This window comes from Ranitomeya variabilis, chromosome 6, assembly GCF_051348905.1.
Source record: "Ranitomeya variabilis isolate aRanVar5 chromosome 6, aRanVar5.hap1, whole genome shotgun sequence".
Lineage (NCBI taxonomy): Eukaryota > Metazoa > Chordata > Amphibia > Anura > Dendrobatidae > Ranitomeya > Ranitomeya variabilis.
Window position 1 is genome coordinate 3,999,826 of NC_135237.1, and position 121,896 is coordinate 4,121,721.

At 48.5% G+C, this 121,896-nt stretch overlaps 1 protein-coding gene across 2 annotated transcripts; it reads left to right on the forward strand.

The window, feature by feature from the left end:
• The first annotated feature begins 27,831 nt into the window (after positions 1 to 27,831).
• Positions 27,832 to 119,407, forward strand: LOC143781259 (uncharacterized). Of its 2 annotated transcripts, none has more exons than XM_077267756.1 (15): positions 27,832 to 27,952; positions 62,866 to 62,992; positions 71,037 to 71,150; positions 71,941 to 72,024; positions 72,099 to 72,377; positions 72,595 to 72,651; positions 87,136 to 87,360; positions 98,988 to 99,035; positions 105,606 to 105,653; positions 106,447 to 106,494; positions 106,959 to 107,114; positions 107,426 to 107,467; positions 107,546 to 107,824; positions 116,892 to 116,951; positions 117,940 to 119,407. In XM_077267756.1, the coding sequence occupies exons 1-15, from the start codon at positions 27,935 to 27,937 to the stop codon at positions 118,194 to 118,196; spliced, it is 1,842 nt and encodes a 613-aa protein (XP_077123871.1). In that variant the 5' UTR covers positions 27,832 to 27,934; the 3' UTR covers positions 118,197 to 119,407. The 2 variants fall into 2 exon arrangements, with proteins under 2 accessions (XP_077123871.1, XP_077123870.1); XM_077267755.1 differs by having other exon boundaries at positions 27,834 to 27,952; positions 107,384 to 107,467.
• The last annotated feature ends 2,489 nt before the right edge of the window (positions 119,408 to 121,896 follow it).

Consider the following 121,896-nt stretch of genomic DNA (forward strand, 5'->3'; position numbering starts at 1 on the left):
ACCGAAGGTGCGTTAGGGTTTACGCACCAAGCCAAGCTTTGCATTTGTGAATTTAGGGCAAGAGAATGGAGAAGGAAAAACTTCCCCCTCCTCTCCTACCTGTGCACCCCAAGTGGATAAAGGAAGCCGAGAGGAACACCCGCTTCCCCCATCCCCCCTACGAACCCAGCAAGGCCCACGGATAAAAACTTATAAGCATGTAAAGTAAGGTTAAACATAGTAATAACTCTTATGCAGGCTAGATGCCCCGCACGCCACCGGATGACAGCACGAGTAGAACTAATAATAATAATACATTAACACACACACACACATATATATATATATATATATATATATATATATATATATATATATATATATATATATATATATATATATACCACACCGATGTCATGCGGAACACCGCACGCCCAAATGATCAAAGATTAAGGTCAAACCTCCAAGGTGAGCCCACAGTGGGACAAACCGCCCCACTAGTAAGGTCGATCAATCAACAACAGGAATCCTTGAGGCCACTCAACCACAGCAGAGTGTCCAAATATGTTGCAGCAACAAGCAGAAACTATATAAAATAAAGAAGAACACATGGGAACAAAGGAAAAGAACTTCATGGAGGATCAGAAGAGCCTTCATTGGTGCGCCGGATCTTGGCACTGGGGATTTTGAGCCATCTAGGAGGAGCATCCGGGAGAGTCGGGACCAGAGGCCAATCCGGGAGTCCTATCATTGGGAGTTCAAATGTGCCCAGGAAGTTGGCCAGATCTCCGATCCGGCGGAAATATGCACATTTACCTCCTTTAAAAGCTATTAGTTGAAAAGGGAACCCCCATCTGTAGGAGATATCCCTTTCCTTGAGAACCGCCAGCAGAGGCTTTAGGGCTTTGCGTAAGAATAGAGTACGTCTTGATAAGTCTGATAGGAGTAGGATTGGTTGACCTTCAAATTGGAGTGATCCTTTTTTCCTAGAGGCTGTCATGATGGCCTCCTTGATTCTAAGGTAATGCACCCTGCAGATGACGTCTCTGGGGCGTGATTCAGACGTGGGTTTAGGACCAAGAGATCTATGGATTCTGTCAAACTCAATGATGTTGTCCTCGCAGTCGCCGAGAATGTCCAAGAATATTTTCTGAGCTGTGCGGTCTAAATCCTGAGGACCAATTGATTCTGGGAGACCACGTATGCGAATATTATTACGCCTGTTGCGGTTTTCCAGGTCCTCAAGACCGGACGACATTTCCTCTAGTTTCATGGTGTGATCCATTAAAATTTCTCTGTGTGCCTGAAGTTCTTGTGAAATATCTTCTTGTGTCCCTTCCACATCCTCTATACGTGATGTAAATTCCATCTGCAGGTTATGTATCTCCTTTTTGTACGAGTTCTCAAGCCTGCATGCACAACTCTCCAGGTCTGATTTAGTAGGAAGAGCTTTAATATATTTGCTCAGTTCAGCAATATTCAGGTCCTCAGGCATTTCTCCGTCTCCACCACCATTATCTGTTATTTTCTTAGGAGAGTTATGAGAGGTCTGTGGGTTTTTTGAAGAGGAACTATTTTTATGCGGAGTTTGCGACATAGCTGATCTGGTGTTTCTTGTTTGGAGTGGCTGATTTAAGAACCGTTCCATGTCCTCAATAGAAGGCTCCTTGTGTAAGCTTGAGGGTTGCCCAGAAATCTTCTTACTTTTACCCATATATGTCCGTTGCTATTGATCGCCTGCTATAGTGTTCAGGGGGGCATGGGGGTGCAGCGATCACCACATTAGGCGCAGTCCCCCATCAGCAAGCCCCCTCCAGGGTGCATTTGATTATGACCTTAAAGTTGGTGAAGCATATATTGTATCCTGGACCAGGAGAGAGGAGTCTCTAGATGTCAAACAGTCTCCGCACTAGGTGTCACCAGAGGACTAGAAATGTGAGGTGTAGACTTATTAAGTGGTAAGCTGATGTTCGCTTCACTGTGTTGCCGTATATAAAGCACAATGACAGCCTAGGAAATGATGATGGTAAGGTGGCTGCGTCTTTTCAATAATAAGGGCTATGTGCAGGTCAATGTGTAGAAGAGCCAAGTATCTTCAATAAGCCCGCCCCAAAATGGTGCTTCTCTGAGAGGGGTCTAATCCCAAGATGGCGTCCACCCCTTCACTGGCGGGAAAACGGCCAACGCTGGGGGTACTATGGTGGGAATCCCAGGGAATCTCCTGCTTAGCCGGGGCCAGCGCTATCCCGCTCACCTTCTGTTCCTATGCAGTGAGACCGTCGTACTCGTCAGGGTCTTTCCAGCAGGGGCTCCGGTAAGTGTACCTTCGGCGTGCTCACCGCCGGTGCCGCGTGAGACCGAAGTGTGAGAGGGTCTCTTCCCCACCTCCCCCAGTAAGACGAGGAGCCGGCAGACTTCCGACCGCCGCCGCGCACCTTGTTATTTGCCGCCCGCCGGACCTCCTTGGGCCGGCTGCTGCGTCTGTGGAGACCCGGCTCCGCCGGTCTGGCTCCGGCGAGACCGCGCTGTGGAACCGCTCCACTTCTGGGGCTCTGGTGCGCCGACTCTCAGGCAAGAGGGAGCCGCTGACCGAGAGTTCTCTTCGTCTCTGGTATGTTAGCAGAGATTATCTGGTGGTCTGTATTTGATTGGGGTCCGGGGGAAGACCTTTATCTCCTCTTTATTGGAGGAGCTCTCCACCATGCGTCCTTCTTCACCAACAGCTGCGATAATCTTTTTTTTTTTTAAATACAACATAATTTAATGTTAAAATATTTATTTCAATAACTTGGTTCAGTAATACAATTCTAAAAAGTAGTTATTTTAAAACTTTACTTTAAATTTGACCATGTGAAATACTGTAGTCTGACAAATGACACGAATACAAAATTAAACTAATATTTGCATGTTTTACCGTATATACCCGAGACCCCTAATTTTGCCACAAAAAACTGGGAAACGTATTGACTCGAGTATAAGCCTAGGGTGGGAAATGCAGCAGCTACTGGTAAATGTCAAAAGTAAAAATAGATACCAATAACAGTAAAATTAATTGAGACATCAGTAGGATAAGTGTTTTTGAATATCCATATTGAATCAGGAGCCCCATATAATGCTCCATACAGTTCATGATGGGCCCCATAAGATGCTCCATACAAAATACGCCCCATATAATGCTGCACAAATGCTGATTATGGCCCCATAAGATGCTCCATAGAGATACTTGCCCCATATAATGCTTCATACAGTTTATGATGGCCCCATAAGATGCTCTAGATTAAAATATGCCCCATATAGTGCTGCATAAAGGTTAATAATGGCCCCATAAGATGCTCCATAAAGTTATTTTCCCCATATAGTGCTGCACAAACGTTATGGCCCCATAAGATGCTCCATAGAGACACTTGCCCCATATAGTGCGGTTGCTGCGATAACGGGGAGCAGGTGAATATCACGTAGCACAGCGCTCCCCTCCCGTTATACTCACCTGCTCCTGGCGCGGTGCAGTCCCTGCTTCCCCGACGCCCCAGCTTCTTCCTGTACTGAGTAGTCACCGTTACCGCTCATTACAGTAATGAATATGCGGCTCCACCCCTATGGGAGCTGGAGCCGCATATTCATTACTGTAATGAGCGGTACCATGTGACTGCTCAGTACAGGAAGAAGCTGGGGCGCCGGGGAAGCCAGGGCAGTGCAGGGACCGCGCCAGGAGCAGGTGAGTATGATTAGACTGCTGTCGCTCCCCCTTCCCTGCCAACCCCTGGGAATGACTCAAGTATAAGCCGAGAGGTGGACTTTCAACCCCAAAAAATAGGCTGAAAATCTCGGCTTATATGCGAGTATATACGGTACATAAAAAAAAAACAATTTGGCAGCAACTCGTTTCTCCTTTGCTGATATTCCTGCCCATGAAAAGTGAAGCCACATTGTGCAATTGTCACACTGCATCATCCCCTGTGAAGTAAACATGTGACAGATGCAATACAATGCCAGACACTTTTTGGCTTGATTTCCAGAGTCTGCTGGTCTAGCGCTCCACCAAGTGTTCTCTCATCTGGTTGAGACACATTTTACTAGGGTCCATTTTATTGGCCAAAGCCAAACAATTTGCAATTGCAGAAACCGCCCAATCACTTGCAGCCTCCTGTATTTGTGCACAGACATAATGAACGGTCAGTACTTTATTCCTGTGAGAAGAGGAGCAAACATTTTTACTATTGGTTTGCGAAGAGTCTCTGCGATTCTGGAAGTGAGTGATAGATTGTAAGTTTGGTCCCACATGAAGTGATGAACCTGCAGCTTGTGCTGCACTGTGGGACATCCATGCTGCCGTGTTGTTGGATGTGGTTTCCATATTAAGTACTGGCAGCCAGCCGCCATCACAGCTCACGTCTACCATGGTTGGACAGTTTTATGCCACGTACCCGGATTGAGAGACGGCTTCTTCATCCCTCCATGTTGTAGTTGTCCACGTCACACTTTTGTGGCTCAGCTTGCCGTCCACGTCTTTTTGCTCCTGGCACCTTGGGCTTTAGCTCTATTCTTCTATTTGTTTTGGAGACTGATCGGTGACCCATGATCTTTTGGCACATAAAATGTTACTTTTATTAAAGTCTTCACCATTATCAGTTGGGTAAGTTGGTCTGGCTCCTCCAATACACATGGTCTATGTTCTTTCGGGAGGTTTGGACACATTTTATTTTTAGCTGTGTGTTTTTTTTCCTTCTGCCAGGGGATAACGGATGTATTCCTTGTACTGGGTCACACAGGGATTCTGGCTCGGTGTCATGGCGTTCTGTGTTCTCCTTGTCTCACACAAATCATGCGATTTCCGTGTAGAGTGGGGTGATATTTTCCCAATGCCACAGTGATAACCTCACACCCGTGTTTCCATGGCCAGAGATATCTTCTCCACTCCATGCCTGTACATGAGGGGGATTCGCCCCCTAACACTGGATGATTTGTTTCCTCACCCTTGCCACAAAATGTGCCCGTGTTCCCATGTAATGAACTGACATTGTCTTCTCCAAGGTCGCTTGTCCACCTCCTCAGAATAGAACAATCTCTGGGCCTGTAGTTTATGAATGGTGGCGGGTCCTCCGGAAATGTCCTACAATGTTCCGAACCTTGGACATTTAGTGGTATGTGCCTGACAAGAAATAACATATTAGAATAATATAATATCCTAGTACATGGCGGCATAAAGCTGCTGTTTTAAGAATGAAATCGACCAATTCCACATTTCCATGAAAGTTACTTTACAGTTCTGGGAATCCCAACATTTCTTCCCGTAGGCTATGTTCCCACGATGCAGAAATGCTGTGGATTTTTCCCCTGGTGGGAAAACCGCATGCGGAATTCACGAAAAAACAAGTGTTTTGTGAGCGTTGGTACATGCGACTTCCACTTTAAGAAGTGCGTGACAGGTTGGTGACACGAGCAGTACGCTTCACAAGTGTCACCAACTATGCAGCATCAATAGTAAAAAAGAATAATAATAAAGTCCATTTCTCATTATTGTCTGCGGCACCAGTCACATGACTAAATGCCGTCACGACAGCTCCTTACACAGATCAGCGCTGAACGACGCAGAGAATGTGGGTTCTTTTATTTTAATTCTCTGTTTTCTGCAGGGACAATGGTCCCCGGCCTGGAGGAGTCTCCTCTTCTCTGGACTGGTACCATCCGCACATTATCCAAGTGTGTACACCGAGTCGTGCGGTTCAATGCAAGTGAATGGCGGTGGAAACGCAGCGATGACGCGACATTCATGGACATGCTGATTGTCGTCCCCACCGCTGATCGGCAGCGCACATTTGTACATCTGCAAAGCTCATGCGGATTTGCATTGGAGAACATGGAGGACGTCTTTACAAGTGTTTTGTAAGCATTTCCGTGGCGGAATTGCTGCTGCGGAAACTCTTTAGAAAGCGCTTTGTGGGCACACGGCCGCATAGTGGAAATACTTTTTACTTCTTATAACAGTCTGGAAAGAATGGTGAAGTCAGCACTTCCATGACTTCCCCCGGGGGGCAGCGCCGGTCACCACGCAGGTTTCCTGCCGCCCTTCTATTCCATTATTAGTTGTACTTGGAATCGCACATTTGTAGATGTGGCCACCTCTGGGTGGAAGAGATGACACAGAGAACGAGTGGTAATAAATACATTAATTAGTGCGCCCACCCTGTGATATAGTATTTTAAACATTTCATTATGAAGCATGTAACTTTGCAATATTTGTGTCCTCTTCAATACTGACATTTGTACCCCAATATACAGGCTGGGCCACTTATATGGATTCACCAACATGGACGGGGAAGGGTCGGTGACGTCAGCTTCCTTCTCGTATACACTCGTATATGGGAGGGGAAGCTTTTCCAGATGGCTGGTGATGGTGACCATGGCGGCCATTTTGGATCCAACTTTATTTTTCTCAATGGGAAGAGGGTCAAGTGACACGTCAAACTTATTGAGAATGTCCAAGGAAAAAAAAAGGTATCGTGCCCGCACTGCTGCCTTATGCGATCATCTTACTGTGTGCTGCTCCAGTATAACTACCCACTCCTCCATGCCAGGGCACTCCGGGTGCACAGCCAAAAAAGTGCAGAACAATCCAGGGGAAAAGGCAAGAAATCGGCTGGCACTCACCAGGGCCGAAGAACAGTAAGTGTCTTTATTAGAGGCTATGCAGTGAAACCAGGGAGAACGTGTCCATGGAGGATGACGGCTGTTTACTGATCCGATGGCCTAGAGGAAATGAGCTGGTGACCATTTATGCAAGAGTGACCCCCATCCATGACCTCACACATAACAATCCCCTCCTGTACAGAGTGAAGACAAACATCACCCAAAGGAAAAGCCATTGGTAAAGCTTAGAGTAAAACAATGCAGCTTACACCCAAAAGAAAGGGGAAATCAGTATGTCCTGTGACATTCCTGACGAATTGGTCTATAAAATGTCCGACCTGTCGGTTCTCTCATGCAGGCCCATGGGTCCTACGGAATTCCGGCATATTCTCCATATTGTCGCACAAGCAGCCTATTCCGATTACGGCCCCTGTGGTAGAGACCGTTCTAAGCCTACAAAGGAAAGCGACGTAATGTCGCCATGATGCGCCTGCCTGACAGGATTAATGAGACGGGGAGCCCCATCCCTGTGCGGACCGAATTACAGGGGGCGGTAAGTCTTACCTGTACAATACAAGGGCACAGTATAGCGCACACCACGGGGGCAGTAAGTCTTACCTGTACAATACAAGGGCACAGTATAGCGCACACCACGGGGCAGTAAGTCTTACCTGTACAATACAAGGGCACTGTATAGCGCACACCACGGGGCAGTAAGTCTTACCTGTATAACACAAGGGCACAGTATAGCGCACACCACGGGGGCGGGAAGTCTTACCTGTATAATACAAGGGCACAGTATAGCGCACACCACGGGGGCGGTAAGTCTTACCTATACAATACAAGGGCACAGTATTGCGCACACCACGGGGCGGTAAGTCTTACCTGTATAATACAAGGGCACAGTATAGCGCACACCACGGGGCGGTAAGTCTTACCTTTATAATACAAGGGCACAGTATAGCGCACACCACGGGGCGGTAAGTCTTACCTTTATAATACAAGGGCACAGTATAGCGCACACCACGGGGGCGGGAAGTCTTACCTGTATAATACAAGGGCACAGTATAGCGCACACCACGGGGGCGGTAAGTCTTACCTGTATAATACAAGGGCACAGTATAGCGCACACCACGGGGGCGGGAAGTCTTACCTGTATAATACAAGGGCACAGTATAGCGCACACCACGGGGCAGTAAGTCTTACCTGTATAATACAAGGGCACAGTATAGCGCACACCACGGGGGCGGTAAGTCTTACCTGTATAATACAAGGGCACAGTATAGCGCACACCACGGGGCGGTAAGTCTTACCTGTATAATACAAGGGCACAGTATAGCGCACACCACGGGGGCAGTAAGTCTTACCTATACAATACAAGGGCACAGTATAGCGCACACCACGGGGGCAGTAAGTCTTACCTATACAATACAAGGGCACAGTATAGCGCACACCACGGGGGCAGTAAGTCTTACCTGTATAATACAAGGGCACAGTATAGCGCACACCACAGGGACGGTAAGTGTCACGATATGGTATGAAATATCATAAGTTAGTTTTCTTGCTAGCATGCGGGGGCTAAAACCCCCCCCCCCTCTCTCTGGTTCTCTTTCCTTCCCTGTGTTTCTATCGGTCTGTGTAGAAGAGCTTGCCTTGTGGGGGAGTTTTATTGACGAAAGGTATTTACGACTAGCATAGCTGCAAGAGAAATTTGTGTTAGCAGGAACTGTTAGAGAAACTTCTAGAATCATGAAAATCCTTTGTTCTGTTTTTGAAAGATATTATGCAAACCGTTTAAGTTACGAACACCAAAATATATCGTCATAATCACACTCGGAGGATCTACGCATCACTATAATCACAGGCATGTAGCTCCATCTGGTGAAGAAGTAGGGATTTCTCAGTCAGTGTGCGTGACAAATAGGACTTGTTTGGTCTCGTCGGAGTGCCCACGGTACTGCGAGATGAGTGATGGGTATGGTGCGATTATTTTATGTTCTGTGGCGAAGTTACGGGCATCAGATATATTTAATGCCCAGTGAGTGATACTGAAGAGGTAGGAGGGGTTGGAAGAGCCAGCCCTTTCTGTGAGGTCACAGCCTGCAGGTTTTAAGTTGCTGGGAGACTTTCAGGAGGCAGATTTGGAGTTTTTCCTGGACAGACCTGAGCACGCCCAATGAGCTGGGACGTGTGGTTGCCTGCAATGCAATGATCTGAGAACATGTGAGTTATCTTTTTCTTCCTTTAATCCTTTTATTTTCATAATTACCTTGTACATATTTGCAATTGTCTCATTTGTAACATCTTTGTAAAATATTTTTATAAACACTGCCTAAAAATCATTTATGGGGTATATTATTTAATACTAGTTCGTTCTTCCTGCCCTAAACCGTACCCTGTCTCTGAAGGGAATTACGCTACTGTTTTTGGGGGTTTGCTCCAGACCCCTTCAATTGGAGCTGGTGGCAGCGACCGTGTGCCGGCTTTTGGGGGTCCCTGTAGCGACTGCGGCTTGATAATTATTGTTCCTGCCTGAGTGGGAGTAGTTATCGCATCGCTGCAGTGTTCCCAATAGCCAGTACATAGCAGGCAGCGTTTCTGGCGACTAATTACCCCAGGTGCAGTACCTAATCTGACCTGAGTGTAAGGGGGGCGCCAGAGAGCTGCAAGTGTTAAGTGGAACTGTAAGCGGGATAGACACAAATCCCTGCAGTTCATGGTATATTGAAGAGCAGTGGGATACCTAGAATAAGCCCCTGCTGTAAACTAAGAGGTCAATAGCCTCGTGTGTGTTTTTTCATCACATTGTGGCAGTGGAGGGATACCTGGGATAAGCCCCCTGCACATGTGATAGCCGTCTGTTGGTTTAAAGTCACCCCAATCCGTGACATATTGTGGGCAGCGGCTGAGGGATCTTGACAGTCACGGTGTGAATCGTGACATATTGGTGGCAAGGCGGTGGGATATTAGAGCATTAGTGATTTGGTTTGAGCAATCATTCCTCTCACTAAAAACTTGCAGAAACTTCTTGCGAGAACTCTGCGCAAATAAGTTTGGAGAACGAACTCAGTGTTTATTAGTTGTGAGACAATTGTGTACTGGTAATTATCCCCTCCCTTTTTCTTCGTTTTTCTATCCTATCTTTTATTTGGCAACCATGGTTGTGCTGGGAGAAACCTTTTATAAGAAGCAGTCCAAGGACACTCTTATGGCGTTGTGCATGTCACAGCAGATTGACTGTACAAACAAAACCAAGGCTCAAATGGTCGCTGAACTGGTGCAATGTGAAGCAGACCAAGCCAGGCCACAGAGCCCAGAGGCCGCAGAAGCCGGCACAAGCGAACATGGTGCTGCAGCAGAGGTCCAACCACTGAATACGGGCCCTACTGGCAACCAGGGGGGTGCAGACCTCCTCCTGCAGCTGGCTCTGCAACAATGCCCCGCAGATGACTTGGACCGACGTCTGCAGCTGATCCAGCAATACCAAGAGAGAGCCGAGCGAGAGGCTGAGAGAGCCGAGCGAGAGGCCCAGGCCCAGCGAGCCGAGCGAGAGGCCCAAGCGCAGCGGGAGTACCAGCTGCAGATGGCCCAACTGCAAATGCAGGGGTCGTCCCAGAGCCGTGAATCCAGCAGCGCTCAGACACCAAAGCCCCGGCCCGACCACTTTCCTGTTATGGAAAAGGATGGGGACCTGGACACGTTTCTGCGGGCCTTTGAGAAGGCCTGCAGACAGTACCAGCTGCCTACACAAGAATGGGCACGGTACCTGACACCAGGGCTGAGAGGAAAAGCTCTGGAGGCGTTTGCTGTCCTCCCTCAAGAACAAGATGGTGACTATGAGGCCATCAAGCAGGCTCTGATAGCCAAGTACCAGCTTACACCCGAGGTGTACCGTAAAAAGTTTCGGACCCTCCTACGTGGCCCACACGACAGTTACAGTGATGTGGTGCATAGACTGGGGACCCACTTTGACCAGTGGACCCAAGGACTGTCAGTGACCACCTTTGCACAGCTGCGAGACCTGATGATCAAAGACCAGTTCTTCCGTCTTTGCACAACTGAAGTGCGACAGTTCGTGATGGACAGAGAACCCAACGATGTGACGAAAGCAGCGCAGATTGCCGATGCCTATGAGGCCAACCGTAGATCGGAAGTGCGGAAGCCAGTCACCACCAGCTGGAGAGGGGGTAAGCCTGCAGCCAACGCCGGTACCCCTGCCAGCCAACACACCAGAGGTCCTGTCCCCGTGGCCAACAGCACCAGGCCTACCACCGAACTTCGCCAGTGTTACCACTGCAGGCAGACTGGACACCTCAGTCACCAATGTCAAGCCAAGCAGAAGAACCCCTCATCCCAGGCCCCAGGGCCTAATGCAGCCGTTCTTTTGGTGGGTGGTGTGGTTGGGAGGGTGTGTGACAACGTACAGCCCGTCACTGTGGGAGGTCGTGTTGCTACCGGCCTCAAGGACACCGGGGCTGAACGAACCCTCATCCGACCCGAACTGGCGGCCCCTGAAGAAATCATTCCGGGGAAAACCCTAACTGTCACTGGGATTGGGGGCATCAGCTGTCCCTTACCGATGGCCCGGGTTTTTATTGATTGGGGTGCCGGGAGCGGGGTGAAAGAAGTGGGGCTGTCTGATAATTTGCCCACTGATGTTTTGTTGGGGACTGATTTGGGGAGGTTGTTTGCATACTACGTCCCTGACACCCCTCCCCAATCTGCTAATAAGGGTAACGTTAACCCTGATGATGATGATGATGATGATGGGAAATCGCATGTGTTACCTGACCATGCTTTATCTTGTAGTGATGCATCTGCTAACCAATTTTTCCCTAGGATTGATGGTGAAAATGTTGTACCTGTGCCAACTGTATCTGATAATGATGTTTCTGTAAAAGTTGATGTGTCCATAGGTACAGGAGTGCTCAGCCACGTTGCTCTGCGGAGTGAGACGGCTGAGGAACCCCTAGCAGGGGCAAGTGTCGGTGCTACAAGAAATGGGGAGATACATGGGAACTGTGAGACAGGTGACGCCATGAAATTGACCAGTGCCACCGAGGAAGGTAACTGGCCCCTAAGTAGCAATGCTCCTGAGGTAATGGGGGAGGATGGGGAGGTAGAGCCCATAGCAGCGTCAGCTGATGGGTCTGTAGAAACCCCCGGGGAGACAGCCTACGTAGCTGCTGTCACCCGCAGTCAGAGTGCCCGGAACGCAGATACCTGTCTGCCTTCCGGACCCTCCTCAGTCATCAGTGTGACTGAACCAGAGGTGGACCCAGTGCAGGTCCCAGAGGGCTCCCGTGGGCAAGGGACCCTGACGTCGCTTCTGGCTTCCCCTAGCCAGGAGTTTCAGGCCGCTCTGCACACAGATGCGAGCCTAGAGAGTTTGAGACAACTCGCCGGGACGTCATTCTCCGAGACTGATAAGGAGAAGGTGTTCTGGGAAGGAGGAAGGTTGTACCGGGAGACAGTACCCGGAGAATCACAAAAGGAGTGGTTGAGGGAAAGACAGCTGGTCGTCCCGCAGCAATTCCGGGGTGAGTTGTTGCGGATTGCCCATGAGATCCCACTAGCTGGACACTTGGGGATCAGCAAAACTAAGGCCCGGCTGTCTCAACACTTCTATTGGCCTAAGATGGGGACAGATGTGTCAAACTACTGCCGCTCCTGTGTCACCTGTCAACGAGTGGGGAAGGCGGGGCCTGCTCTTAAGGCTCCCCTGATCCCTTTGCCAGTGATAGAGGAGCCTTTCCAGAGGATTGCGGTGGACATTGTGGGCCCGCTGGCCGTCACCAGCAGCTCTGGAAAGCAATATATTCTTACTGTGGTAGACTACGCTACCCGGTACCCAGAGGCAGTAGCTCTGTCGTCAATTAGGGGAGATAAGGTGGCGGATGCCCTGTTGGCCATCTTTTCACGTGTAGGATTTCCCAGGGAAATGCTTACTGATCGAGGGACCCAATTTATGTCTCACCTAATGGAGGCTCTCTGTAAGAAAATGCAGGTGAAGCACCTGGTATCGAGTGCATATCACCCACAGACCAATGGCTTGTGTGAACGCTTCAATGGTACCCTCAAACAGATGCTACGCATGCTGGTTGAGACACAAGGGCGCGACTGGGAGCGGTACCTCCCACACCTGCTATTTGCTTACCGAGAGGTTCCGCAGGCCTCGACGGGGTTCTCCCCCTTCGAGCTCCTGTACGGCAGGCGAGTCCGGGGACCCCTTGGGTTGATAAGAGAATCCTGGGAAGAGGAGCCGAACCCTTCTGAAGTGTCCATAGTGGAGTATGTCATGCGCTTCCGTGACAAGATGCAGACCTTGACGCAGTTGGTGCATGACAACATGACGCAGGCTCAGGCTGATCAGAAGCACTGGTACGACCAGAACGCCCGGGAGCGGACCTACCACGTGGGTCAAAAGGTGTGGGTGCTGGTTCCTGTACCAACGGATAAGCTTCAGGCAGCCTGGGAGGGCCCGTACGTCGTCCACCAACAGCTCAACCCGGTCACCTATGTGGTCACGCTTGACCACACTCGGGGTAGGCGAAAGGCCTTTCACGTCAACATGATGAAGGCTCATCACGAACGTGAACCTTTCGTCCTACCGGTCTGCAGCTTACCCGAAGACGGGGAGGAAGACACCCTCCTGGACATGCTGGCCCAAGCCAAGGCCCGTGGGTCCATTGAGGACGTGGAGGTAAGCGCCTCGCTAGATGAACCACAGCGGTTGCAGTTGCAAACCATGCTGGAACCCTTCCGGGTCGTGTTCTCCAACCGGCCTGGACGGACTGAGTTAGCCGTCCACGAGGTGGACACCGGGAATCACGCCCCACTACGGCGAACACCCTATCGAATCTCTGACCAGGTGCAGCAGATTATGCGCCAGGAGATCGATGAGATGTTACAGCTGGGGGTGATTCGACGGTCAAAGAGCGCGTGGGCCTCACCTGTAGTTCTCGTGCCAAAGAAGGACCGGACCACCCGGTTCTGCGTGGACTACAGGGGGCTCAACGCCATTACAGCCTCTGACGCGCACCCAATGCCGCGCATCGAGGAGCTGCTTGAGAAGTTAGCTGGCGCAGAATACCTGACAATAATGGATCTGAGTCGCGGATACTGGCAGATTCCCCTGAGCCCCGAGGCGCAGGAGAAGTCCGCCTTTATCACACCCTTTGGACTGTACGAGTCCACGGTCATGCCCTTCGGCATGAAGAATGCCCCTGCCACTTTCCAGCGGATGGTCAATCTCCTGCTTCAGGGACTGGAGAAGTACGCAGTGGCGTACTTAGATGACATTGCCATCTTCAGTCCCTCCTGGGATGAACACCTGCAGCATCTCGAGGAGGTGCTCGGGCGAATTCACCAAGCAGGCCTGACTATCAAGCCGGGAAAGTGCCAGATGGGCATGAGGGAGGTTCACTACCTGGGGCACCGGGTAGGCGGAAACACCCTAAAGCCAGAGCCTGACAAAGTGGGCGTGATCGTGAACTGGCCCACTCCCAGGAACAAGAAACAGGTGATGTCCTTCCTGGGCACTGCAGGGTACTATAGGCGCTTCGTGCAGCACTATAGTAGCCTGGCAAAACCTTTGACGGACCTCACCAGGAAGAAGCTACCCCACATCGTCAACTGGACAGATGGCTGTGAGGGGGCCTTCCAGGCGTTGAAAACAGCACTGTGCAACGCCCGTGTTGAAAGCCGTCGACAGCAGTCGACCGTTCTTGGTACAGACTGACGCCAGTGAGTTTGGCCTTGGTGCTGTGCTCAGCCAGGTTGACTCGGAGGACCAAGAGCACCCCGTGTTGTACCTGAGCCGGAAACTTTTGCCGAGGGAAGTGGCCTACTCCACCATCGAGAAGGAGTGCCTGGCCATAGTCTGGGCCCTGCAGCGTTTGCAGCCCTACTTGTACGGTCGCACCTTCACCGTGGTGACCGACCACAACCCTCTGCGCTGGCTAAGCACCATGTGTGGAACCAATGGCAGGTTGCTACGCTGGAGCCTTGCCCTTCAGCAATTTGACTTCACCGTTAAACACAAAGCGGGCAAAGAGCATGGTAATGCAGATGGACTCTCCCGCCAGGGTGAACCCACGGAGGTGCGCATGGAGGCATACCGAGAGGTCCTGCCGCCGTAGCGCACGCCAAAAGGGGGAGGTGTCACGATATGGTATGAAATATCATAAGTTAGTTTTCTTGCTAGCATGCGGGGGCTAAAACCCCCCCCCCTCTCTCTGGTTCTCTTTCCTTCCCTGTGTTTCTGTCTGTGTAGAAGAGCTTGCCTTGTGGGGGAGTTTTATTGACGAAAGGTATTTACGACTAGCATAGCTGCAAGAGAAATTTGTGTTAGCAGGAACTGTTAGAGAAACTTCTAGAATCATGAAAATCCTTTGTTCTGTTTTTGAAAGATATTATGCAAACCGTTTAAGTTACGAACACCAAAATATATCGTCATAATCACACTCGGAGGATCTACGCATCACTATAATCACAGGCATGTAGCTCCATCTGGTGAAGAAGTAGGGATTTCTCAGTCAGTGTGCGTGACAAATAGGACTTGTTTGGTCTCGTCGGAGTGCCCACGGTACTGCGAGATGAGTGATGGGTATGGTGCGATTATTTTATGTTCTGTGGCGAAGTTACGGGCATCAGATATATTTAATGCCCAGTGAGTGATACTGAAGAGGTAGGAGGGGTTGGAAGAGCCAGCCCTTTCTGTGAGGTCACAGCCTGCAGGTTTTAAGTTGCTGGGAGACTTTCAGGAGGCAGATTTGGAGTTTTTCCTGGACAGACCTGAGCACGCCCAATGAGCTGGGACGTGTGGTTGCCTGCAATGCAATGATCTGAGAACATGTGAGTTATCTTTTTCTTCCTTTAATCCTTTTATTTTCATAATTACCTTGTACATATTTGCAATTGTCTCATTTGTAACATCTTTGTAAAATATTTTTATAAACACTGCCTAAAAATCATTTATGGGGTATATTATTTAATACTAGTTCGTTCTTCCTGCCCTAAACCGTACCCTGTCTCTGAAGGGAATTACGCTACTGTTTTTGGGGGTTTGCTCCAGACCCCTTCAATTGGAGCTGGTGGCAGCGACCGTGTGCCGGCTTTTGGGGGTCCCTGTAGCGACTGCGGCTTGATAATTATTGTTCCTGCCTGAGTGGGAGTAGTTATCGCATCGCTGCAGTGTTCCCAATAGCCAGTACATAGCAGGCAGCGTTTCTGGCGACTAATTACCCCAGGTGCAGTACCTAATCTGACCTGAGTAAGGGGGGCGCCAGAGAGCTGCAAGTGTTAAGTGGAACTGTAAGCGGGATAGACACAAATCCCTGCAGTTCATGGTATATTGAAGAGCAGTGGGATACCTAGAATAAGCCCCTGCTGTAAACTAAGAGGTCAATAGCCTCGTGTGTGTTTTTTCATCACATTGTGGCAGTGGAGGGATACCTGGGATAAGCCCCCTGCACATGTGATAGCCGTCTGTTGGTTTAAAGTCACCCCAATCCGTGACATATTGTGGGCAGCGGCTGAGGGATCTTGACAGTCACGGTGTGAATCGTGACAGTAAGTCTTACCTGTATAACACAAGGGCACAGTATAGCGCACACCACGGGGGCGGTAAGTCTTATCTACATAATACAAGGGCACAGTATAGCGCACACCACGGGGCGGTAAGTCTTACCTGTATAATACAAGGGCACAGTATAGCGCACACCACGGGGGCAGTAAGTCTTACCTATACAATACAAGGGCACAGTATAGCGCACACCACGGAGGCAGTAAGTCTTACATGTATAATACAAGGGCACAGTATAGCGCACACCACGGGGCAGTAAGTCTTACATGTATAATACAAGGGCACAGTATAGCGCACACCACGGGGGCGGTAAGTCTTACCTGTATAATACAAGGGCACAGTATAGCGCACACCACGGGGGCAGTAAGTCTTACCTGTATAATACAAGGGCACAGTATAGCGCACACCACGGGGCGGTAAGTCTTACCTGTATAATACAAGGGCACAGTATAGCGCACACCACGGGGGCGGGAAGTCTTACCTGTATAATACAAGGGCACAGTATAGCGCACACCACGGGGGCGGGAAGTCTTACCTGTATAATACAAGGGCACAGTATAGCGCACACCACGGGGGCGGTAAGTCTTACCTATATAATACAAGGGCACAGTATAGCGCACACCACGGGGGCGGTAAGTCTTACCTGTATAATACAAGGGCACAGTATAGCGCACACCACGGGGGCAGTAAGTCTTACCTATATAATACAAGGGCACAGTATAGCGCACACCACGGGGCGGTAAGTCTTACCTATACAATACAAGGGCACAGTATAGCGCACACCACGGGGCAGTAAGTCTTACCTGTATAATACAAGGGCACAGTATAGCGCACACCACGGGGGCGGGAAGTCTTACCTATATAATACAAGGGCACAGTATAGCGCACACCACGGGGCGGTAAGTCTTACCTGTATAATACAAGGGCACAGTATAGCGCACACCACGGGGCGGTAAGTCTTATCTACATAATACAAGGGCACAGTATAGCGCACACCACGGGGGCGGTAAATCTTACCTGTATAAAACAAGGGCACAGTATAGCGCACACCACGGGGGTGGTAAGTCTTACCTATATAATACAAGGGCACAGTATAGCGCACACCACGGGGGCGGTACGTCTTACCTGTATAACACAAGGGCACAGTATAGCGCACACCACGGGGCGGTAAGTCTTACCTGTATAATACAAGGGCACAGTATAGCGCACACCACGGGGCGGTAAGTCTTATCTACATAATACAAGGGCACAGTATAGCGCACACCACGGGGCGGTAAGTCTTACCTGTATAATACAAGGGCACAGTATAGCGCACACCACGGGGCGGTAAGTCTTATCTACATAATACAAGGGCACTGTATAGCGCACACCACGGGGCGGTAAGCCTTACCTGTATAACACAAGGGCACAGTATAGCGCACACCATGGGGCGGTAAGTCTTACCTGTATAATACAAGGGCACAGTATAGCGCACACCACGGGGCGGTAAGTCTTACCTGTATAATACAAGGGCACAGTATAGCGCACACCACGGGGCGGTAAGTCTTACCTACATAATACAAGGGCACAGTATAGCGCACACCACGGGGGCGGTAAGTCTTACCTACATAATACAAGGGCACAGTATAGCGCACACCACGGGGGCGGTAAGTCTTACCTACATAATACAAGGGCACAGTATAGCGCACACCACGGGGGCGGTAAGTCTTACCTATATAATACAAGGGCACGGTATAGCGCACACCACGGGGCGGTAAGTCTTACCTGTATAACACAAGGGCACAGTATAGCGCACACCACGGGGCGGTAAGTCTTACCTGTATAATACAAGGGCACAGTATAGCGCACACCACGGGGCGGTAAGTCTTACCTGTATAATACAAGGGCACAGTATAGCGCACACCTCGGGGCGGTAAGTCTTATCTACATAATACAAGGGCACAGTATAGCGCACACCACGGGGCGGTAAGTCTTACCTGTATAATACAAGGGCACAGTATAGCGCACACCACGGGGCGGTAAGTCTTACCTGTATAATACAAGGGCACAGTATAGCACACACCACGGGGCGGTAAGTCTTACCTGTATAATACAATGGCACAGTATAGCGCACACCACGGGGCGGTAAGTCTTACCTGTATAATACAAGGGCACAGTATAGCGCACACCACGGGGCGGTAAGTCTTACCTGTATAATACAAGGGCACAGTATAGCGCACACCACGGGGCGGTAAGTCTTACCTGTATAATACAAGGGCACAGTATAGCGCACACCACGGGGCGGTAAGTCTTACCTGTATAATACAAGGGCACAGTATAGCGCACACCACGGGGCGGTAAGTCTTACCTGTATAATACAAGGGCACAGTATAGCGCACACCACAGGGACGGTAAGTCTTACCTGTATAATACAAGGGCACAGTATAGCGCACACCACGGGGCGGTAAGTCTTATCTACATAATACAAGGGCACAGTATAGCGCACACCACGGGGCGGTAAGTCTTACCTGTATAATACAAGGGCACAGTATAGCGCACACCACGGGGCGGTAAGTCTTACCTGTATAATACAAGGGCACAGTATAGCGCACACCACGGGGCGGTAAGTCTTACCTGTATAATACAAGGGCACAGTATAGCGCACACCACGGGGCGGTAAGTCTTATCTACATAATACAAGGGCACAGTATAGCGCACACCACGGGGCGGTAAGTCTTACCTGTATAATACAAGGGCACAGTATAGCGCACACCACGGGGGTGGTAAATCTTACCTATATAATACAAGGGCACAGTATAGCGCACACCACGGGGGCGGTAAGTCTTACCTGTATAACACAAGGGCACAGTATAGCGCACACCACGGGGCGGTAAGTCTTACCTGTATAACACAAGGGCACAGTATAGCGCACACCACGGGGCGGTAAGTCTTACCTGTATAATACAAGGGCACAGTATAGCGCACACCACGGGGGCGGTAAGTCTTACCTATATAATACAAGGGCACAGTATAGCGCACACCACGGGGCGGTAAGTCTTACCTGTATAATACAAGGGCACAGTATAGCGCACACCACGGGGCGGTAAGTCTTACCTGTATAACACAAGGGCACAGTATAGCGCACACCACGGGGCGGTAAGTCTTACCTATATAATACAAGGGCACAGTATAGCGCACACCACGGGGCGGTAAGTCTTACCTGTATAACACAAGGGCACAGTATAGCGCACACCACGGGGCGGTAAGTCTTACCTATATAATACAAGGGCACAGTATAGCGCACACCACGGGGCGGTAAGTCTTACCTGTATAATACAAGGGCACAGTATAGCGCACACCACGGGGCGGTAAGTCTTACCTGTATAATACAAGGGCACAGTATAGCACACACCACGGGGCGGTAAGTCTTACCTATATAATACAAGGGCACAGTATAGCGCACACCACGGGGCGGTAAGTCTTACCTGTATAATACAAGGGCACAGTATAGCGCACACCACGGGGGTGGTAAGTCTTACCTATATAATACAAGGGCACAGTATAGCGCACACCACGGGGGCGGTAAGTCTTACCTGTATAACACAAGGGCACAGTATAGCGCACACCACGGGGCGGTAAGTCTTACCTGTATAACACAAGGGCACAGTATAGCGCACACCACGGGGCGGTAAGTCTTACCTGTATAATACAAGGGCACAGTATAGCGCACACCACGGGGGCGGTAAGTCTTACCTATATAATACAAGGGCACAGTATAGCGCACACCACGGGGCGGTAAGTCTTACCTATATAATACAAGGGCACAGTATAGCGCACACCACGGGGCGGTAAGTCTTACCTATATAATACAAGGGCACAGTATAGCGCACACCACGGGGCGGTAAGTCTTACCTGTATAACACAAGGGCACAGTATAGCGCACACCACGGGGGCGGTAAGTCTTACCTATATAATACAAGGGCACGGTATAGCGCACACCACGGGGGCAGTAAGTCTTACCTATATAATACAAGGGCACAGTATAGCGCACACCACGGGGCGGTAAGTCTTACCTATATAATACAAGGGCACAGTATAGCGCACACCATGGGGCGGTAAGTCTTACCTGTATAACACAAGGGCACAGTATAGCGCACACCACGGGGGCGGTAAGTCTTATCTACATAATACAAGGGCACAGTATAGCGCACACCACGGGGGCGGTAAGTCTTACCTGTATAATACAAGGGCACGGTATAGCGCACACCACGGGGGCGGTAAGTCTTACCTATATAATACAAGGGCACAGTATAGCGCACACCACGGGGCGATAAGTCTTACCTGTATAATACAAGGGCACAGTATAGCGCACACCACGGGGCAGTAAGTCTTACCTGTATAATACAAGGGCACAGTATAGCGCACACCACGGGGGCAGTAAGTCTTACCTGTATAATACAAGGGCACAGTATAGCGCACACCACGGGGGCAGTAAGTCTTACCTGTATAATACAAGGGCACAGTATAGCGCACACCACGGGGGCAGTAAGTCTTACCTGTATAATACAAGGGCACAGTATAGCGCACACCACGGGGCGATAAGTCTTACCTGTATAATACAAGGGCACAGTATAGCGCACACCACGGGGGCAGTAAGTCTTACCTATATAATACAAGGGCACAGTATAGTGCACACCACGGGGGCGGTAAGTCTTATCTACATAATACAAGGGCACAGTATAGCGCACACCACGGGGGCGGTAAGTCTTACCTGTATAATACAAGGGCACAGTATAGCGCACACCACGGGGCGATAAGTCTTACCTATATAATACAAGGGCACAGTATAGCGCACACCACGGGGCAGTAAGTCTTACCTGTATAATACAAGGGCACAGTATAGCGCACACCACGGGGGCAGTAAGTCTTACCTGTATAATACAAGGGCACAGTATAGCGCACACCACGGGGGCAGTAAGTCTTACCTGTATAATACAAGGGCACAGTATAGCGCACACCACGGGGGCAGTAAGTCTTACCTGTATAATACAAGGGCACAGTATAGCGCACACCACGGGGGCAGTAAGTCTTACCTGTATAATACAAGGGCACAGTATAGCGCACACCACGGGGCAGTAAGTCTTACCTGTATAATACAAGGGCACAGTATAGCGCACACCACGGGGCAGTAAGTCTTACCTGTATAATACAAGGGCACAGTATAGCGCACACCACGGGGGCAGTAAGTCTTACCTGTATAATACAAGGGCACAGTATAGCGCACACCACGGGGCGATAAGTCTTACCTGTATAATACAAGGGCACAGTATAGCGCACACCACGGGGGCAGTAAGTCTTACCTGTATAATACAAGGGCACAGTATAGCGCACACCACGGGGGCAGTAAGTCTTACCTGTATAATACAAGGGCACAGTATAGCGCACACCACGGGGGCAGTAAGTCTTACCTGTATAATACAAGGGCACAGTATAGCGCACACCACGGGGCGGTAAGTCTTACCTACATAATACAAGGGCACAGTATAGCGCACACCACGGGGCGGTAAGTCTTATCTACATAATACAAGGGCACAGTATAGCGCACACCACGGGGCGGTAAGTCTTACCTGTATAACACAAGGGCACGGTATAGCGCACACCACGGGGCGGTAAGTCTTATCTACATAATACAAGGGCACAGTATAGCGCACACCACGGGGCGGTAAGTCTTACCTGTATAATACAAGCCTAAAGATAAGGTAAAGAACCGCATGTGCTCTGTGACCGGATAACATGCAGGGCGCTATGAGGCCGGTCACCGTCGTAGGTCCTGGGCTACAGTCCGGGAGATGCTCACCTCTCCAGCTGACCTGCTGCTCAACAGCCGCTCCTAGCTTGTGTCTTTACTACAGGTAGTATTTTATAAAGTCATGAGGCCGGGGCACAACCTCATCACATACAGTCACTTCCAGGCTACAGCGAGGAGCGAGAGAAGCAGGAATTACTTCAAGGCAGGGAGCAGGGGGCAGCCTGAGAGGGCCGTGATCAGGAGAGTTTCCAGAAGGCAGGGAGCAGAGGGGGCGGGGAGCAGAGGGGGCGGGGAGCAGAGGGGGCGGGGAGCAGAGGGGGCGGGGAGCAGAGGGGGCGGGGAGCAGTGGGGGGCAGGGAGCAGTGCGGTGGCTTGAGAGGGCCGTGATCAGGAGAGTTTCCAGAAGGCAGGGAGCAGGGGGCAGGGAGCAGAGGGGGTGGGGAGCAGGGGGGGCGGGGAGCAGGGGGGGCGGCCTGAAAGGGCCACGATTAGGAGACTTTCCAGAAGGCAGGGAGCAGTGGGGGGCAGGGAGCAGTGCAGTGGCTTGAGAGGGCTGTGATCAGGAGACTTTCCAGAAGGCAGTGTGCAGTGGGGGGCAGGGAGCAGCGGGGGGGCGGGGGGCAGTGTGCAGCGGGGGGCAGTGTGCAGCGGGGGGCAGTGCGGCGGCCTGACTAGGAGACTGTTGTATGAGAAGCACGTCTTGTTAGCTACTTATTTAGTATGTGAGATGAGGAGGGTCGCAGTGTGAGGAATCACCTGTTGTCAGTGAAGAACCAGAACTTCCGCCAAGTGATTTTTGAACTTCTGTGATTTTTACGTACAAAACTTTTGCAGTGGACGCTACAACGATTTTGGATTGATCAGCGTGGGATCCTTCATTCCCTGGACTTTCAGATGCCCAATTTGTCCAAAAATTAAAGGGCAGCCGAAGTAATATATTGGATTCCCCACAATAGCCGTGTGCGCCCCTCTGTGAGTGTGCAGGTTACATAAATGATAGATCTGAATGGTCTTCTGATAGAGGTCAGGGTTTACGCAGTAATGTTTCTTGGTATTCTATCTGTCCAATATGTGATTTTGATAAGGTTAATAAAGGAAAGTTTCCTCACACAGGACCCCACATGAAGGACCACCCACGAAGGACCCCCACACGAAGGACCCCACACGAAGGACCCCCACACGAAGGACCCCCACACGAAGGACCCCACACACGAAGGACCACACACACGAAGGACCCCACACGAAGGACCCCACACGAAGGACCCCACACGAAGGACCACACACGAAGGACCACACACGAAGGACCCCACACGAAGGACCACACACGAAGGACCCCACACGAAGGACCCCACACGAAGGACCCCACACGAAGGACCCCACACGAAGGACCCCACACGAAGGACCACACACGAAGGACCACACACGAAGGACCACACACGAAGGACCACACACGAAGGACCACACACGAAGGACCCCACACGAAGGACCCCACACGAAGGACCCCACACGAAGGACCCCACACGAAGGACCCCACACGAAGGACCCCACACGAAGGACCCCACACGAAGGACCCCACACGAAGGACCACACACGAAGGACCACACACGAAGGACCACACACGAAGGACCACACACGAAGGACCACACACGAAGGACCACACACGAAGGACCCCACACGAAGGACCCCACACGAAGGACCCCACACGAAGGACCCCACACGAAGGACCCCACACGAAGGACCCCACACGAAGGACCACACACGAAGGACCACACACGAAGGACCACACACGAAGGACCACACACGAAGGACCACACACGAAGGACCACACACGAAGGACCACACACGAAGGACCACACACGAAGGACCACACACGAAGGACCACACACGAAGGACCACACACGAAGGACCACACACGAAGGACCACACACGAAGGACCACACACGAAGGACCACACACACGAAGGACCCCCCATGAAGGACCCCCCATGAAGGACCCGAGCAGCCGCGGGACGTGAGGAGGGGACAGAGGAAGCTCAGAGCTCGTACATCACCTGTGTGACATCGGAGGGCGCTGGGGCAGCGCTATTCTGGCAGAACAAAGATGGTGGAGAGATGACAAATGGTGAATCGGCAACCACACAAGTCACCACTGTGGAGGGGACGGCGAGAGATGAAGGAAACCCACAACACCTAGAAGAACACAGAGACATCCTGGACAAAACCCCACGGCCGCCCCTCCCAATACTCATCCCGCGATCTAACGCCCATCCACAAACATGTACCAACTGACCACGAGGGGATCACTGCACATTCTGACCGGACTGTATGAAGCCCACGGCCACAGCACAGGGGGTCCCCGGCCTTAAAGGGGATGTGCTGTGGACAAACCTTGGTTACAGGGCGAGCGGCAGGGCACTTCCTTCTCAGGGCAGACCCCGAGCACGCAGTCCCATGCAACCACTTCCCCAGGCAGACCCCGAGCACGCAGACCCCGAGCACACAGCCCCATGCAAGCACCATCACCCCCTTCTCCCCAGGCAGACCCCGAGCACGCAGCCCCATGCAAGCACCATCACCCCCTTCTCCCCAGGCAGACCCCGAGCAGGCAGACCCCGAGCACGCAGCCCCATGGAAGCACCATCACCCCCTTCTCCCCAGGCAGACCCCGAGCACGCAGCCCCATGGAAGCACCATCACCCCCTTCTCCCCAGGCAGACCCCGAGCACGCAGTCCCATGCAACCACTTCCCCAGGCAGACCCCGAGCACGCAGACCCCGAGCACACAGCCCCATGCAAGCACCATCACCCCCTTCTCCCCAGGCAGACCCCGAGCACGCAGCCCCATGGAAGCACCATCACCCCCTTCTCCCCAGGCAGACCCCGAGCACGCAGCCCCATGGAAGCACCATCACCCCCTTCTCCCCAGGCAGATCCCCCTCTCCAGCATGCAGCCCCATGCAAGCACCATCACCCCCTTCTCCCCAGGCAGACCCCGAGCATGCAGCCCCATGCAAGCACCATCACCCCCTTCTCCCCAGGCAGATCCCCCCCTCCAGCATGCAGTCCCATGGAAGCACCATCACCCCCTTCTCCCCAGGCAGATCCCCCTCTCCAGCATGCAGCCCCATGCAAGCACCATCACCCCCTTCTCCCCAGGCAGACCCCCGAGCATGCAGCCCCATGGAAGCACCATCACCCCCTTCTCCCCAGGCAGATCCCCCCCTCCAGCATGCAGTCCCATGGAAGCACCATCACCCCCTTCTCCCCAGGCAGATCCCCCCCTCCAGCATGCAGTCCCATGGAAGCACCATCACCCCCTTCTCCCCAGGCAGATCCCCCCCTCCAGCATGCAGCCCCATGCAAGCACCATCACCCCCTTCTCCCCAGGCAGATCCCCCTCCAGCATGCAGTCCCATGGAAGCACCATCACCCCCTTCTCCCCAGGCAGACCCCCGAGCATGCAGTCCCATGGAAGCACCATCACCCCCTTCTCCCCAGGCAGATCCCCCGAGCATGCAGTCCCATGGAAGCACCATCACCCCCTTCTCCCCAGGCAGATCCCCCTCCAGCATGCAGTCCCATGGAAGCACCATCACCCCCTTCTCCCCAGGCAGATCCCCCGAGCATGCAGTCCCATGGAAGCACCATCACCCCCTTCTCCCCAGGCAGATCCCCCGAGCATGCAGCCCCATGGAAGCACCATCACCCCCTTCTCCCCAGGCAGATCCCCCCCTCCAGCATGCAGTCCCATGGAAGCACCATCACCCCCTTCTCCCCAGGCAGATCCCCCCCTCCAGCATGCAGTCCCATGGAAGCACCATCACCCCCTTCTCCCCAGGCAGATCCCCCTCTCCAGCATGCAGCCCCATGCAAGCACCATCACCCCCTTCTCCCCAGGCAGATCCCCCGAGCATGCAGCCCCATGGAAGCACCATCACCCCCTTCTCCCCAGGCAGATCCCCCTCCAGCATGCAGTCCCATGGAAGCACCATCACCCCCTTCTCCCCAGGCAGACCCCCGAGCATGCAGTCCCATGGAAGCACCATCACCCCCTTCTCCCCAGGCAGATCCCCCTCCAGCATGCAGTCCCATGGAAGCACCATCACCCCCTTCTCCCCAGGCAGATCCCCCCCTCCAGCATGCAGTCCCATGGAAGCACCATCACCCCCTTCTCCCCAGGCAGATCCCCCCCTCCAGCATGCAGTCCCATGGAAGCACCATCACCCCCTTCTCCCCAGGCAGATCCCCCCCCCTCCAGCATGCAGCCCCATGCAAGCACCATCACCCCCTTCTCCCCAGGCAGATCCCCCTCTCCAGCATGCAGTCCCATGGAAGCACCATCACCCCCTTCTCCCCAGGCAGATCCCCCGAGCATGCAGTCCCATGGAAGCACCATCACCCCCTTCTCCCCAGGCAGATCCCCCTCTCCAGCATGCAGCCCCATGCAAGCACCATCACCCCCTTCTCCCCAGGCAGACCCCAAGCATGCAGCCCCATGCAAGCACCATCACCCCCTTCTCCCCAGGCAGATCCCCCTCTCCAGCATGCAGCCCCATGCAAGCACCATCACCCCCTTCTCCCCAGGCAGATCCCCCCCTCCAGCATGCAGTCCCATGGAAGCACCATCACCCCCTTCTCCCCAGGCAGATCCCCCTCCAGCATGCAGTCCCATGGAAGCACCATCACCCCCTTCTCCCCAGGCAGATCCCCCTCTCCAGCATGCAGTCCCATGGAAGCACCATCACCCCCTTCTCCCCAGGCAGATCCCCCTCCAGCATGCAGTCCCATGGAAGCACCATCACCCCCTTCTCCCCAGGCAGATCCCCCCCCCTCCAGCATGCAGCCCCATGCAAGCACCATCACCCCCTTCTCCCCAGGCAGATCCCCCTCTCCAGCATGCAGTCCCATGGAAGCACCATCACCCCCTTCTCCCCAGGCAGATCCCCCTCCAGCATGCAGTCCCATGGAAGCACCATCACCCCCTTCTCCCCAGGCAGATCCCCCTCTCCAGCATGCAGCCCCATGCAAGCACCATCACCCCCTTCTCCCCAGGCAGACCCCAAGCATGCAGCCCCATGCAAGCACCATCACCCCCTTCTCCCCAGGCAGATCCCCCTCTCCAGCATGCAGCCCCATGCAAGCACCATCACCCCCTTCTCCCCAGGCAGATCCCCCCCTCCAGCATGCAGTCCCATGGAAGCACCATCACCCCCTTCTCCCCAGGCAGATCCCCCTCCAGCATGCAGTCCCATGGAAGCACCATCACCCCCTTCTCCCCAGGCAGATCCCCCTCTCCAGCATGCAGTCCCATGGAAGCACCATCACCCCCTTCTCCCCAGGCAGATCCCCCTCCAGCATGCAGTCCCATGGAAGCACCATCACCCCCTTCTCCCCAGGCAGATCCCCCTCTCCAGCATGCAGCCCCATGCAAGCACCATCACCCCCTTCTCCCCAGGCAGATCCCCCTCTCCAGCATGCAGTCCCATGGAAGCACCATCACCCCCTTCTCCCCAGGCAGATCCCCCTCTCCAGCATGCAGCCCCATGGAAGCACCATCACCCCCTTCTCCCCAGGCAGATCCCCCTCCAGCATGCAGTCCCATGGAAGCACCATCACCCCCTTCTCCCCAGGCAGACCCCGAGCATGCAGTCCCATGGAAGCACCATCACCCCCTTCTCCCCAGGCAGACCCCCGAGCATGCAGCCCCATGGAAGCACCATCACCCCCTTCTCCCCAGGCAGATCCCCCTCGCCTGACCTGTGACTATGGAGAATACCCCCACATCTCCTGCCCACTCTCCCGCCGCCATGTCCTCCACAGCTTCCTCCTGTCTGCTCCGCGCTATGGAGGAGGAGGAGGCTCCGCCCCTTCCGGTCACCTGGCCATGACGTCACAGAGGTCCTTTAGCCGACTTGGATGTCGCCTCTACCCTGACTGACGCCTCCAGGGGGCAGAATGGAGGCAGCGGGGCAGGTGAGGTACCGGAGGGGCAGCGCCGGGTGTATGGGGGTCGGGACAGAGCGCTATAGCGAGCGGACCTCACTGACAAGCTTCTCCTACGTGTTATTAAAGGAGACTACACATAAATGTCTACAGTGACGTCACCAGACTTCAGAGACCCCCCATATATAGAGAGCAGAGACCCCCCATATATAGAGAGCAGAGACCCCCCATATATAGAGAGCAGAGACCCCCATATATAGAGAGCAGAGACCCCCCATATATATAGAGAGCAGAGACCCCCCCATATATAGAGAGCAGAGACCCCCCATATATAGAGAGAGCAGAGACCCCCCATATATAGAGAGAGCAGAGACCCCCCCATATATAGAGAGCAGAGACCCCCCCATATATAGAGAGCAGAGACCCCCCATATATAGAGAGCAGAGACCCCCCATATATATAGAGAGCAGAGACCCCCCCATATATAGAGAGCAGAGACCCCCCATATATAGAGAGAGCAGAGACCCCCCATATATAGAGAGCAGAGACCCCCATATATAGAGAGCAGAGACCCCCCCATATATAGAGAGCAGAGACCCCCCATATATATAGAGAGCAGAGACCCCCCCATATATAGAGAGCAGAGACCCCCCATATATAGAGAGAGCAGAGACCCCCCATATATATAGAGAGCAGAGACCCCCCCATATATATAGAGAGCAGAGACCCCCCCATATATAGAGAGCAGAGACCCCCCATATATAGAGAGCAGAGACCCCCCCATATATAGAGAGCAGAGACCCCCCCATATATATAGAGAGCAGAGACCCCCCATATATATAGAGAGCAGAGACCCCCCCATATATAGAGAGCAGAGACCCCCCATATATATAGAGAGCAGAGACCCCCCCATATATAGAGAGCAGAGACCCCCCATATATAGAGAGAGCAGAGACCCCCATATATAGAGAGCAGAGACCCCCCATATATAGAGAGCAGAGACCCCCCCATATATAGAGAGCAGAGACCCCCCATATATAGAGAGCAGAGACCCCCCATATATATAGAGTGCAGAGACCCCATATATAGAGAGAGAGCAGAGACCCCCCATATATAGAGAGCAGAGACCCCCCATATATAGAGAGCAGAGACCCCCCCATATATAGAGAGCAGAGACCCCCCCATATATAGAGAGCAGAGACCCCCCATATATATAGAGAGTGCAGAGACCCCATATATATAGAGAGAGAGAGCAGAGACCCCCCATATATAGAGAGCAGAGACCCCCCATATATATATATATATAGAGAGAGCAGAGACCCCCCATATATAGAGAGCAGAGACCCCCCCATATATAGAGAGCAGAGACCCCCCATATATAGAGTGCAGAGACCCCATATATATATATAGAGAGAGAGCAGAGACCCCCCATATATAGAGAGCAGAGACCCCCAATATATAGAGAGTGCAGAGACCCCATATATATAGAGAGAGCAGAGACCCCATATATATAGAGAGAGCAGAGACCCCCCATATAGAGAGTGCAGAGACCCCATATATAGAGAGCAGAGACCCCCCATATATAGAGAGCAGAGACCCCCCATATATATAGAGAGCAGAGACCCCCCATATATAGAGTGCAGAGACCCCATATATATAGAGAGAGCAGAGACCCCATATATATAGAGAGAGCAGAGACCCCCCATATAGAGAGTGCAGAGACCCCATATATAGAGAGAGTGCAGAGACCCCATATATAAAGAGAGAGCAGAGACCCCCCATATATAGAGAGCAGAGACCCCCCATATATAGAGTGCAGAGACCCCATATATATATAGAGAGAGCAGAGACCCCCCATATATAGAGTGCAGAGACCCCATATATATAGAGAGTGCAGAGACCCCATATATATAGAGAGCAGAGACCCCCCATATATAGAGAGCAGAGACCCCCCATATATATAGAGTGCAGAGACCCCATATATATAGAGAGTGCAGAGACCCCATATATATAGAGAGTGCAGAGACCCCCCATATATAGAGAGCAGAGACCCCATATATATAGAGAGTGCAGAGACCCCATATATATAGAGAGTGCAGAGACCCCCCATATATAGAGAGCAGAGACCCCCAATATATAGAGAGTGCAGAGACCCCCCATATATAGAGAGCAGAGACCCCCAATATATAGAGAGTGCAGAGACCCCATATATATAGAGAGTGCAGAGACCCCCCATATATAGAGAGCAGAGACCCCCAATATATAGAGAGAGCAGAGACCCCCCATATATAGAGAGCAGAGACCCCCAATATATAGAGAGTGCAGAGACCCCATATATATAGAGAGAGCAGAGACTCCCATATATACAGCCATGGCCAAAAGTATTCACACCCCTGCAATTCTGTCAGATAATACTCAGTTTCTTCCTGACAATGATTGCAAACACAAATTCTTTGTTGTTATTATCATCATTTAATTTGTCTTAAATGAGAAAACACAAAAGAGAATGAAGCAAAAAGCAAAACATTGATCATTTCACACAAAACTCCAAAAATGGGCCAGACAAAAGTATTGACACCCTCAGCCTAATACGTGGTTGCACAACCTTTAGCCAAAATAACTGCGACCAACCGCTTCCGGTAACCATCAATGAGTTTCTTACAATGCTCTGCTGGAATTTTAGACCATTCTTCTTTGGCAAACTGCTCCAGGTCCCTGATATTTGAAGGGTGCCTTCTCCAAACTGCCATTGTTAGATCTCTCCACAGGTGTTCTATGGGATTCAGGTCTGGACTCATTGCTGGCCACCTTAGAAGTCTCCAGTGCTTTCTCTCAAACCTTTTTCTAGTGCTTTTTGAAGTGTGTTTTGGGTCATTGTCCTGCTGGAAGACCCATGACCTCTGAGGGAGACCCAGCTTTCTCACACTGGGCCCTACACTATGCTGCAAAATTTGTTGGTAGTCTTCAGACTTCATAATGCCATGCACACGGTCAAGCAGTACAGTGCCAGAGACAGCAAAGCAACCCCAAAACATCAGGGAACCTCCGCCATGTTTGACTGTAGGGACCATGTTCTTTTCTTTGAATGCCTCTTTTTTTTCTCCTGTAAACTCTATGTTGATGCCTTTGCCCAAAAAGCTCTACTTTTGTCTCATCTGACCAGAGAACATTCTTCCAAAACGTTTTAGGCTTTTTCAGTTAAGTTTTGGCAAACTCCAGCCTGGCTTTTTTATGTCTCGGGGTAAGAAGTGGGGTCTTCCTGGGTCTCCTACCATACAGTCCCTTTTCATTCAGACACCGACGGATAGTACGGGTTGACACTGTTGTACCCTCGGACTGCAGGGCAGCTTGAACTTGTTTGGATGTTAGTCGAGGTTCTTTATCCAACATCCGCACAATCTTGCGTTGAAATCTCTTGTCAATTTTTCTTTTCTGTCCACATCTAGGGAGGTTAGCCACAGTGCCATGGGCTTTAAACTTCTTGATGACACTGCGCACGGTAGACACCGGAACATTCAGGTCTTTGGAGATGGACTTGTAGCCTTGAGATTGCTCATGCTTCCTCACAATTTGGTTTCTCAAGTCCTCAGACAGTTCTTTGGTCTTCTTTCTTTTCTCCATGCTCAATGTGGTGCACACAAGGACACAGGACAGAGGTTGAGTCAACTTTAATCCATGTCAACTGGCTGCAAGTGTGATTTAGTTATTGCCAACACCTGTTAGGCTGCGTGTCCACGGTCAGGATGGCCGGCGGTATCGCCGGAGCGGCGAAGCCCCGCGCCCTTTCTGGGACGCGATGATGCCGGATGTGTACAGTACACATCCGGGATCATCGCACCCCTCGCCATAGGGCCCTGTGATATTACCTGCGGCGAAGCAGTGTCGCCGCAGGTAGCACGGACATGCTGCGATCTGAAAAGACGCGCAGCATGTCCGGAGTCGCAGGCCCGCCGCGTGCGGGTTTCCACGCATAGTGGACACGGGATTTCAAAAAATCCCCTCCACTATGCTGGAACATCTGGACGCTGCGTTTACTTACCGTGGACACTCACCCTTAGGTGCCACAGGGAAGTTACAGGGGCTGTTAATTACACTAATTAGAGAAGCATCACAGGATTTTTCGAACAGTGCCAATACTTTTGTCCACCCCCTTTTTATGTTTGGTGTGGAATTATATCCAATTTGGCTTTAGGACAATTCTTTTTGTGTTTTTTCATTTATGACCAATGAAGATAATAATAACAAAGAATTTGTGTTTGCAATCATTTTCAGGAAGAAACTGAGTATTATCTGACAGAATTGCAGGGGTGTCAATACTTTCGGCCATGACTGTAGAGAGCAGAGACCTCCATATATAGAGAGCAGAGACCCCCCATATAGAGAGCAGAGACCCCCCATATATAGAGAGCAGAGACCCCCCCATATATAGAGAGCAGAGACCCCCCATATATAGAGAGCAGAGACCCCCCCATATATAGAGAGCAGAGAACCCCCATATATAGAGAGAGCAGAAACCCCCCATATATATAGAGAGCAGAGACCCCCAGATATAGAGAGCAGAGACCCCACCATAGAGAGACAGCAGAGACCCCCATATATAGAGAGCAGAGACCCCCCATATATACAGAAAGCAGAGAACCCCCATATATAGAGAGCAGAGACCCCCCATATATATAGAGAGAGAGCAGAGACCCCCATATATAGAGAGCAGAGACCCCACCATATATAGAGAGCAGAGACCCCATATATACAGAAAGCAGAGAACCCCCATATATAGAGAGCAGAGACCCCCCATATATAGAGACAGCAGAGACCCCCATATATAGAGAGCAGAGACCCCACCATATATAGAGAGCAGAGACCCCCATATATAGAGAGCAGAGACCCCCCCATATATAGAGAGCAGAGACCCCACCATATATAGAGAGCAGAGACCCCCCATATATAGAGAGCAGAGACCCCACCATATATAGAGAGCAGAGACCCCACCATATATAGAGAGCAGAGACCCCACCATATATAGAGAGCAGAGACCCCCATATATAGAGCACAGACCCCCATATATAGAGAGCAGAGACCCCATATATATAGAGCACAGACCCCCCATATAGAGAGCAGAGACCCCCCATATATAGAGCAGAGACCCCCATATATAGAGAGAGCAGAGACCCCAAAAGTGTGTCCAACCTTTTGCTCTGTACTGTATATGGGGGGGGGGTCTCTGCTCTTTCTATATATGGGGGGTCTCTGCTCTCTCTATATATGGGGGGTCTCTGCTCTCTATATGGGGTCTCTGCTCTCTATATATGGGGGGTCTCTGCTCTCTATATATGTGGGGTCTCTGCTCTATATATATTGGGGGTCTCTGCTCTCTTTATATGGGGGGTCTCTGCTCTCTCAATATGGGGGTCTCTGCTTTTTCTATATATGTGGCCTCTGCTCTCTATATAAGGGGGTCTCTGCTCGCTATATAAGGGGGGTCTCTGCTCTCTATATATGGGGGTCTCTGCTCTCTATATATGGGGGTCTCTGCTCTCTATATATATTGGGGGTCTCTGCTCTCTATATATGGGGGTCTCTGCTCTCTCTATATATTGGGGGTCTCTGCTCTCTATATATGGGGGTCTCTGCTCTCTATATATTGGGGGTCTCTGCTCTCTATATATGGGGGTCTCTGCTCTCTCTATATATATTGGGGTCTCTGCTCTCTATATATGGGGGGTCTCTGCTATCTATATATGGGGGTCTCTGCTCTCTATATATATGGGGGGTCTCTGCTCTCTATATATGGGGGTGTCTGTTCTCTATATATGGGGGGTCTCTGCTCTCTATATATGGGGGGTCTCTGCTCTCTATATATATTGGGGGTCTCTGCTCTCTATATATGGGGGTTTCTGCTCTCTCTATATATATTGGGGTCTTGTTGTGAATTCTGCTCTTGGGCTCCCTCTGGTGGTTATAAGTGGTAGCGCTGCTGTCTCTGGATCACAGCATTCATCAGGTGTGTCCACTTTTTGCAAATCTGACTGGGCTATTTAGTCTTGCTTGACCCTTTAGTCAGGGCCAGTTGTCCATTGTTCCTGGAGGATTCACATCCCTGCCTGGTCTCTCCTTCTTTGCTGTTCATTTCAACAAAGATAAGTTCTGGCTTGGTTTTTGCAGTCCACATGCTGTGGCCTTATTGTTCAGTTCTTTTCCATGTTTTTGTCTTGTCCAGCTTGGTCTGTATAAGGATTTGTTTAGCCAAGCTGGTATCTCTGGAGATGCAGATATACCCTCCATATCTTTAGTTAGATGTGGAGATTTTGTATTTTCTGTGGTGGATATTTTTCTAGTGTTTTAATACTGACCGCATAGTACTCTGTCCTATCCTTTCTATTTAGCTAGAAGTGGCCTCCTTGCTAAATCCTGATTTCAGTCTGTGTATGTTTTTTCCCTTTCCTCTCACAGTCAATATTTGTGGGGGGCTGTCTATCCTTTGGGGATTTTCTCTGAGGCAAGATAGTTTTCCCTTTTCTATCTCTAGGGGTAATTAGTCCTCCGGCTGTGTCGAGATGTCTAGGGAGCGCTAGGTACGTTCCACGGCTACTTCTAGTTGCGGTGTTAAGTTCAGGGTCTGCGGTCAGTACAGGTACCACCTTCTCCAGAGTACGTCTCATGAGCTCCTAGGCCACCAGATCATAACAGTACAACTGGCCAACAATGAGTTAACCGCATCTCAGAAGAAGGGAAGGAAAGTGCTGAGCCATTTTTTTTCTGTAGTCTGTTGTGTTTTTTTTTCCCTCTTTACCTCTGGGTGGCTCAGGAGTTTGGCGCTGATATGGATGTTCAGGGATTGGCTTCTCGTGTGGATCAACTTGCTGCTAGAGTACAGGGTATTTCCGATTATATCGTTCAGACTCCGGTTTTAGAGCCTAGAATTCCAACTCCTGATTTGTTTTTTGGGGACAGGTCCAAATTTTTGAGCTTTAAAAATAACTGTAAACTTTTTTATGCTCTGAAACCCCGTTCCTCTGGTGATTCCATCCAGCAGGTTAAAATTGTTATATCTCTGCTGCGTGGTGACCCCCAGGATTGGGCATTTTCCCTGGAATCTGGGAATCCTGCTTTGCTTAATGTAGACACCTTTTTTCAAGTGCTAGGGTTATTGTATGATGAACCTAATTCTGTGGATCATGCTGAGAAGACCTTGTTGGCCCTGTCTCAGGGTCAAGAAGCGGCAGAATCATATTGCCAGAAGTTTAGAAAATGGTCTGTGTTGACTAAATGGAATGAGGATGCCTTGGCGGCAATTTTCAGAAAGGGTCTTTCTGAATCCGTTAAAGATGTTATGGTGGGCTTCCCCACGCCTGCTGGTCTGAGTGATTCTATGTCTCTGGCCATTCAGATTGATCGGCGCTTGCGCGAGCGCAGAGTTGTGCACACTATGGCGTTGTCTTCCGAGCACAGTCCTGAGCCTATGCAGTGTGATAGGATTCTGTCTAGAGCAGAACGGCAGGGATTCAGACGTCAGAATAGGTTGTGTTTTTACTGCGGCGATTCTGCTCATGTTATTTCTGATTGCCCTAAGCGTACTAAGAGAATCGCTAGTTCCGTTACCATCAGTACTGTACAACCTAAATTTCTGTTATCTGTGACCCTGATCTGCTCATTATCGTCATTTTCTGTCATGGCATTTGTGGATTCAGGCGCCGCTCTAAACTTAATGGACTTAGAATTTGCCAGATGTTGTGGTTTCCCCTTGCAGCCTTTGCAGAGTCCTATTCCTTTGAGGGGCATTGATGCTACACCGTTGGCTAAAAATAAACCCCAGTTTTGGACACAGCTGACCATGTGCATGGCGCCAGCCCATCAGGAAGATTGCCGTTTTCTGGTGTTGCATGATTTGCATGATGCTATTGTGCTGGGGTTTCCATGGTTACAGGTACATAATCTGGTGTTGGATTGGAAATCTATGTCTGTGACTAGTTGGGGTTGTCAGGGGGTTCATGGTGACGTTCCTTTGATGTCAATTTCCTCTTCCTCCTCTTCTGAAATTCCTCAGTTTTTGTCTGATTTTCAGGATGTATTCAATGAGCCCAAGTCCAGTTCCCTTCCACCGCATAGGGACTGTGATTGTGCGATTGACTTGATTCCAGGCTGTAAGTTCCCTAAGGGCCGACTTTTCAACCTGTCTGTGCCTGAACATGCCGCCATGCGGAGTTATGTTAAGGAGTCTTTGGAGAAGGGGCATATTCGGCCATCTTCTTCACCGTTGGGAGCAGTTGTTTTTTTTGTTGCTAAGAAGGATGGCTCCTTGAGACCCTGTATTGATTATCGCCTCTTGAATAAGATCACGGTCAAATTTCAATACCCTTTGCCTTTGCTCTCTGATCTGTTTGCTAGGATTAAGGGGGCTAGTTGGTTTACTAAGATTGACCTTCGAGGGGCATATAATCTGGTTCGTATTAAGCAGGGTGACGAATGGAAAACTGCGTTTAATACTCCCGAAGGCCATTTTGAATACCTTGTGATGCCATTCGGACTCTCTAATGCTCCATCTGTGTTTCAGTCCTTCATGCATGATATATTTCGGAATTATCTTGATAAATTCATGATTGTATATTTGGATGATATTTTGATTTTTTCAGATGATTGGGAGTCTCATGTGAAACAAGTCAGGATGGTATTTCAGATCCTTCGTGATAATGCTTTGTTTGTGAAGGGGTCTAAGTGCCTCTTTGGAGTACAGAAGATTTCTTTTTTGGGCTTCATTTTTTCTCCCTCATCTATAGAAATGGATCCGGTTAAAGGGGTTGTCCACTACTTTCAATTAACCCCCCAATGTATCCCCCCGGGGCCCCTGATGAATTGTGCAAATACCTTTTGTTGCCGTTTTTGCCTGTGAGCGGCGCTGTAGCGGCGGCTGAGTCCGGGTCACGTGACCCCCAGGCTGCAGCCGCCGCTTATTTCCGCCGACGTCACGTCAATTTCCAGACTCTGGAAATTGACGTGACGTCAGCAGCAGGTGTGTCCCAGCCGCACAGTCAGAGCAGTCACTCATCAAGAGTGACTGGGCTGTGGGCGGGGCTGGTGGCTGCCTGCGGGGCTGTGCTGGGGGCGGGCAGGGCTAGGCAGTGATGATGAAGGTGCGGGCACTGAGGTCTGTATGTACGTGCCGGTGCTCTGCGTGCCAGCGCCGGTATGTAGGTACGGCGCCGGGGCTCTGCGCCGGCATGTGGGGGTGGGGGCCGGTGCTCTGCGTGCCAGCGCCGGTATGTAGGTACGGCGCCGGGGCTCTGCGCCGGCATGTGGGGGTGGGGGCCGGTGCTCTGCGTGCCAGCGCCGGTATGTAGGTACGGCGCCGGGGCTCTGCGCCGGCATGTGGGGGTGGGGTCCGGCGCCGGTGCTCTGCGTGCCAGCGCCGGTATGTAGGTACGGCGCCGGGGCTCTGCGCCGGCATGTGGGGGCCGGTGCTCTGCGTGCCAGCGCCGGTATGTAGGTACGGCGCCGGGGCTCTGCGCCGGCATGTGGGGGTGGGGGCCGGCGCCGGTGCTCTGCGTGCCAGCGCCGGTATGTAGGTACGGCGCCGGGGCTCTGCGCCGGCATGTGGGGGTGGGGGCCGGCGCCGGTGCTCTGCGTGCCAGCGCCGGTATGTAGGTACGGCGCCGGGGCTCTGCGCCGGCATGTGGGGGTGGGGGCCGGCGCCGGGGCTCTGCTGCCAGTATGTGCTGGGTCTGCTGCGGGGGGTGGGGTGGTCTTTGGTGTGTGTGTGTGTGTGTCTCTCTGTGTGCAGGCATTGTCCGATGGGACTACAAGTCCCATCGTGCTCTGCCTGCTACAGTGACAGTCAGTGACACATTAGCCAATGATGGGACAGTAGTAGTCCCATCATCCGGCTAATGTGTTGAATGTAAAAAAAAAAAAAACAAAAAAAAAACCACACATATACAGTACATACACGAACATGCGCCATGCGACGACATGCGCCATGCGACTGCATGCGACATGCGACGACATGCGCATACAGTACATACAGACATACAGTACATACATACAGACATACAGTACATATAACATAGATTACATACTCACCATCACTTGTCACTTTGATCCCCGAAGCCAGTGTCATAAAAAATATTAAAATTATAAACAACCAATATACTCCCTGATCCGCAGAAATCCAATTAAAACGAGTGTCCCACGACGATCTCCTGTGGAGAGCAGGAGCATCTGCTGATGCAACCACTCTCCAGGGGCTCCAGGAAGACAATGAGGGGAGGAAGGTATCCTTCCACAATGTATTTCCCACAATGTATTCCTACGCCCCTGTGAGAAAATAGTCCCTAGTCTCACTTTATGGCATGCTGTATGAGAAAGTTCCCACGCAGCTTTCTGCCATAAAGTGAGACCAGTGAACTATAGTAACCTCTCAGGGATGCACTTCAGGAGCCATTGCCTCCTGTCAGTGAGTCACTGAGGGTCCTACAGAGCAGTGACATCACCCGATGTCTCTGTTCTATAGGGGAGGTCGTCGTGGGACACTCATTATTATTTGGACTACGGCGGACAGGTAGTATACGGTTTATTATTTTACGTTTTTTGCAGGGGCTGAAGTATGGTAAGTGTCGTGGTTCTCAATGGCAAGAGAACGTAGTAAAGCATACAAAAGGACTAGCTCTTGGAAGATGGGAACTCGAGCTGACTGTGAGCTAAACCTACCGCACAACTAACAGTGGCCGGGTAGCGTGCCTACGTTTTATCCCTAGACGCCCAGCGCCAGCCGGAGGACTGACTGACCCTAGCAGAGGAAAATACAGACCTGACTTACCTCTAGAGATATTTTCCCCAAAAGGCAGACAGTAGCCCCCACATATATTGTCGGTGATTTCAGAGGAAATTGACATACGAAGTATGAAAATAGGTTTAGCAAATTGAGGTCCGCTAACTAGATAGTAGGAAGACAGAAAAGGGAACTACACAGTCAGCTGAAAAACCCCTTTCAAAACACCATCCTGAAATTACTTTAAGACTCTAATATCAACTCATGACACCAGAGTGGCAATTTCAGATCACAAGAGCTTCCAGCCTCAGAAATATTCAATCACAGAGAACTGGAACAAAAATGCAAAACAAACTTAGGACTAAAAGTCCAACTTAGCTGATAGTAGTCTAGGAGCAGGAACATGCAACAGAAAGGCTTCTGGTAACATTGTTGGCCGGCATAGAAATGACAGAGGAGCAAGGTTAAATAGAAAACTCCCACATCCTGATGGAAACAGGTGAACAGAGGAGATGAAGCACACAAGTTCAGTACCACCAGTGACCACCGGGGGAGCCCAGAAACCAAATTCACAACAGTACCCCCCCCTCAAGGAGGGGGCACCGAACCCTCACCAGAACCACCAGGGCGATCAGGATGAGCCCTATGAAAGGCACGGACCAAATCGGAGGCATGAACATCAGAGGCTGTCACCCAAGAATTATCCTCCTGACCGTAGCCCTTCCACTTGACCAGATACTGAAGTCTCCGTCTGGAAACACGGGAGTCCAAGATCTTCTCGACAACGTACTCCAACTCACCCTCAACCAACACCGGAGCAGGAGGCTCAACGGAAGGCACAACCGGTACCTCATACCTGCGCAACAATGACCGATGGAAGACATTATGAATAGAAAAAGATGCAGGGAGGTCCAAACGAAAGGACACAGGGTTAAGAATCTCCAATATCTTGTACGGGCCGATGAACCGAGGCTTAAACTTAGGAGAAGAAACCTTCATAGGGACAAAGCGAGAAGACAACCACACCAAGTCCCCAACACAAAGACGAGGACCAACACGACGACGGCGGTTGGCAAACTGCTGAGTCTTCTCCTGGGACAACTTCAAATTGTCCACCACATGCCCCCAAATCTGATGCAACCTCTCCACCACAGCATCCACTCCAGGACAATCCGAAGACTCCACCTGACCGGAAGAGAAACGAGGATGAAACCCCGAATTACTGAAGAAAGGAGAAACCAAGGTGGCAGAACTAGCCCGATTATTGAGGGCAAACTCCGCCAAGGGCAAAAAGGCAACCCAATCATCCTGATCCGCAGACACAAAACACCTCAAATAAGTCTCCAAGGTCTGATTAGTTCGCTCGGTCTGGCCATTAGTCTGAGGATGGAAAGCAGACGAAAAAGACAAATCAATGCCCATCCTAGCACAGAATGCTCGCCAAAATCTAGACACGAATTGAGTTCCCCTGTCAGAAACGATATTCTCCGGAATACCATGCAAGCGAACCACATTTTGAAAAAACAGAGGAACCAGCTCGGATGAGGAAGGCAATTTAGGCAAGGGGACCAAATGGACCATCTTAGAGAAACGGTCACACACCACCCAGATGACAGACATCTTCTGAGAAACAGGGAGATCAGAAATAAAATCCATGGAGATGTGAGTCCAAGGCCTCTTCGGAATAGGCAAAGATAACAACAATCCACTAGCCCGAGAACAACAAGGCTTGGCCCGAGCACAAACATCACAAGACTGCACAAAACCTCGCACATCTCGCGACAGGGAAGGCCACCAGAAGGACCTAGCCACCAAATCCCTGGTACCAAAGATTCCAGGATGACCAGCCAACGCAGAAGAATGGACCTCCAAGATGACTCTACTGGTCCAATCATCCGGAACAAACAGTCTACCAGGCGGGCAACGATCAGGTCTATCCGCCTGAAACTCCTGCAAGACCCGTCGCAAGTCTGGGGAAACAGCAGATAATATCACTCCATCCTTAAGGATACCTGTAGGTTCAGAATTACCAGGGGAATCAGGCTCAAAACTCCTAGAAAGGGCATCTGCCTTCACATTTTTAGAACCCGGTAGGTAAGAAACCACAAAATTAAAAGGAGAGAAAAATAACGACCAGCGCGCCTGTCTAGGATTCAGGCGCCTGGCAGACTCAAGATAAATCAAATTCTTGTGGTCGGTCAATACCACCACCTGATGTCTAGCCCCCTCAAGCCAATGACGCCACTCCTCAAAAGCCCACTTCATAGCCAAGAGCTCCCGATTACCAATATCATAATTTCGCTCAGCGGGCGAAAACTTACGAGAAAAGAACGCGCAAGGTCTCATCACGGAGCAGTCGGAACTTTTCTGCGACAAAACCGCCCCAGCTCCGATTTCTGAAGCGTCGACCTCAACCTGAAAAGGAAGAGTAACATCAGGCTGACGCAATACAGGGGCGGAAGAAAAGCGGCGCTTAAGCTCCCGAAAGGCCTCCACAGCAGCAGGGGACCAATCAGCAACATCCGCACCCTTCTTAGTCAAATCAGTCAACGGCTTAGCAACATCAGAAAAACCAGTTATAAATCGACGATAAAAATTAGCAAAGCCCAAAAACTTCTGAAGGCTCTTAAGAGAAGAGGGTTGCGTCCAATCACAAATAGCCTGAACCTTGACAGGGTCCATCTCAATGGAAGAGGGGGAAAAAATGTACCCCAAAAACGAAATCTTTTGAACCCCAAAAACACACTTAGAACCCTTTACACACAAGGAATTAGAGCGCAAAACCTGAAAAACCCTCCTGACCTGTTGGACATGAGAGTCCCAGTCATCCGAAAAAATCAAAATATCATCCAGATACACAATCATAAATTTATCCAAATATTCACGGAAAATGTCATGCATAAAAGACTGAAAGACTGAAGGGGCATTTGAAAGACCAAAAGGCATTACTAAATACTCAAAATGGCCCTCAGGCGTATTAAATGCGGTTTTCCACTCATCCCCCTGCTTAATTCGCACTAAATTATACGCCCCACGAAGATCAATCTTAGAGAACCACTTGGCCCCCTTTATTCGAGCAAACAAATCAGTAAGCAGTGGCAAAGGATACTGATATTTAACCGTGATTTTATTCAAAAGCCGATAATCAATACACGGCCTCAAAGAGCCATCTTTTTTAGATACAAAGAAAAAAACGGCTCCTAAGGGAGATGACGAAGGACGAATATGTCCCTTTTCCAAGGACTCCTTAATATATTCCCGCATAGCAGCATGTTCAGGCACAGATAGATTAAATAAACGACCCTTTGGAAACTTACTGCCCGGAATCAGATCTATAGTACAATCGCAATCTCTGTGTGGAGGTAGTGAACCAAGTTTAGGCTCCTCAAAAACGTCACGATAATCAGATAAAAATTCCGGAATCTCAGAGGGAATAGATGACGAAATGGAAACCAAAGGTACGTCCCCATGAGTCCCCTGACATCCCCAGCTTAACACAGACATTGCTTTCCAGTCGAGGACTGGGTTATGAGATTGCAGCCATGGCAATCCAAGCACCAACACATCATGTAGATTATACAACACAAGGAAGCGAATAATCTCCTGGTGATCCGGATTAATACGCATATTTACTTGTGTCCAGTATTGTGGTTTGTTACTAGCCAATGGCGTGGAGTCAATACCCTTCAGAGGTATAGGAACTTCCAGAGGCTCTAAACTAAACCCACAGCGTTTGGCAAAGGACCAATCCATAAGACTCAAAGCGGCGCCAGAGTCGACATAGGCGTCCGCGGTAATAGACGATAAAGAGAAAATCAGGGTCACAGATAGAATAAACTTAGACTGTAAAGTGCCAATTGAAACAGACTTATCAACCTTCTTAGTACGTTTAGAGCATGCTGATATAACATGAGTTGAATCACCACAATAGAAGCACAACCCATTTTTTTGCCTAAAATTCTGTCGTTCGCTTCTGGACAGAATTCTATCACATTGCATAATCTCTGGCGCCTTCTCAGTAGACACCGCCAAATGGTGCACAGGTTTGCGCTCCCGCAAACGCCGATCAATCTGAATGGCCATTGTCATGGACTCATTCAGACCTGTAGGCACAGGGAACCCCACCATAACATCCTTAATGGCATCAGAGAGACCCTCTCTGAAATTCGCCGCCAGGGCGCACTCATTCCACTGAGTAAGCACAGACCACTTACGAAATTTTTGGCAGTATATTTCAGCCTCATCTTGCCCCTGAGACAGGGCCATCAAGGCTTTTTCAGCCTGAATCTCTAAATGAGGTTCCTCATAAAGCAACCCCAAAGCCAGGAAAAACGCATCCACATTGAGCAACGCAGGATCCCCTGGTGCCAAAGCAAATGCCCAATCCTGAGGGTCGCCCCGGAGCAAGGAAATTACAATCCTGACCTGCTGTGCAGGATCTCCAGCGGAGCGAGATCTCAGAGACAAAAACAATTTACAATTATGTTTGAAATTCTGGAAGCGAGATCTATCCCCGGAGAAAAATTCAGGTAAAGGAATTCTAGGTTCAGATATAGGAGCATGAATTACAAAATCCTGTAAACTTTGAACCTTCATAGCGAGATTATTCAAACCTGTAGCTAAACTCTGCTGATCCATTTTTATCAGGTGAAATCAGAACCATTCAAGGATTAGAAGGAGAGAGAGACGAAGGCTGCAGTAAGCAGAGATGCAAGTGAATCAACTAATTCAGAAAAAAAAAAAAAAAAAGAAATTCTCTGCAGACTTCTTTTCTCTCCTTTCTTCTGCCAATTATTTTAACCCTTGGCCGGCCAAACTGTCCTGGTTCTCAATGGCAAGAGAACGTAGTAAAGCATACAAAAGGACTAGCTCTTGGAAGATGGGAACTCGAGCTGACTGTGAGCTAAACCTACCGCACAACTAACAGTGGCCGGGTAGCGTGCCTACGTTTTATCCCTAGACGCCCAGCGCCAGCCGGAGGACTGACTGACCCTAGCAGAGGAAAATACAGACCTGACTTACCTCTAGAGAAATTTTCCCCAAAAGGCAGACAGTAGCCCCCACATATATTGTCGGTGATTTCAGAGGAAATTGACATACGAAGTATGAAAATAGGTTTAGCAAATTGAGGTCCGCTTACTAGATAGTAGGAAGACAGAAAAGGGAACTACACAGTCAGCTGAAAAACCCCTTTCAAAACACCATCCTGAAATTACTTTAAGACTCTAATATCAACTCATGACACCAGAGTGGCAATTTCAGCTCACAAGAGCTTCCAGCCTCAGAAATATTCAAACACAGAGAACTGGAACAAAAATGCAAAACAAACTTAGGACTACAAGTCCAACTTAGCTGATAGTAGTCTAGGAGCAGGAACATGCAACAGAAAGGCTTCTGGTAACATTGTTGGCCGGCATAGAAATGACTGAGGAGCAAGGTTAAATAGACAACTCCCACATCCTGATGGAAACAGGTGAACAGAGGAGATGAAGCACACAAGTGCAGTACCACCAGTGACCACCGGGGGAGCCCAGAAACCAAATTCACAACAGGTAAGTATGGTGAAATGAAGAATATTAAAATACTTTTTCCTAATGTGTGCGTGTTTTATTAACCCTTTATTAATATTGGATTAATAATGGATAGGCGTCTTATTGACGCCTCTCTGTTATTAACCCGGCTTAATGTCACCTTACAATAGCAAGGTGACATTAACCCCTTATTACCCCATATCCCACCGCTACACATGAGTGGGAAGAGAGGGGCTTAGGCTGGTTTCACACTTGCGTTTTTATCTGCATGCGTTTTTTAAAAAACCGCATGTGTGAAAAAACGCATGTAGACGTGGTAAAACGCTGCGTTTTTTAGACGCATGCGTTTTTGCATGTAGAAAAAATATGCGGCGTTTTGCCGCGTTTACATGCGTTTTTTCATGCGTTTGCGTTTTTAAAACGCATGCTGAGAAGTGTGTGACAGCTGCCAATCATCAAAATCCACAAGAAAACCCACTATAAATAGAAATAGCTAGGGGTAGGGTTAGGGCCTAACCCTAAACGTGTCAGAAATACGTGGCACTGAAATACGTGGCACTGAAATACGTGGCACTTGCATATGTGGCACTTACATACGTGGCACTTACATACGTGGCACTTACATACGTGGCACGTGGCACTTACATACGTGGCACTTATATACGTGGCACTGAAATATCGTGGCACTATGTCATAAAATGTTCATTAAACGGTTAGGGGTGAGGTTAGGGGTAGGGTTAGGGTTTGGATCCCTTTATCACCCTGATGGTGGTGGGTGGTTTTTCAGTGTTTTTTCTGTTTTTTTTTCTATAAAAACGCATGCGTTTTTAACGCAAACAAACGCGCGCGTTCAAAAACGCATCAAAACGCATGCGAAAAAACGCATGCGTTTTTAATGTTAAGTATAGGAAAAAACGCATGCTTTTTTTAGCGCTAAAACGCAGCGTCCAAAAACGCAAGTGTGAAACCAGCCTCAGTGCCGAAATTGGCGCATCTAAGGCTACGTTCACATTTGCGTTGTGCGCCGCAGCGTCGGAGACGCAACGCACAACGCAAACAAAAACGCAACAAAACGCACGCTAAAACGCTGCGTTTTGCGACGCATGCGTCCTTTTTGGCCGAAAGTTGGACGCAAAAAAAATGCAACTTGCTGCGTCCTCTGCGCCCAACGCTTGCGGCCAAAAAAACCCATGCGTCGCAAAACGCAGCACAATGCATGTCCATGCGCCCCCATGTTAAATATAGGGGCGCATGACGCATGCGGCGACGCTGCGGCGCCGAACGCTAATGTGAACGTAGACTTACAGATGCGCCATTTCTGGGGCGGCTGCGGACTGGTATTTGTAGCCGGGGGGGGGGGGGGGGACCAATATCCATGGCCCCTCTCTAGGCTATTAATATCAGCCCGCAGCTGTCTGCGTAGCCTTTCTGGCTATAAAATATAGGGGGACCCCACGTCATTTTATTGGGGGGGTCCCTCTATTTTAATAGCCAGTAAAGGCTACGCAGACAGCTGCGGGCTGATATTCATAGCAGGCTACAAATATTGGCCTCCAGCCGTCGGCTTTCCCCCTCTGGCGCAGAAAATTGCGCGGGAGCCCACGCCGTTTTTTTCAGTTTTTTATTAAATTAAACGCTCATTAAGCCCTGTTTCACACTTGCGTCGGTACGGGTCCATCGCTATGCATTGGGCCGACGTACCGACGCACGTTGTGAAATTTGTGCACGTCGTGGGCAGCGGATGCAGTTTTTCAACGCATCCGCTGCCCATTCTGAAGTCCGGGGAGGAGGGGGCGGAGTTTTGGCCGTGCATGCGCGGTAGAAAATGGCAGACGCGACGGACGTGCCAACGGTCCGCCAAAACACGACGCATCCGTTGCACGATGGACACGACGTGTGGCCATCCGTCGCGATCCTTCACTAATACACGTCTATGGGTAAAAAACGCATCCTGCGAGCACATTTGCAGGATCCGTTTTTTTCCCGAAAAGACGGATTGCGGAAAACGCAAGTGTGAAAGTAGCCTTATAGAAACAACGGCCTTTCTATTATATATCTATGGATATATCTATCTATAGATATATTTATCTATAGATACATAGATGTATCTATCCATATATTTGGCTGCTTTCACACATCAGGTTTTTGCCGTGAGGCACAATCCGGCAAGTTTTGAAAAAAACGGATCCATTTTTTTCCGACGGATCCGTCTTTTTCTCATAGAGTTTCATCCGTTTTTTGCCGGATCCGTCAAAAAAGCTGTTTCCGCCGGATGGAAAACACATACAGAGGAACGTTTCTTCTGTCCGGCGAAAAAACGCACAGCGACGGATCCGGCAAAAAAACGTATGAAACTGAGCTGTGAAATGATGAATCCGGCCTTGGAATCCGTTTTTTCATGCATGTTTCCATTCAAATCATGCACATTTTCCGTTTATTTACTTATTTCCAAAAACGGCATTAAAACCGTGCATAAACCGCACCAAAAAAAGCATCAAAACTGCACCAAAAACTGCATCAAAACCTGGTGCAGTTTTGGTGCGGTTTTGATAGTTTTTGGTGCAGTTTTGATGCAGTTCTTGGTGTGGTTTTGGTGCGGCTTTTTCTGCAGCATGTGCACAACAAGTCTGCGGCTCCCATAGACTTACAATGGTTGTGCACTACACTGCGGATTTGATGCAATTCAGTGCGGCAAAAAACGCTGCGGATCTGCAATCAGATCCGCAACGGGTGCACACAGCCTTAGCATTTAGTGACCCTAGCCAAAAAGCCAAGCAAAAAACAAGTGTGGGATTGCACTTTTTTGCCATTTCATTGCACTTTGAATTTTTTTCACATTTTCTGCTACACGACATGGTAAAACCAATGGTGTCGTTCAAAAGTACAACTTGTCCCGCAAAAGATCACATGGCCGTATGGAAAAACAATGGCTCTGGATAGAAGGGGAGCGATAAACGAAAACAAAAAAGCTCCAGGGGTGAAGGGGTTTAGAAACATGGATATGGACATATGTATGGAAATAGACATAGATATATAGATATATCTGTATCTATCTATCTATTATCTATCTATCTATCTATCTATCTGTCCATTTATCTGTGTGTAATGGAGGGTGGGTTGGACAGAAATGACATCACAAGTCTTTTTGAAGATAGAGGAGGGAGGGGTTGGGTGTGTTTTGGAGGGGGTGTGCTAAGTTCAGGCTTAGAGGACAGTGCAATGCATCCTGGAACTTGTAGTATTAGAGCACAATGACTCAGGAGAAAGGAAGTTGTCGATTAACCCCATGAGAGCTGAATCCAGCACTAAAATGTGCTGCTACAGCATGATAAAAGGTCATATTGCTAAAATAAACACAGTAGATGTTTTCAGTGGCCCATAATAGCAAGATTTATGAAAAAAAAAAAAAAGGTTATAGTAGTGGACAACTTCTTTAACCCCTTCACCCCCGGAGCTTTTTCCGTTTTTCCGTTTTCGTTTTTCGCTCCCCTCCTTCCCAGAGCCATAACTTTTTTATTTTTCCGTCAATTTGGCCATGTGGGGGCTTATTTTTTTGCGGGACGAGTTGTACTTTTGAACGACATCATTGGTTTTAGCATGTCGTGTACTAGAAAACGGGAAAAAAATTCCAAGTGCAGTGAAATTGCAAAAAAAGTGCAATCCCACACTTGTTTTTTGCTTGCCTATTTTGCTAGGTTCACTAAATGCTAAAACTGACCTGCCATTATGATTCTCCAGGTCAGTACGAGTTCATAGACACCTAACATGACTAGGTTATTTTTTACCTAAGTGGTGAAAAAAAATTCCAAACTTTGCAAAAAACAAAACAAAACAAAATTGCGCCATTTTCCGATACTCGTAGCGTCTCCATTTTTCGTGATCTGGGGTCAGGTGAGGGCTTATTTTTTGCGTGCCGAGCTGGCGTTTTTAATGATAGCATTTTGGTGTAGATACGTTCTTTTGATCACCCGTTATTGCATTTTAATGCAATGTCGTGGCGACCAAAAAAACGTAAATCTGGCGTTTCAAATTTTTTTCTCATTACGCCATTTAGCGATCAGGTTAATGCTTTTTTTTTTATTGATAGATCGGGCGATTCTGAACGCGGCGATACCAAATATGTGTAGGTTGGGTTTTTTTTTTATTGATTTATTTTGATTGGGGCGAAAGGGGGGTGATTTAAACTTTTATATTTTTTTTATTTTTTTCACATTTTTAAAAACTTTTTTTTTTCACTTTTGCCATGCTTCTATAGCCTCCATGGGAGGCTAGAAGCAGGCACAGCCCGATCGGCTCTGCTATGCAGCAGTGATCATAAGATCGCTGCTACACAGCAGATTTGCAGGTGTGCTGTGAGCGCCGACCACAGGGGGGCGCTCACAGCCACCGGCAATCAGTAACCATAGAGGTCTCAAGGACCTCTATGGTTACAATGGAGGAGCATCGCCGACCCCCGATCATGTGACGGGGGTCGGCGATGCGCTCATATCCGGCCGCACGGCCGGATGCGGTAGTTAAATGCCGCTGTCTGCGTTTGACAGCGGCATTTAACTAGTTAATAGCGGCGGGTGATCGCGATTTCACCCGCCGCTATTGCGCGCACATGTCAGCTGTAAAAAACAGCTGACATGTCGCGACTTTGATGTGCGCTCACCGCCGGAGCGCACATCAAAGCGGGGGTCCCGACATGTGACGTACTATACCGTCACATGTCGGGAAGGGGTTAAGGTTCAGGCCATTCATGATTGGATCCAGCCCACATCCGTGAAGAGCCTTCAGAAATTTTTGGGCTTTGCTAATTTTTATCGCCGTTTCATTGCCAACTTCTCCAGTGTGGTTAAGCCTCTGACTGATTTGACGAAGAAAGGCGCTGATGTGACGAATTGGTCCTGTGCGGCTGTTTCTGCCTTTCAGGAGCTTAAACGCCGATTTACTTCTGCCCCGGTGTTGCGTCAGCCGGATATTTCTCTTCCTTTTCAGGTTGAGGTTGATGCTTCTGAGATTGGGGCAGGGGCCGTTTTGTCTCAGAAGAATTCTGATGGTTCCTTGATGAAACCGTGTGCCTTCTTTTCTCGAAAGTTTTCGCCTGCGGAACGCAATTATGATGTCGGTAATCGGGAGTTGTTGGCTATGAAGTGGGCATTTGAGGAGTGGCGACATTGGCTTGAGGGGGCCAAGCACCGTATTGTGGTCTTGACCGATCATAAGAATCTGATTTATCTCGAGTCTGCCAAACGGCTGAATCCTAGACAGGCCCGATGGGACCTGTTTTTCTCCCGTTTTGATTTCGTGGTCTCGTATCTTCCGGGTTCTAAGAATATTAAGGCTGATGCCCTCTAGGAGTTTTTTGCCTGATTCTCCTGGGGTCCTTGAGCCGGTCGGCATTCTGAAGGAAGGGGTAATTCTTTCTGCCATCTCCCCTGATTTACGACGGGTTCTTCAGGAATTTCAGGCTGATAAACCTGACCGCTGTCCAGTGGGGAAACTGTTTGTTCCTGACAGATGGACTAGTAAAGTGATTTCAGAGGTTCATTGTTCTGTGTTAGCTGGTCATCCTGGGATTTTTGGTACCAGAGATTTGGTTGGTAGGTCCTTTTGGTGGCCTTCTTTGTCACAGGATGTGCGTTATTTTGTGCAGTCCTGTGGGACTTGTGCGCGGGCCAAGTCTTGCTGTTCCCGCGCTAGTGGGTTGCTTTTGCCTTTGCCGGTCCCTGAGAGGCCTTGGACGCATATTTCTATGGATTTTATTTCGGATCTTCCGGTTTCCCAGAGGATGTCGGTTATCTGGGTGGTTTGTGACCGGTTTTCTAAGATGGTCCATTTGGTGCCTTTGCCTAAATTGCCTTCCTCTTCTGATTTGGTTCCGTTGTTTTTTCAGCATGTGGTTAGTTTGCATGGCATTCCGGAGAATATTGTGTCCGATAGAGGTTCTCAGTTTGTTTCTAGGTTTTGGCAGGCCTTTTGTGCTAGGCTGGGCATTGATTTGTCTTTTTCTTCCGCATTTCATCCTCAGACAAATGGCCAAACCGAGCGAACTAATCAGACTTTGGAAACTTATTTGAGATGCTTTGTGTCTGCTGATCAGGATGATTGGGTGGCTTTCTTGCCATTGGCCGAGTTTGCCCTTAATAATCGGGCTAGTTCTGCTACCTTGGTTTCACCCTTCTTTTGTAACTCTGGTTTTCATCCTCGTTTTTCTTCAGGGCAGGTTGAGCCTTCTGATTATCCTGGGGTGGACTCTGTGGTTGACAGGTTGCAGCAAATTTGGGCTCATGTTGTTGACAATTTGGTGTTGTCTCAGGAGGGGGCTCAGCGTTTTGCTAACCGTCGTCGGTGTGTTGGTTCCCGGCTTCGGGTTGGGGATTTGGTCTGGTTGTCTTCTCGTCATGTTCCTATGAAGGTTTCTTCCCCTAAGTTCAAGCCTCGGTTTATTGGCCCTTATAGGATTTCTGAGATTATCAATCTAGTGTCTTTTCGTTTGGCCCTTCCAGCCTCTTTTTCCATCCATAATGTTTTTCATAGATCTTTGTTGCGGAAATATGTGGTGCCCGTTGTTCCCTCTGTTGATCCTCCTGCCCCGGTGTTGATTGATGGGGAGTTGGAGTATGTGGTTGAGAAGATTTTGGATTCTCGTTTTTCGAGGCGGAAGCTTCAGTATCTTGTCAAATGGAAGGGTTATGGCCAGGAAGATAATTCTTGGGTTGTTGCCTCCGATGTTCATGCTGAGGATTTGGTTCGTGCCTTTCATTTGGCTCGTCCGGATCGGCCTGGGGGCTCTGGTGAGGGTTCGGTGACCCCTCCTCAAGGGGGGGGGGGGTACTGTTGTGAATTCTGCTCTTGGGCTCCCTCCGGTGGTTATGTGGTAGCGCTGCTGTCTCGATTGCAGCATTCATCAGGTGTGTCCACTTTTTGCAAATCTGACTGGGCTATTTAGTCTTGCTTGACCCTTTAGTCAGTGCCAGTTGTCCATTGTTCCTGGAGGATTCACATCCCTGCCTGGTCTCTCCTGCTTTGCTGTTCATTTCAACAAAGATAAGTTCAGGCCCTGATTTTTGCTGTCCACATGCTGTGGCCTTATTGTTCAGTTCTTTTCCATGTTTTTGTCTTGTCCAGTTTGGTCTGTATAAGGATTTGTTTAGCCAAGCTGGTATCTCTGGAGATGCAGATATACCCTCCATATCTTTAGTTAGATGTGGAGATTTTGTATTTTCTGTGGTGGATATTTTCTAGTGTTTTAATACTGACCGCATAGTACTCTGTCCTATCCTTTCTATTTAGCTAGAGTGGCCTCCTTGCTAAATTCTGATTTCACTCTGTGTATGTTTTTTCCCTCTCCTCTCACAGTCAATATTTGTGGGGGGCTGTCTATCCTTTGGGGATTTTCTCTGAGGCAAGATAGTTTTCCCTTTTCTATCTCTAGGGGTAATTAGTCCTCCGGCTGTGTCGAGATGTCTAGGGAGTGATAGGTACATTCCACGGCTACTTCTAGTTGCGGTGTTAAGTTCAGGTCTGCGGTCAGTACAGGTACCACCTTCTCCAGGGTACGTTTCATGCTGCTCCTAGGCCACCAGATCATAACAGGGTCTCTGCTCTCTATATATGGGGGGTCTCTGCTCTCTATATATTACTTACTATTGCACCAACAGTTGTCTACTTCTCCCCCAGTTTCTTACGGTTCTGTAGCCCATTCCAGCTTTGTGCAGGTCTATGATCTTGTCCCTGACATCCTTGTAAAGCTCTTTGGTCTTGCCCATGGTGTAGAGGTTAGAGTCTGACTGATTAATGGAGTCTGTGGACAGGAGTCTTTTTTAAAGGTGACTATGTAAGACAGCTGTCTGTAATGCAGGTAACAAGATGATTAGGATCGTCTAAGGCCTCTTTCACACTTCATTCTTTTGGCGTCAGTCTGAAACCGCCATTTTCCTCAAATAGCGGATTCGCCTTTTTTTTTTTGGCGGGTCCGCTATTTTCCCATAGACATACATTAGCGCCGGATTGTGACGGATCCTTCGAGATTTGGCGGACGTCATCTAGACATAGACGGACATTATAACGTTTTTTGTCTGCGCCAAAATGGCGGTTCACGACGGATCCGTCGCATCCGCCATTCCAGAGAATGGGCGCCTATGGGCGACGGATCCATTGCGACCGCCATTTCGGCGGATCCGTCTCCCCAATCCGCTTTTTTAATTGCTCATGCTCCAAAAAGTAGATACTTTTCCCAGACAACCCCCAAGTAACGGATCCGTCAAAAAACCGGATCTGTTAAAACCGTTTTCTCAACAATTGTGATGGATCCGTCGATCTGTCACTATGTCGGAGCAGACTGACGCCAAACAGCTGAAGTGTGAAAGAAGCCTAACTGGTCTGTAGAAGCCAGAACTCTGAGGCTATGTGCACACGCTGCGGATTTTGGTGCGGATCCGCAGCGGATTGGCCGCTGCAGATTCGCAGCAGTTTTCCATGTGTTGTACAGTACCATGTAAACTTATGGAAAACAGAATCCGCAGTGCACATGCTGCAGAAAATACCGCGCGGAAACGTAGCATTGTTTATTCCGCAGCATGTCAATTCTTTTTGCGGATTCCACTGTGGTTTACACCTGCTCTATAATAGGAATCCCCAAAGAAAACTCAGTAAATCCGCGGTAATTCCGCAGGTAATCCGCAGTGCGGTTTACCTGCAGATTTACCGAAACAGGTGCGGAAAAATCTGCAGAGATTCAATCTACGTGTGCACATACCCTTAATGGTTGGTAGGGGATCAATTACTTATTTCTCACTGCAAAATGCAAATAAATTTATACAATGTGATTTTCTTGATTTTATTTTTGATATTCTATCTCTCAATGTAAAAATTAACCTGCCCTTAAAATGATAGACTGTTCATGTCTGTGTCAGTGGGAGAACTTACAAAGTCCACAAGGGATCAAATACTTATTTGCTTCACTGTAGATCAACCCTTATCTATTTGGAAGGAGAAACCATATAGGAGAGGGCGAGGATGTGCACACAAACAAAACTCCAAGCAACAATGTCCTGAACAAAAATCCAAAACACCAGTTCCAACCATGATCCACACCTCCAACTCCAACACAGGCAGTGAGAACTGACACCGGCAATTCCTGAGTGCCTGAGGCGAACATGTATACAGTGGAGGAAATAAGTATGTGATCCCTTGCTGCTAGCTTCACAATACCAAAAGAGCTACTAGGTACCGCCACCAATCGTTTATACATTACGATTGGACACCCGTTACAGGTAGCGTATGGCTTCTGGGTGCGGTATACAAAGCAAGAGGAACAGAGCTATTACATTTTTATATATTTAATCCGAAAAGTATACAGTGTTTATAAAAATGTACAAAAGATTTTACAAAGGGGACAAAACAATACGGCATATACAATTATATAAAATAAAAAGGAATAACGACAGAAAGTCACTAAACCTGATGTCACGGAAATGGCTCAGATTTAGGCCGGCATCACACTCAGCGTAAGACAATACAGTCCGTTTTTCACGGCCGTAATACGGAGAAATGTTCCCAAAATAGTGATCCGTATGTCATCCGCAGTCAGGGTGTGGCAGTGTATTTTGCCCATGTCATCCTCCGTATGTAATCCGTATGGCATCCGTACTGCGATATTTTCTCGCAGGCTTGCAAAACCGACATCTAATGGATTTATGTGCTGAAATGTTCGGTAAAACATATATACAGTATATATATATATATATGTCATTGAGATATATTTATACTTAATTCAGCGCGATATAGCATTAAAGCCGGTAATTCAATTGTCGGCTTTTTCTTCTAACAGTAGTGTGGAATATGCAAAAAAAAGGGGATATGAGATGGTTTACTGTATGTAATAATAATAATAATAATAATCTTTATTTTTATATAGCGCTAACATATTCCGCAGCGCTTTACAGGTTGCACACATTATTGTCGCTGTCCCCGTTGGGGCTCACAATCTAAATTCCCTATCAGTATGTCTTTGGAATGTGGGAGGAAACCGGAGTGCCCGGAGGAAACCCACGCAAACACGGAGAGAACATACAAACTCTTTGCAGATGTTGTCCTTAGTGGGGCTTGAACCCAGGACTCCAGCGCTGCAAGGCTGCTGTGCTAACCACTGCGCCACCGTGCTGCCCATCATGTCTCATATCCTGTCGGGTTTGGGAAGGAGAAATGAAAAGCCGGCAATTGAATTACCGGCTTTTCTCTAGAACACCGCTGCATATTTCTCGCAGGTCACACTGCTGGTCCGTGTGGAATCCGTATTTTTCTCGCCCCCATAGACTTTCATTGGCGATTTTTTTGCGCAATGCGCTGACAAACGCAGCATGCTGTGATTTTGTACGGCCGTAGAAGACCGTATATTACGGATCAGTAAAATACGGCAGATAGGAGCTGGGCCATAGGGAATCATTGGGCCGTGTGTAATGCGTATTTTATGGGTGTATTTTCTGCGCTCATACGTCCGTAAAACTCGCCAGTGTGACGCCGGCCTTATGGAGGGAAGAACTCCAGAGAACCGTGGATCATTCCTACTCAGCAATGTGTCCTCCTGACATTGAACGAGGATTATAATTGGCAATTACTTCTTATTAGCACAAGTTACACCCACTCCTCCCCTCTGGGGACAAATACCAGGGCTGGACTTCAGAGAACTATAGGATGTGTCTTAGGGCTCATACCCATTTGCGAGAAAAAAACGGTCTGTAATCTGGACTGGAAAAAAATGGACGAGTGTCATGCGAGTACAATGCGATTTTTCTCACATAGCATCCGTACGACATCGTATGTAATGCGTTTTTTTTCTCTGCAAGTATTTTTCTACAATCATTTACAGGACCATTTACAGTGTTCTATGCCACAGAATGGTAAGGTATCTGTAAAAAACGGATGGCATACGGATGGTCGCATGCTGCGATTGTTTTCTCTGTCCAATTTCAGCTGAGAAAAGAATTGCAGATGAGATGTCACCTATTGAATAACATTGGTCCGAGTGCAATCCGATTTTTTATCAGATTGCACTCGTCAGTTTTGTTCGCAAATGAGTTTGAGCCCTACATCTTAGAAAATTATGAGATTCTCAACTTTTATGATATCTTCACCCCTGAAGGTCCCAGGTGAGAGATATTACTGTCATGTTTTGTATCAGGACTTTATTTATCTTTAAATAGGAGATATGTCATAGATATTGTCGTTTATCTGGCCTATATCCATTTGGTGGCACAACGTTCATCGCGTAGCGACGTGAAACCATCAAAAATATGACATTCCTTTCTATTATATCGACACAGCTCATAAGAACTTCACTTCATATTTTCCATAAGGCTGTGTTCACACATTGCCTTTTTGTTGTGGTTTTTGTTTGCTGCATTTTTTATACAAATTTATGTAAATTAAGAGCTGTGTTTTAGAGTTCAAGCACGTACAGCAGTATGTGAGACCCCTTTATTTTTGGGATTTTCCCAAGTTTAAACCATAATGTCTTGGTCTCCTCACTGGAGAATGGCATTTAGGATTAGTACAGTTTAAATTAGTGATGTGTGTAAAGTAAACATTGGTCAACCAAGGTGTGAGATTGAACAACCGACCAACTCAAGGGCTGCAAATAGATAGTGTCCTACAAACTCAATGCCATGCCAATGTCTTCGGTAAACTGGTCCCGACCAATTCGTTTCCCCACTGTTACATTTGTAATTGTGTATTGTTTTATAAACTCATATGAACTTTTAAATAATTTGATTAAATTTCCATTTTTCCAGAAATTGATGGTTTCACATATGTCTTGCGTTCGTGACCTGCGTTGTGGCTTTTGTAGTGGAAGCAAAGCTGACCTTTGGGATATTGAAAAACACAGCAAAAAACGCAACATGTGAACATTGCCTAAGCTATGGGCAGCACGGTGGCTCAGTGGTTAGCATTGTACGGTGGCTCAGTGGATAGCACTGCAGCCTTGCAGCGCTGGAGACCTGGGTTCAAACCCCACCAAGGACAACATCTGCAAAGAGTTTGTATGTTCTCCCCGTGTTTGCGTGGGTTTCCTTCGGGTTCTCCGGTTTCCTCCCACATTCCAAAGACATACTGATAGGGAATTTAGATTGTGAGCCCCAACGGGGACAGCGATGATAATGTGTGCAAACTGTAAAGCGCTGCGGAATATGTTCGCGCTATATAAAAATAAAGATTATTATTATTATATTATTATAAGCTATTTTTTCTCTAGCTTATCCTTACCAGTTGTAAATCCACATTCTTGTGCATTCAAGCTAAGCCTGGCCTCACATCTGCTAGCCATTAGGATTTTCCTTAACTACCTGTTTCCAAGGGAGGGGTCAACTACATAGTGGTCATGTAAAGGTGACTTGTAGATTGCAAGCTCTTTCTCCATTCTCTGGAGATGTCTGTGAGGATTTTAATTTTTCTCTATCATAGTCCTGGTCAGTGATTTTTTTAGGTCTCTATGGTCTTGGTCAGTGATTTTCAGGGCTCTCTATGGTCTTGGTCAGCGATTTCTCTGGGGCTTTATCGGCCTGGTCAGTGATTTCTCAGGGCCAGTATGGTCCTAGTCATTGATTTTTTTGGGAGCTCTATGGTCCTGGTCAGTGAATTGGTTTTTTGGGGGGAGGGGCTCTTTGGTTCTGGTCAGTGATTTCTCGGAGGCTCTATGACCCTGATCAGTGATTTCTCGGGTCTCTATGGCCCTGGTCAGTGATTTCTCTGGGGCTCTATGGCCGTGGTCAGTGATTTCTCGGAGGCTTTATGACCCTGATCATTGATTTCTCTGGGTTCTATGGCCCTGGTCAGTGATTTCTCAGGGGCTCTATGGTCCTGGTCCAGTGAATTTTCTGGAACTCTATGGTGCTTTCAGTTATGTCTCTGGGGTTATATGGCCCTGGTCAGTGATTTACCGGGGGCTCTATGGTCCTGATCATTGATTTCTCTGGGGTTCTAATGTCCTGGTCAGTGATTCCTCTGGGGCTCCTTGGTCCTGGTCAGTGATTTCTCAGTTCTCTATGGCCATAGTCAGTGATTGCTCAGTTCTCTATGGTCCTGATCAGTGATTTCTTAGGGCTTTATGATCTTGGTCAGTGATTTCATGGGGGCTCTATCTGTCATGATTCCCCAATGGCATGGGAACATCAGAAACACAAAATTACAGACTAGCTCTCGGGTGATGGAAACTCAAGCTGACCGTGACCTAAATCTACCACACAACTAACAGTAGCCAGGGAGCATTCCTACGGCTGCCTAAATGCCACGCGCCAGCCGGAGAACTAACTACGCCTGGAAGAGGAAGGAACAGACCTGGCTTACCTCTAGTGAAATTCCCCAAAGATGATAGTAGCCCCCACATATACTAACGGTGAGTTCAGAGGAAAAGACATACACAGTATGAAGGTAGATTTAGCAAAGCGAGGTCCACTTACTAGATAGAGGAAGGATACAAAAGAGGACTTCACGGTCAGCTGAAAAACCCTTTCAAAAACCCATCCTGAAATTACTTTAAAACTCCTGTGTCAACTCATCACACAGGAGTGGCAATTTCAGTCCACAAGAGCTTCCAGTAACAGGAAATGACAAAACTGTAAACTGGACAAAAATACAAAACAATAAGGACAAGAGTCCACTTAGCTGATCAGCAGACTAGTAGCAGGAACATGCAACTGAATGACTCAGGTTACAATGATGACCGGCAAGGAAGTGACTGGAGAGCAAGGCTAAATAGGGAACTCCCAAAACTGATGGAAGCAGGTGAGCGAGGCAGAAAAGAACACACAAGTCTCCAGTACCATCAGCCACCACTAGGGGAGCCCAAAAAGCGATCACAACAGTACCCCCCCCCTTAAGGAGGGGGCACCGAACCCTCACAAGAACCGCCAGGGCGACCTGGATGAGCCCTATGAAAGGCACGAACCAAATCAGAGGCATGAACATCAGAGGCAGTTACCCAAGAATTATCTTCCTGACCATAGCCCTTCCATTTAACCAGATACTGGAGTCTCCGCCTGGAAATATGGGAGTCCAAGATTTTCTCTATAACGTACTCCAATTCACCCTCAACCAGCACAGGAGCAGGAGGCTCAGCAGAAGGAACCACCGGCACCTCGTATCTCCGCAACAACGACCGATGGAACACATTATGGATAGCGAAAGATGCCGGGAGGTCCAAACGAAAGGAAACAGGGTTAATAATCTCCAAAATCCTATAGGGACCGATAAACCGAGGCTTAAATTTAGGAGAAGAAACCCTCATTGGGACAGAACGGGAAGACAACCACACCAAGTCCCCAACACGAAGGCGAGGACCAACCCGACGCTGGCGGTTAGCAAACCGCTGAGTCCTCTCCTGGGACAAATTCAAATTGTCCACCACTTGTTCCCAAATCCGATACAACCGATCCACCACAGCATCCACTCCAGGACAATCCGAAGACTCCACCTGACCAGAAGAAAAACGGGGATGAAACCCCGAATTGCAAAAGAAAGGGGAAACCAAAGTGGCCGAACTAGCCCGATTATTAAGAGCAAACTCCGCCAACGGCAAAAAGGCAACCCAATCATCCTGATCCGCAGACACAAAACACCTCAAATACGTCTCCAAAGTCTGATTAGTTCGCTCCGTCTGGCCATTAGTCTGAGGATGGAAGGCAGACGAAAAAGACAAATCAATGCCCAACCTGGCACAGAATGCCCGCCAAAATCTAGAAACGAACTGGGTACCCCTATCAGAAACGATATTTTCAGGAATACCATGCAAGCGAACCACATTTTGAAAAAACAAAGGAACCAACTCAGACGAGGAAGGCAACTTCGGCAATGGCACCAAATGAACCATCTTAGAAAAACGGTCACACACCACCCAGATAACAGACATCCTCTGAGAGACAGGAAGATCAGAAATAAAGTCCATCGAGATGTGCGTCCAAGGCCTCTTCGGAATAGGCAAGGGCAACAACCCGCTAGCCCTAGAACAACAAGGCTTGGCCCGAGCACACACATCACAAGACTGCACAAAAACACGCACATCTCGAGACAGAGATGGCCACCAGAAGGATCTAGCCACCAAATCCCTGGTACCAAAAATTCCAGGATGACCCGCCAGCGTAGAAGAATGAACCTCCGAGATGACTCTACTGGTCCAATCATCAGGAACAAACAGTCTACCAGGTGGACAGCGATCAGGTCTATCCGCCTGAAACTCTTGCAAAGCACGTCGCAGATCTGGGGAAATAGCGGATAATATCACCCCATCTCAACAGAAGAAGGGGAAAAAATGTACCCCAAAAAGGAAATCTTTTGAACCCCAAAAACACACTTAGAACCCTTTACACACAGAGAATTCTCCCGCAAGACCTGAAAAACCCTCCTGACCTGCTGAACATGAGACTCCCAGTCCTCAGAAAAAATCAAAATATCGTCCAAATACACAATCATAAATTTATCCAGATATTCACGGAAAATATCATGCATAAAGGACTGAAAAACTGAAGGTGCATTAGAAAGGCCGAAAGGCATTACCAAATACTCAAAGTGGCCCTCAGGCGTATTAAATGCGGTTTTCCACTCATCCCCTTGCTTAATTCGCACCAAATTATACGCCCCACGGAGATCAATCTTGGAGAACCACTTAGCCCCCCTTATGCGAGCAAACAAATCAGTAAGCAGCGGCAACGGATACTGATATTTGACAGTAATTTTATTCAGGAGTCGATAATCAATACAAGGCCTCAGCGAGCCATCCTTTAGAGACAAAGAAAAACCCAGCTCCTAAAGGTGATGAAGAAGGACGAATATGTCCCTTTTCCAGGGACTCCTTAACATACTCTCGCATGGCAGCATGCTCAGGTACAGATAGGTTAAACAAACGACCCTTTGGAAATTTACTGCCTGGAATCAGATCTATGGCGCAATCACACTCTCTGTGGGGAGGGAGAGAACCAATTTTAGGCTCTTCAAAAATATCCCCAAAATCCGACAAAAATGCCGGAATCTCAGAGGGAATAGATGACGAGATAGAACCCAAAGGTATGTCCCCATGAGCCCCCCGACATCCCCAGCTTAACACAGACATAGTTTTCCAGTCCAGTACTGGGTTATGAGATTGTAACCATGGTAATCCAAGCACTAACACATCATGTAAATTATGCAACACGAGGAAGCGAATCATCTCCTGATGGTCTGGAGTCATACGCATAGTCACTTGCGTCCAGAACTGTGGTCTATTACAAGCCAGAGGTGTAGAATCAATACCCTTCAGAGGTATAGGAACTTCCAGAGGCTCCAAATCAAACCCACAGCGCCTGGCGAAGGACCAATCCATGAGACTCAGAGCGGCGCCAGAGTCCACATAGGCATCCACGGTAATAACTGATAATGAACAAATCAGAGTTACAGACAGAAGAAATTTAGACTGTAAAGTGCCAATAGAAACAGACTTGTCAACCTTCCTAGTACGTTTAGAGCATGCTGATATAACATGCGCGGAATCACCACAGTAGAAGCACAAGCCATTTTTGCGCCTATAATTCTGCCGCTCGCTTCTTGACAGAATTCTGTCACATTGCATTTTCTCTGGCGTCCCTTCAGTAGATACCGCCAAATGGTGCACGGGTTTGCGCTCCCGCAAACGCCGATCAATCTGAATCGCCATTGTCATGGACTCATTCAGACCTGTGGGCGTAGGAAACCCCACCATGACATCCTTAACGGCATCAGAAAGGCCCTCTCTGAAAATTGCCGCTAGGGCACACTCATTCCACTGAGTAAGCACAGACCATTTACGAAATTTTTGGCAGTATATCTCGGCTTCATCTTGCCCTTGAGACAGGGCTATTAAAGCTTTTTCAGCTTGAATCTCCAAATTAGGTTCCTCATACAGCAACCCTAAAGCCAGAAAAAACGCATCCACATTGAGTAACGCAGGATCCCCTGGTGTCAATGAAAATGCCCAATTTTGAGGGTCACCTCGCAGCAAAGAAATCACAATCTTAACCTGCTGAACAGGATCTCCAGAGGAGCGAGGTCTGAGAGAAAGGAATAATTTACAATTACATTTGAAATTCAGAAACCGAGATCTATCTCCGGAAAATACCTCTGGTGTAGGAATCTTAGGTTCAGAAATAGGAGTACGTATAACAATCTTGTAAATCCTGAACCTTCGTAGCAAGATTATTAAAACCTGCAGCCAAACTCTGAGGGTCCATCCTTAAACCAGAGAGATCAGAGCCATTCAAGGGTTAGAAGGAGAGAAAGGCAAGGCTGTAAATAGAGCAGAAATACAACTGAGCCAACTAAGTAGCAAACATGAGAGGGAAAAAAAAAAAAAATCTACAGACTTCTTTTACTCTCCTTTCTTCTGCCAATTACTTTAACAGTGGCCGGTCATACTGTCATGATTCCCCAATGGCATGGGAACATCAGAAACACAAAATTACAGACTAGCTCTCGGGTGATGGAAACTCAAGCTGACCGTGACCTAAATCTACCACACAACTAACAGTAGCCAGGGAGCATTCCTACGGCTGCCTAAATGCCACGCGCCAGCCGGAGAACTAACTACGCCTGGAAGAGGAAGGAACAGACCTGGCTTACCTCTAGTGAAATTCCCCAAAGATGATAGTAGCCCCCACATATACTAACGGTGAGTTCAGAGGAAAAGACATACACAGTATGAAGGTAGATTTAGCAAAGCGAGGTCCACTTACTAGATAGAGGAAGGATACAAAAGAGGACTTCACGGTCAGCTGAAAAACCCTTTCAAAAACCCATCCTGATATTACTTTAAAACTCCTGTGTCAACTCATCACACAGCAGTGGCAATTTCAGTCCACAAGAGCTTCCAGTAACAGGAAATGACAAAACTGTAAACTGGACAAGAAAAACAAAACAATAAGGACAAGAGTCCACTTAGCTGATCAGCAGACTAGTAGCAGGAACATGCAACTGAATGACTCAGGTTACAATGATGACCGGCAAGGAAGTGACTGGAGAGCAAGGCTAAATAGGGAACTCCCAAAACTGATGGAAGCAGGTGAGCGAGGCAGAAAAGAACACACAAGTCTCCAGTACCACCAGCCACCACTAGGGGAGCCCAAAAAGCGATCACAACATCTATCGTCCTGGTGAGTGATTTCTCGCAAGTTTTATGGACATGGTCAGTGATGTCTCGGGGACTCTATGGCCCTGATTATTGTTTTCTCGGAGGTTATATAGTCCTGATCAGTTATTTCTCTGGGCTCTATGGTTCTGGTCAGTGATTTCTCAGGTTCTCTATGGCCCTGGTCAGTGATTTCTCAGGGGCTGTATGGCCCTGGTAAGTGATTCTTCGGGGGCTCTATGGCCCTGGTCAGTGATTTCTCGGGGGCTCTATGGCCCTGGTCAGTGATTTCTCGGGGGCTCTGTGGCCCTGGTCAGTGATTTCTCCGGGGCTCTATGGTCTTGGCCTCTGATTTCACGGGGGCTCTATCATCCTGGGGAGTGATTTCTCACGAGTTTTATGGCCCTGGTCAGTGATTTCTTGGCCCTATGGTTCTTACACTATGGTTTTCATTCAAGATCGGTTTTGTGTTTCAGGCGCTGTGTCCTTTGTGGGTTGTCTGTACTGTCAAGATTATTTCCTTTTTGCTACTTTCCAGGATCCTCTGATGTTTGATGATGTGGCCATATATTTTACCCCAGAGGAGTGGGAGAGCTTAGAAGAATGGCAGAAGGATCTGTACAAGGAGGTGATGATGGACAATTACCACACGCTCCAGTCACTAGGTAAGTAGAGCTAGCAGCAACTGATAAATTTTCCTGAGAGATCTGTCACTAGTCATCGCCAATGTCTTCCTAGCCCACATCCTTCTCAGTAGTCAGTCAGTGTCTTCATAACCCACACCCTTCTTACTAGTCACATCCAGTGTCTTCCTAGCCCACACCCTTCTCACTAGTCACAGCTGTAGTCTTATCCAATTTCCATCTGAGTAGCCAGAGCTGCAGTTGCCTGTGTATCTCCCAGTCTCAGGTGCTGCACACTCTTTGAGGTGTTAGTGGATCCTGTGGACAGCAGTGAGAAGGTTCGTCTGGCTTAGTCTTGTTCTGAGGGCCTTCAATAAAGGACTGGTGAACAGACAATGCAGAAGTTACACCACCACATGCGCACCTGGGGTACGCAACCACAGCACCACAAAAGTTTGGCCTCTTGTGTAAAATGTGCAGAAACCAGAATGCACTGATCAACAAACTTTGTATCTCCGTATTTTAATAAAAGGATCGGATGTAGGACATTTCATTTGGTAAATGGCCTCATTTAGAAACTGATGGCAGCGACAAATCTCAGAAGAGTTGTTCCCTGGCCATGTCCACCATGGTGCCAGCCCGCGTCCTGTCATGGTTCTCAATGGCAAGAGACCGTAGTAAAGCATACAAAAGGACTAGCTCTTGGAAGATGGGAACTCGAGCTGACTGTGAGCTAAACCTACCGCACAACTAACAGTGGCCGGGTAGCGTGCCTACGTTTTATCCCTAGACGCCCAGCGCCAGCCGGAGGACTGCCTGACCCTAGCAGAGGAAAATACAGACCTGGCTTACCTCTAGAGAAATTTTCCCCAAAAGGCAGACAGTAGCCCCCACATATATTGTCGGTGATTTTAGAGGAAATTGACATACGAAGTATGAAGATAGGTTTAGCAAATTGAGGTCCGCTTACTAGATAGTAGGAAGACAGAAAAGGGAACTTCACAGTCAGCTGAAAACCCTTTTCAAAACACCATCCTGAAATTACTTTAAGACTCTAATATCAACTCATGACACTAGAGTGGCAATTTCAGCTCACAAGAGCTTCCAGCCTCAGAAATATTCAAACACAGAGAACTGGAACAAAAATGCAAAACAAACTTAGGACTACAAGTCCAACTTAGCTGATAGTAGTCTAGGAGCAGGAACATGCAACAGAAAGGCTTCTGGTAACATTGTTGGCCGGCATAGAAATGACTGAGGAGCAAGGTTAAATAGAAAACTCCCACATCCTGATGGAAACAGGTGAACAGAGGAGATGAAGCACACAAGTTCAGTACCACCAGTGACCACCGGGGGAGCCCAGAAACCCAATTCACAACAGTACCCCCCCCCCTCAAGGAGGGGGCACCGAACCCTCACCCGAACCACCAGGGCGATCAGGATGAGCCCTATGAAAGGCACGGACCAAATCGGAGGCATGAACATCAGAGGCTGTCACCCAAGAATTATCCTCCTGACCGTAGCCCTTCCACTTGACCAGATACTGAAGTCTCCGTCTGGAAACACGGGAGTCCAAGATCTTCTCGACAACGTACTCCAACTCACCCTCAACCAACACCGGAGCAGGAGGCTCAACGGAAGGCACAACCGGTACCTCATACCTGCGCAACAATGACCGATGGAAGACATTATGAATAGAAAAAGATGCAGGGAGGTCCAAACGAAAGGACACAGGGTTGAGAATCTCCAATATCTTGTACGGGCCGATGAACCGAGGCTTAAACTTAGGAGAAGAAACCTTCATAGGGACAAAACGAGAAGACAACCACACCAAGTCCCCAACACAAAGACGAGGACCAACACGACGACGGCGGTTGGCAAACTGCTGAGTCTTCTCCTGGGACAACTTCAAATTGTCCACCACATGCCCCCAAATCTGATGCAACCTCTCCACCACAGCATCCACTCCAGGACAATCCGAAGACTCCACCTGACCGGAAGAGAAACGAGGATGAAACCCCGAATTACAGAAGAAAGGAGAAACCAAGGTGGCAGAACTAGCCCGATTATTGAGGGCAAACTCCGCCAAGGGCAAAAAGGCAGCCCAATCATCCTGATCCGCAGACACAAAACACCTCAAATAAGTCTCCAAGGTCTGATTAGTTCGCTCGGTCTGGCCATTAGTCTGAGGATGGAAAGCAGACGAAAAAGACAAATCAATGCCCATCCTAGCACAGAATGCTCGCCAAAATCTAGACACGAATTGAGTTCCCCTGTCAGAAACGATATTCTCCGGAATACCATGCAAGCGAACCACATTTTGAAAAAACAGAGGCACCAGCTCGGATGAGGAAGGCAATTTAGGCAAGGGAACCAAATGGACCATCTTAGAGAAACGGTCACACACCACCCAGATGACAGACATCTTCTGAGAAACAGGGAGATCAGAAATAAAATCCATGGAGATGTGAGTCCAAGGCCTCTTCGGAATAGGCAAAGATAACAACAATCCACTAGCCCGAGAACAACAAGGCTTGGCCCGAGCACAAACATCACAAGACTGCACAAAACCTCGCACATCTCGCGACAGGGAAGGCCACCAGAAGGACCTAGCCACCAAATCCCTGGTACCAAAGATTCCAGGATGACCAGCTAACGCAGAAGAATGGACCTCCGAGATGACTCTACTGGTCCAATCATCCGGAACAAACAGTCTACCAGGCGGGCAACGATCAGGTCTATCCGCCTGAAACTCCTAAAGACCCGTCGCAAGTCTGGGGAAACAGCAGATAATATCACCCCATCCTTAAGGATACCTGTAGGTTCAGAATTACCAGGGGAATCAGGCTCAAAACTCCTAGAAAGGGCATCCGCCTTCACATTTTTAGAACCCGGTAGGTAAGAAACCACAAAATTAAACCGAGAGAAAAATAACGACCAGCGCGCCTGTCTAGGATTCAGGCGCCTGGCAGACTCAAGATAAATCAAATTCTTGTGGTCGGTCAATACCACCACCTGATGTCTAGCCCCCTCAAGCCAATGACGCCACTCCTCAAAAGCCCACTTCATAGCCAAGAGCTCCCGATTACCAATATCATAATTTCGCTCAGCGGGCGAAAATTTACGAGAAAAGAACGCGCAAGGTCTCATCACGGAGCAGTCGGAACTTTTCTGCGACAAAACCGCCCCAGCTCCGATTTCTGAAGCGTCGACCTCAACCTGAAAAGGAAGAGTAACATCAGGCTGACGCAATACAGGGGCGGAAGAAAAGCGGCGCTTAAGCTCCCGAAAGGCCTCCACAGCAGCAGGGGACCAATCAGCAACATCAGCACCCTTCTTAGTCAAATCAGTCAACGGCTTAGCAACATCAGAAAAACCAGTTATAAATCGACGAAAAAAATTAGCAAAGCCCAAAAACTTCTGAAGGCTCTTAAGAGAAGAGGGTTGCGTCCAATCACAAATAGCCTGAACCTTGACAGGGTCCATCTCAATGGAAGAGGGGGAAAAAATGTACCCCAAAAACGAAATCTTTTGAACCCCAAAAACACACTTAGAACCCTTTACACACAAGGAATTAGAGCGCAAAACCTGAAAAACCCTCCTGACCTGTTGGACATGAGAGTCCCAGTCATCCGAAAAAATCAAAATATCATCAAGATACACAATCAAAAATTTATCCAAATATTCACGGAAAATGTCATGCATAAAAGACTGAAAGACTGAAGGGGCATTTGAAAGACCAAAAGGCATTACTAAATACTCAAAATGGCCCTCAGGCGTATTAAATGCGGTTTTCCACTCATCCCCCTGCTTAATTCGCACTAAATTATACGCCCCACGAAAATCAATCTTAGAGAACCACTTGGCCCCCTTTATTCGAGCAAACAAATCAGTAAGCAGTGGCAAAGGATACTGATATTTAACCGTGATTTTATTCAAAAGCCGATAATCAATACACGGCCTCAAAGAGCCATCTTTTTTAGATACAAAGAAAAAAACGGCTCCTAAGGGAGATGACGAAGGACGAATATGTCCCTTTTCCAAGGACTCCTTAATATATTCCCGCATAGCAGCATGTTCAAGCACAGATAGATTAAATAAACGACCCTTTGGAAACTTACTGCCCGGAATCAGATCTATAGTACAATCGCAATCTCTGTGCGGAGGTAGTGAACCAAGTTTAGGCTCCTCAAAAACGTCACGATAATCAGATAAAAATTCCGGAATCTCAGAGGGAATAGATGACGAAATGGAAACCAAAGGTACGTCCCCATGAGTCCCCTGACATCCCCAGCTTAACACAGACATTGCTTTCCAGTCGAGGACTGGGTTATGAGATTGCAGCCATGGCAATCCAAGCACCAACACATCATGTAGATTATACAACACAAGGAAGCGAATAATCTCCTGGTGATCCGGATTATTACGCATAGTTACTTGTGTCCAGTATTGTGGTTTATTACTAGCCAATGGCGTGGAGTCAATACCCTTCAGAGGTATAGGAACTTCCAGAGGCTCTAAATTAAACCCACAGCGTTTGGCAAAGGACCAATCCATAAGACTCAAAGCGGCGCCAGAGTCGACATAGGCGTCCGCGGTAATAGACGATAAAGAGCAAATCAGGGTCACAGACAGAATAAACTTAGACTGTAAAGTGCCAATTGAAACAGACTTATCAACCTTCTTAGTACGTTTAGAGCATGCTGATATAACATGAGTTGAATCACCACAATAGAAGCATAACCCATTTTTTCGCCTAAAATTCTGTCATTCGCTTCTGGACAGAATTCTATCACATTGCATAATCTCTGGCGCCTTCTCAGTAGACACCGCCAAATGGTGCACAGGTTTGCGCTCCCGCAAACGCCGATCAATCTGAATGGCCATTGTCATGGACTCATTCAGACCTGTAGGCACAGGGAACCCCACCATAACATCTTTAATGGCATCAGAGAGACCCTCTCTGAAATTCGCCGCCAGGGCGCACTCATTCCACTGAGTAAGCACAGACCACTTACGAAATTTTTGGCAGTATATTTCAGCCTCATCTTGCCCCTGAGACAGGGCCATCAAGGCTTTTTCAGCCTGAATCTCTAAATGAGGTTCCTCATAAAGCAACCCCAAAGCCAGGAAAAACGCATCCACATTGAGCAACGCAGGATCCCCTGGTGCCAAAGCAAATGCCCAATCCTGAGGGTCGCCCCGGAGCAAGGAAATTACAATCCTGACCTGCTGTGCAGGATCTCCAGCGGAGCGAGATCTCAGAGACAAAAATAATTTACAATTATGTTTGAAATTCTGGAAGCGAGATCTATCCCCGGAGAAAAATTCAGGTAAAGGAATTCTAGGTTCAGATATAGGAGCATGAATTACAAAATCCTGTAAACTTTGAACCTTCATAGCGAGCTTATTCAAACCTGTAGCTAAACTCTGCTGATCCATTTTTATCAGGTGAAATCAGAACCATTCAAGGATTAGAAGGAGAGAGAGACGAAGGCTGCAGAAAGCAGAGATGCAAGAAATCAACTAATGAGCAAACTCAGGAAAAAAAAAAAAAAATTCTCTGCAGACTTCTTTTCTCTCCTTTCTTCTGCCAATTTTTTTAACCCTTGGCCGGCCAAACTGTCATGGTTCTCAATGGCAAGAGACCGTAGTAAAGCATACAAAAGGACTAGCTCTTGGAAGATGGGAACTCGAGCTGACTGTGAGCTAAACCTACCGCACAACTAACAGTGGCCGGGTAGCGTGCCTACGTTTTATCCCTAGACGCCCAGCGCCAGCCGGAGGACTGCCTGACCCTAGCAGAGGAAAAAACAGACCTGGCTTACCTCTAGAGAAATTTTCCCCAAAAGGCAGACAGTAGCCCCCACATATATTGTCGGTGATTTTAGAGGAAATTGACATACGAAGTATGAAGATAGGTTTAGCAAATTGAGGTCCGCTTACTAGATAGTAGGAAGACAGAAAAGGGAACTTCACAGTCAGCTGAAAACCCTTTTCAAAACACCATCCTGAAATTACTTTAAGACTCTAATATCAACTCATGACACTAGAGTGGCAATTTCAGCTCACAAGAGCTTCCAGCCTCAGAAATATTCAAACACAGAGAACTGGAACAAAAATGCAAAACAAACTTAGGACTACAAGTCCAACTTAGCTGATAGTAGTCTAGGAGCAGGAACATGCAACAGAAAGGCTTCTGGTAACATTGTTGGCCGGCATAGAAATGACTGAGGAGCAAGGTTAAATAGAAAACTCCCACATCCTGGTGGAAACAGGTGAACAGAGGAGATGAAGCACACAAGTTCAGTACCACCAGTGACCACCGGGGGAGCCCAGAAACCCAATTCACAACAGCGTCCCCTATTACGCCAGGGTCATGTCCCCCATTGTGCCCGGGCCATGTCTGAAATTGTTCCACAGTTAGATGCAGTTCGCATATCGGTGACTTTTGACCATCTTTGCTTCATAGAGACTTTGCCTCCCTCCCGTGATCCTTATACACAGTCATGTCTTTATCCTTCAGTATTTCTTCATTAGTGCCAATCACTTTCCCAGCCTTTAGTTATCTTTGTCCCAACTCTTTTGAGGTTTGTTTCTGCCATCAGTTTCTAATTGAGGTAATTTATCAAAAATGTAAATGAGAAATGTCCAATGTCCGATCTGTTCTGTGTGATTGTGGTGAAATATGTGTGTGTGTATATATATATATATATATATATATATATATATATATATATATATATTTTCCTGGGACAAGTAGAATTCTGTCTCCAATCTCACCAAGGGGTCCTGCTGGAAGCCGGGAAGAAAGGTAACATTTGGCACTTCCTAGCTCTTGGAAGAGAGATGTTAATTACGGCCTGATAGTATCTCTGGGAGAGCTGTTACACACAGGATCTCAAGAGAAAATAATATATTCATTGGGGGGTGCGGCCGTGGTCCAATCAAAAACCAAGCAATTATAATATTAACTTGAGGGGCTGGTCTAGAAACCTGACCTCCAGACCAAAGTTATAAAGTAGACCTGATACCTAAAAAACGTGTTCACATGTGAGTGCGGCCTGAGAAGCTGATGTGTTCCACCAACTCCATTCACCCCCCCTCAGGGAGCAGAAAGCAAACTACCAGTTAGATGATTTCTGTAAGTTTCTCCTGTTTATTTTTATACTGTTTTGCATAAGTTGTATGTCTTTTTATCATATTTTTATACCTTTTCTTACTGTAAGCACTGAACCTTTTGTTATTAAAGTATATAATTTAACAAGTTGAACTTTGAAAGTTCTAAAAGAATCCATAGCCTAAGGTGTGTGAGCCTTATGAGTGGTAGACATTATTAGTATTAATATTTCCGGCAGCACGGTGGCGCAGTGGTTAGCACTACAGCCTTGCAGCTCTGGAGTCCTGGGTTCTAATCCCACCTTGGACAACATCTGCAAAGAGTTTGTATGTTCTCTCCGTGTTTGCGTGGGTTTCCTCCGGGTACTCCGGTTTCCTCCCACATTCCAAAGACATACTGATAGGGAATTTAGATTGTGAGCCCCATCGGGGACAGTGATGATAATGTGTGCAAAACTGTAAAGCGCTGCGGAATATGTTAGCGCTATATAAAAATAAAGATTATTATTATTTCCGGGACTCATCGCCCGTGTATTCGGTGATTGGTGGTGGCGATAGGTGGTGTTGCCTGGGTCGGTGTGTGATTTATGCTCCCATTACAGCATAGGACAGAGGTTGAATGCTGGACTGAGAGTGGGGAGATAGATTAACCCTTGCAGGCACAACCCCAAGTCACGTGCTGAGAGCAGGTACATGACGAATTAATTACACCACGGAGAAGGGATCCGTGACAGTGTTAAAATATGGAGATAAGAGGTTTCCTGCTCATCACATTCTGGTTTTCTGCATATTTTACACAAAGGTCAAACTTTTATGGAATTGTGGTTGTAAATCAGAAGTGGCAGTCAGTGCCACAACTGCCACGTGCTTACCGTATAGGGAGAGCCATCGCCAGGTCACGGGCACCAGGACCTCCTAGCGCTGAGATTTATGGATGGTCTGGTGACTCCTCTTTATCTTGGAACAGGGATTCCTGTGGTGAAGTCAGAGCTCCTGTTACTGATCGAAGGAGGAGATGAGCCATGTGTTCAGGGGCATCCAAGATGGGAGGAACTGGGCTGTGAACCAAAACCGTTGCAAGGTACATGTCCACTTGAGTCCTCAATATTATGTGCTGTGAGAGGGGGATTAAAAAATGGTGAGGGGCCTGATCTGGAACCAGTTAACATGTGACGTGGAGCATGTGATGGGAGACGATCTTGACGTGGAGCGTACAACTGATGATGGATGTGATGCAGAGCGTGTGATTGGACGTGTGACGTCGACCTGGAAGGGCATGTGACATGAAACATGCATTGGATGACAGACATGTGACATGGAGGATGTGACAGATGATAGATGTGTGAGGAGGAAGGATGTGTGATGGGGGAACGAACATGTGATGTGCAGTATGCGACGGGGGGATGGACATTTGATGTGGAACGTACAATGGGGGCGAACATGTGATGTGGAGCGTGTGACAGAACAGACGTGTGATGTGGTGCGAGTGACCGGGCTGATATGTAATGTTGAGCATGTGATGGAACAGCCGTGTGATGTGGAGAGAGCAACGAGGGGTGGACATGTGATGTGGAGCGTGTGACGGGGAGGCGTGCATACGATGTGTGTGACAGAGCGGACATGAGACATGAAGCGAAGTACGGGGGATTGACTTGTGATGTGGAGCGTGTGATGGGAGACGGGTGTGAAGTGGAGTGTGCGATGGATGACAGATGTGTGACGTAGACCGTGTAACCGGGAATGACGTGACGTGGAACATGCAATTGGTGACAGACATGTGACAGATGACAGACATGTGACGTGCAGTGTGATGACCGATCTGGGATGTTACACGTCTGGTGACATAGTCTTTCTGCCCTCATGCCTTGCAGGTTGGCAGAGCCAGAGACACGCAGCGGAGTTTGACCGATATGGTGGCGTGTGGCGGAAACGCCGGCCGCTCATGTACCACAGACGTGAGTTCAGGGTGCATCTTAATCCCATTACTACACCACCCCACATATCACGGCACATCCTGTTTATGTTTCAGGGGTGGTGAGGAAACGCAGTGGCCGCAGATCCCCCAACTTTTCCCGCATAGAACTGGAGTGCTTCGTCTCATTAATGGATCGTTACCTGCCAGACAAGCTCCAGAGGGCGGGGACCATCTCTCTACGCCAGCGCCGAGCCATCCTCCAGGAGATCGCTCGCAGCCTGGAGCCCATGTCCGGCTGCCTTCGCACCCCGCGCCAGCTGCTCCACCGATGGGCAGATTTCAACAACAGAGACCCCGAGCGGCTGATGGAAATAAGGATGCAGCTGCTCTATGGTGAGACCTAGGAGATGGGCGCATGGAAATGATGGCGGGTACCTGTAGTGTCACATACGTGTCCATCACACACAGATTACACATGATACAGTTGATACCGCTTGTAGGCACACGTCGTCCACAATCTTGGGGGATATGGCGACAAAGGTGATTATGGAGGGGCCCCCAGATTATTTCACCTGATGAGGTAACAAACTCTTCTCATCTGTTGATGCAGCAGCCAGTTGTGACCAGAGTTGGGACTCCTCGGCTATGCAGACAGCGCCCTCACCAGGTACGAGTCACATCCTGCAGTTTGTGAAGAAGTGCCATGTGGGTGAGCAGAGTAGTGACAGGTGCATTGTGTGGGTGAACAGAGCGGTGACAGGCGCATTGTGTGGGTGAGCAGAGCGGTGACAGGCGCCTGTGTGGGTGAGCAGAGCGGTGACAGGCGCATTGTGTGGGTGAGCAGAGCGGTGACAGGCGCATTGTGTGGGTGAGCAGAGCGGTGACTGGCGCATTGTGTGGATGAGCAGAGCGGTGACAGGCGCATTGTGTGGGTGAGCAGAGCGGTGACAGGCGCATTGTGTGGGTGAGCAGACCAGTGGCAGGCACATTGTGTGGGTGAGCAGAGCGGTGACAGGTGCATTGTGTGGATAAGCAGAGCGGTGACAGGTGCCCTGTGTGGGTGATCAGAACGGTGACAGGCGCATTGTGTGGGTGAGCAGAGCAGTGACAGGCGCATTATGTGGGTTAGCAGAGCAGTGGCAGGCACATTGTGTGGGTGAGCAGAGCGGTGACAGGTGCCCCGTGTGCGTGATCAGAACGGTGACAGGCGCATTGTGTGGATGAGCAGAGCGGTGACAGGTGCCCCGTGTGGGTGATCAGAACGGTGACAGGCGCATTGTGTGGGTGAGCAGAGCGGTGACAGGTGCATTGTGTGGGTGAGCAGAGCAGTGATAGGCGCATTGTGTAGGTGAGCAGTGCAGTGACCGGCCCCTGTGTGGGTGAGCAGTTCACGGGGAGGATACCCTTATCTTCCCCACCACTCGCACCAATTTGTCATGAACCGGGGTTGTTTGGTTGCTCCTGGTTCCTTTCTGAAGGGGATTTATCTATATCCCATTCCCCAGTTCCGGTTTGGAACTTGCAGCTCTCTGGCGCCCCTTTACCCTCAGGTCAGACAGGGTACTGCACCTAGGGTAATTAGTCGCCATAAAGGCTGCCTTACTTTGTACTGGTTAATGGGCACTTCACTTATAGGATAATTCACTTCAGAGGATGTGACAGTTCGTTATAGAACAAGGAGAGACAAAGCTAGTAATTTTATATATTTTACTCCAAAAAAGGTAGGCAGTGTTTACAGAAGTATAAAAAATATATTATAAAGAAGGCAAGTATCGTATGTTGAAACGCACTTAAATTTCATTTATATCATTTCATCTCATGGCTGACCGTGTGCTGTGGAGGAGGGCACACATCTAGATGCATATCACACATCCATCTCGAAGCTAGACCCAGGACAAAGACGAAGGAAGACTGCAGTCCTATTCGCTTATCTCCCAGCCTAAAACCAAGGAACTCCCTCTGTGGTGACCTTACTCAGATGCTGAATCCGGAAATGAAAGTAGATAGCAGTGGGGAGGGAGTTGCCTGCAGGCTAAGAGAGCAGAGCTTTAAAGGCAGAGTAAAGAGGGGGGTCCAAAAAGCCCACAGCGTGCGTCTGAAAACTATGGACCTTTTAGGTATATACTAACAACATGGCATATTCACATTATCGTGACACCTCCCCCTTTTGGACCGCGATAAGGAGGCAGAACCTCTCGGTACTCCTCCATGCGCACCTCAGCAGGTTCGCACCGGTGGGACAACCCATCTGCATTGCCACGCTCGCTGCTCTTTTTGTGATTCACGGTAAAGTCGTACTGTTGGAGGGCAAGGCTCCAACGTACCAACCTTCCGTTGGTTCCACAGATGGCTTGTAGCCAGCACAGAGGGTTGTGGTCAGTCACCACAGTGAAGGTGCGACCGTGCAGGTAGGGCTGCAAACGTTGCAGGGCACTCCTCCTCGATGGTGGATGTCACGATATGGTATGAAATATAAGTTTAGTTTCCCTGCCTGTTAGCACCAGCTGAGGGATTTTTGCACTTCTGACCATGGTCCCCAAGAACACATGGCAGACACTGGGCTCAAAACCTCCCCTTCCCATTACTTCAGGATTTAGCTTTCCTTCTCAGAGAGTGTGGGAGTTTTATGAGAGCCAAGGTATTTACGACCGGCATTTCCTGCCGTGTAAGCTCTTGTCCAGCTATAACTGGACTAGAAACTTCTAGAATCCATGAAAGTTCTTTGTTTGGTTTTTGTAAGATATTAGGCAAACCATTTAAGTTAAGAACACGACAATATATATTCTTACTTCCCCTCGGTGGAGCTATCCATCACTTTAAAGACGAGTTTCTAACTCAATCTGGAAAAGAAGTAGGGATTTCTCTGTAAATAGACATCCCAAATAGGACATATTTGATCTCCCTAGAATGCTAGCGATAATACGAGATGAATGCTGGGTGGGGTATGATGACGACATGTTCGGTAGCGAAGTTACGGGCATCAGATATATTTAATGCACAGTTAGTAAAACTGAAAAGGTAGGAGGGTCTGGGATAGCCAGCCCTTTCTGGTGATGTCACCAAGCTGAGCTATAACTGTTTTGGCCGGACTCCAGCAGTGAGTCTGTTGCTGAAAGAACATGTGAGTCTGATGTGAAGAGCTGTACCTCATGCATTGGGATTTTTGGGAGCTCCGCCCACCAGCATGGTTTTTGCCTGAACTGATATGAACTAAGAACATGTGAGTGTTATCTTTTCTCCTTTAATCCTCTTTATGTTATAATTACCTTGTACATAATTGCAATTGTCTCATATTGTAACCTCTTTATAGAACTTTTTATAAACACTGCATAAACTTTGAGTATAATATTTCATACTAGTTCATTCTCCATGCTCTAAACGTACCCTGTCTCTTGAAGGGAATTTACCCTTCTGTTTTGGGTTAGCTTCGGACCCTTTTAATCGAAGCTGGTGGCGGCACTACCGTGTGCAGGCCTTTGGGTGACTTTGCAGCGACTGCGGCATTGATAATTATTGTTCCTGCCTGAGTGGGAGTAGTTTATCGCGTCGCTGCAGCGTGCCCAAAAGCCAGTACATAGCAGGCAGCCTTTCTGGCGACCAATTACCCTAGGTGCAGTACCTAATCTGACCTGACAGTAAGGGGGGCGCCAGAGAGCTGCAAGGTTTAAGGGGAACTGTAAGCGGGATATACACAAATCCCTGCAGTTCATGGTGTATGGAAGAGCAGTGGGATACCTAAAATAAGCCCCTGCTGTAAACTAAGAGGTCACTAGCCTTGTGTGTGTTTTTTTTATCACATTGTGGCAGTGGAGGGATAACTAAGATAAGCCCCCCTGCCCATGTGATAGTCGTCTGTTGGCCTAAAGTCACCCCAATCCGTGACATATTGGTGGCAGTGGTCAGGAATCCCTGGGGATTTTGTGACAAACTGCTGGCCGCGGCGAAGGGATCGTGACAGTGGAGTAGGCCACTTTTCTCGGCAGAAGCTTCCGGCTTAGGTACAACACAGGGTGCTCTTGGTTCCCCGAGTCGACCTGGCTGAGCACAGCACTGAAGCCAAAATTGCTGGCGTCGGTCTGCACCAGGAACGGTCGACTGCTTTTAACACAGAAGAGTTGCACAGGGCTGTTTTCAAAGCCTGAAAGGCCCCCTCACAGCCGTCTATCCAGTCGACTATTTGGGGTAGCTTCTTCTTGGTGAGGTCCGTCAAGGGTTTTGCCAGGCTACTATAGTTTTGTACGAAGCGCCTATAGTACCCTGCAGTGCTCAGAAAGGACATCACCTGCTTCTTGGTCCTGGGGGGTGGGCCAGGACGCTATCACGTCCTCTTTCCCATGTTCTGGCCTTATGGAGTTCCCGCCTACCTGGTGCCCCAGGTAGTGGACCTCTCTAGTGCCCATCTGGCACTTTCCTGGCTTGATGGTCAGACCTGCTTGGTGAATTCGCCTGAGCACCTCCTGAAGATGCTGCAGGTGTTTGTCGCAGGAGGAACTGAAGATGGCAATGTCTTCCGAGTACGTCCCCGCGTACTTCTCCATTCCCTGAAGCAGGTGGTTGACCATCCGCTGGAAAGTGGCAGGGGCATTCTTCATGCCGAAGGACATGACCATGGACTCGTGCAGTCCGAAAGGGTGTGATAAAGGCGGACTTCTCCTGCGCCTCGGGGCTCGGGAATCTGCCAGTATCCTCGACTCAGATCCATTATGATCAGATATTCTTCGCCAGCTAACCGCTCAAGCTGCTCCTCAATATGCGGCATAGGGTGCGTGTCAGAGGCTGTGATGGCGTTGAGCCCCCTGTAGTCCACGCAGAACCGGGTGGTCCGATCCTTCTTTGGCACGAGAACTACAGATGAGGCCCACACGCTCTTTGACCATTGAATCACCCCCAGCTGTAACATTTCATCAATCTCCTGGCGCATAACCTGCTGCACCTCCTCGAAGATCCTATAGGGTGTTCGCCGTAGTGGGGCATGATTCCCGTTGTCCACCTTGTGATACGCTAACTCAGTCCTTCCAGGTCGGTTGGAAAACACAGCCCGAAAGGGTTCCAGCGTGGTCCGCAACTGCGACCGCTGGGGTTCGGCTAACAAGGCCCTTACCTCCACTTCCTCGATGGACCCACCGGCTTTGGCTTGGGCCAGCATGTCCATGAGGGGGTCTTCCTCCCCGTCTTCGGGCAGGCTGCAGACTGGTAGGACGTAGGCTTCATGTTCATGATGAGCCTTCATCATATTGACGTGAAAGGCCTTTCGCCTAGCCCGAGCGTGATCAAGCGTGACCACGTAGGTGACTGGGTTGAGCTGTTGGTGGACGACGTACGGGCCTTCCCAAGCTGCCTAAAGCTTATCCTTTGGTAAGGGGACCAGCACCTATACCTTTTTACTCACCTGGTAGGTCTGCTCACGGGCGTTCTGGTCGTACCAGTGCTTCTGATCTGCCTGAGCCTGCGTCATGTTGTCATGCACCAACTGCGTCAAGGTCTGCATTTTGACATGGAAGCGCACGACATACTCCCCTATGGACACTTCAGAAGGGTTTTGTCTCCTCTTCCCAGGATTCCCTTACCAACTCAAGGGGTCCCTGGACTTTCCTGCCGTACAGGAGCTCGAAGGGGGAGAACCCCGTCGAGGCCTGCAGAACTTCTAGGAAAGCGAATAGCAGGTGTGGGAGGTACCGCGTAGCATGAGGGTACCATTGAAGCGCTCACACAAGCCATTGGTCTGTGGGTGATACGCACTCGATACTAGACGCTTCACCTGCATTCTCTTACAGAGAGCCTCCATTAGGCGAGACATGAATTGGGTTCCTTGATCGGTAAGCATCTCCCTGGTAACTCCTACCCATGAAAAGATAGCCAACAGTGCATACGCCACCTTATCTGCCCTGGTTGAGAACAGAGCCACTGCCTCTGGATACCGGGTAGGGTAGTCTACCACAGTGAGGATGTATTGCTTTCCAGAGCTGCTGGGGACGGCCAGAGGGCCCACAATGTCCACTGCGATTCTCTGGAAAGGCTCCTCTATCACTGGCAAAGGGATCAGGGGAGCCTTAAGAGCAGGCCCCGTCTTCCCCACTCTTTGACAGGTGATACAGGTGTGGCAGTAGTTTGTCACATTTGTCCCCATCTTGGGCCAATAGAAGTGTTGTGACAGCCGGGTTTTCGTTTTGCTGATCCCCAAGTGTCCAGCGAGTGGGATCTCATGGGCATTCCTCAACAACTCACCCCTGAATTGGAATGGGACAACCAGCTGTCTTTCCCTCAACCACTCCTTTTGGGATTTTCCGGGTACTGTCTCCCAGTACAACCTCCCTCGTTGCCAGAACACCCTCTCCTTATCAGCCACGGAGGTGGGCGTCTCAAATTTTCCAAGCTCGCATCTGAGTGCAGAGCGGCATGGAACTTCTGGCTAGGGGCAGCCAGAAGCGACGTCAGGGTGCCTTCCCCACGGGAGGAACCCTCTGGGACCTGCTCTGGGTCCATCTCTGGTTCAGTCACGCCTGTGACTGAGGAGGGTCCAGAAGGCAGAACGTTATCTGCCTTCCGGGAACTCTGACTGCGGGTGACAGCAGCTATGTAGGCGGTCTTCCCGGGGATTTCCACAGACCCATCAGCCGGCCCTGCTATGGGCTCTACCTCCCCATCCACCCCCAACATCCCAGGAGCAGTGCTACTTATGGGGCAGTTACCTTCCTCTGTGGCACTGATCAGTAGCACTGCATCACCTTCCTCACGGTTCCCATGCATCTCCCTGTTTCCCTTAGCACCATCGCTTGCTCCTGTTAGGGGTTCCTCAGCCATCCCACCCCACAAAGTGATGTGGCTGAGCATTCCTGCACCTGTGACAACATCATCCTTAGGACATAAATGGTTAGCAGGTAAAGCATGCATATTTTCATCATCAGCATCGTCAGTATTAACCTCGGCATGTTCAGAAAAATTATTATTAGGTACATCATTAATCGGTAAAGCATTGTCAAGTAACACATGCAATTTCCCATCACTATCATCAGCATTAGCTTGGGGAGGGGAGTCAGGGACATAGTATGCAACCATCCGCCCCAAATCAGTCCCCAATAAAATATCAGTGAGCAAATTATCAGACAGCCCCACTTCCTTCATCCCAGCAACCCAATCTATATGCACCCGGGCCATTGACTGGGGACAGCGGATGCCCCCAGTCCCGGTGACAGTCAGGGTTGTCCCCAAAATAATCTCTCCAGGGGCCTCCAGTTTGGGTCGGATGAGGGTTCGTTCAGCCCCAGTGTCCTTGAGGCCTTGAACAACATGGTCCACCACGGTGAGATGCAGCGCGTTGTCATACACCCTCCCAACCGCCCCACCCACCAAAAGAACTGCTGCATTAGTCCCTGGGGCCTTGGCTGGGGGGGTTCTTCTGCTCCTCTGGACAGTGGGTGCTGATATGACCAGTCCATTTGCAGTAAAAACACTGGCGAAGGTCGGTAGTAGGTCTGGTGCTGTTGGCAACGGGGACAGGGCCTCTGGTGAGTTGGCTGGCAGGGGTCGTGGCGTTGGTTGCAGGCTTACCCCCTCTCCAGCTGGCGGTGACTGACTTCCGATTTACGGTTGGCCTCATATGTGTCGGCAATCTGCACTGCTTTAGCCACATCTTTGGGCTCTCTGTCCATCACGAACTGTCGCACCTCAGCTGGACAAAGATGTAAGAACTGGTCTTTGATCATCAGGTCCCGCAGCTGTACAAAGGTGGTCACTGACAGTCCTTGGGTCAACTGGTCAAAATGGGTCCTGAGTCCATGCACCACATCGCTATAACTGTCGTGTGGGCCATGTTGGAGGTTCCGGAACTTTCTACGGTAAACCTCAGGTGTAAACTGGTACTTTGTTATCAAGGCCTGCTTGATGGCCTCATAGTCTTCATCTTGGTCTGGTGGGAGAGAAGCAAATGCCTTCAGAGCTTTGCCTTTTAGTCCTGGTGTCAGGTTTCAGGCCCTTTGCTTATCCAGCAGCCGATACTGTTGGCAGGCTGTCTCAAAGGCCCACAGAAAAGTGTCCAAGTCCTCATCCTTTTCCATCACAGGAAAGTGCTCTGGCCAAAGTTTAGGGGTCTGTACGCTGTTGGGGTCGCCTCTGGACTGGAACGACCTCGGCACCTGGAGTCGGGCTAACTCCAGCCGGTGTTCCCGCTCCGCTTGCTGCTCGGCTCTCTCCGCCTATCGCTCGGCTCTCTCCGCCTCCCGCTGGGCCTCCGCTTTCACTTGGTATTGCTGGATCAGCCTAAGACATCCATCACGGTCGTTGGCAGGGAGTTGTTCCAAGGCCATCGGCAGGTGGGGGTCCAATCCGCCCTGGTTGCAAGTAGGGCCGGCATTCAGTGGTTGGAACTCGGCTGCAGCACCACGTGCACTTATCTATATCCCACTTCCTAGTTCCGGTTTGGAACTTGCAGCTCTCTGGCGCCCCCTTACCGAGACAGGGAACAGACAGACAGGGTACTGCACCTAGGATAATTAATTGCCAGAAAGGCTGCTTTACTTTGTACTGGCTAATGGGCACACTGCACCGAGGTCGATATAACTACTCCCACTCAGGTGGGAACAATCAATCCCGCCAGTCGCTACAAAGCCTCCCAAACGCACAGGACAAATCCGCTGCCACTAGCTCTGATTTCTTAATTGTTAACGGGTCCAGAGCCAGCCCAAATTAGTAGCACAATTCACTTCTGAGGACGTGACAGTTCGTTATAGAGGAGAGAGAACGCTAGTAATTTTATATATTTTACTCCAAAAAAGGTAGGCAGTGTTTACAGAAGTATAAAAAGATATTATAAAGAAGACAAGTATCGTATGTACAGTACAATTACAAATAAAATGGGATTAAAGTTGAAAAACACATTTCGTTCATATCATTTCATCTCATGGCTGACCGTGTGCTGTGGAGGAGGGCACACATCTAGATGCATATCACACATCTATCTCCCAGCTAGACCCAGAACAAAGATGAAGGAAGACTGCAGTCCCACTCACTTGTCTCCCAACCTAAAACCAAGGCACTCCCCCTGTGGTGACCTCACCCAGATGCCGAATCCTCCCTTTTCTTAGAGTTATGACAAACCATTTCTATACATAACTCGCTGTATGAACCTTGTACGAGAACGACACAATGATCAGGATGTTCACCATGTGAGAGAGGTTCTTTTAAGTATAAACATGGCGTAGATACATAACCCGCTTACGGAGAAATCCGCTCCTTGCAACTTGTTGGGTTTAGCTCCTAGCGATTTCAGTGAGCTATAGATCTCTCGATGAACATCCGGAATATATAATCCTTATATCTCTAGCCCGGATCGGCGCCAGCATACATAACTTTGAAAGAACAATAGAGTCCCATGCATTTTCTGTACCAGTTTTGTCTGGTAATATGCGGGAAGGGGGAATGAGGGGTTTAAAGAGAGCCTGGCTCTCACAACACAGCTATAAAAATTCTTCAGTGAATGTGCTGGCTGGTCTCACATCACAAGGAGATAGCAGGGAGTAGGGAGTTGCCTGCAGGCTAAGAGAGCAGAGCTTTCTAGGCAGAGTAAAGGGGGGGGGGGGGGTTGGAAAAGCCCACAGCGTGTCTGAAAACCTTTTAAGTATATACTCACAACATGGCATATTCATATTATCATGACAGGCGCATTGTGTGGGTGAGCAGAGCAGTGACAGGTGCATTGTGTGGGTGAGCAGAGCATTGACAGGCGCCTGTGTGGGTGTCACAATAATGTAAAATACCATAGCAGAGGGATTTTTGCCCATGTGACCATGGTCCTGAAAGCACACAGCAGCTTTGACCCCCCTCTCTCTCCTCCTGAATACAACAAACAAGCCCTATGGCCGAGACACTGGGTAACTTGAAGCTAGTGTGTGAGCAGGGTGTGGCTTTAAGCTGCAGGTGACCAATCCTGCAAAGCCACCTGTTGTCCCTCCCTTCTCACTCAGGAATTTATTTTGTCTCCAGAGTCTAGAAACGTAAATGTCTCTGAAATCAGTGAATATAATTAACCAGCCCCTTTAGTGATGTCACAAGCCCAGAGGTGTAGGTTCCTGCACTGAGCCCATCTTTCATTCTTGCCTGGGAGCTTAATCCATGAAGAGTCTTTGTCATGCACTGTGATGTCTGGATCCTCAACCAGCATGGTTAGCCCGCAATGACTTAAGCAAAATGTGAGTGTAATCTTCTATTTTAATCCTTATTTTATTTGTAGTTGCAATGTACATATGATTGTCTCCTTTCTAATATCTTTTTATACTTTATAATCACTGCCTAATTTTTAATGGAGTAAAATATTTAATTCCTAGCTTGTCTCTTCTGCTCTATTACGAACTGTGCGTCCTCTGAAATGAATGACGCTACTGATTTGGGTTGGCTCCGGACCCGTTTAATCGGAGCTGGTGGCAGCATACTTTGTTCTGTGCGGTTGGGAAACTGCATAGCAATGGCAGCATTTTTAATTGTTGTTCCCGCCTGAGTGGGAGTAGTTAATCGTCCTCGCTGCAGTGAGCCCAATAGCCAGTACATAGCGGGCAGCCTTTCTGGCGACTAATTATCCTAGGTGCAGTACCTAATCTGACCTGAGGGTAAGGGGGGTGCCTGAGAGCTGCAAGTTCCAAACTGGAAGTGGGATATAGATAAATCCCCTTCAGAAGGAACCAGGGGCAACCAAACAACCCCGGTTCGTGACAAATTGGTGTGAGTAGTGGGGATGATAAAGATATCCTCCCCGGGATCCCTGACATACTGCTGGGATCCGTGACATAGTGTTGACAGTCACGGTGTGAATCGTGACAGTGGGTGAGCAGAGTGGTGACAAGCGCCTGTGTGGGTGAGCAGAGTGGTGACATGCGCATTGTGTGGGTGAGCAGAGCGGTGACAGGCGTACTGTGTGGGTGAGCAGAGCTATGACAGGCGCATTATGTGGGTGAGCAGAGCAGTGACAGGTGCATTATGTGGGTGAGCAGACTGGTGTTAGGCGCATTGTGTGGGTGAGCAGAGCAGTGACAGGCGCCTGTTTGGGTGAGCAGAGAGGTGACAGACGCATTGTGTGGGTGAGCAGAGCGGTGACAGGTGCATTGTGTGGGTGAGCAGAGCGGTGACATGCGCTCTGTGTGGATGAGCAGAGCGGTGACAGGCGCATTGTGTGGGTGAGCAGAGCGGTGACATGCGCTCTGTGTGGATGAGCAGAGCGGTGACAGGCGCATTGTGTGGATGAGCAGAGTTGTGACAGGCGCATTGTGTGGGTGAGCAGAGCGGTGCAGGTGCCTGTGTGGGTGAGCAGAGCGGTGACATGCGCTCTGTGTGGATGAGCAGAGCGGTGACAGACGCATTGTGTGGGTGAGCAGAGCGGTGACATGCGCTCTGTGTGGGTGAGCAGAGCAGTGACATGCGCTCTGTGTGGATGAGCAGAGCGGTGACAGATGCCTGTGTGGGTGAGCAGAGCGGTGACATGCGCTCTGTGTGGATGAGCAGAGCAGTGACAGGCGCATTGTGTGGGTGAGCAGAGTTGTTACAGGCGCATTGTGTGGGTGAGCAGAGGGGTGACATGCGCTCTGTGTGGATGAGCAGAGCGGTGACAGGTGCCTGTGTGGGTGAGCAGAGCGGTGACATGCGCTCTGTGTGGATGAGCAGAGCGGTGACAGGCACCTGTGTGGGTGAGCAGAGCGGTGACAGGCGCATTGTGTGGGTGAGCAGAGTTGTGACAGGCGCATTGTGTGGGTGAGCAGAGCGGTGACATGCGCTCTGTGTGGATGAGCAGAGCGGTGACAGGTGCCTGTGTGGATGAGTAGAGCGGTGACAGGCGCATTGTGTGGGTGAGCAGAGCGGTGACATGCGCTCTGTGTGGATGAGCAGAGCAGTGACAGGCGCATTGTGTGGGTGAGCAGAGCGGTGACATGCGCTCTGTGTGGGTGAGCAGAGCGGTGACAGGTGCCTGTGTGGGTGAGCAGAGCGGTGACAGGCGCATTATGTGGGTGAGCAGAGCGGTGACAGGCGTATTATGTGGGTGAGCAGAGCGGTGACAGGTGCCTGTGTGGGTGAGCAGAGCGGTGACAGGCGCATTGTGTGGGTGAGCAGAGTGGTGACAGGTGCCTGTGTGGGTGAGCAGAGCGGTGACAGGCGCATTGTGTGGGTGAGCAGAGCGGTGACATGCGCTCTGTGTGAGTGAGCAGAGTGGTGACAGGCGCATTGTGTGGGTGAGCAGAGTGGTGACAGGTGCCTGTGTGGGTGAGCAGAGTGGTGACAGGTGCCTGTGTGGGTGAGCAGAGCGGTGACATGCGCTCTGTGTGAGTGAGCAGAGTGGTGACAGGCGCATTGTGTGGGTGAGCAGAGCGGTGACATGCGCATTGTGTGGGTGAGCAGAGCGGTGACATGCGCTCTGTGTGAGTGAGCAGAGTGGTGACAGGCGCATTGTGTGGGTGAGCAGAGTGGTGACAGGTGCCTGTGTGGGTGAGCAGAGCGGTGACAGGCGCATTGTGTGGGTGAGCAGAGTGGTGACAGGTGCCTGTGTGGGTGAGCAGAGCGGTGACATGCGCTCTGTGTGAGTGAGCAGAGTGGTGACAGGCGCATTGTGTGGGTGAGCAGAGCGGTGACATGCGCATTGTGTGGGTGAGCAGAGCGGTGACATGCGCTCTGTGTGAGTGAGCAGAGTGGTGACATGCGCTCTGTGTGGGTGAGCAGAGTGGTGACAGGCGCATTGTGTGGGTGAGCAGAGTGGTGACAGGCGCATTGTGTGGGTGAGCAGAGTGGTGACAGGTGCCTGTGTGGGTGAGCAGAGTGGTGACAGGTGCCTGTGTGGGTGAGCAGAGCGGTGACATGCGCTCTGTGTGAGTGAGCAGAGTGGTGACAGACGCATTGTGTGGGTGAGCAGAGCGGTGACATGCGCATTGTGTGGGTGAGCAGAGCGGTGACATGCGCTCTGTGTGAGTGAGCAGAGCGGTGACAGGTGCCTGTGTGGGTGAGCAGAGCGGTGACATGCGCATTGTGTGGGTGAGCAGAGCGGTGACATGCGCTCTGTGTGGGTGAGCAGAGTGGTGACAGGTGCCTGTGTGGGTGAGCAGAGCGGTGACAAGCGCATTATGTGGATGAGCAGAGCGGTGACAGTTGCCCTATGTCTGTGAGTAATGTGGTGACTTTCACCCCGTGGGTGTGTGAAGCTGTGTTTGGTCCTACGTGGTGGACGTCACTGCTGGGAGATGTGCACCAGTCACGAGGTGACATTTCATAAGACCAAAAATTTCCCCAGAACATATGAAGGGAAAAAGAGGCATAGGCTATAAATTTAAAAACCAATTTTAATGAACATAATTAAAAAATACAAAATATGTAGAAAAAAGCAGGGTAAAGTTCATTAAAATGGCTGGGAACAATAACCACACCAGAAAATACAAAAATAAACAATTTGCTACAAGAGCAAGCCAGTACTAGAAGAGGTATATAACATACAATCAAATGGACAGGAACCAACAGTTCCTATAGTACCAAGTGTAATTAGCCTCAGTAGTAACCCATGACTTGCCCAATCTAAAGTGCTCTAATGCTACATCTGATAGATTTCTCTATATACTACAGTGCAGTGTGTAAGCATATGGCACGCCATTGTAGACAAACAATAATGAACTTACAAATAACTGTCCTGGTGGGAGATGTTCCACAGTGACCCCGACAGCGCCGTTTCGCCTGACTGGCTTCCTCAGATAGGGGGCATGTGTGTCTCTAACAAACTACTCAGTCTTTATAACCACATAAAACAGCTGTGGCCGGCGTCAGCATGATGAGTGTGTAGCAGCGCATGTGTGAGTCTATGGACTCCCATACAACGAGACTTCCGTGTTACCGCGCCAGTGATGCAAGCCTGAAGAGCCTAGCATCTCCGTAATGCGCAGAGCCGGAAATCTCAGGGACATCACTGACCCGCACATGCGCAATCATGTAGCTGAAGCTAGAAAAGATAAAAAAATATATAAAAAAAAGGTGTACCCACATGAAACCGGATACTACGTAGGTAATATGTGCATTAACCCTATAGTGAAAAGTGCTAAGGTGCAACAAAGTAACGAAACTGCATGATATGACTGCTGATTGTCAACTTTGCTGTCAACTTATATAGGTTCAATCAGCAGTCATATCATGCAGTTTCGTTACTTTGTTGCACCTTAGCACTTTTCACTATAGGGTTAATGCACATATTACCTACGTAGTATCCGGTTTCATGTGGGTACACCTTTTTTTTATATATTTTTTTATCTTTTCTAGCTTCAGCTACATGATTGCGCATGTGCGGGTCAGTGATGTCCCTGAGATTTCCGGCTCTGCGCATTACGGAGATGCTAGGCTCTTCAGGCTTGCATCACTGGCGCGGTAACACGGAAGTCTCGTTGTATGGGAGTCCATAGACTCACACATGCGCTGCTACACACTCATCATGCTGACGCCGGCCACAGCTGTTTTATGTGGTTATAAAGACTGAGTAGTTTGTTAGAGACACACATGCCCCCTATCTGAGGAAGCCAGTCAGGCGAAACGGCGCTGTCGGGGTCACTGTGGAACATCTCCCACCAGGACAGTTATTTGTAAGTTCATTATTGTTTGTCTACAATGGCGTGCCATATGCTTACACACTGCATTGTAGTATATAGAGAAATCTATCAGATGTAGCATTAGAGCACTTTAGATTGGGCAAGTCATGGGTTACTACTGAGGCTAATTACACTTGGTACTATAGGAACTGTTGGTTCCTGTCCATTTGATTGTATGTTATATACCTCTTCTAGTACTGGCTTGCTCTTGTAGCAAATTGTTTATTTTTGTATTTTCTGGTGTGGTTATTGTTCCCAGCCATTTTAATGAACTTTACCCTGCTTTTTTCTACATATTTTGTATTTTTTAATTATGTTCATTAAAATTGGTTTTTAAATTTATAGCCTATGCCTCTTTTTCCCCTTCATATGTTCTGGGGAAATTTTTGGTCTTATGTCATGATTTTGAGGTGTGCTGGATACCTTTGTGGGACTCTTGATAAAATAACGAGGTGACATTTGTCTGATCGTGGCACTATGAACACGGCACAGGTCACATGACTGCCGACTGTCGTCACTGGTCTCATGTTCTGTTTGTATCTTTATTGTTTTGACTACAGGAAGGAGATGGAGACGGAGGATCTCTCGCCCCCTGTCATCATCATCCTCCTACTGCTCAGAGGATGGAGATGAGACTCAGGGGGACTGTCTGTGGGATGAGGGTCTCCCCGAGTCCTCCACTCAATATTGCCCTGTACTGACTGACCCTCATCTGCAGACACCATTAACCACCAATAAAGATTCTCAGGGGCACCATATTGTACCTCCTCCACTCCCAACAACAGGTGAGTTCCATCGCTCTGATCATACAGTACAATGTGGACCCTTTAGGATGGGAGGGAATTGAAAACCTCATGTATGGAGCTGACCGGAAAAGATGGCAGAAGTAAAGGTAGGGCATGGCTGATGAGAATCAGAGAGAGCTGATGAGGACCGGAGAGAGGATGAAGATTGCCAGAAGGAGTCTCTAATAAGGACCATAGAGAAGACAACGAGTACCTGAAAAAGTCCCTGACAAGGATCGTAGAGAGGATGACGAGTGCCTTAAAGATTCGGTGATGAGGACCAGAGAGAGGATGGCGAGTGCCTTAAAGTGCCCGTGTCAGCAGAATTGTGCACAATAACCTTAAGATAGTGTCAGGTCGGTGCCGTTATACTGATTACACTGATACCTGGGGATGAAATCCGTCTTGTGGTTGTTTTTTAATCTTTATTTTCAGTTTTGAGTTTATCATATGTTAATGATATGTACGATTGCCGAGAGCTCCTACTGTGCCATCTTGGAGGAGGAAACATTTTTTCTTCTCCAACAAGATGGTACCGCTGGCGCAATAGTAGCTTTCGGATCTCTATACACACCAATAGCTGCTACTGCGCAGGCGCCATTTTCAAATAGATTTTTTTTTGCACTTGCTCAATAACGTCAAGAATACTTATTAACTGGACACTAAACATGCGATAATGCTGCAGCGCAGGGGCCATGGCCAGCAACTGCCTGCATAAGCGTTCTTTAATGTTTTTTCTTCAGTATGTACAGGTATTCATTATGTAAACTAGGGGGCGGGTCAGTGAGGGATCAGTGACCTGTCAGCAGTGTGCATTATGAATACCTAATCAGAGCACCACCTGAAGACCCCCCTACAGGCGGCCCCGGGACACAGGCAAATCATTAACTAAAATCTGAAAATAAAGATTATACAACCACAAGATGGATTTCATCACCAGGTATCCGTGTAATCAGTATAACGGTGCCGACCTGACACTGTGTAGGTTACTGTGCACAATCCTGCTGATAGGTCACTTTAAAAAGTCGCTGATGAGGACTAGGGAGATGATGATGAGTGCCTGAAAGAGTCGGTGATGATGACTGCAGAGAGAATGACAAGTGCCTGAAAGAGTCGGTGATGAGGACCGGAGAAAGGATGCAGAGTGCTTGAAAGAGTCGGTGATGATGACCACAGAGAGGATGCCGAGTGCCTGAAAGCATCGGTGATGAGGACCGGAGAAAGGATGCAGAGTGCTTGAAAGAGTCGGTGATGGCCAGAAAGAGGACAACGAGTGCCTGAAAGCGTCAGTGATGAAGACCAGAGAGAGGATGATGAGTGCCTGAAAGCGTCAGTGATGAAGACCAGAAAGAGGATGATGAGTGCCTGAAAGAGTCGGTGATGATGACTGCAGAGAGAATGACAAGTGCCTGAAAGAGTCAGTGATGATGACCACAGAGAGGATGCCGAGTGCCTGAAAGCATCGGTGATGAGGACCGGAGAAAGGATGCAGAGTGCTTGAAAGAGTCGGTGATGGCCAGAAAGAGGACAACGAGTGCCTGAAAGCGTCAGTGATGAAGACCAGAGAGAGGATGATGAGTGCCTGAAAGCGTCAGTGATGAAGACCAGAGAGAGGATGATGAGTGCCTGAAAGAGTCGGTGATGATGACTGCAGAGAGAATGACAAGTGCCTGAAAGAGTCAGTGATGATGACCACAGAGAGTATGACGAATGCCTGAAAGAGTTGGTGATGAGGACCAGAGCGAGGATGACAAATGCCTAAAGGAGCCGGTGATGAGGACCACAGAGAGCATGTCGAGTGCCTAAAAGAGTCGCTGATGAGGACCAGAGAGATGATGACGAATGCCTGAAAAAGTTGGTGGTGAAGACCGTAGAGAGGATGTTGAGTGCCTGAAAGAGTCTGTGATGATGACTGCAGAGAGGATGACAGGTCCTCAGGTTGGAGGTGACATTTTCTGACACCTGTGTATGTTGGACTCAAATCAAAGGTCCTCAGGATGGAGGTGACATGTGTCGCTGATGTATGATGGACACACATCCGAGATCTTCATGATGGAGGTGACATCTTCTGACACTGGTGTATGATGGACACATATTGGAGGTCATTATGATGGAGGTGACCTCTTATGTCACTGGTGTATTATGGACACATATTTGAGGTCCTCAGGGAGGAGGATCTGATACTGGTATATGGTTCTTCTCAGAGGAGAGGTGGTGGCAGCGTATGCCCAGGCGGTGGATGAAGGAAGAGTGGTTTGCAGGGATTCCCAGACCCCTGAAGCAAGATCTCCAGTAGTAGAGACTTCTCCACCATTCTACCTAGCTCTACACAAGAATGGTAAATGTGCCATCCACCCTGAGTTTGTGTTACCTGAAGAACTCATCCCTGGGAAGACCCTAACGGTCACTGGGTTTGGGGGTGTTCACCGTCCCTTACCAATGGCCCGGTTTTCCTGGATGGGGGTGCAGGGAGGGGTTTAAGGGAATTGGGGGTGTCTAAGCACCTCCCAATTGTTATATTGGGGACTGAACAGAAAGGTAGGTTGCTCAATACATTCCAGACAACCCTCCCAGATCTGGTATATCATGTGTCACCAATGTTGATAATGTGAGTGTCGAAGTAATGCGTAATGATAATGTATAATGATAATGTATCTTATGGTACAGGAGAACTCAGCCATGTCACGTTGCAGGGTGATATTGCTGAGGATCCCCTAAAAGGAGCAAGCATGAGTGCTAAGGGCGTTGGGACCAGGCACGGGGATCATGAAGCAGGTAGTCTCGTACAGCTGATTAATGTCACGATAGACTGTTACATGGCCTGTAGTGGCTTGCTCATGAGTAGTGATGCTCCTGAGGTATTAGTGGAGGATAGGGAGAATCGGAGGGGATCATAAGGAAGGTGGTCGCGTGCAGCTGACCAGTGTCACGGCGGACGGTGACATGGCTTGTGGAAGCTTTCTCATGATTAGCACTGCTCCTGAGGTATCACAGGAGAAGCACTGGGATTATAATGATGGTGGTCACGTGCAACCGATCAGTTTTACGACGGTCTGTGACAGGGCTGGGGATGGCTGCCCCATGATTAGCACTGCTCCTGAGGTATCACAGGAGAAGCACTGGGATTATAATGATGGTGGTCACGTGCAACCGATCAGTTTTACGACGGTCTGTGACAGGGCTGGTGATGGCTGCCCCATGATTAGCACTGCTCCTGAGGTAACAGGTGAGATGCGGAAAGTTTCACCCCCAGCCTGTCCAGATGGGAGACAGTTTGTCCCACAGCCGGTCAGGGTGGGAGAAAAGTGTTACCTGCAGTCTGTCAGGATGATGGAAAAGCGATACTCATAACCTGTCAGGATGGTGGTAAATTTATGCCCCCAGCATGTCAGGATCGTGGGAAAGCCTGTCCAACCGACGGTCAGGGTGAGAGAAAAGTGTGTCTGTCCCACAACCTGTCAGGGAGGGTGGGATAGTAGGGTCCCCAGTCTATCAGGGTTGTAGAAATGTAGCATCTTCAGTCCGTCAGGGTGAGGGGAAAGTTGTGTCCGCAGCTTGTCAGACTAATGGGAAAGCATTCTTATGCCCTAGGGAGACAACTTACATAGTCGCTGTCAGATATGAATATTGTTTTTTTAATCCGATATTTATGAGAGATAGATTTTCTACGTTGTAGAGAAAGGACGGATGTGACGCTTCGACTCATTGCCGTGGGGCCACTAGGATCCCTCCAATTGAATAGCGGCCTGATAGATGATACTACACCTGTCATATTTCGCAGCGAAGATATCTCATAAGTTGGGGATTTCACAAAATTCTAATATAGCCAGGACATCCCACAATCCGACTCACATGAGGTCATCAAGGGGAGGTGTGTGGGTGTAACTTGGGAGCTAATAAAAGGCAGAATCTGGGTCTGCATCAATGGTCAGTTCAGGAAGGTGCAGCTCACTGTGGTTCTGTCCGTTTTGCTAAGGAGCACCTCCCTCTGCTAAGCTCTGAGCCATTTCAGTGACTCAGATTTAGTAAGTTTATGTTGTTATTCACTTTAATTTTATGTAATTGTATATATCCTATTGTTTTGTTCCCTTTGTAAGATATTTTGTATAATTTTAGACAAACTGCCTATCGTTCTGGATTAAATATAACATTTAATAGCTCTATTCCTATTGTTCAGTAAACCGCACCCTGAAGTTGTTCACTACCTGTCATGGGTGTCCAATTGGGCTGTAATGCGATTGGTGATGGCAGCTAATCATCTTTCTTGGGTTATTGTGGAGTTGGCAGTATGTACACTAACGTTCCAAAGTTTAGGGTCACCCAGACAATTTTGTGTTTTCCATGATAACTGACACTTTTATTAATCAAATGAGTTGCCAAATGAATGTAAAATCTAGTCCAGACATTGACAAAGTTCGAAAAAAAGATTTTTATTTGAAATAAGTTTTCTTCTTCAAACCTTGCGTTTGTCAAAGAATGCTCCCTTTGCAGCAGTTCCAGCATTGCAGACCTTTGGCATTCTAGCAGTTAATTTGCTGAGGTAAGCTGGAGACATTTCCCCCCCCCCCCTGTGCTTCCAGAAGCCCCTCCACAAGTTGGTTTGGTTGATGGGCACTTTTTGCACCATACGGACAAGCTGCTCCCACAACAGCTCAATGGGGCTGAGATCTAGTGACTGCGCTGGCCACTCCATTACAGATAGATACCAGCTGCCGGCTTCTTCCCTAAATAGTTCTTGCATAATTTGGAGGTGGCTTTGGGTCATTGTCCTGTTGTAGGATAACATTGGCTCCAATCAAGCCCTGTCCACACGGTATGGCGTTGCAAAATGGAGTCATGGCCTTCCTTATTCAAAATCCCTCTTACCTTGTACAAGTCTCCCACTTTACCAACACCAAAGCAACCCCAGACCATCACTGTCACGGGGCAGAAATAGGAAAACAGGAGATGAGGAATCTGGGCCCCTGAGCTGCCCCTCAGGCTAGGGGAAGCCCTGTCTTTCCTTAACTTGGGGGTACCCTTGAAGGTAGGGAGGTCCAAGTCACCGACCTGTCCCTGTCTCCTGTTAAACCCTGAACTAAACCCCCAACCTCCACCCCAGGAGGTGAACAGTGTAAACAGCACCACAAAACAAACAGGAATAAACTATATGAGAGTGAGGGGAACACAATACAAAAAGGTGAATGCACAAACTACAAGGTAACAAAACTCAGAACTTAGCTTGTGCACGCCGCTGCAGACTCCACAACACAGATAGTACAGCAACTGAGCTCCAAACACCAGACTTGGCTGACACCAGGGAGCTGCTACTGTGAGGTTGGTCTCCAGAAGGACCTGTATAACCAACAGTCAGCTGATGCACCAGGTGACCTTATAAAGGATGGTGGGAGTGGTCACAAACATCAGCTGACCCAGCAGCAATGCAATAACACCAGCAGCCATCGGGGGAAAACTGCATTAACCCCCAATGACCAGAAAGGAAAAAAGGTTTAAATCAGAGGGAAACCAGATCTGCCACAGATCCAAACATGGATCGTGACAGTACCCCCCTTTCAATGAGTGGCCTCTGAACACTCAACATCAGACCTCACCAGACCTACCTATGGTGAGGATGCCTCGATCCACCAGAGTTCACCTCTTCAGGCACCTGACTCTCAGGTTTATAGCAAACGTGACCTGATGAAAATGCCACCAACGAAGGCACCACAAATCTCCAGAGGGCCGACCTGGGGAATGAGTTGTGTACATGCATAACTGGGGGTAACTCCAACTGATAAGTCCTAGGTGTTAAGAATGGCCGACACCCAATATGGCCCAATCGCCCTGGAACTCCAGGTCCCAGTTGCACACTTCCACCTGATGTTTTTGGTGGACACCCATACGTACTCATTCACACACTGGTCCGGACCTGAACGTTTATTTCCATGCAAACGTTTGCCACAGGACAGAGAATTCTTTGAGGAATTGACAACAGAGGCGTCCCCCTGTGTCACTACACTCACACCCCCACAATGATCCGAGGGAACCACCACCCTCAGCTGACCCCTCCTCCTAAGAGGTCTCTGACCCACCGGGTTAACCTGTAGTGAGGGTAAAGTCTTGCCCCTAGTCCCTGGCAGTACCTCTGCTGCCCCCACTGAAGGGGAAGAGGTAGATATTAGAAGAACGGCAGAGATCGTAGCTCCCAGGCAGCAGTCCTTACACGACTGACCCCAGCTGACTACTTCCCTGGACCACCAGTCTATGACCGGGTTATGTCTTTTCAACCAAGGGAGTCCTAAAACCATGGGAGTTGGTACGCCCTCCAAGACGTAGCATGATAAATACTCTTCATGACAAGCCCCTATACGCAGATGTATATTGTCTACAACTTGTGTAATGCTCCCCTGGCTGAGCGGAGCAGAGTCAATGGCCTGGATGCTTAAGAGTTTCGCTAGCGTCCTACTCATCAGGCCATGGGTCTGGACAAAATGAGCATCCACCAATTTGACTCCTGCTCCACTGTCCACAAGCACCGGAATATTCTCAGTTACCCCACCAATAACCACCTCAGCAGGTAAGGTACACTGAGACGAGAAAATGGAGGAAATATACACACCCTGGTCGCCTCCCTCCACACGACCAGGAGGACATGGCTCTTTAGATGGTGCAGGTACTTTGGAACGCGCTGGGCAGACATTGATAAAATGACCGGTCTGCCCACAGTAGGAACATGCCCCCACTCCACGGCGAACCACAGGCAACCCAGTTTGGGAACTAACTCCTCCCACCAGCATGGGTTCGTCCGCCTGCCCAGGTGTTTCCTCCCTAGCAAGGACTATAGGTGGCACATTTGGTGTATGCCTCTCCCTCAAGCGTCTATCCACCCGGATGGCAAGGGACATGGCGGCCTCCAATGACCTGGGAGCTGCGTACTGCACCAGAGTATCTTGCAACCTAGGGGACAGACCCTGCACAAAATGGCTCCTAAGGGCAGGGTCATTCCACTTTGTGTCTGTGGCCCACCTCCTGAACTCTGAACAGTACTCCTTAGCCGGCCGACTGCCCTGCTTGATCTTACGGAGTCAGGATTCCGCCAGAGAGACGCCATCTGGATCACCATACACCAGAGCCGTAAAAAACTCATCCACCGACCGTAGGGATGGTGAGCCGGTCGGCAGGGAGAAGGCCCAGGATTGGGGATCACCGAAGGGAAACGATGATACCCACCCGTTGTTCCTCACTCCCTGATGAACGAGGGCAGAGCCTGAAGTACAACTTGCAGGCCTCCATAAAAACCAAAAATGTATCTCTCCCTCCAGAGAACCTGTCTGGGAGAGATATCTTGGGTTCTGGTTGAGCCCGTACCTGAGCTGAGGCCCAAAACACCAACAATTGCTGCAGCTGCTGCACCACCTCACCACGCAGCACCTTACACTCCTCTGTGAGAGTCTGTAGCCATTGGGCAAAGGCCTGCATTTGGGCCATGGCTCACCAGAAAAAAAAAAGAAATGGTTATAATGTCACGGGGCAGAAATAGGAAAACAGGAGATGAGGAATCTGGGCCCCTGAACTGCCCCTCAGGCTAGGGGAAGCCCTGTCTTTCCTTAACTTGGGGGTACCCTTGAAGGTAGGAAGGCCCAAGTCACCGACCTGTCTCCTGTTAAACCCTGAACTAAACCGCCAACCCCCACCCCAGGAGGTGAACAGTGTAAACAGCACCACAAAGCAAATAAACAGGAATAAACAATATGAGTGAGGGGAACACGATACCAAAAGGTGAATGCACAAACTACAAAGTAACAAAACTCAGAACTTAGCTTGTGCACGCCGCTGCAGACTCCACAACACAGATAGTACAGCAACAGAGCTCCAAACACCAGACTTGGCTGACACCAGAGAGCTGCTACTGCGAGGTTGGTCTCCAGAAGGACCTGTATCACCAACAGTCAGCTGATGCACCAGGTGACCTTATAAAGGATGGTGGGAGTGGTCACAAACATCAGCTGACCCAGCATCAATGCAATGACACCCGCGGCCACCGGGGGGAGAAAACTGCATTAACCCCCGATGACCAGAAAGGAAAAAAGGTTTAAATCAGAGGGAAACCAGCTCTGCACAGATCCAAACATAGATCGTGACAATCACATTGCCTCCACCATGCTTGACAGATGGCGTCACACACTCTTACAGCATCTTTTCAGTTGTTCTGCATCTCACAAATGTTCTTCTGTGTGATCCAAACACCTCAAACTTGGATTTGTCCATCCATAACACTTTTATCCAGTCTTCCTCTGTCCAATGTCGGTGTTCTTTTGCCCATATTAATCTTTTCCTTTTATTAGCCAGTCTCAGATATGGCTTTTTCTTTGCCACTCTGCCCTGAAGGCCAACCTCCCGGAGTCGCCTCTTCACTGTAGACGTTGACACTGGCGTTTTGTGTGTACTATTTAATGAACCTGCCAGTTGAGGACCTGTGAGGCGTCGATTTCTTAAACTACAAACTCTAATGTAGACCAAAAAAGAAGGGAAATACAAACCCAGAAAGTAAAATTCAAAATATTTTGTTTATAATAAATTAAAAACAGAAATCATAATAAATTACACAAAAGGGGATTGGAACATGGCAGAATGAGCTCAGGCAATCCATCGTATAACATAAATAAGAGTACCAATCAACAATTTAGTAATATAATAGGTACAGGACCAGCAAGCTCTGGAATATACTGGAAAAGTTCCACCAAATAAATGCAAAACTGCCCATAGACAAATATAAATATATCAGCCGCTAAAGTGCGCATTTAAGGCGCTCTCAACATGTATTTAAGTAGACCATATATGAGTGCTGTACCATGTAATGATAATAATATCTATAAAGTGCACGTGCATTAAGTAGAATAGAAAAAGGTATCAATGTATAAGAGAGCACCTAAAATGAAAACCACGACCCCCAGGAAGAAGCTACGTTGCGACACGCGCGTCGGGGTTCCTTTCCTCACGGCGATCCACAGTTGTGCAGGTAACAACATGGTGCCACTGCCTTTACAATGAACCTTTTCATTTTAGGTGCTCTCTTATACATTGATACCTTTTTCTATTCTACTTAATGCACGTGCACTTTATAGATATTATTATCATTACATGGTACAGCACTCATATATGGTCTACTTAAATACATGTTGAGAGCCTTAAATGCGCACTTTAGCGGCTGATATATTTATATTTGCCTATGGGCAGTTTTGCATTTATTTGGTGGAACTTTTCCAGTATATTCCAGAGCTTGCTGGTGCACCGTTGTCCTGTACCTATTATATTACTAAATTGTTGATTGGTACTCTTATTTATGTCATACTATGGATTGCCTGAGCTCATTCTGCCGTGTTCCAATCCCCTTTTTGTGTAATTTATTATGATTTCTGTTTTTAATTTATTATAAATAAAATATTTTGAATTTTATTTTCTGGGTTTGTATTTACCTTCTTTTTTGGTCTATGTGATTTTGGAAATCTACCTGATGAATTTATTTGGTCTATAATCTTTGGATATTAAACTCTAATGTACTTGTCTTGTTGCTCAGTTGTGCAGCGGGGCCTCCCACTTCTCTACTCTGGTTAGAGCCTGTTTGTGCTCGGCTCTGAAGGGAGTAGTACACACCGTTGTAGGAAATGTTCAGTTTCTTGGCAATTTCTTGCATGGAATAGCCTTCATTTCTAAGAACAAGAATAGACTATCGAGTTTCACATGAAAGTTTTTTTTTCTGGCCATTTTGAGAGTTTAATGGAACCAACAAATGTAATGCCCCAGATTCTCAACTAGCTCAAAGGAAGGTCAGGTTTATAGGTTCTCTATTCAGCCAAACTGTTTTCAGCTGTGCTAACATACTTGCACAAGGGTTTTCAAGTGTATTCTAACCATCCATTAGCCTTCTTACACAGTTAGCAAACACAAAGTACCATAAGAACACTGGAGCCTCTATACACCTATGAAGATATTGCATTACAAACCAGACGTTTGCAGCTAGAATAGTCATTTACCACATTAACAATGTATAGAGTGTATTTCTGAATCATTTAATGTTAGCTTCATTGGAAAAACTGTGGTTTTCTTTCAAAAATAAGGAAATTTCTAAGTGACCTTAAACTTTTGAACGGTAGTGTATATATTCCATGCATTGTAGTCGGTTGTATATATGTTATAAAATCACTGTGAGTTCAATCATTGTCCTAGTAGTGGAAGCAGCTGCAACCTCATTTGTTAATCGTTGGTCAATTGTGTAATTGTCCTAACAATAGGGGGCAGCGGAGTTGCATTCCCCTGACAAAAAGATAACAGTTGGAGGATCTGCAACCCCTCCGGCTGTGATCTTTGACAATAAAGCCCCCGTCTCACTAAGCGAGATCGCTAGCGAGATCGCTGCTGAGTCACAAGTTTTGTGACGCAACAGCGACCTCAGTAGCGATCTCGCTATGTGTGACACGTAGCAGCGACCAGGCCCCTGCTGTGAGATCGCTGGTCGTGTCGGAATGGCCTGGACCTTTTTTTGATCGTTGAGGTCCCGCTGGGTAGCACACATCGCTGTGTTTGACACCTTACCAACGACCTCGTTGACGACTCAGACACTGAATCGTCATAATAGCTCCCATGTGACATCGTTGTACAGGTCGCTACAGGTCGCTGGTGAGATGTCAAACAGTGAGATCGCAGCTGCGATCGTTGGAGATCTCACTGTTTGACATCTCACCAGCGACCACATAGTGACGCAGCAACGATCCCTGACAGGTCGTATCGTTGTCGGGATCGCTTTAGTGTCGCTAAGTGAGACGGGGCCTTAAGTCAACTACTCAGATACCTTCCCAGACCCCATTTTGCATCCTTTGATAATTTTCTCCTGACTTTTCGCTATGGTTGTACTATTATTGTGAGTGAGAGTTGTTGTAGAATAGTTTGTGTCTTATATTTGCTGCACTTTCTCTCTATTTAAGTCTATGCACCATTGAAAATTACAGTCACCATGATCAATGACCAACACGCAGAACAAGGATGCCCATTGTCATACAGTATCTGGTCACAGAAATTTATTCTGCAGCATAATTGTTGGCATGTGAAGGTACCTGCCCCTGCCCCACCCCATGCAGACATTTCACCTTGTACATGTGACCCTATGATGGACCTGAACTGAGAAATGCTTATAGGGCATACAGACACAGGTAATGATGTGAGAAGTAAGACCCTGTGTCCTGTATCACATGCAGAGCTCTCTAGATGTTATAATATCTCAAATGCGTTATGTTACATGACCTCTTCTCAGGGTGTCTGGCGTTAACAGATTAATGGTCGCCTGATCGGGATGTCACTGTTAGGATCGGGATGATGGTGTGGTGATCAGGACGATGCTGTGGTGATCAGGACGATGGTGTGGTGATCGGGATGATGGTGTGGTGATCGGGACAATGGTGTAGTTAACGGGACGATGGTGTCATGTTCGGGACGATGCTGCTTTGATCCAGATGACGGTATTATGATCAGACCGATGGTGTTATGATCTGGTGCTACGATCGGGATGATGGTTCTACGACAGAGGTGATGGTTCTACGATGGGGGTGATGTTTTTTTTATCCTGAAAATTTCCTCATGTGATTCATTTCCAGGTCTGTGGACGATAAAATCAGAGGCGGACAGTGAAGATGATGAAGGAGGTGAGGAATATCAATGGTGTTGTGATCGGGGATGATGGTGGTGTGATCGGGATGATGGTGTGATCGGGATGATGGTGTGGTGATCAGGGACGATGGTGTTGTGATCGGGGATGATGGTGTTGTGATCGGGGACGATGGTGTTGTGATTGGGACGATGGTGTGGTAATCGGGACGATGGTGTGATTGGGACGATGGTGTTGTGATCGGGGACAATGGTGTTGTGATCTGGGACGATGGTGTTGTGATCTGGGACGATGGTGTTGTGATCTGGGACGATGGTGTTGTGATCGGGGACGATGGTGTGATTGGGACGATGGTGTTGTGATCTGAGACGATGGTGTTGTGATCGGGGACGATGGTGTTGTGATTGGGATGATGGTATTGTGATTGGGACGATTGTGTTGTGATGGGGGACAATGGTTTTGTGATCGGGGATGATGGTGTTGTGATCGGGGACAATGGTGTTGTGATCAGGGACGATGGTGTTGTGATCGGGGATGATGGCGTGATTGGGACGATGGTGTTGTGATCGGGGACGATGGTGTTGTGATTGGGACTATGGTGTTGTGATTGGGACGATGGTGTTGTGATCGGGGACGATGGTGTTGTGATCGGGGACGATGGTGTTGTGATCGGGGACGATGGTGTTGTGATCGGGGATGATGGTGTTGTGATTGGGACGATGGTGTTGTGATTGGGACGATGGTGTTGTGATCGGGGACGATGGTGTTGTGATCGGGGACGATGGTGTTGTGATCGGGGACGATGGTCTTGTGATCGGGGACGATGGTCTTGTGATCGGGGACGATGGTGTTGTGATTGGGACGATGGTGTTGTGATTGGGACGATGGTGTTGTGATCGGGGACGATGGTCTTGTGATCGGGGATGATGGTGTTGTGATCGGGGACGATGGTCTTGTGATCGGGGATGATGGTGTTGTGATCAGGGACGATGGTCTTGTGATTGGGACGATGGTCTTGTGATCGGGGACGATGGTGTTGTGATCGGGGACGATGGTGTTTTGGTCGGGGATGATGGTGTTGTGATCGGGGACGATAATGTTGTGATTGGGACGATGGTGTTGTGATTGGGATGATGGTGTTGTGATCGGGACGATGGTGTTTGGATCGGGACTATGGTGTTGTGATCGGGTTGATGCTGCATTGATCTGGACAATGGTATTATGATCAGGATGATGGTGTTATAGTTGAGCGAATTTGCTTGGGTCCCTGCTTATTCGGCAAGCTATAACACTTACGAATAACCTGCAGAGGGAACCTGGCTTCCTGGATCGCAGCGGATGATCAGCTGTTCGGCTCTGCAGCTGCATGTGTCGCAGCTGTCACACAGCCATGACACATGCAGTTGCAGAGCCAAACAGCTGATCAGCCGGCTCGCTCCAGGAAGACGGGTTCCCTCTGCAGCTTATTCAGAAAGCACTGTAGCTTGTCAAATAGGGAGGGACCCGAGCAATGGTGCTGCGATCGGGACGATGGTGCTGCGATCGGGACGATGGTGCTGTGAAGGGGGCGATGGTGATATAATCTGCTGCTACAATTGGGTCAATAATGCTACGATCGGGGCGATGGTACTATTTGAGGACACAGCATTGTATCTTAATTAGAGTTGAGCAAATTTGTTTGGAATCGGTCACTGAATCTGAATTTGCCATATTCATGCCATATTTGAACCCTAATCATGCCGAATGTATGTTTGATGATCGGTTTTGAACATATTCGGTAATTTCTACTCCCATTGACTCTAATGACGTTTGGCTGTGTTCAACGAATATTCAATGGCGATCATATTCAGAACCGAATCCGAACAAACTCGCTCAACTCTAATCTTAATTAACCAGACGTCTATTTTCAGCAGGCCAACAAGAATAGACTGTTATCTATATGTTGATTTTTGAGATTGTGTTTCTTTCTGGTTGGTAAAGAAAACAGACTTTTACTTGTCTAAAGGTACCTTCACACTAACCGACTTTACAACGATAACGATAGCGATCCGTGACGTTGCAGCGTCCTGGATAGCGATATCGTTGTGTTTGACACGCAGCAGCGATCAGGATCCTGCTGTGATATCGCTGGTCGTTGCTGAAAGTCCAGAACTTTATTTGGTCGTCAAATCGGCGTGTATTGTCGTGTTTGACAGCAAAAGCAACGATGCCAGCGATGTTTTACAATGGTAACCAGGGTAAATATCAGGTTACTAAGCGCAGGGCTGCGCTTAGTAACCCGATATTTACCCTGGTTACCATTGTAAAAGTAAAAAAAACAACAGTACATACTTTCTGATGTCTGTCACGTCCCACGGCGTCCGCGCTGCTGCTCAGAGCTTCCTGCACTGAATGTGTCAGTGCCGGCCGGAAAGCAAAGCACAGCGATGACGTCACCGCTCTGCTGTTAGTGCCGGCGCTCACACAGTGCAGGGAAGCGGACGCCGGGGGACGCGAATGTAAGTATGTAGTGTTTGTTTTTTTACATTTACACTGGTAACCAGGGTAAACATCGGGTTACTAAGTGCGGCCCTGCGCTTAGCAACCCGATGTTTACCCTGGTTACCCGGGGACTTCGGCATAGTTGGTCGCTGGAGAGCTGTCTGTGTGACAGCCCTCCAGCGACCACACAGCGACGCTGCAGCGATCGGCATCATTGTCGATATCGCTGCAGCGTCGCTTAGTGTGAAGGTAACTTAAGCCTGTAATATTGACAATTTGTTGTAACACATTGTGCTCTTATCCTGGATGACTAGTGATGTTTGCTGATATGCTGATTACATAATGTCCAGGATAGCTAGTTTGTTGACTTTTAAAACAGAGGAGGAAAAACTATGCAAATAGATCACCATTTTTCCCCTTTATCTGTGAATTCTGGTTTGAAGGACACTTGTTAGGTATAAAAAAAGGTTATTTGACTCTGTATGGGGACACAGAGATTCAGCCAAGACATCCAAACATCCAAAGGACCAGAGACAGGACAGCAGCCAAGACATCATGGCTCCATCACGAGAGACACGGATTTTTCATTCTACAGGGTGCCAGCTTAGGGCATTTCGCCCCCGGCTGGGAGAATACAGTTCTACTCCATTTACCATCGCAAATCCATGGATACGTTTGGAGAAAGCCAGGATTGAGACCCGTCGGTCGCCTGGCTCAATGGAGATATTCGCAGAAGCCAGGTTGTGACCCTTGGGTCCACTGCCTTGTAGCTGAATGGATTGTCATCTTCCTACGCTTGTCGTTACCTCTTCTCTGTGTGCGTGCCACAGGTGGGGTAATAAGCCCTGTAAGCTGAAGCCAGGTTGTGACCCTCTGGTCAACTGGCCTTGTACCTGAATGGACTGTCAGCTTCCAAAACTTGTTACCTTCTCTGTGCGTGCCACAGGTTAGGTATTCAGCCCTGGAAGATGAAGCCAGGTTTTGACCCTCCGGTCAACTGGCTTTGTACCTGAAGGACAGTCATCTTCCCAAGCTTGTCATTACCTTTCCTCTGTGCATGCCACAGGTGGAGTATTTGGCCCTGGAAGCTCTGAAATAACAGCTGCCATTATCTCGGTGAGTCAGCGGAAGGGTGATACTCTGTAATGTGCACTGTGGAGAAACTGGGTCAGTGGGTGCTCTCGTCCGCTGGCCCGGCTGTCTTTAGCAAGACTGCATGGACCATGGCTCATACCATTGAACGCCCACTCTATCTCCCAGTGGGCAATACACTACACAGACAACACAGGGTTAAGGTAAAACAGTGTGGCAATACTTTATTGAACCACAACACACAATAGCAAACAGAACAATCCCACCAATTACCCCAAGATGGTGCACATTACAGGGCCTCACCCTTCCGCTGACTCGCCGAGATAATGGTAGATGTTACGTCCGAGCTCCCAGGGTCGCTACTCCCATCTGTGGATGCATGCAGAGAGGAGGTAACGACAAGCGTAGGGAGATATCCGAGAGCAGTCCTGTGTTCTACAGCCGGGTCCGACAGACCCTCGGCTAAGATCCTGAAGAGTCTTTACAAGGTCCAAAGCCAGTTGACACGAGAGTCACCACCTGGCATATCTGACCATCTCCATGGAACCAGGCGACCAGCGGGTCCCAAACCTGGCTTTCTCCAAACATATCCATGGTTCAGAGATGGTCACTGGATCAGATCTGTGTCCTTCCAACCGAAGCCGAAAACCCCTGGGTTGTTTCCTTATAGAATCATAGATCAGTGTCCCTCGTGATGGTGCCATGATGAATTGGCTGCAGTCCTTTCTCTTGTCTGTTGGGTGGTTTGCAGAATGTCTGGCTGATAGCTCTGTGTTACTTCAGTCTCCCAGGATGTGATCTCTGAGTCTTTTTATACCCAAGGCATGTAAGCTATTTTTAGAATTACCCAGGGTCCTTCAGTCTAACATCAAGATAAGGTAAACAATGGTGATGGGATCAAGGTAGCACTATTAGCATATCAGCACACATCAATAAACAAAGCTTAACACACTCTATGTACAGTCACTATTACAGACTTACACAGTATGTTAGATAGTATATCAGTTGGCAAGTCTGTCTTCTTGAACCACCAGACATAAACACTTAAATTCACAAGCCAATATACAGATTAAAAAGCCAGTTCTTTTGGTTTGCAAAAACATGGTTGTCTGGGAAATTAAGATACAATCTGGTTTCTTCACATTCCTCCCCATCTTAATTAACCAGACATGATAGGCTTCCGATTATCCAGTTTCCCTAGAGCAGTGTTCCCCAAGTCCAGTCCTCAAGAGCCACCAACAGGTCATGTTTTGAGGATTTCCTTAGTATTGCATATGTCTTTGAATGCTTGCCTGTCCAGGTGATGCAATTATCACCTGTGCAATACTAAGGAAATCCTCAAAACATGACCTATTGGTGGCTCTTGAGGACCGGACTTGGGGAACACTGCCCTAGAGCATATTCCATATGCTCCTTACGAAAATAAACTCCATACGTAATTGAAAAGTAACTACTGGTATCCATTGGGTCCACGCATGGCTTCCTCCACATTCCATAGTTCCTGCATTAAATTCTATTCAATCTGTTGAAGCTGGAACATCTCCTGTAGTTTCCATTTCTTGTTGAGGTCATATAGTCTGCTGGGTCTGTCTGTATACCTCCCTTGTTGTGGAGCCCTGGATGGTGTGTGAGAACACCAGTCCCCTGCAGCTCCCCCGGGCTGAGTAGTGTCCCACTGCTGCCACCAATTGTGGAGAAACGGGGTCAGTGGGTGCTCTCGTCCGCTGGCCCGGCTGTCTTTAGCAAGACTGCATGGACCACGGCTCATACCATTGAACGCCCACTCTATCTCCCAGTGGGCAATACACTACACAGACAACACAGGGTTAAGGTAAAACAGTGTAGCAATACTTTATTGAACCACAACACACAATAGCAAACAGAACAATCCCACCAATTACCCCAAGATGGTGCACATTACAGGGCCTCACCCTTCCGCTGACTCGCCGAGATAATGGTAGATGTTACGTCGGAGCTCCCAGGGTCGCTACTCCATCTGTGGATGCACGCAGAGAGGAGGTAACGACAAGCATAGGGAGATATCCGAGAGCAGTCCTATGTTCTTCAGCCGGGTCCGACAGACCCTCGGCTAAGATCCTGAAGAGTCTTTACAAGGTCCAAAGCCAGTTGACACGAGAGTCACCACCTGGCTTATCTGACCATCTCCATGGAATCAGGCGACCAGCGGGTCCCAAACCTGGCTTTCTCCAAACATATCCATGGTTCAGAGATGGTCACTGGAGCAGATCTGTGTCCTTCCAACCAAAGCCGAAAACCCCTGGGTTGTTTCCTATAGAATCATAGATCAGTGTCCCTCGTGATGGTGCCATGATGAATTGGCTGCAGTCCTTTCTCTTGTCTGTTGGGTGGTTAGCAGAATGTCTGGCTGGTAGCTCTGTGTACTTCAGTCTTCTCCAGGATGTGATCTCTGAGGTCTTTTTATACCCAAGGCATGTAAGTTGTTTTTAGAATTACCCAGGGTCCTTCAGTCCAACATCAAGATAAGGTAAACAATGGTGATGGGATCAAGGTAGCACTATTAGCATATCAGCACACATCAATAAACAAAGCTTAACACACTCTATGTACAGTCACTATTACAGACTTACATAGTATGTTATATAGTATATCAGTTGGCAAGTCTGTCTTCTTGACCCACCAGACATAAACACTTAAATTCACAAGCCAATATACAGATAAAAAGCCAGTTCTTTTGGTTTGCAAAAACATGGTTGTCTGGGAAATTAAGATACAATCTGGTTTCTTCACATGCACCATCTTCGGTAATGTGCTGGGACTGTTCTTCATGTTATCTGCCTGTTTTGTGGTTCAATAAAGCATTGTCACACTGTTTTACCCTCACCTTGTGTTGTTGAGTAGCGTTACGCTCACATTAAAAGGAAAGCGGGCATTCGGTGGGATGATCCCTGGTCTATGCAGTTTTCAGCTGACCACCTGTGTCCCCATATGCTACAATCGGGGTGACGTTTTTGTTTTTTTCTCCTGACAATTTCCTCATGTGATTCAATCCCAGGTCTTCAAATGATAAAATCAGAAGCGGACAGTGAGGAATATGAAGAAGGTGAGGAGTGACAATGGTGTTATGATCTGAAGGAAGGTGTTGTGATGCGGGCGACAGTGCTGTGGTGCGGGCGACAGTGCTGTGGTGCGGGCGACGGTGCAGTGATGCGGGCGATGGTACTGTGGGCGACGGTGCTGTGATGCGGGCGACGGAGCTGTGATGTGGGCGACGGAGCTGTGATGGGGCGACGGTGCTGTGATGCGGGCGACGGTGCTGTGATGCGGGCGACGGTGCTGTGATGCGGGCGACGGTGCTGTGATGCGGGCGACGGTGCTGTGATGTGGGCGACGGTGCTGTGATGAGGGCGACGGTGCTGTGATGCGGGCGACGGAGCTGTGATGCGGGCGACGGAGCTGTGATGCGGGCGACGGTGCTGTGGTGCGGGCGACGGTGCTGTGATGTGGGTGACGGTGCTGTGATGCGGGCGACGGTGCTGTGATGCGGGCCATGGAGCTGTGATGCGGGCGACGGAGCTGTGATGCGGGCGACGGAGCTGTGATGCGGGCGACGGAGCTGTGATGCGGGCGACGGTGCTGTGGTGCGGGCGACGGTGCTGTGATGGGGGTGACGGTGCTGTGATGCGGGCGACGGTGCTGTGATGCGGGCGACGATGCTGTGATGCGGGCGACGGTGCTGTGATGCGGGCGACGGTGCTGTGATGCGGGCGATGGAGCTGTGATGCAGGCGATGGAACTGTGATGCGGGCAACGGTGCTGTGATGCGGGCAACGGTGCTACAATCTGGGTGATGGTTTTTTTTCACCTCACAATTTCATCATGTGATTCATTCCCAGGTCTGCGGACGATAAAATCAGAGCCGGACAGTGAAGAAGATGAAGGAGGTGAGGAATGTTTCTCATACATGAGATTTTTACATTTTCTGTTTCCTTGCAGCATCAGTCAGATGGAAACTGCGATAGTATAATGAACCCTTAGAACAAGACGGCTGTTGTAATCAGTGAAACCTGTTCTTAGATTCTTCCAGGAAAGATCCTCCTAGCGGACAATTCTTAATATCCTGAGAAACCTCTGTTTATATGTGGCCCAAATCATAGAAATCCCTGAGAACGCAAAGGATCTCATAGTATCTGTCCAGTTTGCTGCTGAGTTATTGAATGGTCACGATGGGAGGGGTAACTTCAGATAACAATCTGTCACTCACCACAACTGCGGCCATTTCATATGTTGTCCTCACACTCTCAGGAATGTTTTTGGATATTGCTACTACCTCCACTTAGTATTACCTACTTCCCGTCAGATGCTGAACTTTCTTACATATTTCTGAATATCTGGACTTTTCTCTTAGGAGGAAGTTGGAGTAATGACATTCCCTCCCCGCAGTCAGTGATGTCTAGCCAAAATCACAGGAGGAAAGGGAGTCAGAGGAAGGGCACCGAGCAGCCATCTTCTAATTTTGTATCACCAGAAGATTCGTACCCCTGGATGGAGCCCTCTGCTGAGGGTGAGAATCTGACGTCCTCTACAGCTTTGTGATGAAATTATAAACAGGCTTAGAGATGGTGGCTCCTGTGACCATATATACAGCAGGCTTGTGGGTAGTCATCCCCTTGCTCCAAGTTGCAGAGGTTGTGAGAAAGCATGGTACCATCCTATCTTTGCACAGCCCCGTTGTATTGTTGAGGTTTCCAGGGATCCATCCATTGCACTAGACATTAGTATTGCACTGGTATAATGTCAGTGTGATGCCGTGCTCTTCGTAACTCTCCACAGGTCCCACTGTGGTCAAGCTGGAGTCTGATCTTCTATCATCAGGTCCTTGCATCCTGGAGTCAGAGACGTGTTCGGAGCAGGAAGGTGAGAGGAGTGCTCTGTATTGTCCTGTAATAAGTCCCTGCCAGCAACACCGATGCCTAATCACTTCTCTTCTGACAGACTCCCCTGGAGCAAGATCCATCAGGAGGTCCCCAAACTTCTCTGCAGCAGAGCTGGAGTATTTTGTGGCGCTAATGGATCACTTCCTACCAGATAATCTCATTCGAGCTGGGGCAATTCCCATCAGGCAGCGTAAATCTATCCTTCAGGAGATCGCCAGACGCTTGGAGCCTCTGTCTGGCTGTTTGCGCACCCCCCGCCAGCTCCGACATCGCTGGACCGACTTCAACAACAGAGACCCAGACCGACTGGAAGAGATACGAAGCCGGATAAGGAGAGGTAACTGGAGGGATAAACAATAAAAATGTATACTGAGACCAAGTGGCACTTAGAGCCGAAAAATTGTAGCTGCAGTGGTCCCTGTATAACTGTTAGAGAGCAGCGTGTGGCAGTAGTATTGATGGTGTTCTACAGTAGTGATGTTACAGGAGACGTGGTATCGGGTCGGGTGCAGAGAGGTGTAACAGTATCCGCCTGTGCCACAAGCAGTAATATACAGAGGTATTACCTGTGCTGCTGCCGAATGGTGGGAGAATAGGATGCGTCCTATAAATGCAATGTCCCCTTACAGTAGCTTCAGATCAGCTTGTGCTAATGGTCATGCCGGTGCAAAAATTCTACCTATACCTATTCATGAATATACTGTGATGGTTAGTTGAGCATGTTAATAAAATGATATTTGTGTCGGAAATTATTTTTTGGGGGGTTGATTTTTTATTAATTTAGTTTAAAGAAAATTTGTAATTAAAATTATTTTTGAAAGTATTTATTTTTCATAAATTTGCAATTCTAATATATGGAGAAAACATGAGATTACTGCGATGAATGCAACTGTTTATTCAGGTAACAGTCAGAGGTGTTAGGAGATCACAGAAACCCGAAATGCTCCACCTCATTGTTCAGACCATGCGGTTTTAAGGTATTGAGGACGAAGATCCATTCTGTCTCTTTACGAGACATTATTTTTCCCTTCCCCCATGACAGCACACCTGAGAGAGGGGATCCGCCCAGTCAGGACAGGAAACCCTACTGAAAATAAAAGGGCGGTACCTCTGTCGCTTCAGTTGGGTTTCCTGTCCTGACAGGAACCCCCGTGCTGAACACGGCAGAAGATTTTTATACTTACCCATTATCAGGCAGCGCCTGTGCGTCGGTCCTCGGGTACTGGAAGTGCCGTCCGCGGGTTCTCCGGGGCTTTGCGGGCGTCGGTGCGGCACGGTCGGATGTCCGGGCTCCTTCCGTGGCTGCCGCACCGCCCTCCTCTCTCTGCCAGCGTCCAGGTGCGGCAGCCACTTCCGGGTCGCCCGTCTGACGTCACGCGCAATGCATGCTGGGAATGGGCGTGCCCGCATGACGTCGGGGGCGGGCACCGGATCCAAGATGGCGGCACCCATGAAGAAAATGCCGGCCGGTGGAAAAAGACTCCGGCGGCGCGGCAGAGGAGGGGAGGGACCACCAGTGGGCACCAAAGGAGACGGGGAGTGCAGTGGATCCCCCTTAAAAGGGGGATGACCACAGAAGATGCACTCATGCCCTAAAACTTCATCATGGAAGTGGGGCAACAGGAGCAGCAGCAGCCGCCGTCACAGCAGCAGCAGCATCAGGAGCTCTCGCCAGATGCCTTGCCGAGCCACCAGCATACCAGGATAAGCAGCCGCTCAAGTGGTAGGAGCAGCAGTCCTCCTGTCCGGCAAGACTCTTCGGCGTCCAGAAGGGACGCTACACGTGCATCTGTCCAGCCTCCGAAACCGGTACCTTTGACTGTCAGCGGTGGTGAGTGATCTACGTGAATGTCACCCTTATGGTAACAGGGTCCATTTTTTCTGTTTGATCACTAGGGGTCGAGGAAATCTAGCGGCAAAACAAAGAACCGAGAATGTGCCCTTTGTAAAGTTCCGCTTGCAGTTCAGTGGCAGAAGGATCTCTGCGCTAACTGCATTAATAAAACTATACAGGAAGAGACCCCTAATTTCGCCACTAGCCTTAAAGACACAGTACAGGCAGAGATAAAAGACTCCTTAAAACTGGCCCTTAAAAAAAACAGGGAGGAAAAGCCGCAAGGTGTCTACGGATTCGGATGTCTCTCAGAGACAGGAGGGTCATAAATCACCCCGGTCTCCCTCTACCTCCTCCGCCTCTATCCAGTCCTCAGATTCCTCCTCAGACAGTGATACAGGGGGTCGACCTTGTTTTCCAACTGAGGATGTAGAAAAACTAGTTAAAGCAGTCAGGTCTGCAATGGGTCTTAAAGAGGAGAAGACACCAAGGTCACTAGAGGATATCATGTTTGGCAGGTTAGAAGAAAAAAGGAAACGTACGTTTCAGGTCAGTGCAAAAATCAAAGCATTGATCGAAAAAGAATGGAGAAAACCCGAGAAAATGGGTACCTTGCCTTCTTCATCAAAAAGGAGATATTCTTTTGAGGAAAAAGACTCTGAATCCTGGGAAAAAAATCCCTAAAATTGACGGTGCGATGGCCAAATCTTTGAAAAAATCGTCCCTTCCATTAGAAGATTCAGGTGTCCTAAAAGACCCGCTTGACAAAAAAGCAGATAGTTTTTTGAGACACATCTGGGAAGCTTCGGCTGGGGGCTTGAAACCAGCAATAGCTGGGACATGTATGGCCCGTGCACTCATGGTCTGGCTACAGCAGATAGAAGATCAGCTAAGGGATAAAGTACCTAGAGACGACATCCTTGCGAACATATCCTTAGTACAAGGAGCAGCAGCTTTTTTGGCAGATTCCTCTGCGGATTCTGCAAGATTAACAGCTAGAGCAGCGGGCTTGTCCAATGCGGCAAGGAGAGCCCTATGGCTTAAAGGTTGTCCGGGGGATTTACCGTCTAAACATAAACTGTGCTCCATCCCATGTGACGGTCAATTCCTCTTTGGAAAAAAGCTGGAAGAGATCTTGGAACATGCAGGAGATAAAAAGAAAGGCTTTCCAAGTTTCTCTAGAGATCCCAAAAACACTTTCTTTCGGAGGAGAAGATTTAACAGAGGTCGTCCCCTAGGAGATAGGAGAAATTGGGACTTTAAAGATAAAAGGGGATCGGGCTACATGTTCAAAGGGCCCTCTACATCAGCAAAAAAAAATTCCCCCCAATGACATTACATCAGAGGTTGGGGGAAGGCTCTCCCTCTTCTTTCCGGCCTGGATAAACATCTCCCCCAGCACCTGAGTTTTAAACATTATCAAAGACGCCTAAAAATAAAATTCATCCATCCACCCAGGCAAAATTTTGTAATAACTCCCCGGAGGAAGTCCCAGCAGGATCAATCTGCTCTGGAAACAGAAGTCCTCGGACTTGTTCACAAAAATGTCTTGTAGGAAGTCCCGGCTCGGGAGGAAGGAAGGGGGTTTTACTCCCCCCCTCTTTCTGATACAAAAACCGGATGGCTCCTGGAGAACCATAGTCAATCTAAGGAAGCTCAATCAATCAGTAGAGAACTCCTTCAAGATGGAGTCCATCAACACAACCACAAAACTTCTGTTCCCTCACTGCTTCATGGCAGTAATAGACTTAAAAGATGCATATTATCATATCCCAATACATCAGGAATATCGGAAATACTTGAGTAGCGCTCTACATACAAAACCAAGCGAAGCATTACCAATATACAGCCCTTCCATTCGGCCTGTCTACAGCTCCCAGGGTCTTCACCAAGGTGATGGTAAAGGTAATGTCATACCTCCGATCCCGGGATGTAGTGATTATCCCATACCTGGACAACTTCCTTGTGGTAGGGAGGACAGAGACCCATTGCTCCCATCAAGTAACAGTTGTAACATCAACTCTAATAGAGCTGGGATGGAAAATAAATATCCCCAAATCAAAGTTAGTTCCAGTAAAAGTGCAGTCCTTCCTAGGATTAATACTGGAATCCGAGCGTCAGCTCTGCCTCCTCCCGGAGAACAAAGTAGCCAAAATAATCAACTTGACCAGTACAGCAATACATCAATCAGCGATGACCCTAAGAAAAGCAATGTCCCTACTAGGCTCATTAACATCATGCATTCCGGCTATAGGATGGGTACAATTTCACCTGAGACAGCTGTAGTGGGAAGTTCTGTCAGCTCAGAAACTGTTAAGAAGGCATTTGGAAGGAAATCTATGTCTTTCTCAGGGCGTAAGAGATTCCCTAATTTGGTGGACTGTGAAGGGACATCTCACAATGGGGGTCCAGTGGCAGAAACCGGTCGAAGACATCACGACCGACGCAAGCGGTATAGGTTGGGGGGCTCATCTGAGGTCTCATTCAGTACCAGGAACCTGGTCCTCGTGAGAAAGAAATCATGGCTCAAGCGAAAAAGAACTATGGGCAGTGGAAAAGGCCTTGAAACATTTTCTCCCCTTGCTCCAGGGCCGCCATACTCGAATCATGATGGACAATCGAGCAGTGGTAGCTTATATCAATCACCAAGGGGGGGACGAGGTCCCGGGGCCTCATGGAAGTGTCAAATCTACTTTTCCAGTTGGCAGAACAACACCTGTCGTCCCTCACAGCACTACATATAAGGGGTGTAGAAAACACAGGCAGACTTCCTGAGTCGCAGAGGTCTGAGACAGGGGGAATGGTCCTTAAACCCCCAGGTGTTCCAACAAATAATACAAGCCTGGGGTACACCAGAAATAGACTTATTTGCCACCTCACACAACAAAAAAGTCAAAAAATTCTCCCTAAACCCAAGAGAACATCCTTTTGCAGTAGATGCCCTGCTAATACCATGGAGGTTCTCTCAGGCCTACGCATTCCCCCCGATAGTGATGATTCCAACAGTAGTCCGGAAGATCAGAGAAGACCGAGCAAAAATAATACTCATAGCTCCATTCTGGCCAAGAAGGCCATGGTTCTCCCTTCTAAGGCAGATGTCATTAACAGACCCATGGATTCTGCCAGAAGTTCCAGACCTGTTAACCCAAGGACCTGTGACTAACCCTCAGGTGAAGGGCTTCCATCTGGCAGCCTGGAATTTGAGAGGGCGTTACTGAGTCGCCAGAGATTCTCACCACGGTTAGTCTCCACCCTATTGAAAAGCAGAAAGCCTATAACATCTAGAATCTATGGTAGGACATGGAAAAAGTTTCTTGTCTTCCTGAGTGAACCGGTGGGGGATGTAGCACCAGTGGGACCTATCCTAGAGTTTCTGCAGGCAGGGTTGCAGCTCGGGTTAGCGACTAGCACCCTTAAGGTTCAAGTTTCAGCCTTGGAGGCCCTATACAAGTGCAACCTAGCATCAAATAGGTGGGTTTCACGATTCATAAAATCCTGTGGCAGGTCTAGGTCAGTTATTATCCCAAAAATCCCTCCCTGGGATCTAAATTTAGTCTTGGAAGCCTTAACCAAAGACCCTTTTGAGCCTTTGCAGGAGTTGTCACCTAAATTACTCACCCTGAAAACAGTTCTACTGGTAGCCTTAACATCGTCCCGTAGGGTAGGTGATTTACAGGCCCTGTCGATATGCCCTCCTTATACTCAGGTTTTTGACGACAGGATAGTTCTAAGACCAGACCAGATATCTCCCCAAGGTGGTCCTAAAATTCCATAGGAGTCAGGAGATTACTTTACCATCGTTTTGTAATAATCCTAGAAATCCTGGGGAACAAAAGTTCCATGCTAGATGTAAGAAGATCTATGTTACAATACATGACCATGACTAGTCAGTGGAGGAAAGATCAAACCCTATTTGTAGTCTTTCAGGGTAGTAAAAAAGGGTGCGGGGTAACTAAAAGTACCATTGCTAGATGGATCAGGGAGGCCTTTAATCTATCCTACTCTGCGAGTGGCACTCCGGTTCCTGATGACATCAAGGCTTACGTCACCAGAGCCGTGGCTACCTCCTGGGCAGAAAAGGCTGAGGTATCAATTGACCAAAGTTGCAAGGCCGCTACCTGGTCCTCACCCTCAACTTTTTTCAAACACTACCGGCTGGACCTTTCCTCCTCTGCTGACCTGACCTTTGGTAGAAGGGTACTTCAAGCGGTGGTCCTTGCCTAAGGTTTCATTCTACAAAAGTCTCTGAGGTGTGCCGTCATAGGGGAAGGGAAAACACCAAGGTTACTTACCGGTAGCCATTTTTTTCCGGAACCCATGAAGGCACCTGTATATTCCCCCCCTTTATCACCCCTTCGGTGTGCACTATAGTTTTGGGTGTTTTTAGTTCATATGATGTAGTGATGGATTTGCCATGTGTACTGACCAGGGGGGCCTCTCATGCTCTGAAAACCAACTGAAGTGACAGAGAGGTACCGCCCTTTTATTTTTAGTAGTGTTTCCTGTCCTGACTGGGCGGATCCCCTCTCTCAGGTGTGCCGTCATGGGTTCCGGAAAAAAATGGCTACCGGTAAGTAACCTTGGTGTTTTCTGTAGTTACCACCCCTCCAATCCTCAACAACTTGTATCCCCCAGAATTGTGTCCCCATCAGGTTGCCCCCATGTTTCTTAATGTAGTGTTTTCATAGGGGATGATTCTGTATTTTTTAGAGATGTTGTTAATGTGTTGACCAATTCTTTTGGAGAGTTTTCTTATAGAGCGCCCCACATATTTTTTATTACACGGCATTGAATGCAATTAGTGTGACAGGAGATGAAGTCTTATGTTATATATCTCATTACCCTGTGTTTACAAGGGGTTAATGTGTGGCACAGTTTACACAGAAACAAACCTATGAGGTTGAGGTGTGGGGTCATTAGATGACCACTACCGTGAACAGTTTCTTGCACAGTCGGAGCTGCCAGGTTACCTATATTCTGTGCCCTCCTGTAAATGAATTGTGGTTGGTTCTGTAATCGTTCACCCAGAATCTTGTCCTCTCGTAATGTGTTCCAGAGTTTAGTGATGTTTCTCACAAAGTAGTTTTGGGAGTATATTGTAAGATAATGGGGCTATTGAGAGGATCATGCTGCTTTTGGTTATTAGTTGTGTTATGGGAGATCAGTAAATCTCTTGGTATTTTGGTTACTGTGTCTCTAATTTTGTTTAAGAAGTCCTTATTCTATCCTTTCTCTATGAATGTGTCCATAAGGTTGTTGGCTTCCTGTTCAGAATCCATATTCTCCGTACAATTTCTCGGAGGCGAATAAATTGTCCTCTAGAAATATTGAGTAACCAATGCGGCACATGTCAGCTGTTTAAGTCAATGTGACTATTGCTGTCAGTCGGATTCGTAAAAGTGCCAGTGCAAACTTTTATATTCGTGGATAAAAATAGTTAAGTCTAAAAAAGTCAAGGATTCCCTGCTAGTGGCAGATGTGAATTGTAGATACGGTAATAGAATCTAAAAACTGGAATAAACATAGGGAATCCCCTGACCAGATAAAAAACACAGTCTATAAAGTGTTTCCATAGGACCAGGTTGGCGCACACTTCGCCCTGAGGGTATATATGCTGGTGTTCCCACAGGCCAACTTAAAGGTTAGCGTAACTGGCGCAAACCTGGTCCCCATGGCTGTGCCCTGCTGCTGGAGATAATGATCATTGCTGGATTTAAGAAAATGATGAATATAAAATTCATACAATCTCCAATGAACTGGACTTGTCAGTGGGGATCTGTCTAAAAGTGTTCAAGAAAAACATTGAGGCTTTGCACCCTTCTGATGTTCAATTACCGTGTACAGTGGGGTGACGTCTGGGGTCCCCATAATGTAGTTCTCCTTCCATGTCAGGCCGTTTACAAGCTGTAAGATGTGTTTTGTGTCCCTGAGATATGGAGGCAAATGGGGAACACACACTTGCAACTGGTGGTCTACAAACCTTGACAAATTAGAGGTGAGGCACCCCACTCCTGAGACTATGGCTGTGCCTGGAGGGTTCAAGATGCATTTGTGTATTTTGGGAAGGTAGTAAAATATTTGGAATATTAATAAATCGAGCTTCATCCTTATTAATAAATCCTTTATGGTGCTCAGGATCTCATCTGTAGGGTCACTGATTATTTTACCATTTTCATGGCCTTGGAATGATATTGATCGTAGTCTACGTTGACTATACTCCCTCCTTTGTCAGCCGGCGGATTACAATTTGATTTTTAGTTTGAAGAGTTTTTAGGGCGTTCTTTTCTTAAGGGGTTAGCTTGTAATGTATTCTTTTATTTATACATGTTGGGTTAATTTGACGTAGATCTTCAGTAAAGGTACCTTCACACGAAGCGACGCTGCAGCGATAGCGACAACGATGCCGATCGCTGCAGCGTCGCTGTTTGATCGCTGGAGAGCTGTCACACAGACAGCTCTCCAGCGACCAACGATGCCGAAGTCCCCGGGTAACCAGGGTAAACATCGGATTACTAAGCGCAGGGCCGCGCTTAGTAACCCGATGTTTACCCTGGTTACCAGCGTAAAAGTAAAAAAAACAAACAGTACATGCTCACCTGCGCGTCCCCCAGCGTCTGCTTCCTGACACTGACTGAGCTCCGGCCCTAACAGCAGAGCGGTGACGTCACCGCTGTGCTTTCACTTTCACTTTAGGGCCGGCGCTCAGTAAGTGTCAGGAAGCAGACGCTGGGGGACACGCAGGTGAGCATGTACTGTTTGTTTTTTTTACTTTTACGCTGGTAACCAGGGTAAACATCGGGTTACTAAGCGCGGCCCTGCGCTTGGTAACCCGATGTTTACCCTGGTTACCAGTGTAAAACATCGCTGGTATCGTTGCTTTTGCTTTCAAACACAACGATACACGGCGATCGGACGACCAAATAAAGTTCTGGACTTTATTCAGCGACCAGCGACATCACAGCAGGATCCTGATCGCTGCTGCGTGTCAAACTAAACGATATCGCTAGCCAGGACGCTGCAACGTCACGGATCGCTAGCGATGTCGTTACAAAGTCGTTTCGTGTGAAGGTACCTTAAGTCCTATCAGAAACGCCTTCATTGAGTTAGAATATTCATGGATTGGGTGGAAATTAGATTTATTTTTGAGATTGGTACGGTAGATGTGGTGTCTTGAATGATCGGATTTTTGATAAAATGTTTTTTGATGGAAAGTACCGTATGCCCATAAATTGTTTAACTTCAATATACGCATGGAGCTTGTTAAACTTATTTGTTGGAGCAAACTTTAAACCTTTCTGGAGGGATCGTATCTTGTGCCTGGATGATTTACGTTTATCGATTTTTTCCCGCTGTCATTTATGAGGCATTCAGACTTGTATCATTGTTGGCCAATAATGGGAATTTCCTCCATACTGCCGGCATTCCGAGCGTCCACATTAGTGTAGATGGAGCAACTTGTGGAGGCCCTGTACACAGTTCTGGCAGGGTCTAGGTCAGGTTGTGAGAAACGACTGATCTTGGGATTGTCCGGTTCCTGCAGTGATTCCTGCTCTGTATCTCTGATTTGCAGCTGCCCGGCTGGAATCCTGTAAGAAGCTCAGTAAAGCAGCAGAGTCGGCATCTGGAGCAGGTAACCTCACCCGTCTCACTTATTAGCCTTGTCCCCCACTGATGCACGATCTGTGTGTGGTTTCAATCTGAGGTCACGAGGCAGCAGAAGATTCCACGCTGAGAATATAGAGTGCTACAGACTGAATTCTGGGGGCAGACATGTTGTCTTATCATGATGGGTGCCATTCATTATCTGCACCACTGTCATATTGCAAAAATGTTGGTATTTTCCATATTAATGTTTATAATTAAAAAAAAATCCTGAAATGTTGCAGTTTTCAGTTTGGCCACTAATCCCGACGTCTCCGTCCCATATGTTATGGTGACATGAGCTGGCCAGGAAGTTTTTCAGAAATCCCCTACAAATGAACAAAGAGAAACAAGTGTACGCCTGTACGGTCACCTCTCCATTCCAGGCAGAGCTCAATGCATCCCATACCTGAAATGGGATCTGCACCTATCAGTCATTTATGGTAGATCCTGGGGATCTGCCGTAAATGTTCAAAATCAGAGAACCTCTAACAATTTTTACTAATTATAAATTGAAACTGACGCAGATTAAATACTTATTCCTTTAATGTGGGGAGAGGAGTCAGATGCCTGCTGTAGATGGCAGATGACGCGATCTCTCACTGTTGATCCGCAGTGATTTGTCCAATACATGGCAGATCACTCGATCTCTCACTGTTGATCCACTGTGATTGGTCCCATAGATGGCAGATCACTCGATCTCTCACTGTTGATCCACTGTGATTGGTCCCATAGATGGCAGATTACTCGATCTGTCCTTATTGACCCACCATGATGATTCCCACAGATGGCAGATCCCTTGACTTCTCATTGTTAATCCACCGTCACAGTCCTCACAGATGGCATTTCCCTCCATCTCTCACTGTTGATCTGCTGTGATGGTTCCCACATACGGCAGATCATTCGATATCTCACTGTTGATCTGCTCTGGTGAGATTAGGATCCTGCATTTTTTATGTGTTAATTTATTTTCTCAGGGAAGAAATGGAGACGTCATCCTCTCCAGCGAGACATCATGCAGGAGGAGCAGACCCCAGTGCAGATGACGTTGGACACCTCTGAGGAGCATTTACCCAGAATACCTTGGCACCAGTCTGGGCTTCCAAAACCTAGAAACACCTTCTCTATGGCACGATTAAAAAAAAATCGTCACCTGTCGCTTCACATCTTACATATAGACTCGTCCAGCAGCAGCTCCTACAGAGGGCAGGCAAGCATGACTGTGCGGAGCTGAAAACATCGCAGCAAGGGATGGTAGACCACCATCCTGGCAGTTTAGATTCTCCTGTAAGAAGGTTTAATGTTCTGTTCCTTCTATCACCACCATCATTGATGTCACAAAGAATCCAGCAACCTCTGCTCTACTCCAATGAATCTGTACAAGAGGGTGATGTGGGTTTAGTCAATATGGCTGAAGAGTCTGCTTGAGAATGTTTTGGGCCCCGACAGTATACAAGGGGGAGTCCAAAAACTATCCGCTTACTGGCTGTAGAAGTTCTTTTAAGGCAGCACTCCAGCATTTTTTTAGATTTACCACTGGAGTGGTGTTAATAATGTAAGTTCCCTGCACCTTGTATCATACTTACCAGCTGCCGTCTTCTACTGTTATCATCACCACCCTGGTCAGTCTTCTTAAGGTTCTACAATGTTTGCCGGGCGAGCCAGAACAACTCTATGTAAGTCTATGAGAAGCAGAACAAGGGTCTCGTAGAATATCATTGAGAGCTTGTGAGGGCAGTGTGGGACCAGAGTGGTGCCAGGAAGAGCTGAAGATGGCAGCTAGTGAGTAAAATACTATGATCAGGTAACTTACAGTAGTAGTGACAACACTCCAGGGTTGAAATAATAATAATTAAAAAAAACTGAGGAATGGTGCTTTAAAGGAAACCTGACGCCAAAAAAACGCTATTAACCTGCAGATATGCGGTTACTAACCTGCCTGGCTCCTGTTCTTAGCGGAATGTTGCAGGGAGAAAATTAACATTAATCTCCCTAGTAGAAGTCGGGTTTCAGTCACCAGGGTGGCGCTGGTTCAGTCACATACAGAATGGCAGCTGTAACCGCGCTCGCGCTCCTCACACTGGCTCTACATTGTAGCCGGGTGTCATTCAGGGCCGACGGTGCGGTTACAGCCGCTGCTCTATATACCCAGAGCGCTGACTGAGACCAGAATGCTGCAGAGGGAATAAAGTCTATTTTCTTCCCGCAGGGTTTGGCTACGTCCAGGCGCCGGGCAGGATAGCAATGCTATTAACCTGCAGATTTACTCCATATCACCAGGTCAATGGCGTTTTTTCTGGTGAAAGGATCCTTTAATCAACTTCCAGAAAAGACAATGCAGAATTTTCTTCATAATCTCGCTGATTTTCTATCACATTTTGTCCACCAACAAGCATTGCTATTCCTTCATTAAAAACTATTTCCGGCTGAGCTGGGATCACTTCATTGGATGTGAATTGTCATCCTCGTAAAACTTCTTCCAGGGCCCCCATCATGATAATCCACTGGAGCCACTTCCAACAGAAGGAGTTCACACTCAATATTGTCATCAGTCATGGACGGGCATCCGGCTTCATTCTCATGGCAGACATTGTGAAACCGTCCTGCACGTCTCTATCCCATCACAAACATTTCTTCTTGACCAAACACTTTCTCTGTACTGTGCACAAAGTCTTCAATCAATCTGGCCACCCGACACACTCCCGAACCAGAAGACACAGATCACTGCACTGTGCTTAATTCTGTGCAGATCACAAGTGGTGCAGCAGCCATTGTATCTTGCACCGCAGTCTCAAAAGAAGTGACGTAACCTGTCCAAGAACGCACAGCAGTGATGGGAGATGGTCACCATGCCCTCAAAGTGCTGATAACACCGTTCATGTAACCAGGGTGCGGAAAATAATTTTTACTCACCCTCGTGTGTATGTCTATATACAGTAGTGTTCAGAATACCAGCCGTGTAATATAACTAACCAGATTAATCACTGTTTTTGGTATAAATTCTATCACCACACGTCACACAATTTACCAGTCGGTGCAGTAGATAAGAGAACCACCAGACTCTGCATCCATGATCTGCAGGTATCGGAGTCTGTGTATTAGAATAATTGACGGGGGGTGATCACAATAATATCAGTGTGGAGATCAATCAGTGCGGTCAATCATTCTGTGAAGAGACGGGTGTGAATCCGGTGGCCCTTATCTAAAGGTGAAGGACATGTACATGCATTTCTCCTGGAAAGCCTGAGATATATAGGGAGTTTGTCACATTGTTCAGAAGAACAGCGTACTCTGATTATAGTTTATTGGAGAGGTTAAAACTTTTATAAAGAAGTGCAGACAATGATCGGCGGATCAGCTAAAATGATCTCCAATGCTTTGTAATGGAAACCAAACCAGAGAGATATGGAAGAAGACGACGATTCTAATGGATGGAAGAATAACCAGAATGGCAAAGACTCAGCCAAGTGATCAGCTCTAGGATGATCACAGACAGTCTCACGTTACCAATGATCGGCTCCAGGATGATCACAGTCTCACGTTACCAATGATCGGCTCCAGGATGATCACAGACAGTCTCACGTTACCAATGATCGGCTCCAGGATGATCACAGTCTCACGTTACCAATGATCGGCTCCAGGATGATCACAGACAGTCTCACGTTACCAATGATCGGCTCCAGGATGATTACAGACAGTCTCACGTTACCAATGATCGGCTCCAGGATGATCACAGACAGTCTCACGTTACCAATGATCGGCTCCAGGATGATCACAGTCTCACGTTACCAATGATCGGCTCCAGGATGATCACAGTCTCATGTTACCAATGATTGGCTCCAGGAGGATCACAGACAGTCTCGCGTTACCAGTGATCGGCTCCAGGATGGTCACAGACAGTCTCGCGTTACCAGTGATCAGCTCCAGGATGATCACAGACAGTCTAACGTTACCAGTGATCGGCTCCAGGATGATCACACAGTCTCACGTTACCAATGATCGGCTCCAGGATGATCACAGACAGTCTCACGTTACCAGTGATCGGCTCCAGGATGATCACAGTCTCACATTACCAATGATCGGCTCCAGGATGATCACAGTCTCACGTTACCAATGATCAGCTCCAGGATGATCACAGTGTCACGTTACCAATGATCGGCTCCAGGATGATCACAGACAGTCTCACGTTACCAGTGATCGGCTCCAGGATGGTCACAGACAGTCTCGCGTTACCAGTGATCGGCTCCAGGATGATCACAGACAGTCTCACATTACCAATGATCGGCTCCAGGATGATCACACACAGTGTCACGTTACCAATGATCGGCTCCAGGATGATCACAGACAGTCTCACGTTACCAGTGATCGGCTCCAGGATGGTCACAGACAGTCTCGCGTTACCAATGTTCTTCTCCAGGATGATCACAGACAGTCTCACGTTACCAATGATCGGCTCCAGGATGATCACAGACAGTCTCACGTTACTAGTGATCGGCTCCAGGATGATCACAGACAGTCTCACGTTACCAATGATCGACTCCAGGATGATTACAGACAGTCTCATGTTACCAATGATCGGCTCCAGGATGATCACAGTCTCACGTTACCAATGATCGGCTCCAGGATAATCACAGTCTCACATTACCAATGATCGGCTCCAGGATGATCACAGTGTCACGTTACCAATGATCGGCTCCAGGATGATCACAGTCTCACGTTACCAATGATCGGCTCCAGGATGATCACAGTGTCACGTTACCAATGATCGGCTCCAGGATGATCACAGACAGTCTCAAGTTACCAGTGATCGGCTCCAGGATGATCACAGTGTCACATTACCAATGATCGGCTCCAGGATGATCACAGTCTCACATTACCAATGATCGGCTCCAGGATGATCACAGTGTCACGTTACCAATGATCGGCTCCAGGAT

What these genes read in the sequence shown, in the direction of transcription:
- LOC143781259 (XM_077267755.1), top strand. An exon ending in GATGGAGCCCTCTGCTGAGG is followed by an intron (nt 107,115 to 107,383) that starts GTGAGAATCTGA and finishes AACTCTCCACAG; the next exon opens with GTCCCACTGTGGTCAAGCTG. An exon ending in GACGTGTTCGGAGCAGGAAG is followed by an intron (nt 107,468 to 107,545) that starts GTGAGAGGAGTG and finishes CTCTTCTGACAG; the next exon opens with ACTCCCCTGGAGCAAGATCC.